The following is a 102,680-nucleotide window of genomic DNA, read 5'->3' as shown; positions in this document are numbered from 1 at the left end:
CGACAGGAGCTGTGACTCCGTTGCCGAGAGTGTGGGCACAGGTGAGCTGGCCCCCCTAACAACGGTCAGCTCCTCCCATGCCGGTGGACACGCCGAGAAGGGGCCAGGAAACCCCTGGTTCCCAATTGGCGACGGGGCCTCCCGGCGCGGGACCCAACCCAGATGGAAGCCCGCCGATAGTAGCTGTACAAGGAGTGTTGGATTCAAGGGAAGGAAGTGTTCTAACTGGGAACCATCTGATGAAGGATACAGGGCTTATGGAAAAACCCTTGATACACATAGATTTACCAAGTAAGTCTTGGGGGGAAAACCAGATAAAATTACTCTGGAAGCTATTTGGGAAACTTTAAAGAACCTAGAAACTTCATTTTCTCAAACACTTTCCCCATTAATTGATAACTCTCAGACTCTACTGAGAAAAATACCAACATTAGAAGGAAAATACAAGTTATGGACGAAGCAATGGAGATTAATACGAAAGATATACAAAATTTACAACAGGTACAAGCTAATTTAATCAAGGAGAATTTGTATCTTCAGAACAAAATAGAAATTCTGGAGAATATACAGAGGTCTAATACACATAGACTGATAAATTTTCCAAAACAAGCTTTAATAGCCCCATTAATAACTTTTAAAAGATATATGAGTGAAGTTCTGAAGATACCAGAGAAGGCATATCTACTACTACTACTATTTAGCATTTCTATAGCGCTACAAAGCATATGCAGCGCTGCACAAACATAGAAGAAAGACAGTCCCTGCTCAAAGAGCTTACAATATCCACTGATATCAGAAATTTATTACCTGTTACCATACAAAAAAAAGGAGAAGGAACAAACAGAGGATCAGGGGACTGAAATGCCATTTGATACTTTGGATTTAAATTTAACACAAACTTTGGAAGACGACAATTTAGGCTTAGTGCCAATGACTTTAATAGTTTCCTTTGTATAACAACCTGATAGAGACTGGATTCTTAAACAATTTTTCCTTCATAGAGATCAGCTCTTTATAAATTACAAAATAAGAATGTTTCCGGATGTTTCCAAAGCAACCCAAAAGCAGCGTCAAGAATTTCTTAAATTACGCCTAAAGGTACATCAATTGGGTGCTCTTTTCTGGTTAAACTTTCCGTGTAAATGTGTAGTAAAATTAAATTCTGTAAAATACGTGTTTTTTGATCCTAAACAATTTAATTCCTTTTTGGATTCTAAATTAGCCCTGTTACCTTCAGCACAGTCAAGATCAATTATTACATCTACTCCGTGAGATAGTTAGGAATTCCCGGAACCTCCCCTTAGTCCTCAGTTTCCTAAATGAAAGAATTTTTCTTTATAATTCCTCAGATATTGTGTTATGCCTCCCAAATAGTGGACTATAGATGAATATTATGGAAAGTTTGGTGCAAATTTTCATTTTATATTGTAATTTTTATTAATTTTGTTAGTTTTTTCCTCTTTTTGCTATGCTAATTGTAAGATGGAAGCATGTATAGAATCATATATCTTTTGTTAATCATCTTTGCTATATCAAGATATATTCTTGAAATTAATGTAAAATTGTAAAATAAAATTATTTAAAAAAAAACAGTAGCTGTTTAAAGTTTAAAAACATTTTTTACTGGGAAGTTCCTGGCCCTGTAAAGGGACTGTACCCTCAAATTATAAATGATTTTATGGAAGTCTGTTACGGAGTTCTTCAAGATTAATATTTGAACAAATAAGAGTTTCAATGCAGCTGCTTAAAAACAGTTTCAAAGTCAATAATAAAGGTGCTTTCAAACTGGTTCTAGATAATTTAAAGTTGTTTATTGTTTTAAAAATATCAGCTTGCAAGTTAATTAAATCGAATAGTGACAGCTTTAGGAAGTTTAAAGCTGGAACTTTGAAGTCTGGGATATTAAATAGTAAATGTTTCAGACTGGGTGTACGTTGTTTTTGTTAATTTAGACATACCTAGCCAATCAGGGTTTCAGGATATCCACAATAAATATGCATGAGACAAATTTGCATGTGCTACCTTCACTGTATGTAAATCTTTCTCATGCATATTCATTTTGGGTATCTTGAAAACCTGACTAGTTAGGCAACTCCCAAGGACTAGTTTGAGAAACCCTGCACTAGAGTGGACATGCAACTAAAATGGCACCTCCCTAATGGCAGAAACTTCTCTGAGGAGGAAATTGAAGGCCTTGCATGAATGGTGTTTCAAAATGAGGGAGTCCTCTATCCTGAAGGTAAAAAGATGGCCAGCTCCTCTCTATATGACGATTTGGCACAACATTTAAAAAAAAACTCTGGACATAAGTAGCATTTTTCTGGGGTATATCTATGGCAATCAATGGTTTTAAGCCACCGACTGCCGCAGGGTGAACTGAGCCTGGATTCTTGATGCCAGACATGTAGGATAAGGTACTTCTATATGAGATAATCACAAAATAACAATTATTCTGGACTTGTTTTCTAAGGAATATCAAAGTACCTAATTGGCCCTTATGCTCTGCTGACAGGCTACATCAATGAAAGGAATAATGGCAAAATGGAAATATATTATATATTATAGATATAAAAATAAGAATATATGGCAAAATGCAAAGCAAGTTACAAAGATATATTTGTACTACAAAAATACTGATTACCAATAGATGTGTATATAAATATAAATATCTAAGCCTCCCCAGCCCAACCGTGACCTTTCCCTGGCTGATGCCCCCCCCCCCCCCTCCCAAACGCAGGGCTGCCTGGTTGCAGCAGTGCTGCAGCCAGGCAGATTTCGGATGGTCCCTCCGCTCCTTCCCACCCTCAGTTCCCTGATTGACAGCCCTCCTCTCTGTTCCTCTCCCCCTTGTATGTGTTTAACCCTTTTACTTTCAGGCACAGCAACGGCAGTGAAGAGGACAACATAGTGGGCTCACCTTCAGCTTCTCCCTTCCCTCACACAGTGTCCCGCCTTCTGCGATGATGCATTTCCTGTTTCTGCAAGGGCATGACACTGTGTGAGGGAAGGGAGAAGCTGGATTGTCCTCTGCACTGCCGTCGCTGCGCCTGAAAGTAAAAGGGTTAAACGTGTGTGGGGGGGGGGGGGGGGGAGAGGAATGGAGATGAGGGCTCAGGGAGCTGAGGGAGGGCAGGGAGAATCACTGGACATGGATGGGAGGGCATGGGGAGAAAAGAGATGGCTGGAATTCGATAGGAGGGCAGGGGGAGAAGAGATCGCTAGACAGGACAGGAGGGGAGGGCCGGGGAGAGAGGAGAACTGCTGGACATGGATGGATGAATGGGGGCAAGGGAGAGAGGAAATTTGCTGGATATGGGTGGATGGAGGAGAGGACAGGGGAGAATGACTGGTCATGGATGGATGGAAGGGAGGGCAGGGAAGTCAGGAAGGAGATGCATGTGGATGGAGGGGAAGGAAGAGAGGAGAAATGCTGGATATGGATTGAGGGGAGAGAAGAGAGGAGAAATGCTGGACATGGATGGAGTCTGCGTACTCTTTATCTTTTAAAAAATACTATAAATAAAAATCACAAAAAAAAGAAAGATTAAAACAAAAAAAAAACATAGATAAAACAATCCACATCTCATACCCCTGGAGCATATTACTCATTATACATCCATCCCAATTATTACTTATCATGACAGAACATTTCTCCTAACGGTTCCCTTAAAAACATAATCGCCATTACATGATAACCTTGTTAGCACCCATTTCATTTGTGTGAGAAACGGGCCTTTTTTACTAGTATATATATATATATATATATATATATATATATATATATATATATATATATATATATATATATATATATATATATATATATATATATGTACAGTGCACTCCATTTAAGCGCATGCTCTGTTTAACTGCATGCCGTACTTCGGTCCCGTTTTTGGCGCCATCAATTTCTGTGGGGACAAACTATGGTTTAGCACACCACTGATAAGTGCAAGATTCGCTTATATGCATGGTTTAAGACCGCTCCTCTGCAGGAAAGACTCCACATAAGCGCACACACGGAATATGGAAGCCAATTGGCATGTGAAAAGGGGCGGTAAATTTGAAATCTCGTTGGTTAACTGCCACAGGCAGAATAAGCGAAAGAATGTTGTTAGAGTGTACACTGGTGGCGTCGCACAACTGTAAGACTTTAACACTGGCTGAACAAATAGAAGTTCTTAAAAAAATTAGAAAACAAACAAAGTCAAGCATCTATTGCTAAACAATATGGTGTCAATCCCAGTCAAATTTCACATATCTTGAAGCAGAAAGCAGAAAGACCAGCTTCTGGAAGACCGGCAAAACAATATAAATCCACAACATAAACGTAAACGGGCGGGAAAAGCTGAGGATGTAGAATATGCTCTTTTTCGGTGGTTTTCTGAAGTCAGGAGCAGACAGTTTCCTGTCAGTGGTCCACTGCTTATGGAGAAAGCTAATCAGCTAGCTGAAAGTCTTGGACTAACTGAATTCAAAGCCACTGTTGGATGGTTGGAAAGATGGAAGAAGAACAACAACAACATAAAATTCAAGAAACAGCATGGTGAAAAACAAGACGCTGATGACTTTGGTGCTGAAAATTGGGTTGTTTCAGTTCTTCCTACCATATTGAACGAGTTTGCACCTCGTGACATTTTCAATGCTGACAAAAACGGTCTCTACTGGCGAGCGATTCCTGATGGAGCACTTGCATTCAAACAAGCCGAAACTACAGGAAGTAAAACGTCGAAGGCACGACTGATGATCCTCCTTTGCTGCAATATGGATGGGAGTGAGAAGTTGGAACCACTCGTCATTGGAAAGAGCAAACAGCCCCATTGCTTCAAGAATGTTAAGTGACTTCCTGTGTTATACAAGGCTAACACAAATTCATGGATGACTGGGGAAATTTGGAAGCAGTGGCTAAAGAAATTAGACACTAGAATGCGGGCACAAAAGCGTCAGATTTTGTTGCTTTGTGATAATTGTGCTGCACACAGTGATGATGTCAGGCTGTCTAACGTCAAGGTGGTCTTCCTGCCACCAAATACTACCTCTCTGATCCAACCTATAGATCAGAGCATAATAACCAATTTCAAACAACATTATCAGGCTCTTGTGCTACGTCGTCTGATGAGCGTTATGGATGACCAGACTAGCAAAGATAAACGTGCTGTTGAACTGGCTCATAATCTATCACTGTTGGATTCCCTACATATGCAGAAAGAAGCCTGGAATCATGTTACACAGGCAACCATTGTGAACTGCTACAAGCGGGCAAGCTTTGTTAGGGATGTGGAGAGTAACGAAACAGATGCAGCTGTTGCAAACGCGTCAAATGAACAGGCTATTGACATCCCACCTGGTGTTACTGAAGAGGAGTTTCATCACTACATAGCTGTTGATTACAATCTACAAACAGCTGACGACAGCACTGATGTCCAGATATGCGCCTACACTCAGGCAACGACTGATGATGAAACATATGATGAAATGAGCAACGAGGCACATGCTGACGAAATTCAACAACCTCCTGTAACTTTTGCAAGAGCACTGGAGAGTCAATACCGCGCGGGCCTATCTGGAGGCCACTGGATGTCAGTGCTATGACAGTTTTTACCGTCTGGCAGATGTAGTCTATGGAACTCACAGACACAAGAGTGTACAGAGGACTATGACTGATTACTTCAAGTAAGCCTAACGTCAGTTAACGGAGACTGTATACTGTACGTATAATAATATAAATCTTGCACTTATCAGTGGTGTGCTAAACCGAAGTTTGTCCCCATAGAAATTGATGGTGCCAAAAACGGGACCAAAGTACGGCATGCAGTTAAACAGAGCATGCGCTTATCTGACATGCACTTAAATGGAGTGCATTGTATATATTATTAAACCACTAGTATATCCTAAGAAGATTATAAGTCACACCTATAATATATCCTATACTGGTGTCTGGACATGGTCCGGCATTGAATATCCGGGCCTAATTTAGCTGGAAAGTGTCAGTGCTTAAAAAAAACACTGACTGCCACCATCTCAGTTTTGATTGGCTACTTATTATGTTCCTAAAATTTGGAATTTAGTGAAATTCTGAGCATAAATTTAGGGACTAAGCCCTGCTGTATTTTTCAAAGAAGCCAATTTATGAGTTTATGTCTTAAAGTTAAAAATGTAAATACTTTGAATAGTGGAATCAAAGCTTTTATCTGCTCAGTGTTTACTATAATGCCTGTGTGTTTGGTATGCTTGCATAATGCTATCAATGCATAGTGCAGGCTTACAATCCCCTCGACTAACAAAGAAATAACACATGAATGACAAGGAGAAAGGATTATAATTAATTGTTTTTTTTTCTTAGCATGTTTAATTGATTATTGATTTTAAGGTAATTTTGTACAGATCTTGAGAACTCTTTAGCAGCAAATGTAACTGAAAAAAATTGATCAGACTCCAGGAACTGAGGCTTTAACTATGACTGTTTTCAGTTGGGAAGATCATAGTAGTTAACGTAGTTTACACTATTCAAATCAATTACAAAGAGGAAGAAAAGAAGCATCCGATCAAGATATGAAATTGCAGAGATGTTTTCTGCTGTGTTATATACAGGTGAATTTCTTCATTGCAAGCTCCGTCATCCCTTTTGTCGCTGAAAAGCCAATCTCGCAGGATCCAGTTGAAATGCATCCCTGAATGACCTGTTCTTCAAATTTATCACCTGTTCACAGAGAGAAATTACAGGTCATTTTCACTGCTCATAGCATGTTCAAATGAGATTATTTACCTACATACTGTATTGTCCCATCCTCTTATTTAATTGCATGACCACCATGTGTTCATTGAGCCAGTCATTCAGAAGACTGGGTAATGTGCTTGTTCATCAATCTACTATATACTTTTTTTTGGCCAAGCCAGTGCATACACAATAACTGAAACTGTATGTTACACCTGTTCTTTATGTAACCAATTGTTTATCTACTCTTGATTGACACTTGCTATTATGTATTATTGTAAGCCACATTGAGTCTGCAAATAGGTGGGAAAATGTGGGATACAAATACAACAAATAAATAAATAAATAAATAAATCAGAGACCATCATTGGTGCATTCTTTTCCTAGCAAAACAGCAAAAGTAGAAGCTAACAAATGCGCAAACAAATAGGGAGATAATATCAAAACCAGTTTATTCAGAATATTCATATCAAGGACCCAACATAGTCCGTGTTTTGGCGCCAAAGCTCCTCCTGTCTTCTTGGTTTTGCATTTTTTTCCTAGGCATCCCTGGATTTCTGCTTTTTTGCTTTCAATAATCATAGAATATTTAATTACATAGAAACTTGATGGCAGATAAAAGCCATATGACCCATCCAGCCTGTCCATCCTTTGTAACCCCTAACTCTTCCTTTTCCTAAGTGATCCCACATGCTTATCCCATGCCTTTTTAAATTCTGGAACAGTTCTTGACTCCACAACCTCCACCGGGAGGCCATTCCATGTCTCCACCACCCTTTCTGTGAAATAGTACTTCCTTAGATTACTCCTAAGTCTAACTTTGTCATATGTCCCCTCATTCCAGAGCTCTTCTTCAGTTGAGGAATTGGGGGGGGGGGGGGCTGTATAAGATCAGAACAGTGCCAATATTCAGCCACTATGGTCAGCAATCTGTGCACTGGCTGGTCTAGGCTGGCCTCTGGAGGTTATCTGGGTGCCTGCCGATGTTCAGATCAATACCTAGATAAATACCCAGATAAAATTAGGACAGCCTTTTTGCTGCCCTACCTTTATCTGTGTACTTACCTGGTTAGCAGACTGAAAATGGCCCGTAAACTGAGTAAATGCTGGCTCTGCTCTTACTCCACACTGGCCTGCCCTCACACATAGGGGTAATTCAATAACGTGGAGGGGCATAATCGAACGGCGCCAGCCATCTCCGTGGTTGGCTCCGTAAATGGGCGGAGCCAACAGTATTTTCGAAAAAGGTGGCCGGCCATCTTTTCTTTCGATACTATGGTTGGGGCCAGCTAAATCTCAACGTTTTGGTCAAATGTTGAGATCGCCGGGTTTAGAAATGGCCGGCTTCAGTTTTTGATCATAATGGTCATCTCAAACCCGGCGAAATGCAAGGTATTTGGTCATGGGAGGAGCCAGCATTTGTAGTGCACTGGTTCCCCTTACATGCCAGGACACCAACCGGGCACCCTAGGGGGCACTTCTAAAAATTAAAAATAAAAATAGCTCCCAGGTGTATAGCTCCCTTCCCTTGGGTTCTGAGCCCCCCAAATCCCACTCCCCATAACTCTAGACCACTACCATAGCCCTAAGGGGTGAAGGGGGCACCTACATGTGGGTACAGTGGGTTTTGGGGGAGTAGGTTACTTACGTCAGAAGGAGGCGGGGCCTAGGCCAGGGAAGAAGAGACGTCATGGAGACTACAACCAACACAATAGATCTTCCTGCCCGTGCAGCGCTTCTGAAAGAGGTGAGAGGCGCTGCTCGGGTCGTTAATAGGGAGGGGGGTCTCGGTGGAGGGGGGAGCGGCGTAGTCGACCTCAGGGGGGGCAGCGGGGGCGGGGCACGGGGCAGAAGAATGACGGGAGGCGGAGTTAGCTCTGTAGAACACAGGAACAGGAAGGGAGGGGGACCGGGGCAGCTAGCATTTTGCTTTTTCGGGGGGGGGGGGAGCGGCGGAAAGTGGGGAGCAGCGGGGGGGGGGGGGGGGGCAAGGCCGTCCATACAGGACGCTCCTGATGAGCGCCCTTGCCCCCTCCCGATCCTTTTTTTATTTTTTTTATTTGATGTGTTTGCTGACGTCCTTTGGACCAATCACAGCGCTTTTAGCTCTGCTAATGCGCTGGGATTGGCTCAAAGTTTGTTTATTTTTTCACTTAATGATTTTTCCTGGCACAGCGCTGTCCTAACGCGAGGTCCAGACCTCTCGTTAGATTTCCTGCCTTTTTCCTGCGTAAAGGCAATCGGAAAAGGTTAGTGCATGTCGTTTCAATGGGGTTTTCACACTAATTGCTCATCTCCATTCCGTTTTCGTTAGCTGCTGGCTTCCTCGGTAAAAGCCCTTTGATGCATGCAACGGATCAAATTTTCCTCGTTGGAGGGTCATTAAAGGCTCATTTAGTTTTAGTGCATCTGCCTCTTAGTCTGTTCTCTGCTTCTCTAGTGTTGTGCTGTCTGTGGTAAGTTTGTGCCTTGTATCTGTTCTTGTTTGATTAGTTCCCTCTCTCTGTGTGTTCCCTTTGTTGTGCTAAGCATAGGCTCTGCTCCCTGTGGTTGTGCCTCCGCTTGGCAGTCCTCCTGTCCTTGTATTTGCTTCTGTTTGTTTGTTTTAGTTTCCCTTTGCTTGCTGGGTCTGTCTCCTGATTTCAGTGAGCTGTGGAGGAGTAGCCTAGTGGTTAGTGCAGCGGACTTTGCTCCTGGGGAACTGGCTTTGATTCCCACTTCAGCTCCTTGTGACTGTGGGCAAGTCACTTAACCCTCCATTGCCCCAGGTACAAAATAAGTACCTGTATATATGTAAACCATTTTGAATGTAGTTGCAAAATACCACAGAAAAGCAGTATATCAAGTCCCATTTCCCTTATCTGATCTGTGTGTGTTAAGGCAGCTTTCTCTGTTTACGCTCCCCTTTACCTTGAGTGCTGTGTGGCATAGCCTTGTATATTTCTATAAGCAGTTCCCTTTACCCTTGTGTGTTGTGGGGTCAGCATTGTGCATTCTTGTGTGTGGATTCCTTTTACCCTGAGTGCTATGTGGCACAGCCTTGTTTATTCCTATAAGTAGGGTTACCATATTTTTCCCCCAAAAGGAGGACACATGCCCTGCCCCCACCACACACCCCACCCCGCCCCATTTCACATCCCACCACGCCCCCTGTCACACCCTCACTCTGCCCCCTGTCACATTTTCCCCTTCCGCTGTCACATACCCCATCGCCCCCCTTCCCCATCACCCCCCTCCCCTTACCTTACTACTGCCCTGGTGGTCTAGTGACCTCTTCGGGGCAGGAAAGAGCACCCTCTTTCCTGCCCGGAGCACTGCCCTGCATGCATGATTCCTGTGGCTGATCCTCGGCGCCGAGTCAAAATGGCCACCTAGAGTTGAAGTCTCACGAGGTCACTTCAACTCTCAGCAGCCATTTTGAATTGGCTCCGAGGATCAACAACAGGGAGGATGCATACAGGGTAGCGCTCCGGGCATGAAAGAGGGGGCTCTTTCCCAGGGCCATGCCAACCCGGTAAGCTGGGTAAGCATGGCAGGGGGGCACCTGCCAATCAATATTAAAAATTAAAAATAAGTCGCGTTGGTGCGTTGGCGCCTATGCGCATGCGCTGCTCTGCTTCTGCTGCCTTCCCGTCCCGTGCACAGCGCTCGCGCCTTGGATTGGAGCCTCGCTTGTCGTGGATGTGGAACAGGAGCACATTACTTGCCAGGCAGGCACAGTCCGAGTCTCTGACCGCCGTCGTCGTCGAGTTATTTCGAGAGTGCTGAGAGGAGGGCGGAGAGGACAGAGGAGAGCTGCTGCTGCTTGAATTGGATCCGGATCCGCAATTAATTTGTTTTTTTGCTGACATTGGTAAGACATCGCCTTCTTCTTTTGACAATCTGGATAATGTAGTGTTCATTAGTCATTGAATATATTCATTCTCCTTTCTGTCTGGTGGTGACCTAGTGGGACTTTAATCTTGTACTTTAGGCCTTGGGTGGCTCCTTTCAAACTCTTGAAACAAGCATTCACTTAAGGACATTTTTCTGGTGGTCATCTGTTTTTCATATTGTCTCTCTGAACTACAGGCTTTGTCCTGTAGGAATACTTGATGTTTTTGGAGAATCTGGTTACCATGAGTGGTTCTGTACTTTTTTTTTCTTCCTTTGCCAAAGGTAGGTTAACATGGAAAGGAGGGGAAACTATCTGTTTCTCTGCCTTCAGTCAGGAACAGTGGCATAGCTAGGGTAGTTGACACCCGGGGCCGGTCATTTTTTAACACCCCCCCCCCCAAAATCCAGTACTAGGCATACCGAGAATACAAAACACTCAGGACCTATAAAGCAATTCTACCATACCATAAGCAGTAATTTGTACGAGTCACAGAAGGAAAAGAAAAGCATCTTAAACACTACAGTGAGCACTAGAACATCAATTCACCTATTGTAAAACGAAAACAGACAGATTAGTACAGATCATCAATCCTGCACAGTCAATGCCAACCGAAAGCCATGTCTTTTTCACAAACACAGATACACCCTAATCCACTATAGAATAAGTAATCATAAACTTTCTATTTAGACAAAAATTAAACTGAACCCCTGATGCCAGACTCTGCATACAATGCAACACCACAGAAACAGAAAATGTCCCCTAGTACTGTGCAAAATATAAAGACAGCAGATGTAAATTTGAAAAAAACTAATACCAATCACCACTTTACAAATTAACAAGTAGAAATAAAACAAATACAGAAAATAAAATGATACCATTTTATTGCACTAATACATTTAGCTTCCAGAGGCCAAAATCTCCTTCCTCAGGTCAGTACAGTATAGTACTGTTACAGTATCCTATCCTGACCTGAGGAAGGGGGTTTTGTTCTCTGAAAGTTGTCAAAATGTATTAAAATTAGTCCAATAAAAAGATTACCTTATTTACATGTTCTATTTATAAACATTTATTAACACAGCTACAATACTATATCCTAAAGCAAAAAAATAAAAATATATATTTTATTTACAGTTTGTTGTCTCTGGTTTCTGCTTTCCTCATCTTCTTTTCACTGTCTTCCTTCCATCCAGCATCTGTCTTCGCTCTCTCTCTCTGCCATCCAGTTTCTGCCCTCTCTAATGTCCCTTCCATCCACTGTCTGCCCTCTCTCTCTGCCCCTTCCATCCACTGTCTGCCCTCTCCCTTCCTTCCATCCACATTTGCCCTCTATTTCTGCCCCTTCCATCCACCATCTACCCCAGTCTGCCATCTCTCCCTCCTTCTTCCATCAACATCTGCCCTGTCTCTCTCCCTTCCATCCACATCTGCCCTCTATCTCTGCCCCTTCCATCCACCATTTGCCCCAGTCTGTCCTCTTTCTCTCTCCCCCTTCCACCCACCATCTGCCCTTTCTCTCTGCCCCTTCAATTCGTCTGCCCTCCCTCTCCCATCCATCCAGAGTCTGCCCTCCCTCACGTGCCCCCCTTCCATCCAGGGTCTGTCCCCTCTCTCTCTGCCCCCTCTTTTCAGCCCCCAGTTCCAGCTCCCTTCATCCACCACATGCCTTGCATCCCCCCTTTTCAGCCCCAGAACCATTCTCCCACCTGCCACAGGCATGGACCCATTTTCCCTCCTACCCCCTTGTCAGACCCCAGTTCCAGCTTCAGACCCCTTCCCCCATCTGAGCACTCCCCACCCCTCCCCAATCCCCTTCTGCCCTCTGACCCCCCCTCTGAGCTCCCCACCCCTCCCCAATCCCCTTCTGCCCTCTGAGCTTCCCCCGCCCCGAGCCGGTCCCGTCCTGCTCCCCCTCCCCCTCCGTTTTGACAGAGCCCTCTTCTCCTGCCACCATCCTGCCTTTTTTTTTTAAATCCATGCAGCGACGCAGGCAGCGCCTCACGTCTGCCCTGCGTGTGCTGTGTGAAGAAGAAAATCGCGTAGCTGGTGTCGGGCCTTCCCTCGCTTTGTCCCGCCCTCAAGGAAATAGGAAGTTACCTCAGAAGAGGGCGGGACAAAGTGAGGGAAGGCCTGATGCCAGCGACGCGATTTTCTTCTTCACACAGCACACACAGGGCAGACGCGAGGCGCTGCCTGCGTCGCTGCATGGATTTTAAAAAAAAAGGCAGGGTGGTGGTGGCAGGAGACGACGGAGCACCCCCCCCCCACCCACTGACACCCGGGGCGGACCGCCCCCATCGCCCCGCCCTTGCTACGCCACTGGTCAGGAAATTTGGAATGCCAAGGTAGCTTATTTCAAAATAGAAGTATGTAAGTGTGGAAAAATAAACAAATACAGAGTTATCCTTGTTGGTTGTCTGCAGGATTCTGCTTCATTAATTGAAGATGACTAATTTGTTCCAGAAGTTGTTCAACTAAGTTGTTGAAATACTTTTGTGGTGGGCAGTGGATGGCACAAAGGAGAAGTAGCCACAAAGACAACCATGTCCAAATGGATTAAAGAGGCAATCTGTATGATCTGTGTCCCTGAGGGTTGCCCACCGCAGAATACTTGTGGGCTCACTCCACTAGGCTGAGCACAGATCTGTTTCTCCTTAGTCGAGATCGGGTGGCAGAGCCGGTGGTGGGAGACGGGGCTGGTGGTTGGGAGGCGGGGATAGTGCTAGGCAGACTTATAGGGTCTGTGCCAGAGCTGGTGGTGGGAGGCAGGGATAGTGCTGGGCAGACTTATACGGTCTATGCCAGAGCCGGTGGTGGTAGGCGGGGCTGGTGGTTGGGAGACAGGGATAGTGCTGGGCAGACTTATATGGTCTGTGCCAGAGCCGGTGGTGGGAGGTGGGGCTGGTGGTTGGGAGGTGGGGATAGTGCTGGGCAGACTTATACGGTCTATGCCCTGAAGAGGACAGGTACAAATCAAAGTAGGGTATACACAAAAAGTAGCACATATGAGTTTATCTTGTTGGGCAGACTGGATGGACCGTGCAGGTCTTTTTCTGCCGTCATCTACTATGTTACTATGTTACTATGATTACTGTAATGGCCCTGGGCGGGCCTACTCATGGGGATAAAGAAAGTGCATTTGAATGATGATTTGGCCCTGCAGGTTGAGGGAACTGGGAGTGAACCAGCTGGGAAGAAAGGAGCAAAGGCAAGGAAATTTCTGTGGGGTGGAGGGAAGAGAACAAGCTAGAATCATGAGGAAGGAGGGGAGACTACAAGGGCACAGGAAAGGAAAATCAGCGCTGATGGAACAGAAAGGCAAAGAGGCAGGCAGGAAAAACAAGGCAAGGAAATTTCTGGGGGGGGGGGGGGGGGCGCCAACTGATAGTCTGCAGGGGGCCACTAGAGACCCTTGGCACGGACCTGCTCTTTCCTGTCCCAAAGGTGGAAGAGGTCACTAGACCACCAGGGCACTAGTAAGTAAGGGGAGGGGAGGCTAGCAATCTGCCCGTTTGTCCGGATTTCTGGACAAACGGGCAGGCTGGCGGGTTTATCCAGAAATCTGGACAAACGGGCAGATTGGCAAAACCTGTCCGGTTGTCCGGACATGCCCTCAAAAAGAGGACATGTCTGGGTAAATCCGGACATATGGTAACCCTACATTCAGGTACACTGGATATTTCTCTGTCCCAGGAGGGCTCACAATCTAAGTTTGTATCTGAGGCAATGGAGGGTTGTGACTTGCCCAAGGTCACAAGGAGCAGCCATGGGATTTGAGCTGGCCACCTCTGGATTGCAAGACCAGTGCTTTAACCACTAGGCCACTCCTCCACTCTACTCAGGTATGGGTTGATTAACACCTTTCTTTCCAGATGTTCTCTACAGAATTCCAAGCCCTGAACCACAACTCACATTTCAACTCCGTCAAGCACCCATCCTGCTAATTCTTCACATCATCCATAAACTCTCCCCCCCCCCCCCCCACCTTGAGCTCCCTCCTGACACAACTATAGTAACACAGTAGATGACGGCAGATAAAGATTTGTACGGTCCATCCAGACTGCCCAACAAGATATACAAGGTATGATGAAATACTACTTATATATGCTTGATCTTGATTTGACTTTGCCTTTTTCAGGGCACAGACCATAGAAGTCTGCGCAGCACTGGCCTTGTTCTCCAGTGACTGAAGCTGAATCTGTGCAGCCATGATCAGGGCATAGACCATGGACTTTGCATTGGCTTTGCTTCCCAGTTACTGGTGCCATCTAATTACTGCTAAGCTTGTTTGGTTCCATGCCTTCTATACGGGAACCCTTTGTCTTTATCCTATGCATTTTTTAATTCCGTTACTGTTTTCATCTCGCCATCTCTTACAGGAGGGCATTCTCAGGACCAGTGCAACCCGGTAAATGCGATAAGCATGGCAGGGGGCAAGCCAAGCCAAGCCTGCCGCTTTCACTGCTGCCGCTGCGACTTCAGGTAAAATAAAAGTTTTAAAGGCAGGGCAGCAGGAAGGAAAGAAGGAAGGGATGTTGTGGGAGAAGAGGGCAGGCAGGTGAGGGCTGGGTTTGAATTGGAACTCATGGGCTTAAAAGGGGGGCAGTTGGGGGCTGCAGCGAGTCACTGGACATGGATGGGATGGGATGAGAGAGGAGGGCAAAGGAGAATTGCTGGACATGGATGGGAGGGGAGGGCAGGGGAGAATCACTGGACATGGATGGGATGGAAGGGGAGGGGAAGAGGAAAAATCGCTGGACATGGAGGGGAGGGTAGGAGAGAAAGGAGAAATTGCTGGACATGGAGGGGAGGGCAGAGGAGAGAGGAGAATTGCTGGATATGGATGGAGGAGAAGTTAGGGAAGAGAGAAGAGTTGCTGGACATGGATGGAGGGGAGGGCAGGGGAGAGCGGAGAGTTGCTGAACATGGATGAATGGAGGGGAGGGCAGGAGAAATGCAGGACATGGATGGAGGGGAGGGGAGAAAGGAGAAATGCTCGACATGGATGAAGTGGAGGACAGAGACGAGAGGAGAAATGTTGGACAGGGATGGAGGGAAGGAAAGACAGAGAAAGGAGATGCATATGGATGGAGGGGAAGGGGGAGAGGAGAAATGTAGGACATGGATGGAGGGGAGGAAAGACAGAGGAAGTAGATGCACATGGATAGAGAGGACAGAGGAGAAATTCTGGACATGGAGGGGAGGAAGACGAAGGAGATGCACATGGATAGAGGGGAGGGAAGACAGAGGAGATGCACATGGATGAAGGGGAGAGAGGAGAAATTCTGGACGTGGATGGAGGGGAGGGAAGACAGAGGAAAGAGATGCACATGGATGGAGGGGAGAGAGGAGAAATGCTGGATAGAGGGGAGGGAAGAGAGAGGAAGTGAAATAACATGGATGGAGGGGAGGAGAAATGCTGGACATGGATGGAGGAGGGAGAGGGAAAATGCTGGACATGGATGGAGGAGAGGGAAGAAAGAGGAAGAAGATGCATACTGAACGGAGATGAGGGAAAGGGAAAAGAGGAGAAAATCTACACTTGGATGGAGAAAATAGGCAAAAGCTTGATCCACTCTATACCTTCTCCAGTCAAGTCCGCGGAGGACCCAGCTTTTACCTATGGATGTAGGGCAAGAAATGAAGAAGAAAGGAGGAAAGTAAAGAAATAAATGGAAAGGAAGCCCTGGAAATGGAGTTAAGAGAACAGATAGCAGGAGAATCAGAGAACGGAACCAACATGATCAGAAAAACAAAGTCACCAGACAACAAAGGTAGAAAAAATCATTTTATTTTCATTTTAGTGTTTGGAATATGTCCAATTTGAGAATTTACATCTGTTGTCTTATTTTGCAGTGTATAGCAATGTGCTTCTGTTTTTCTGGTATTGTGCTGCATGCAGAGTCTAGCTTCTTAGGATTTCAGGTTAAATTTGAAGAGGGGCTATCTCTGTTCTGCATGTGTGACTGCAAGGCCAAGTGTCTGAACAGAGATCTGTTTGTTAGGTTCTAAGATTTTGATAACATATTGTTTCAGGTTTGGCAAGACTGTTCTAATTCCTGGTCTGTATGCTAATTTGGTTTGTGTCATTTTGGGTATACTGGAGCTGTAACACAGAAATTATTTATAATGAAAAAAAAAACAAGTAATTTTTCTTCTCCTATACTGGTATAATATTTTCAGTGATGCCTGCTTATATGCGCCATGGCTGGTAAAAGCGGTGTGGCTAGTATAGTGTGTGGCTACTGTAGGGGGTGGATCCATAGTGACCCCACCCCTGGATGGGCAGGAGGTGCTGACTAATAGGCTGCAGGAGGGCACCAGAAAACCCTAGCACCGGCCCTGGGCATTCCAGGTATCTACCACCCTCTCTGTGAAAAAAGTACCTCCTGATATTATTCCTGAGTTGGCCCCCCTGCAAACTCAATTCATGTCCTCTAGTTCTACCACCTTCCTGTCTCTGGATAAGGTTTATTTGTAAATTAATACCTTTCAAATATTTGAATGTCTGTATCATATCACTCCTGTCTCTCCTTTCCTTCAGGGCATACATGTTCAGGTCAGTAAGTCTCTCCTCATACGTGCTGCAATGCAAATTCCATAAAATTTTTGTTGCTTTTCTCTGAACCGCTTCAAGTCTTTTTAAGTCCTTAATGTAAAGGGTTGAAAAAAATAAAAAATAAGAGTATGTCCCCTTTAAAAGGGGTTTTACCTAGGTTTAGAGTGTTGGAGGCTTGTGCTGGTGGCTTGAGCTGGGAAGTGGGTTCTAAACCTTACAGTTGGCAGTTGGGAGGTGGGTTAACAGCTGACAAGACCTGTAGTCATGGTCTCTGGTTATCTGGGAGTAATAGCTCTGGGTTTAACGGTTTAATAGAGTGTTGTAGTACTTAAAGTCCTATGAGCAGGGACTGTCCTTCTTTGTTAAACTGTACAGCGCTGCGTAACCCTAGTAGCGCTCTAGAAATGTTAAGTAGTAGTAGTAGTAGTAAAGTGCATTGAGTGATGTGACTGAATCAATGTGTAAGTTTGGAAAGCTTTCCGCGTATTTATGGCTTTAACAGGTGTGACTGAAAATCTGATGATAATGCTGGGGTTGAAATACTAAGATAAACCAATTTACCAGGCAGGCATTAATAGTTTGAATAAGCAGGGGAGGCTTGTCACTGTGAGTCCCTGACAGATGTGACAAATTTAAGTGCAATTTCATTTCTGTCTGGTAAAAAAAGGGTTTTGAGGGAGACTTGTGAGTGAGGAAAAAACCCTGGATATTTTAAATTAAATTACCCCAGGAAGTAATAAATGATTACAGGGATTGAAAGTTTTGGTGAATACAGAACAGCTGTGAATAGTTCAGAAATAGAGGATCCTAATATCTCTGAAGCTGTTTAATGGTCTCAGTGAGCTTGGTTATAAAGGAATTCTACACTGAGACATTTCAAGACTCTGGGAAAATCCTATATAATAAAATTAACCTCCAACATTCTGAAGCTGGCTGAGGCATGCCTGCTCCCTGTATCCATCTCCTGAATTGACATCACGTACTTCCGGGTTCGTCACAAGCAGAAGTGACCAACCACACAAGGTTTCTCGGCTTCAGAATGTTGGAAGTGCATTCTATTAAATAGGATTGGTCAGTTCCTTGAAGCACAGCCAGAGCTCAGTGTCCTGCACAGTAACGCTCAGACACCAGAGAGAGAGAGAGGGGGGCCTGACACCAGAGGGGGGGGGAGGTATCTCTGTCACACGCACACTCTCTCACACAGTCAATGTCTTTCTCTCTCTCACTCTCACACACTGTATTACATTCACTCTCTATGTGTCACACACTCTCTTGGTCTCATACACTCAGTCTCACAGAGAGTCTGTGTCTCACACACACACACACACACACACTCTCTCTCTCACACACAGTCACTCTCAAACATTCACACTCCGAGGAAAACCTTGCTAGCACCCGTTTCATTTGTGTCAGAAACGGGCCTTTTTTACTAGTATATATATATATTTTTTTATTTGTTACATTTGTACCCCCCACGCTTTCCACTCATGGCAGGCTCAATGTGGCTTACATGGGGCAGTGGAGGGTTAAGTGACTTGCCCAGAATCACAAGGAGCTGCCTGTGTCTGAAGTGGGAATTGAACTCAGTTCCTCAGGACCAAAGTCCACCACCCTAACCACTAGGCCACTCCTCCACTCTCAAAATACTGTTTGTGAGAGGGATTAGAATAGGGTGAAATAATTATATTTTTTTTATTATGGGTAAGCTAGTTAGGGAAGTGGTTTAAAGGTCATGCGAAAGGGTTATTTAATCTCCCATATAGGGTTTAGGGTTTTTTTTTATTAATTTTTAAAGCATAGTGTAGTAGGTGTTCAAGTTCCAGGATCCTGCTCCCTAGCAGAATCTAATCAAAGAACTGAAGCAGCTGAACAACTCAGGAGGGGTAGCATCAGATCTACAAGTGCACCAATGTCAAGAAAGACCAACAAAAAACAGCTAAGTGCAAGCATCACGGTCGACTGTGTTGCAGGGATACTACATTTAGAAACATATATTTACCTGGGAATTGACGCGTTTGTTCATTATAAGTGGTGCAGTTTGATCCCTGGAAAAGAAAAGTGACACAAAGGATCAAATTCTTGGATGGGGTGTTATAGCTGAAATAAATTCTAAGAACAATATAGTTAATCAGCAGTTATACTTATCTGATAGGTTTTGGTGAAGACTTGGGTAAATGAGGATTCGTAGTTAACAATACACATGCTGTCTAGAATTTAAAGGGATAAGTTGCAGTTAATATTTGCTTCTCTTATAACATATATAAAACTGTTTTTATCTTAGAATTTGTATTTACATATAATTGAACATCTTAATATTATGTTGTAGATACAGTTGTTTCTTTAAAAAAAAATCTATTTATTGCAAGCATTTTAAGAAACCATCTGGTGCAATAAATTGCATTGTTCATCCAACATTTAGTGTGTAATGCTGTCAGATTTTTTTTTTAAATTGAAACATCAAAGGAAATTCCTATGTCATCTTGAATTGCACACTATACCAAATACAGAATTTCCTTATTTTTCTCTGTATTTCCCCAATTGGTGAGTGTTGAGTGTGGGGCCTTTACACCGTGATTACATCCTTTTACCATCCGCTTCAAACCTCACCCATAGGGGATCTACATTAACAAGATATGGCCTCCAAAACCGAACACAATACACCAAGTGGGGCCTCACCAACGACTTGACTTGTACAGGGGCATCAATACCTCCTTTCTTCTGCTGGTTATACTCCTCTCTGTGCAGCCTAACATCCGTCTGGCCGTTGCCACTGCCTTTTCACATTGTTTCATCATCTCCAGGCCTTACCCCACATCATGATTACCCTCCACTCACATTCCCCTCAGATGGCTCCCTCCCTACCCACCAATTCTTACATGGCATTCTCCCTGGTGGAGAGTTTTCATGAGAATTTCATTCTCTAATCATAAAGAGCTCACAAGCAAGTAACCAGTAGTATGCTTATTAAACGTTTTCCGGGCAGTTTTCCCAAATGGTTTTATGTACCATAGACAAGAGTTTAAATCAGATCCTAAGATGCTTTGGCAACTAGTGCAGTTGTATCAATAATGCTGTTGCCCTTTCTCATCTCTTTGCTCCTTTAATTGTTTTTGCAGCATTATTTTGAATGAACTGCAGTCTGATACTTGAGTTCCTAGGGTTACTGTACCCAAGGTGAGATGTTACTACTAAAGCTGTACCGAACAGCATATTTTACTATTTGGCCAAACACGAATAATGAAAAATATTATTTGGCTGAATACAAATACCAAATATGAATAATGAGCTTTGAGCTTTAACATAAATAATAAAAAAAAAATGTGAAATCAGAGATCGTGTTTATTTCAGTAGGATTTAGCACAATAGAGCCCTAGATTATTTGTATTCGAATTGAAATCACTATTCAGCTGAATATGAATAATGTATTTGGGGCACTATTCAGGGATGAATCGAATTGAATATGAATATCCAGTACAGTTCTGGTTACTACAGTCTGAATCACTTGTCTTCAATAGGTATCTGACAGGAATGATCTAATATGTCACGCAAGGTGTACATTCAAAATATGACTTTCTAACTGTGATGGAGTCTTGATCCACTTTAATTAACTCTAAGAGTCCATGTCCTTTGTGAAAGCAGAGAAGAATCTAATGTGTTACTACCAGAGCAGAGAAGATGAAAATACTGTTAAGAAAAGCCCTCATGGTGCCAGAGGGAAGATGGAGTTGGATGCCGTTGGTGAAAGAGTCAGCACTTGCTCTCTGCTCCTGACAATACCTTCTACTCAGGATGCAGTATTTATCTTATGGGGTACAGGACAGTCCATCTTAACCAGGACTTTGCTTGTGAGAAATATCTGTTTTTGAATATCCTATATGACTGTGGTTCTATGATGACAATCATTCAAGAGAATGCACATGAACAAGATAATGAGGAGCAAAAGCTTTCCTCGGGTGACATGAAAAGAATTTATGTCCATCTTGCATCATTTGTTTATTTGGTGCCTCCAACTAGGATATGTGGAGGCACATATTTTATAATTTAAATGATTAAGAATCTGTTTAATACAGCATATATCTTTAATTATGAGACTTCTTCATCTTCCCATAGTAATACTATGAAATATTCATCTAGTAATATTTCATATCTTTTGCAATGTAACTTTCTCATGGCTGATCACAGAAACATTAAGACCCTGATTCAGCAAGGATGATTCCCTTAAATCATAAGAGGAGAAGACTGTTTAAATCCATCTACCTGGATAAACAGAGATTTACCCATGTGAACTGATCTATCTGAAAATTGCCTCTTCAGAACAAATAGATTGCAAGAATGCGGTTCAGAATACAGATACTTTTATCCCCGTTGACAAGGGGCATTATTGAGAGTATCACTGTGGAGAGATAGGAAATCATCCTGTAGCCAGGAACTATACTCCAGAGGATGCAATATCCTCTTGAACCAAGGATGTGTCTCCAGAGGCTTCTGCCTAGGAGGGAAGGGTTAGGATGGCCATTGTAGTTGGAGATTTAATCATTATGCATGTACTTAGCTGGGTGGCTAATAGACATGAGGATCATTTGGTCATTCGTCTGCCTGGTACGAAGGTGGTGGACCTCATGTATCATCTAGATAAGATTTTAGATAGTGTTGGGGAGGAGCCTGCTGTCTTGGTACATTTGGGTATGATGACATAAGAAAATGTGGGAGGGAGGTTCTGGAAGCCAAATTTAGGCTCTTAGGTAGAAATCTGAAATTCAGAACCTCCAGGGTAGCATTTTCAGAAGTTCTCCTGCTCCATGCACAGGCCCAAAAGACAGGCATAGCTCCAGAGTCTCAATACGTGGATGAGGCGATGGTGCAAGATGGAGGGTTTTACATTTGTTAGGAACTGGGCAACATTCTGGGACAGGGGGCTCCACCTTAATAAGGGTGGGACCAGGCTGCTAGCATCAACATTTAAAAAGGAGATAGAACAGCTTTTAAACTAGAAACTAGGAGAAGGCAGGCAGTCACTCAAAAGCACATGACTTAGAAAAAGGTATCTTTACAAGATATCACCAAAACAGAGAAGATAAGGCATCCCACGATAGCGAGGTTGTAATAGAGACCATAATAGAGCAGATGTCTTTAAATACAGAGCAGACAGATATTAAAGATTGCAAGCTTTCATCATCAACTGCTGAGCAAGTTGTAAATAGGAATAGCAAACAGTGTTTGAAATGTCTTTATGCCAGAAGCCTAAGAGATAAGATGAAGAGTTTGAATATATTGCACTAAATGAAAAGATAGATATAATAGGCATCTCTGGGACCTTGTTGGAAGGAAAATAACAGGGACACTGTCATACTAGGATACAAATTATATTGCGGTGATAGAGTGGATTGAATGGGTGGAGGGGTATCATTATATGTTAAAGAGGGCCTTGAATCAAATAAAATTATGCAGGATACAAAACACATCCTGGAATCCCTATGGATAGAAATTTCATACGCAAAGGGGAAAAGTTAGTGATAGGAGTGTACTACCGTCCACCTTGCCAGGATGAGCAGACAGATGCAGAAATGTTATCAGAAATTAGGGAGGCTAACAAACTGGGTAACACAATAATAATGGATGATTTCAATTACCCCAATACTGACTGGGTAAATGTAACTTCAAGACATGAAAAGGAGGTAAAATTCCTTGATGAAATCAAGGACTGCTTTATGGGGCAGCTGGTTTAGGAATCAACAAGAGGGGGACAATTCTAGACCTGGTTCTTAGTGGATCACATGATCTGGTGCATAAGGTAATTGTCCCGGGGCTATTTCATAACAGTGATCACAACATGATCAGAATTGATATAATCTCTGGAATAAGTACTTACAGGAAATCCAATACATTAGCATTTAATTTTCAGAAAGAAGACTATGATAAAATGAGGAGAATGGTAAAAAAAAAGCTTAGAGCAGCTGCAAAGGTCAAAAATGTATGTCAAGCGTGGATGCTATTCTAAAAAAGGAGGAAGGAAGGCAAAACGACAGCCGGCATGGTTAAAATATGAGGTGAAGAAAGCTATTAGAGATAAAAGAAAATCCTTCAGCAAATGGAAGAAGGATCTTACTGAAAATAGTAGGAACTGCATAAGGAATGGCAGGTCAAATGCAAAATGCTGATAAGGAAGGCAAAGAGAGACTTTGACAAGAAGATTATTAAAAGCAGGAAGCCGGCAAAAGAATCGGTTGGGCCGCTGGATGACCGAGGGGTAAAAGGGACGATCAAGGAAGACAAAGATGTAGCGGAGAGACTGAATGAATTCTTTGCTTTGGTCTTCACCGAGGAAGATTTGGGTGGGATACCGGTGTCGGAAATGGTATTTCAAGCGGACGAGTCGGAGAAACTTACTGACTTCACGGTAAACCTGGAGGACGTAATGGGGCAGTTCGGCAAACTGAAGAGTAGCAAATCTCCTGGACCGGATGGTATTCATCCTAGAGTACTGATAGAACTGAAAAACGAGCTTGCGGAGCTACTGCTAGTGATATGCAACTTATCCTTAAAATCGAGCGTGGTACCGGAAGATTGGAGGGTGGCCAATGTAACGCCCATTTTTAAAAAAGGCTCCAGGGGAGATCCGGGAAATTATAGACCGGTGAGTCTGACGTTGGTGCCGGGGAAAATGGTAGAGGCTATTATCAAAAACAAAATTACAGAGCACATCCGAGGACATGGATTACTGAGACCAAGTCAGCATGGCTTTTGTGTGGGGAAATCTTGCCTGACCAATTTACTTCAATTCTTTGAAGGAGTAAACAAACATGTGGACAAAGGGGAGTCGGTTGATATTGTGTATCTGGATTTTCAAAAGGCGTTTGACAAGGTACCTCATGAAAGGCTACAGAGGAAATTGGAGGGTCATGGGATAGGAGGAAATGTCCTATTGTGGATTAAAAACTGGTTGAAGGATAGGAAACAGAGAGTGGGGTTAAATGGGCAGTATTCACAATGGAGAAGGGTAGTTAGTGGGGTTCCTCAGGGGTCTGTGCTAGGACCGCTGCTTTTTAATATATTTATAAATGATTTAGAGATGGGAGTAACTAGCGAGGTAATTAAATTTGCTGATGACACAAAGTTATTCAAAGTCGTTAAATCGCGACAGGATTGTGAAAAATTACAAGAGGACCTTACAAGACTGGGAGACTGGGCGGCTAAATGGCAGATGATGTTTAATGTGAGCAAGTGCAAGGTGATGCATGTGGGAAAAAAGAACCCGAATTATAGCTACGTCATGCAAGGTTCCACGTTAGGAGTTACGGACCAAGAAAGGGATCTGGGTGTCGTCGTCGATAACACACTGAAACCTTCTGCTCAGTGTGCTGCTGCGGCTAAGAAAGCGAATAGAATGTTGGGTATTATCAGGAAAGGTATGGAAAACAGGTGTGAGGATGTTATAATGCCGTTGTATCGCTCCATGGTGCGACTGCACCTTGAGTATTGTGTTCAATTCTGGTCGCCGCATCTCAAGAAAGATATAGTAGAATTGGAAAAAGTGCAGCGAAGGGTGACTAAAATGATAGCGGGGATGGGACGACTTCCCTATGAAGAAAGACTAAGGAGGCTAGGGCTATACAGCTTGGAGAAGAGATGGCTGAGGGGAGACATGATAGAGGTATATAAAATAATGAGTGGAGTGGAACAGGTGGATGTGAATCGTCTGTTCACGCTTTCCAAAAATACTAGGACTAGGGGGCATGCGATGAAACTACAGTGTAGTAAATTTAAAACAAATCGGAGAAATTTTTTCTTCACCCAACGTGTAATTAAACTCTGGAATTCGTTGCCGGAGAAAGTGGTGAAGGCGGTTAGCTTAGCAGAGTTTAAAAAGGGGTTGGACGGTTTCCTAAAGGACAAGTCCATAAACCGCTACTAAACGGACTTGGAAAACTCCAAAATTCCAGGAATAACATGTATAGAATGTTTGTACGTTTGGGAAGCTTGCCAGGTGCCCTTGGCCTGGATTGGCCACTGTCGTGGACAGGATGCTGGGCTCGATGGACCCTTGATCTTTTCCCAGTATGGCATTACTTATGTACTTATGTACTTACAGTGGGGGAAATAAGTATTTGATCCCTTGCTGATTTTGTAAGTTTGCCCACTGACAAAGACATGAGCAGCCCATAATTGAAGGGTAGGTTATTGGTAACAGTGAGAGATAGCACATCACAAATTAAATCCGGAAAATCACATTGTGGAAAGTATATGAATTTATTTGCATTCTGCAGAGGGAAATAAGTATTTGATCCCCCACCAACCAGTAAGAGATCTGGCCCCTACAGACCAGGTAGATGCTCCAAATCAACTCGTTACCTGCATGACAGACAGCTGTCGGCAATGGTCACCTGTATGAAAGACACCTGTCCACAGACTCAGTGAATCAGTCAGACTCTAACCTCTACAAAATGGCCAAGAGCAAGGAGCTGTCTAAGGATGTCAGGGACAAGATCATACACCTGCACAAGGCTGGAATGGGCTACAAAACCATCAGTAAGACGCTGGGCGAGAAGGAGACAACTGTTGGTGCCATAGTAAGAAAATGGAAGAAGTACAAAATGACTGTCAATCGACAAAGATCTGGGGCTCCACGCAAAATCTCACCTCGTGGGGTATCCTTGATCATGAGGAAGGTTAGAAATCAGCCTACAACTACAAGGGGGGAACTTGTCAATGATCTCAAGGCAGCTGGGACCAGTGTCACCACGAAAACCATTGGTAACACATTACGACATAACGGATTGCAATCCTGCAGTGCCCGCAAGGTCCCCCTGCTCCGGAAGGCACATGTGACGGCCCGTCTGAAGTTTGCCAGTGAACACCTGGATGATGCCGAGAGTGATTGGGAGAAGGTGCTGTGGTCAGATGAGACAAAAATTGAGCTCTTTGGCATGAACTCAACTCGCCGTGTTTGGAGGAAGAGAAATGCTGCCTATGACCCAAAGAACACCGTCCCCACTGTCAAGCATGGAGGTGGAAATGTTATGTTTTGGGGGTGTTTCTCTGCTAAGGGCACAGGACTACTTCACCGCATCAATGGGAGAATGGATGGGGCCATGTACCGTACAATTCTGAGTGACAACCTCCTTCCCTCCGCCAGGGCCTTAAAAATGGGTCGTGGCTGGGTCTTCCAGCACGACAATGACCCAAAACATACAGCCAAGGCAACAAAGGAGTGGCTCAGGAAGAAGCACATTAGGGTCATGGAGTGGCCTAGCCAGTCACCAGACCTTAATCCCATTGAAAACTTATGGAGGGAGCTGAAGCTGCGAGTTGCCAAGCGACAGCCCAGAACTCTTAATGATTTAGAGATGATCTGCAAAGAGGAGTGGACCAAAATTCCTCCTGACATGTGTGCAAACCTCATCATCAACTACAGAAGACGTCTGACCGCTGTGCTTGCCAACAAGGGTTTTGCCACCAAGTATTAGGTCTTGTTTGCCAGAGGGATTAAATACTTATTTCCCTCTGCAGAATGCAAATAAATTCATATACTTTCCACAATGTGATTTTCCGGATTTAATTTGTGATGTGCTATCTCTCACTGTTACCAATAACCTACTCTTCAATTATGGGCTGCTCATGTCTTTGTCAGTGGGCAAACTTACAAAATCAGCAAGGGATCAAATACTTATTTCCCCCACTGTATATTGCATTGGAAGCAAAAACACATAGTAAAACCTTTTTTAGATATATTAGAATCAAAAGGCTGGTAAAAGAATCAATTGGACTGCTAGTTGACCGAGGGGTAAAAGGGGCACTCAGGGAAGACAGGACCATAGCAGAGAGATTAAATCAATTCTTTGCTTTGGTCTTCACTGAGGAGAAAGGGGGGGGAGGGGAATACCAGTGCCAGAAATGGTATTTAGTGCCTATAAGTCAGAGAAACGGAATCAAATCTCTGTAAACCTGGAAGATGTAATGGGGCAATTTGACAAATTGAAGAGTAACACATCACCTGAACCAGATGGTATTCATCTCAGAGTACTGAAAGAACTGAAAAATGAACTTGCAGAACTCTTGTTAGTGGAGTGGAGGAGTGGCCTAGTGGTTAGGGTGGTGGACTTTGGTCCTAAGGAGCTGAGTTCAATTCCCACTTCAGGCACAGGCATCTCCTTGTGACTGTGGGCAAGTCACTTAACTCTCCATTGCCCCATGTAAGCCACATTGAGCCTGCCATGAGTGGGAAAGCACAGGGTACAAATGTAACAGAAATAATATACAATTTATCTTTAAAATCCAGCATGGTATTGTAGGATTGGAGGTGACTAACATAACCCAAATTTTTAAAAAGGATTCCAGAGATGATCCTGGAAATTATAGACCAGTGAGCCTGAGGTGAGTATTGGGCAAAATTGTAGAGACTATTATAAAGAATAAACTTATAGAGCATATACATAGGCATGAATTAATGAGAAAAGGCCAACATGGATTTAGCCAAAAGAAGTCTTACTTCACCAATCTACAACATTTCTTTGAAGGGGTGAATAAACATGTGGATAAGAGTGAACCAGTCGATATTATGTATTTGGATTTTCAAAATACATTTGACAAAGTACCTCATGAAAGACTCCTGAGGAAATTAGAAAGTCATGGGATAGGAGGTAATGTCCTATTGTGGATTAAGAACTGATTAAAAGATAGAAAACAGAGAGTAGGGTTAAACGATCAGTATTCTCAGTGAAGAAGGGTAAATTGTGGGGTTTCCCAGAGGTCTGTGCTTGGACCTCTGCTTTTTAACAATTTATAAATGATCTAGAGATGGGAATAATGAGTGTGGTAATTATATTTCCTGATGACACAAATTTATTCAAAATTGTTACATTGCAAGAGGATTGTGAAAATTGAATGAGGACTTTACAAGACTAGGAGACTCGGTGACCAAATGACAGATGATGTTTAATGTGAGCAAGTACAAAGTGATGCATGTGGGAAAGAGGAACCTAAACTATAGCTGCGTGATGCACCAGAGTTCCTTGGGATATATGGAAAAATCCGAAGTCATCCTTTGTGCTCAATCAGGTGCACAAAAAAATAAGTAGAGAAGGGATGTATGCCGGCACAAGTTCTATCCAAGCAGGCTGGGCCCATCTCATTATGGTTTGATGTCTTGCAAGGTCATATAGCTAGTTAATAAGAATGACTGTGTCTCTCATTCTCGACTTGGTATGAAGTAATTTCCCAGGATCACTGAGCCAATTAGTAAGGTATAATGCTTTTCTCTGCCCACTGCAAGACATTCCAAAATCCTTGGTTTGTAAACTTCAAAGAGACAGTAGCTATAGTTCCTACAGTGGTGTTATTATTTTTTTACAAATATCATTTATGTTCATGGCATGTTACAACCCAGTGCTGTATATAGTCTTCTCCCTTCACTATCACTTTCTCCTAACTGACTTTCTTTAGCCCTATTTCCTGTTATGTTTGGGAGTTTATATGAGCAAAAACCACACTCATCTTCAGCTATTAATACTAGAAACTGAGAGATGGACCTATGGAACAAGGACAAAGAATTTGACAATGTATGGGAAACTCACAGGGACAGTATCCTCAAAGCATGAAGTCTGGGTGCATGTTGGTGGTTATAGGAGACAAGTAGTAGGAGTATGAATGAGTAAGAGACGGGGTGAAGGCCAGTCACACCATTATACATGCACAATATTTTCTCTAAACTTTACACAGATAATTTTGAAAAGTACGCTTGTAAATATTTATCCAGTGAAAACGTCTGCTAACCAAAAGTAAAAGTAATGAAATGGCATTAATAGCTTGTTTAGAAACTGGCTTACTAAGGTCTCTTTTCCTATTTCGTGTCTGTGGACAAAGAAATTTTAGTAAATCAGTTTCTTACAGTGCCTCTGCAAATCACTGCAAAAGCACCCACTAGATAGATGAAACAAAGAGGCAATTGATTCCATTTCACATGTCACCAAACCTTAGGTCCCCACCAGTCTCTCACTCGTATATACCTGTTCCCCAGCCTTCACCCCATCTCTCACTCACTCATACCCACCCCTAGCCTTTACCCAATCTTACTCATCCCCATAGCCTTCACCCAGTCTCTCGCTTATTCACATCTGCCTCAGCCTTCACCCAATCTCTCTCATCCCCCCAGCCTTCATCCAGTCTCTTGCTTGCTGATACATACCAATCCCCAGCCTTCACCCAGTTTCTCTCTCTCAAACCTCCCTTCAGCCTTTACCCACTCTCTCTCTTTCTCTCTTTTTCAAACTCCCCACCATTCACCCACACTCTCTTCCTCTCAACCCCCCCTCTTTCTCTCTCTGCTACCTATTTCCTTCACCTCACAGGCTGCCTTTGCAGAGGAAAAAGCATGCTTTCTAGCCCCCACTGCGATTCAGTTCTCATGTAAACTTAAGCTGCGTGGTGGAGAAAGATAGGGCTAGTCTCGCAGTTTCAAGTCCCATGAGACTCCTGAGCTTCCTGGTGCAGTAGCATAACAGATGTCAGGTAGTGTTACAAACAAATAACCCACTAAAATTCATAAGGGTATGAAATCCTGTGCGCCAGTGTGCAATTTCTAGGTACCATATTGATCTGGTGTCTGGGATTAGTTAAGCCCTGCCTAATGAGTTTATGTCTTTATCTGCTGTCATATATTTTGTTACTATGTATGTAAGATTAATTTTGAGAGATTTCTATTCTGTTGAATGAAATTTATACTTATATCAACATTTTGCTTTCTATATTTTTAGACCCCCTGAAGAAGGCTTGTTACTGAAACATGGCCCGTGTTAGATCATTTGGGTCAGTTGACTTTTTACTCCTTGTTTGCGCTGGTCAATTGGACTTTGTTCTGCTTTCACCCTTTGGTTTGTGCTTGTCCAGTTTCGGACTCACCTTGTCTTCTGGTGGTCAGCTTCAGAGGTGGCTCCAGTCTGTTTTTTCCTTGCATTGTTGCCCCTGCTATCACTTCTGTGTTTCAAACCTCACTCTGGTGTTCAGTGTGTTTCAAGCCTCTTTCCTGTAGTCCTGACATCATCAGTGAAGGCCTTCATAAGTAAGTTGAGGACATTCATTCAGGGCCTTTGTATAGCCAAAGGTCACCAGGTTTGTCGGTGTGCTTGTGTGCCACTTCTGTCTTGTTTCCTAGCGAGTGTGCCTGTGTGGCACTACTGCCTTGGTTCTTATTTGTTTGCCTGTGTGCTACGGTTAGCACTTCTGTCTTGGTTATTGCTTGTTTGATCTGTTGTTTGAATCTGAATGACTGTGTGGCACAGCCTTGCTCCTCTGTGGGGCTTCCCTCTACCTTTGTGGCCATGTAGCCCAGCCTAGTGTTCTGCCTAATCTGCCTTGCCTAGTGTTCTTCCTAGTCTGCCTTCCATGAGTTTTGCCTAGTCTGCCTTGCCTTGAGTTCTGCCTAGTCTGCTTCTGCCTGTGTACATGCCCTTTCTAGGAGTAGCCTAGTGGTTAGTGCAATGGACTTTGATCCTACATAAGTAATGCCATACTGGGAAAAGACCAAGGGTCCATCAAGCCCAGCATCTTGTCCACGACAGCGGCCAATCCAGGCCAAGGGCACCTGGCAAGCTTCCCAAACGTACAAACATTCTATACATGTTATTCCTGGGATTTTGGATTTTTCCAAGTCCGTTTAGTAGCAGTTTATGGACTTGTCCTTTAGGAAACCGTCCAACCCCTTTTAAAACTCTGCTAAGCTAACCGCCTTCACCACATTTTCCTTCAATGAATTCCAGAGTTTAATTACACGTTGGGTGAAGAAAAAATTTCTCCGATTTGTTTTAAATTTACTACACTGTAGTTTCATCGCATGCCCCCTAGTCCTAGTATTTTTGGAAAGCTTGAACAGACGCTTCACATCCACCTGTTCCACTCCACTCATTATTTTATATACCTCTATCATGTCTCCCCTCAGCCGTCTCTTCTCCAAGCTGAATAGCCCTAGCCTCCTTAGTCTTTCTTCATAGGGAAGTCGTCCCATCCCCGCTATCATTTTAGTCGCCCTTCGCTGCACCTTTTTCAATTCTACTATATCTTTCTTGAGATGCGGCGACCAGAATTGAACACAATACTCAAGGTGCGGTCGCACCATGGAGCGATACAACGGCATTATAACATCCTCACACCTGTTTTCCATACCTTTCCTAATAATACCCAACATTCTATTCGCTTTCCTAGTCGCAGCAGCACACTGAGCAGAAGGTTTCAGTGTGTTATCGACGACGACACCCAGATCCCTTTCTTGGTCCGTAACTCCTAACGTGGAACCTTGCATGACGTAGCTATAATTCGGGTTCTTTTTTCCCACATGCATCACCTTGCACTTGCTCACATTAAACGTCATCTGCCATTTAGCCGCCCAGTCTCCCAGTCTTGCAAGGTCCTCTTGTAATTTTTCACAATCCTGTCGCGATTTAACGACTTTGAATAACTTTGTGTTATCAGCAAATTTAATTACCTCGCTAGTTACTCCCATCTGTAAATCATTTATAAATATATTAAAAAGCAGCGGTCCTAGCACAGACCCCTGAGGAACCCCACTAACTACCCTTCTCCATTGTGAATACTGACCATTTAACCCCACTCTCTGTTTCCTATCCTTCAACCAGTTTTTAATACACAATAGGACATTTCCTCCTATCCCATGACCCTTCAGTTTCCTCTGTAGCCTTTCATGAGGTACCTTGTCAAACGCCTTTTGAAAATCCAGATACACAATATCAACCGGCTCCCCTTTGTCCACATGTTTGTTTACTCCTTCAAAGAATTGAAGTAAATTGGTCAGGCAAGATTTCCCCACACAAAAGCCGTGCTGACTCGATCTCAGTAATCCATGTCCTCGGATGTGCTCTGTAATTTTGTTTTTAATAATAGCCTCTACCATTTTCCCCGGCACCGACGTCAGACTCACCGGTCTATAATTTCCCGGATCTCCCCTGGAGCCTTTTTTAAAAATGGGCGTTACATTGGCCACCCTCCAATCTTCTCGTACCATGCTCGATTTTAAGGATAAGTTACATATCACTAGCAGTAGCTCCGCAAGCTCATTTTTCAGTTCTATCAGTACTCTAGGATGAATACCATCCGGTCCAGGAGATTTGCTACTCTTCAGTTTGCCGAACTGCCCCATTACGTCCTCCAGGTTTACCGTGAAGTCAGTAAGTTTCTCCGACTCGTCCGCTTGAAATACCATTTCCGACACCGGTATCCCACCCAAATCTTCCTTGGTGAAGACCGAAGCATAGAATTCATTCAGTCTCTCCGCTACGTCTTTGTCTTCCTTGATCGCCCCTTTTACCCCTCGGTCATCCAGCGGCCCAACCGATTCTTTTGCCGGCTTCCTGCTTTTAATATACCGAAAAAAATTTTTACTATGTTTTTTTGCCTCTAATGCTATCTTTTTTTCGTAATCCCTCTTGGCCTTCTTTATCTGCGCCTTGCATTTGCTTTGACACTCCTTATGCTGCTTCTTTTTATTTTCAGACGGTTCCTTCTTCCATTTTCTGAAGGCGTTTCTTTTAGCCCTAATAGCTTCCTTCACCTCACTTTTCAACCAGGCCGGCTGTCTTTTGGATTTCCGTCTTTCTTTTCTAATTCGTGGAATATGTATGGCCTGGGCCTCCAGGATGGTATTTTTGAACAGCGTCCATGCCTGTTGTACAGTTTTTACTCTCTCAGTTGCCCCCCCTAAGTTTTTTTTACCGTTCTTCTCATTTTATCATAGTCTCCTTTTTTAAAGTTAAACGCTAACGTATTTGACTTTCTGTGTACAGTTACTTCAAGGTCGATATCAAAACTGATCATATTATGGTTACTGTTATCAAGCGGCCCCAGTACCATAACGTCCCTCACCAGATCATGCGCTCCACTAAGGACCAAGTCTAGAATTTTTCCTTCTCTCGTCGGCTCCTGCACCAGTTGCTCCATAAAGCTGTTCTTGATTTCATCAAGGAATTGTATCTCTGTAGCGTGTCCCGATGTTACATTTACCCAGTCTATATTTGGATAATTGAAGTCACCCATTATTATCACATTGCCCATTTTGTTCGCGTCTCTGATTTCTTTTATCATTTCTGTGTCTACCTGCTCATCCTGGCTTCCTTCAGATCCTGGGGAACTGAGTTCATTTCCCACTGCAGATCCTTGTGACTCTGAGCAAGTCACTTAACCCTCCATTGCCCCTGGTACAAAATAAGTACCTAAATATATGTAGACCGCTTTGAATATAGTTGCAAAAACCTCAGAAAGGCAGTATATTAAGTCCAATTTCCCTTTCCCTCCCCTTTACAGATAGACCACACATAGGTAGTCCATTATTTCTAATAATCTTTTACTATTGCTTTCAATAATGTTTGCTATTCTTTTGGGTGTACTTGTGACTCCACATACTGCAAGCAAGCTCCACCTACTGGCTTCAAGTCATATAATGGGCTAGATAGCCTCGTACCATCTCCTGTTCCAAATCCTGGTTCTGACAGCCCAGATAAAACACCTGACCATAGACAAGTCAGAAAGGCCTAAGGAAGAAAGAAGCAGCAGCCCTACAACATATGCCTCCACTACATATGTGGAAGACATCAGAAAATTGGCTAAGATAGGTCCAACTTTAACTTGAAACTTGTGAGAATCCTGTTCTTGAGACCTGGCTGGAGCCAGACCAGGTTTTATGTAAGTCTGCAGTTAGACTGTGCACACTGCAACTTCAGGCTTGTCAAAAGGAGGCCTGTATAAAATTCAGACCTGCCCAGTTTCCCACTTTCAATGGGAGACTTCCTGTTTGGCAGATCATCTCCTGCACTCCCGCTAAAGTGAGAAATTCTCCTGCTAAGCCACTTCCACTACCGTACCATCACCACTGCTGCTGTTTCTCCTGATGAGCAGCAGTGACAGCAAACCAAGAAGCAGGCGCAGTACCACAGTTTTCAGGTGTGCTGTCTGCTCTGCCAGTCCTCTGCCCCTCTTGACGTCCTGGGGCAGGAGACTGGCAGAGCCGACAGTACATGCCTCAACCCTGCAGCCCTGCGCCTACTTCTTTGTTTGTCGCCACTGTTGCTCATCAGGGGAAGCAGCAGCAGTAACAGTGTGGTGGTGGCAGTGGGTCAGCAGAAGAAAAAACACTGGATGTAAGGTGGGAGATGCTGAATGGAAGGGTGAAGAGAAATGATGGATAGGAGAGGGAGAAAGAAGATGGGGAGAGAAAAAGGTAACATGCTGGATGGAAAAGGGGTAGAGGGAGAAAAGGAAAGGGAAAGGGGATGGGACTTGTTATACCGCCTTTCTACTACTACTACTACTACTACTACTATTTAACATTTCTAGAGCGCTACAAAGTGTACGCAGCGCTGTACAAACACAGAAGAAAGACAGTCCCTGCTCAAAGAGCTTACAATCTAATAGACAAAAAGTAAAGCATTTAAATTTAAAATATTTAAGCAGTCAAGCACAAGAGAACAGTCACAGAAGGCCTGAAAATGTTGAAGGGTGGTCAGTGTGATTAGGTGTAACTCTGGTTGGAGTAGTGGGAGAAGGTGATAGAAGAATAGAAATGGGTGAGGTAAAGTAATGAGTGGGTTGATAGGGAGGTTATATAAGACATGTCACTCTAGGGGTGGGTGGGTAGAGGGGTAGGGTGGGCGGGATTAAGTCTAAAGCAGGAGAAGGTATTCTGTGGTTACAATCAATGCAGTTTACATATTGTATACAGGTACGTATTTTGTACCTGGGGCAATGGAGTGTTAAGTGACTTGCCCAGAGTCACAAGGCAGTGGGAATCAAAGATGCTGGATAGAAGAATGGCTGGAAAGACAGAGAAAGAGGGGAGACACTGCGTGGAAGGAGGGATAGAAAGAGGGGATAATCTAGAAGGATGGGGACAGAAAAAGGGGAGATGCTGGATGGAAGGATGAAGAGAGAAAGAGGGAAGATATCTGGAAGGATGGAGAGAGAAAAAGGAGAGACACTAGTTAGAAGGATAGAGAGAGAAAGAAGGGAGACACTGGATGGAAGGAGGGAGAAAAAAGGGGAGATGCTGAAAGGATGGGGAGAGAAAAGATTCATAGGTATCTTTGGAATGGAGAGCTGATTGTGGGGTCCCACAGGGTTCCCCTTTATTGCCATCCCTGTTTAATAAGTAGAATGGAAAATATGCTATCCACTCTAGGCATTATGTTTATGTTTATTAATACATTTGATAGACCGCCATTACTGACATGCCAGATCATAGCAGTTTACAACAAAATAATATATACTTTAAAATAAACAGAAAAGAACACCATATTCAACTGGAAAAGCAGCATCAAATGTCATGAATGCAAGAATGGCTTACTTTTATGCTGATGAAATTTTTTGCTATATACAACTCTGTAAAAGGTTGAGGATACACGTCGTTTTTGAATGAAATTATTATTAAAACTGACACTGAGCTAAGGCTAACTTTTCAAAATTAAATAGATTAAAGCCCAAGGTTTGGAGCATATGAATCATTGTTGGTGAAACATCTTCAACTGGAAACAGGTAACCAGGACCGCCGAGAGGAGGGGGCAAGGGGGACAAAATTCCCAGAGCCCAGGCCTCCAAGGGGGGCCAGCGCCGCACTCCCTGGTCTCACCCGCCCGCCCTCGGCTCCGTTGACCGTCCGCCACCGGGCCGGGCCCACTGCATTCAAATCATAGCACCTCACCTCCATGTGAAAGTGCAGCAGCGGCAGATCACCTCCCTTCGGGCCTTCCCTCCCTGTGTCCCGCCCTCGTTTGATGTAACTTCTGCGAGGGTGGGACACAGGGAGGGAAGGCCCGAAGGGAGGTGATCTGCTGCTGCTGCGCTTTGACATGGAGATGAGGTGCTGTGATTTGAATGCAGGGGGCCCAACCCGGTAGCGGACGGAGGGGGGCTGTCGATGGAACCGGGTGGGTGGAGACTGGGGGCTGCGGCGTGGCGGCCTCGGGGGGGGAGGGCAGGAGCGGCAGCAGTGGCAACCTCAGGGGGTGGCAGCTGGGCCAGGGTCCTGGGCCCGGCCCAATCTCTTGGCAGCCCTGCACGTAAAATACTAGCAATTGAGGTTCACTTGGGGATATTGTAGACTCCGGCTTATCTTTTGAGTTCCATTTGAAGGCTCTGACTAAAACATTATTTTTTAGGTTATGACAATTAAGAGCACTATGCTCCTCACTTGTGATTTTAGAAGAGGTACAGGCAACTTTACTTCCACATGTGGACTATTATAGTTCATTATTTGGAGGTTTTACGAATAAGTTGTTAAGAAGTTTGCAATTTCTACGTGACTGCAAGACTGATTTATGGGTTGGGAAAATATGAAAAACTGACTCCATTGTTAAATGATTTACATTAGCTTCCTGTTAGCTCAAGGATAACATTTAAACCTGTTGCATAGTATAGAGATAGTTCCAGCTGTTTAGTTAATTATTTAGATTTTCCATCATCCTTTTTATTCGGCCATATCCGAACGTTGCTTCAAATTAAATTATCCATGTTTTAGAGCTTCTCAAAAGACATCTGACCTGGAGTCTTCATTTTTATATCAAGGTATGAAAATCTGGAATGATTTACCTATGGGCATTAGGAGAATACAAACTTATTATGCTTTTCATAAGGCTTTGAAGACATATTTATTTGCTGAGAAAGTTAATTTAAATGGATAATTAAGACCGTTCTGTATTGATAATGTGACTGGTATCTAATTCTTTAAACAAAAATACGTTTATAATTCTCCTAGATGAAGGACTTATTATGTCATCCATTTATAATCTAGACGGAACTTAGCAGAATTTAAGAGTTATGTAGTATAGTATAATGTGATATAGAAAAAGAGGAGATGCTAGATGGACGGATGGGGAGAGAGAAAATGCTGGATGTAAGGATATGGAGAGAGGGAGACACTGGATGGAAGAAGGGGAGAGAGAGGGACATTGGATGGAAGGATCAGGAGAGAGGGTAGACGCTGGATGGAAGGATGGGGATTGAAAGAGGGGAGATGCTGGATGGAATGGTGGGGAGAGAAAGAGGGGAGAGGATAAAGTTGATGAAAGACTGGAGAATAAGAGGAAGGGACATGGGGACAACCAAGATCAGGGAAAGATGAAAAGCTGTAAGTAGATGAAGTAAAAATAAGGATAGTAAGAATGAATTAAATCTGGAGGAAAGGCAAAAATAAATTGAAGAAAGAAAAAAGAGGAAAGAGAAAAATGACAAATGGACAGGAAACCTTGGCAAGAAAATTAAGAGAAGATGAAGGAAAGCAGAAACCAGAGACTGTCATGTGACGTGTTTCTTGTATACTGCCAACTCCCACTTATCAATAGTTCAAAGTGGCTAACAAAAACTAAACTAAAAATAGAAATAAAAGAACACAAATTAAGACATAAATCATTGAAACAAAAAAGTTCTTAGATTCTTATGAAACAAAAAATAGCTAAAAGAATTTCGGAGTTCGATAGGAAGTGAAAGCCAGAAATGAGGGGCCTGTAAACAAAAAACTTTTCCAAGATCTGTTTATATCTAATACCTGAAAATGACTGCACTAGCAGGCAAAAAGGATCTCTAACTCTTGATACTCCATGAAAAAGGGGAAAGGAAACCAAATTAAGGAGATAATCATGAGATGACCCATCAAATATCTTAAAAATTAAACAAGCCAACTTGAACAAAATCCTAAAATGAATTGGAAGCCAATATAAAGATTTTTTAAGACCCAAAATAAGTTTAGCAGCCGTATTCTGTAATAGTTGTAATTGAGACACAATTTCACAGTTAGAGATGAATAGAGAGTATAACAATAGTCTACCCCCCCCCCCCCCTTTTACAAATCTGCACTAGCAAAGTAATGGGCTGTGTCAACATTACCACACTGGCAGCTGCTAGCACAACATTGTAAAAGGGGGGGATAAATGACTTAAGATACATAAGAACATAAGAGTACCTGGCAAAAACCCAAATTGTGGCAACATGCCATGCTACAAATTCCAGGGCAAGCAGTTGCTTCCCCATCTGTCTCAATAGCAGACTATGGACTTTTCCTCCAGGAACTTGTCCACACCTTTTTTAAAATCCGGATATGCTAACTGCTGTTACTACATCCTCTGGCAAAGAGTTCCAGAGCTTAACTATTCATTGTGTAAAAAAATATTTCCTTCTATTTGTTTTTTTTTTTTTTAATGTATGCAATCAAATGTGAATGCATATATTACATGCATAAGGAGGAGTGGCCTAGTGGTTAGGGTGGTGTACTTTGGTCCTGAGGAGCTGAGTTTGATTCCCGACACAGGCAGCTCCTTGTGACTCTGGACAAGTCACTTAACACTCCATTGCCTGCCACATTGAGCCTGCCATGAGTGGGAAAAAGCACGGGGTACAAATGTAATTAAAAAAAAAATAGCTTTATGTTTAAGTCTGTTTATTGACATCATGAAGCAAATAAACATTCACAGCTTCTAACCAATAACAATTTCTAATTTAACAGTCAACTATCAGCCTTTTCCAAACGTCAAATCATTTTCTTCTTTTTTCTCCCAGCATCCCTCCCCCCTTTCCTTCCCTCCCTCTTTATAGTTATATCTTATTATTAACGGTGATATATCCAGTATTCACATTAAACATAATCAGTATGACATCTTCACCACCCTTCCTATCATAACACCATGTTTATTTACCTCCCCCCCCCATGTCTTCGCCTTCCTTCCCCTCCCCCCCTTCCCTAAGTCCCCACTCCAGTGGTATATTAATTTATAAACCACATGTACTGTATCACTATCTACAGAGTTACATGTTTATTATGTGTCCCTTTGCTGCTGCCGGCAGTGACAGCCAAAACGGGGTCCATATTTTACAGTAGTCCTCTTCCTTAAAACTGGGTGTATGGTCTACCACTCTTCTCTCAAACCTCATCAAACAAATCATTTGGCACCTCCATTGTGCGATGGTTGGTGTTTTATTTGTAATCCATTCAGCAAGTATTACTTTTTTGGCTATCATAGTTGCTCGAGTCACAAATCCTCGATATCCCGCCGGGATTGGGGAAGATAATCTAGGGCTCCCAAATAGTAGGTATACATTGTATCTCCATTCGTCTCCCCACATAGTTGAGATGGTCTTTAATAGGATTTCCCAAAAGTTCACTATTTTGGGGCAGTTCCAAAACATATGCCCCAGGAGCACTCCTGGTGCCCCACATTTGGGGCATGCTCCATCAGCTGATACTCCTAGATGAAATGCCCTCCGTGGTGCTATAAAGAGGCGCATTACCATTTTATATTGTTGCTCCCAGAGGGCTGCCATTTTGCAGCTTCCTCGCAAGGATAATATGTGAGTCTGTAGCATTTTACTGGAAACTTCAATCCCCAGATCCAAACTCCAAGCTCGTGCCAGTTGATTGTAATCCGGTTCTTGTACCGTGTCTCTGATATGCCTATGGTGCATTTTCAGTGGACTTTATTTTGTGAGTTCAGAGAGAAAGCGGAAGACAGTTCTTCTTGAACGTCTTCAGTTAGGTCCTCCCATGTTAGGGCGGAAATATAATGTTTCAGTTGGAGGTAATAGAAGAAGTCCGATTGTGGGAGTGTGAAGGTGGTCTTAATTTGTTGAAATGGCTGGATATGGCCGTCGTCTGTCAGTATCTGCAGTAGATATTTCAAGCCTTTATTTTACCAGCGCTGAAAGGCATTATGTATCTCCCCCGGGGGGAAGTGTGGGTTGCCACTCAATGATAGAAAGGGGGTTGTCCTTGTGGAAAAGTGATGCAGCTTACAAATCCATCTCCATACCGCTTTTACTGTCGGCAAGATATATGTATGGCTCAGTACTGGGGGCATCTGTCCACCTCCAGTGTGTAGTAAACAACTAAAATGCGTATCTGTCATGAGCACCAGTTCTATATCTGTTGCCGTGAATTCTGATGTTTTGCGAAACCAATCTGTGATATGTCTCATACCACATGCAATTGTAAGGTATCTTATGCTCAAAAGTCCCAAGCCTCCATACTCCACCGGAATCTGGAGACTTTCAATTGACATTCGGGCCTTCCTCCCTTTCCAAAGGAACCATTGCAGTTGTTTATTCAGTTTTTTCTCATCATCTGACCTGAGGAAGAGTGGTAGTGTTTGGAAGATATAGAGCCACTTGGGCACAATCACCATATTATACAATGCAATCCGCCCCATCAATGTTAATGGGTATTCTTGCCACATTCGTAATAGTAACCGTGTTTTGTTTAATAGTGGATCCACATTATTGTTATATAGCTGTGTTAAATCCTGTAATAAGTAGGTACCTAAGTATTTAAGTTTTTTTTCTTCCCACGTCAGAGGGAAATTACCTTTCTCTATGTCCCCTTCACTTGGATATACCCTCAATCCTACTGATTTCTGTATATTTAATGAAAAACCTGATAGCTTGCCATATTGTTCAATTACTTGCAGGATTTTCCCTAGTGCGGCCTGGGGGTTGGCTGTAATCACTGCTACGTCGTCTGCAAAGGCTAATGTTTTGATCACCTCTCCGCCCACTGCTATCCCTGGGATCTCCCTCTCTGCTCTCAAAGTTCATAACAAGGGGTCTATAGATATCACAAAAAGTAGGGGAGATAGGGGACACCCCTGCCTCGTGCCTCTCTTTATATTAAATACTGGTGTCTTAACGCCATTCACTAGTATGGAAGCTTCCGGATTTTTATATAATGTTAGTATGGCTTGGTAGAACCACCCCTGGAACCCCACATATTTAAGCGTGGTGAATAGGTATGTCCAATCTACTTTATCGAATGCTTTTTCGGCATCCAAACTGTAGAGGCATGCCGGGATCTTTTTCTGTTGACTAGTTGCCATTGCCAGGAGTAATTGCCTAACATTCTTTACTGTTTGTCGATTCCTGACAAATCCCACTTGATCCTCTCCGATCACCCTTGGAAGTACTGCAGCTAACCTATTAGCTAGCAGTTTGGCCAGTATTTTTATGTCTACATTTAGTAGTGATATTGGTCTATATGACGCTGCTTGATGTTCAGGGCGTCCTGGCTCGGGGTAAGGGTGATTAGTGCTGTATTTGCATATTGTGGAAAGATGCCTTCTTTGACTACGCGTTCATAATAGTCATGTATGGGACCCAGGGATGTGAGTGGTAGTAATTTATAGAACTCCCCCGTAAATCCATCTGGGCCAGGCGCTGAGCCTAGGGGTAAGGACTTAATGACCTCTTGAATCTCTTTCCCTTTTAGTGGGCTAGCTAGGTCTTCACTTTCTCGCTCCGTAAGTTTGGGAACCCCTACCTGTGTTAGATATTGCTCAATTTCTACTGGGTCTGGTTTGCTCGGGCTATCATACATGCGCTGGAAATACCTTCTAAAAAGTTTTGCTATGTCTTCACTGTGATTACATAATTTCCCTTTTTCATCTCTAACTACTGTTATGGGTTTGCGCGTCCCCCCGGACTTAACCAACCTCATTATCATTGACCCTGCCTTATTTCCAAACCTTTGTAATTAAAATTTTTGGTAGGCCATAGATCTGCACACCCGCTCGTTTATTAGGGAATTCAACGTCACTTGTATTGTATGTAGCTGTTCCTTAGTCGTCGGGTTTGGCCTCTGTATGTATCTGGCTTCAGGGCCGTGCCTAGGGTCTCTGGCGCCCCCCTGCAGACTATCAGTTGGTGGCGGCCCTCCCCCCCCTCCCCGTGAAAATGATCGCTCACCACTTGCCATACTGACAGGAATTGTCAGCAATATTCTTAGAAACAAATTGCTATACATTGCAAAATAAGATAGCAGATGTAAATTCTCAAAGTGGACATATTCCAAACACTAAAATGAAAATAAAATGATTTTTTTTCTACCTTTGTTGTCTGGTGACTTTCTTTTTCTGATCATGCTGGCCCAGTATCTGATTCTGCTGCTATCTGTCCTCTTAACTCCGTTTCCAGGGCTTCCTTTCCATTTATTTCTTTCCTTTCCTCCTTTCTTCTTCATTTCTGGTCCTCAGCTTCTGCCTATTTTCTTCATCCATGTGCAGTTTTTCTCCTCTCTTCCTTTTCCCTCATTTCATCTCCTTCATCTCTCTTCCCTCCCCTCTATGTCCAGCAATTTCGCCTCTCTCCCTGAGCCCTGCCCTCCCATCCATGCTCCTCTGTCCCCTGCCCCCTCCATTCATCCTTTTCCAGCAATTCCCCTCTCTCCCTGAGCCCTGCCCTCCCAATCCATGCCCATCCATGCTCCTCTGTCCCCTGCCACCTCCATTCATCCTTTTCCAGCAATTCCCCTCTCTCCCTGAGCCCTGCCCTCCCAATCCATGCCCATCCACGCTCCTCTGTCCCCTGCCCCCTCCATTTATCCCTATCCAGCAATTCCCCTCTCTCCCTGAGCCCTGCCCTCCCAATCCATGCTCATCCATGCTCCTCTGTCCCCTGCCCCCTCCATTCATCCTTTTCCAGCAATTCCCCTCTCTCCCTGAGCCCTGCCCTCCCAATCCATGCCCATCCATGCCCCTCTGTCCCCTGCCCCCTCCATTCATCCTTTTCCAGCAATTCCCCTCTCTCCCTGAGCCCTGCCCTCCCAATCCATGCCCATCCATGCTCCTCTGTTCCCTGCCCCCTCCATTCATCCCTATCCAGCAATTCCCCTCTCTCCCTGAGCCCTGCCCTCCCAATCCATGCTCCTCTGTCCCCTGGCCCCTCCATTCATCTCTTTCCAGCAATTCCCCTCTCTCCCTGAGCCCTGCCCCTCCCATCCATGCTCCTCTATCACCCTCCAATAATCCCTATCCAGCAATTCCCCTCTCTCCCTTCCATGACCCCCCCTCGCATCCATGCTCCTCTCTCTCCTCTCGCTCCCATGTCCCATCATGCCCCAGTTGGCCTGGCCCGCCCTCTTCTCCCCTCCCCCTTCGCATCATGCTGTCGTCTCTCCCCTGCCCTCCCGCTCCCATTGTTCAACTGCCCGCCCTCTTCTCTCCCCCCAACATCCCTTTTCTTTTTTTTTCTTTTTAAATTTACCTCCGTGGCGGTTCCGGCAGCGCAGCGTCAGTGAAGGAGGCGGCGCTCCCGACGTCTCTAGCCTTCCCTTCACTGTGTTCCGCCTTCTTCTGATGTCAAGGAAATGACATCAGAAGAAGGCGGAACACAGCGAAGGGAAGGCTAGAGACGTCGGGAGCGCCGTCTCCTTCACTGTTGGGGGGGGGGAGAACAGGGTGGGAAGTTGAACAATGGGAGCGGGAGGGCGAGCGAGGTGAGCATGGTGCGGTGGCGCCCCCCCAGAGGGAAGCGCCCCCCTGCCATGCTTACCTCGCTTACCGTGTTGGCACAGCCCTGTCTGGCTTTCGCCTTTCGGAGCCTAGCTTCCAGCTGCAAGATTGCTATGGAGTTTTTCATGTTCCTAGCGTGAATGTACGCTATCACCTCTCCGCGTATCACAGCCTTAGCTGCTGACCAGAATAATGTCAGGTGTCCCATATGCTGTTTATTATTATGCGCGTACTCCTCCCATTTCTGGCTTAAGAATTCCCGAAATTCTTTATTATGGTATAGGTATGATGGGAATCTCCAACCCCCTGCCCCTTGATAATATGTTGTGGTCTCCAACTCTATCCAGACTATGGAGTGGTCAGAGATCTCCTCTGGACCTATTTCTGCTGTAAGCACCTTGGTAAATGTGGGTTGGCTAATCAATATGTGGTCCAACCTAGAAAATGTACCATGAGCGAGCGATTGGTGCGTGTAATCTCGCTCCCCCGGGTGTAATGCACGCCATGTGTCTACCAGGTTAAGTGAGTGCATAAAAAATATCATAGCTTGTGATTTTGGTCCTCTGCGATGCGCCACGTCTGGGGCTGAACAATCCCACTTCGGGTCAGCGATTAAATTAAAGTCTCCCATTACCAAGAGATGGGCAGTTTTATAGGGCATACAAATATCTGCCAACTTAGCCAGAAATTTTGGATCGTATCTGTTAGGCCCATATAATCCTAATAGTAAGTAATCTCTATTTTGTATCCACAATTTAACTAGTATGTAGTTCCCTTTGGGATCGGTTTGGATTAATTCTGATTTAACTGCCAAACCTTTACGGACCAATATAGCTACTCCTCCCTTGCGGGTCCCAGTTGTGGTAGAGAAAACTTCCCCTACCCATCGTGTTTTTAATTTCAGGTGTTCCTCAAGGGATAATCTGGTTTCTTGTATGCATGCAATATCAATTTTATGTCTCTTTAAGGCAGAAAGGATTTTTGTTCTTTTCACCGGTGTTGTTATCTCTCCCATGTTCCACGTAGCAAATTTGAGTGTTTTAATCTGTTAAGGAATTTTGGAGCCTGTCTCAGCAATTATACTTAATAAGTCTACTCCCGGGCGCCCAGCCTCACCCGTGAGTCTGCAAAGGGTCCATATTACTCCCTCCTTCCTTCTACGTTCCCACTGTAGTGTGATAGAAAACCATACCTGTGTATCTCTGCAAGTACAAAAGTCTATTAATCTCTTGATATTATATATTACCACTGGAGTCCCCCTCCTCCCTTCCTTCCCTCTCCCCGAACCCCCCTCCCTCCTATCTCCCTCCTGGCCAAAACCCTTCCTCCAAACTAGAATTTCTAAGATCATGTGATGTTGAGCCCCCCTCCCCCCGGATACACATTTACATTTTACAAGTCCAAAATTCTACCTTTCTAGGCCCATTTCCTTTCTCCCCTGATTTTCATTCAACAACATTGTCCAGCAGTCTTCCTTATATTTAGTTCAACAGTCTATGGATACCTGTTCTGGATTGCAATTATAGAGTTAGTTTTTCCATATATATCATAGACGTTACTGGCTCTGCAACGGTGTTCTGTCCTGTCCCGCCTTTGTTTTCAAGCTGGTTCCATTGCAGTAATAAACGCCCTGGCTGTCTGTGGAGTTTTAAATAAGTGCCACTTCTCTTGATGGAATATTTTAAGGGTAGCTGGGTATGCCAAGGCAAATTTCTTTTTTGTTTCCGCTAATGTTTTGCACAGGGGGTGAAATTCCTTTCTTTTTTCTTGAAGGCTGTAGGAATAGTCCTGAAAAATCTTTATCGGGTGTCCATTATAGCACAGCGTGTCTCTCTTCATTTGTACACCCTTCATTATTTCAACTTTATGTGTAAAGTTATGGATCTTTATAATTACCACCCTGGGCCTCTGATTTTGCTCGGGCCTGCGTCCTATGCGATGTGCCCGCTCTAAGCACAGTTTTTCTGTGCTATCGGAAAGCACCATCTCCGAGGTCAGCCATCTTTCCAAAGCTGTTTGTAACATGTGCTCTGGCACCGACTCCGGGATTCCTACAATTCGAAGATTATCTCGTCTCGATCGATTTTCTAGCTCATCGAGCTGTTGTGCTTGTATTTGCACCTGTTTCTGCAATTCCTCCAATTGCGTAGATTTGCCAGCTCCCTCGTCTTCAATCTCTGAGACTCTTTTTTCTAATTCGCCAGTGCGTCTCGTTGTATCCTCTAATCGGGTTTCCATCGTGGTAAGTTGATCCGAGAGATGTTTTAATTGGGGTTCCAAAGTGTCCTTTACTGCTGCTGTTGTTGTGGAGTGAAAGCAGGTGGTTCTGGCGTCGGTGTAGGGCCCGCCGCCATTTTCAGTTCTCCAGCTTTTGTCTTATCCCCCTCTTTCTTTACGCTTTTCGCCGGCATCCCCGCTTCCAACTTTATAACAAAGGGGTCCATATATCTGCGCCTCCTTTCTTCTGTGATTTTCTCCCGATTTAGTTTCTATTTTCCAATGTTTTGTGTCCCGAGGGCAGGGAGGGCTCGAGAGAGGAGCTACTCAGCGTCTGCTCCCTTCAGCTCATCAATCCTTCTTCTATTTGTTTTAAAAGTATTTCCATGTAACTTCCTTGAGTGTCCCCTAGTCTTTGTACTTTTGGAATGAGTAAAAATCGATTTACTTCTACTCATTCTACACCACTGAGGATTTTGTAGATCTCAATCATAACTCCCATCTTTCTCTTTAGCCTTTCTTCATATGAGAGGAGTTCCAACCCCTTTATCATTTTGGTTGCTCTTCTTTGAACCTTTTCTAATTCTGCTTTATCTTTTTTGAGATACAGTGACCAGAACTGAACGCAATACTCAAGGTGCAATCGCACCATGAAGCGATATAGAAGCATTATAGTATTTTCAATCGTATTCACCATCCCTTTCCTAATAATTCCTAGCATCCTTTTTGATTTTTTTGGCCACCACCGCACACTGAGGAGAAGATTTCAGTGTACTATCTACAATGAGACCTAGATTTTTTCTTGACTGCTGACCCCAAAGGTGGAGCCTAGCATCAGGTAACTATGATTCAGATTATTCTTTCCAATGTGCATCACCTTGCATTTGTCCACATTAAGTTTCATCTACCATTTGGATGCCCCATCTTCCAATTTCCTAAGGTCTTCCTACAATATTTCACAGTCCGCACGTATTTTAAGAATCTTGAATAATTTTGTGTCATCTGCAAATGTAATCATCTCACTCGTCATTCTGATTTCCATATCATTTATAAACATGTTAAATAGCACTGGTCCCAGTATTGATCCCTGTGGCATGCCAGCCACTTTTCACCCTTCTCCATTGAGAGAAATGACCATTTAACCCTACTCTCTATTTTCTGTCCAATAACCAATTTCTAATCCACATCAGACCATTGCCTCCTATCCCACGACTCTTTAATTTTCTGAGGAGTCTCTTATGAGGAACTTTATCAAAAGCTTTCTGAAAATATAGATATACTACATCAACCGGCTCACCTTTATCCACATGTTTATTCACTCCTTCAAAGAAATGAAGAAAATTGGTGAGGCAAGACTTCTCCTGGCTGAACCCATGCTGACTCTGTCCCATTAATCCATGTTTGTCTATGTGTTCTGTAATTTTATTCTTTATAATAGTTTCCATTATTTTGCCCAGCACTGACGTCAGGCTTACCTGACTGTAATTCTCTGGAACCCTTTTTAAAAATCAGCATCACATTGACCACCCTCCAATCTTCCGGTACTACGGTCGACTTTAACGACAGTTTGCATATTACTAACAGCAGATCAGCAATTTCATGCTTGAGTTCTTTGAGTACCCTTGGATGTATGCTATCCAGTCCAGGTGATTTACTACTCTTTAATTTGTCAATTTGGCTCAGTACAAGAATGGCAAAATGAGATTTATCATTAAATACAATTCAAAATTGGAGAAATGGGGGGTGGGGTCCTGTCTTTCATTCAGATTGTTGACCAGTGCATTTTCATGCAAAGGGATTAGGTTTGGTTCAGAGTCCCTGGCTATTTCCTTAATATCCATGCAACGGAACTGGTTTAATTATTTACCTCCAGGCTGCAGTTAACTTCTCATCTACTAAAAGAAAGGTATTTGACTAGCACAGTCTATGGCCCTAATGTACCAGGGGTGGAAATCAGTCTCAGAGCAAGGGAAGCTGCTTGACAGTGTCAAGGGAGTAGAGGTATGGCAAACCTGTCTTAAAGCACTGCCTGCTGCTGTGGAGCTGAATGAGGAAAGTGCTACAAAATCCAGCCAGAGAAAAAGTAAACAGGGACTAGGGCAATCTCAGAAGCTTTACCAAGATAAAAACACCAGGGGGCCCTTTTACTAAGATACGTAGGTGCATCCAACGTGCACCAAATTGGAACTGGGCGGTAATTCCATTTTTGACGCACATCCAAAATATGCGGTAGAAAATATTTTCTATTTTCTACCGCATGGTGCTTACCTGCCGGTAATCAGCATTTTACGTGCACTGGCCGCTTACCGCCCGGTTACCGCATGAGACCTTACCACTAAGTCAGTGGGTGGCAGTAAGGTCTTTGGGCCAAAAATGGACATGCGCTGGTTTTAATTTTGTTGCACGTCCATTTTCGGCCACAAAAAAATGCCTTTTTTTCCAGCTGTGCTGAAAAAAATGACCTGAGAGTATCCAAAACACACGCCTACACCAGCGCAGGCCCACAGATTTCCTTCTGGGGAGACTCAGGTTTACTCTAAGAAACATAATTAGAGAATCAGAGAGAAGAATGTAAAAGACTGTATTAAATTATTTAACTTCTTACATCTATTGGCATATACATTTGTATAAATAGTTATTCTGAAGCATTTGTCCCAGTTATGTAATATTCAAGTTGAGTGCCTTGGAACTGAAATCCAGGTGTGGACTGCTTTATTGATTACAAGGAATTTGATGAGAGTGTGGATTAAAGGGTCAGCTGGGCTCCTAGCTGTTCTAGTCTCAGCCTTGACTTCAAACCTCAGTCCAAAAGTCTTTATAGTAACCTGCCCTGATGCTCACTGGGCAACTAAGGATTACACAGGCATTTATTTTTTAAGCATATTCTGCTATATTAGCAATTTAAGATTTGCAATATGTGCCTGTAAAAATTCTGACTCAAAGCACCTTGGATAAATAAAGAAGGACAAATAAATAAAATGAGAGAACTGTTTTATTTCACCGAGGAGAATTTAATTTTCTTAATGTGCTTTTCATGTGTGAAATGTCTACAGCCATCTGACAAGGACCCTTTACTTGGCTTGCTACCAGTGAAGTGACCCAGTTTCATTATACATTCAACAGTAGACATTTCTATAAGCAAATATCCTGGTCAGAGCGGGCCTTTTTATACACCAGGGTATAAATACTGCATCCTGAGCAGGAAGTGTTCTAGGGACCAGAGTGTGAGCTCAGACCTTGTCATACACTGCACCCAATATCATCTTCCCTCCAGCACCATGGGGGTTTTTCTCACCAGCATCTACACCTTCTCTGCTCTGATAGCCACAGGTAAGACTCCTTCCTTGCAATGTCTTTCTGTCACCATTCACAGGATGATCCTTATTAATAATCCCACTCCTTTCTACCATTTTCATAGCTTATTGAATTCACTACATCCTGTCATATCATTGTGACAAAAGGTAAGCATGGGCTAGAGAATGACAAGACCAATATGGTTCCCAAGGAAGTAAGAAAAAAGAGCAAAAAAAGAAGCATTGAAGAAATATAAAATCCATCCCTTAATTTTTTTTGGAACAACCCACAGAATTTGGAATGTTATGTGCCTAAAAAAGATGTTCTCAAAAATAAACTTTTATGCAAATAAGTGTGCTTTGAGATCCTGTGTCACACCTGCTCTTTTGCTCAGGGAGTTTGGCCTAGAAAATCTTTGCTCATGCTTTAAAAAATCAAAAAGTATGTGCATAAACCTCAGATTGAGGCACAGTTAGAATACGCCTAGTGGGTTTATAGAATATGCCTAGCGGCCATGTCTACGCTACCTCTAGGCACATCCATTTCACCATGTAAAACTTGGTGTAAATACCAGCGCCTAAGTTAGGCATGGAGCAGGTGTATTCTATAACTCTGTGTGTAAATTTTTGGAGTGCCCACGATCTGGTCATTCCATGTCCCCTTTTGGTAGCACCTCGAATATTGTGTTCAATTCTGGTCATCGCATCTTTAAAAAGATATAATGGAATTAGAAAAAGTACAGAGAAGGACAACGAATATGATAAAGGGGATGGGACAATTTCCCTATGAGGAAAGGCTGAAGCGTCTAGGGCTCTTCAGCTTGGAGAAGAGATGGTTGAAGGAGATCTGATAGAGGTCTATAAAATAATGAGGGGAGTGGAACAGGTAGATGTGAATCGTTTGTTTATTCTTTCCAAAAATACTAGTACAAACGGGCATGCAATGAAGCTACAAAGTAGTAAATTTAATATAAATTGTAAAAACATTTTCTTCACTCAACGTGTAATTAAACTCTGGAATTCGTTGCCAGAGAATGTGGTAAAGGCGATTTAAAAAGGGTCTGATGGCTTCCTAAAGGAAAAGTCCATAGACCATTATTAAATTGACTTGGGAAAATCCACTGCTTATTTCTGGGATAAGCATCACAAAATGTATTGAGCTTTTCTGGGATCTTGCTAGGTATTTGTGACCTGGATTGGCCACTGTTGGAAACAGGATACTGGGTTTGATGGACCTTTGGTCTGTCCCCGTGTGGCAATACTTAAGTACTCATTAGAATGTACATGCACCATGTTACAGAATACACTTAGCAAGTTGTGCATGTAAATTCTAATTTATGCCAATTAGTGTCAATAATTCTTTGTTAAGTGGCAATTATCAGTGCTGATTGACTTTTTAAGGTTATTAAATTGCACGAGGAAATCCAGAAAACAACCAGATTTGTGTGCGCAATTTTGTCACGCTATATAGAATCTGGGGTTATGTGTGTAAATGTTTGACCTGCCAACGCCCCTCCCCTGGGAACACACCCTTGCATTTCAGCACTAAGGGGTTCTTTTACTAAGGTGCACTATCAGATTTAGCACACACTAACACATTTTAAATGATAAGGTGCCCATAGGAATATAATGGGCATCTTATCATGTAGTGCATCTTAGTAAAAGGACCCTATAGGCAGGTGCAAACATAAAACTGCGCAGAGGTCACAAAGTGTAACTGCTAGTATTCAATACATTTGTCACGCTGGTCAGGAATAGTGAGCCCTTGGGCCACTGCCGAGGAGCGGCAGCGGCAGGCGAATCACCCAAACAGGAGGCAAGGCAGAACAGACTGGTACCACCAGAACTGGAACAGCCGGACTGAAGCTGCTGGACTGAAATAGAAGCAATAAGCAGTAAGCAGGAGAAGAGTCCACAAGCCAAGCAGAGTCTTACTGGCAGGCAGCAAAGCAGAAGGGAAATCAGGAACTAAACAGAGTCTATAGGCTGGCGGCAATCATAGTAAACCAGGAATCAAGTAGGGACTTGGGCAGGCAGCAAACAGGAGAATAAGCCAGGAATCAGGCAGGGTCTTGGGCAGGCAGCAGACAGTAGAATAAACCAGGAAACAAGCAGGGTCTTGGGGAGGCAGCAGACAGTAGAATAAACCAGGAAACCAGCAGGATCAAAGGCAGGCAGCAATCAGTAGAATAATCCATGAAAACAAGCAGGGTCACGCTGACAAAGAAAGCTTTCAGGACAGGAACCACAACAGACCAACAGGGACAGGAACACAACTCAAGACCTCTGTTGCCAAGGCAAAGTAGAACATTTCCAGGTGGTTAATACATACAACAAACAAGGGAGGTCACCAGGTAAGGGTGCTGCTTAGTTCTAAAAATCCCAAGCCAGTCTGGAAGGCTGGAAAATCCGGACCGGACCGGACCGGCATGACTTCTGGAACATGGGAAACAGCAAACAGACAGTTCATCGCAGCCACCTGGTCTAACCACCAGGTGGCAAGATGCATGAGTGCATGAAACATGGGCACAATCGTGACAACATTTATATGTGCAATTGGCACAAAGGTTTTGGTGCCATGTAATAAAATGAGAGTAAATGACCACATTAAATTAAATAACTCCTCCTAGTGTTGCCAAGGTCCATGATGGCTACTGGCATCACAGCATAGTGGAGTGTATTATTTATAGCCATAAATGCTGCAGATAAACACAATCTACTCCTCCCTGTGGCAGCTTTGTGCCAGATTTGTGGGAACTCCAGTCAGATTACCTTTCCTGTGCCTGAGCTGCCTCTTCTGCCATAGGCTCCACTGCTTCTGAACAGCCTTTTGCTTCTGCTCCCTGGCACTGGATAGCTCTTGCAAGAACATAGCAGGAGTTCAGGCAGTACTCAACTTACTCTGTCTGAAAACTGCATGGTGCCACAAGATTCAGGGGTAGTGGGGCCCAAGGCAATAGTGACAAGGACAAGGTCACTCTTTAGGCAAGGGCAATAGAGGCAGTTGCAGAGGGGCCCATGGACCCAGCATGTCCCCTTATTTCGGAACCCTTGCCGCCGCCCCATAACTTAATGTAGAGCCCAACTGAACCCAGGATAATAAGTTTCTACCAAAATCGAATCTGCAACAGAACTTGGCTGTTTGGTTTCAGTAGAAACTGAAACAAAAAATAAAACTGCACCCTACTCCCTCTCTCATACCCTACCAAAAAAAAAAACCTCCCAAGACCACACCCTCTGCTGCGGCCCTTCCCTCAATCTCTGCCCCCTCCTGCAATTATTTTCTGCCCCCACATGACCACCTGTACGCCCTCCCTGGGCCTACCTTTGGAAGCCTTGGTGGTATAGTGGTGTCTTTGGAGGCAGGAACAAAGCCCACTCATTCCTGTCCCATGCTGCTTCTCCAAAATAATGACTGCTGAGACTGTCATGGGAGGTCCCGGCAGCCATTTTGTGATTGGAACCAGAATGAGCAGGAGGGATGGGAGGGGAAGACCCGAAAAGTTTTATCATGAAGCCATGGGGAGAAGAGAGAAGTCCTGGGCAGAGCCCACCAACCTGGTCTGCATAGGGCTGCACAATTGCTAAGGCTGGCCCTGGACAAACTAATAAGAAAATCATTGTTCTAAGTGTAACCCAGGTCTCACGTGGGCTCCCGCTGGGCTCTGGCAAACTCCAGGTCCCCACCTGGGCCACTAAAACACACAATTCTCTTCTACCTCACAGAATTCACTCCATCAGTGTCTACATTGGGCGCCAGTTTTGTGTAACCCCCAGGCCACATGTTTCCCCGTCTCAGTCCACTCAATTTCAACCCAGGGTACCAAGGAGGTTTAGGTTGCACTGACTGGGGCTCTATTCAGCTTCTGCCCTGCACATTTACTTATGACATTTGTATCCCACAATTATCTCAAACAAGTTTGGGTTCAATGTGGCTTACATTAAAAGTAGAACATTTAATAACAAATCCAAGTTATATTAGCAGGGCTGGTGCTAGGGTTTCTGGGGCCTCCCCTGCAAACTATCAGTTTGCGCTCCCCCCCCCCCCCCCCCAGTCAAGCATCTCCTTTCTCTTCTCTCCCTCCCCCTTCTATCCTGCCCCCTTTTTCAGCCCAGTGCCTTAAAAGGTGAAGAACAAAAGTTTGGTTATTTTTCACTCAACAGCTTTTTAATTTATTTGAAAGCTTCCCATATGTACATATAAATATCATGAAATAAAATTGAATATCACTAAAACTGCTTAAAAATAATTGTAGGTGGTGGAAACAGCACTAATAAAAGCTATATTTTGTGATCCTTTTTCTACACTGTTCTATACATTACAATATGGCCACATTTCAATGAGGATATCCTGTTTACTGATGGCTTCATCTTAACTGTGGCTGTAATCTGCCTTGGGAAGCCTGGTGTTATAAAGATTGGAAGTAAAATTAAACTCTCCTTTCATTGGGGCACATGGAATCACATCTGCACCTCATCTCTTTTGTACAAATGGATTATTCTGTTTTGAGCATGTTTGAGAGTGTTGAAAAAATGGCTGCCAAGAATTTTTTTAAACACTCTGGCGCCACCTGTGGCACAGAGAGCAAACAAGAAAGGGAGTAGCGGCAGTGGGCAGGAAAGAGTGGAATTCTTTCCTTGCTCCGCAGCCGCAGAGGCCACTACACCACTAGAGCGGGACCTGGCCTTCAATGTATGTCTTGGGAGGGCTGTAGTGTCCAGCGGCAGTGGCCAGTGGAGCGCAGCACAACAGGTATGAATGGCAGTTTCTGGCACCCTCTCAAATGTTGGTGCCCCCTTGCCATGCATACCCTGCTTACCGCGTTCTGCCGGACCTGTATATTAGTTATAAAGATAAAAACTTATGTGAATACAATGTAATAACAATAATAGAATGCAAGAATCAACAGGAATAGTACATCTTAAGGATTGAACAGTGAATTAGTTGCTTTTGTCAATGTGAGATGATCTTAATAAGTACGTTTTTAGCAATTTGCAAAATACAAAATAGTCAGTTGTATGACATGGAGGGGCATAATCGAACGAAAGCGTCTATCTCCATGGGCGACTATCTCCAAGAACGGGTCCGTGAAGGGGCGGACCGAACCGTATTTTCGAAAACAAATAGACGCCCATGTTTTATTCCACAATGTGTGAGCTGGGCGTTTTTGCTTTTCAGCGATAATGGAAAATGAAATCGCCCAGCTCAAAAACGAATAAATCCAAGGCAATTGTTCATGGGAGGGGCCAGGATTCGTAGTGCACTGGTCCCCCTCACATGCCAGGACACCAACCGGCCACCCTAGGGGGCACTTTTACAAAAACCAAAAAAAAAGTAAAAGAGCTCCCAGGTGCATAGCACCCTTCCCTTGTGTGTTGAGCCCCCCAAATCCCCCTCAAAACCCACTGTCCACAAGTCTACACCATTACTATAGCCCTAAGGGGTGAAGGGGGGCACCTACATGTGGGTACAGTGGGTTTAGGGGGGTTGGACGACTAATAAGCATTAAGCAGCACAATTGTAACAGGTAGGGGGGGATGGGCCTGGGTCCACCTGCCTGAAGTCCACTGCACTTCCTAACAACTGCTCCAGGGACCTGCATACTGCTGCCAGGGAGGTGGGTATGACATTTGATGGTGAACATAAAAAGTTGTGAAACATCATTTGTTGTGGTGGGAGGGGGTTAGTGACCACTGGGGGAGTCAGGGGAGGTCATCCCCGATTCCCTCTGGGGGTAATCTGGTCATTTAGGGCACTTTTTGGGGCCTTATTCGTGAAAAAACAGGGTCCAGGAAAAGTGCCCTAAATTCTAGCTACAAACGCATACTTATTTTCCATTATCGGCGAAAGGCGCCCATCTCTGTTCGGGTGGTAACCACGCCCCAGTTCCGCCTTCACCACGCCTCCGACACGCCCCCGTCAACTTTGTCCGCATCCGCGATGGAGTGCAGTTGAAAGCGTCCAAGTTCGGCTTTCGATTATACCGCTTTATTCGTTTTTGTGAGAAAAACGCCCATCTCCTGATTTAGGTCGGAACTTGGGCGTTTTTCTCGTTCGATTATAAGCTGGATAATCACTTAGGAAGGGAGTTCCATCTCATAGTATATTGATAGGAGAATCCAGCATTATGAATTGTTTTGTATTGAATTTTATTGCAATTTGGGAAGTGAGAACATGGAAGTCTCTGGAAGATTTCAATGTGTTGCACATTGGCAACTCAGTAAGGTTCTGCATATAAGATGGAGCTATGCCACATATTATTTGATAGGCAAATACACACAATTTGAAAGTGATGCGTTCATTTATTGGAAGCCGACCCTCAGGGGGAGGAATGCTGGCTTCGGCCTAACCCCTGGTAAGCCTTTCCTCAGCTGAGAGGTGCCCACCTCTACCACCGGCTGCCTTTCAGGTGCTGTGGAGGACTTGCAGCTCATCTGCATATCCTTACAGCCTTCTCCAGGGTGACACCCAGGTCCACCCCGATCCACTCAGGGCCTCCGCTCTAGGTGGGGCATTTTTCTCTTTGTATCTAATCTTTTTCTAGTTGCTAAAGTACCTTAATCGTTTATGGCCCCTATTCACATTCTCTTCCTAGCTCTGTCCCTTCCTAATCTTTTCCCTCACCCCCTACCTCTCTCCGCCACAGGAACTCACTTCCCATCCATTGACTTCATCACCTCACCTTCTCTCCTACCCTCTTCCTCCCTCTTGGCTTTTAATCTCCGTCTCTTTCTTCCCTCCATTTTGCCTTCCCCATTCCACCTAAATACCTCTCGCCTTCGACGCCTTCATGGCCACACCTCTCCTACTCTCCTCCGCTCTCTTTTACTCCTTCTCTTACTCTCAGCTGGTGACATCAATCCCAATCCTGGCCCTCCTCACCAACTATTATCCAAACTCTACAGATCTCACCGTGACCTCTCTAACTTCATCTTTATTCCTCTACTCCCCTCCTCTTCTCTGCCCTTCTCTTGCGCCCTATGGAATGCCCGCTCTATCTGTAACAAACTCCCCTATATCCAGGACCTCTTTATCTCGCGTCACCTCCATCTGCTCGCCATAACAGAAACCTGGCTCTGCCCTGATGACTCTGCTTCAGTCGCAGCCCTGTGCCATGGTGGTTATCTATTTTCACATACTCCTCGCCCTGCTGGCCGTGGGGGTGGTGTTGGACTACTTCTCTCTCCCTCCTCCAGATTTCAACCCCTTCTTCCACCTCAATCTCACTGTTTTTCCTCCTTTGAAGTCCACTCTATCCGCCTTTTCTCTCCTCTGCCTCTTCGAATAGCGGTCATTTATCGTCCCCCTAATAAGTCCCTTTCATCCTTTCTCAGTGACTTTGACGCCTGGCTTGCCTTCTTCCATGATCCTTCCTCCCCCTCTCTCATCCTTGGTGACTTTAATATTCCTGCTAATGATCCTTCCAACTCCTATATTTCCAAGTTCCTCGCTTTAACGTCGTCCTTTAATCTCCAACTATGCTCCACCTCCCCCACTCATCAAAATGGTCACTGTCTTGATCTCATCTTCTCCTCCAACTGTTCACCTTCTAGTTTCCTTGCCTCTGATCATCCCTCCTCTGATCACCATTTTATAACTTTCACACTTAAATCTCCTCCCTCCCAGTCCCGTCCTATCCTATCTAATTTATCTAGGAATCTTCATGATATTGACCCTTCATCTCTATCCTCCCATGTTTCAAACCTCCTCTCTACTGTGGCACCATCCACGTCTGTCAACGAGGCTGTTTCTTCTTACAACAATACCCTATCCTCTGCCTTAGACACTCTTGCACCTTTGATGACCCGCCCTGTAAGGCGTACAAAACCCCAACCTTGGCTGACTTCTAATATCCGCTACCTACATTCCTGTACCCGCTCCGCCGAATGCCTCTGGCAGAAATCTTGGGCCCTTGCTGATTTCTTACACTTTAAGTTCATGCTGACCTCCTTCCAATCTGCTCTTTTACGTGCCAAACAGGATTATTATATCCAACTGACCAACTCTCTTGGCTCTAATCCTCGACTTCTCTTCACCACATTGAACTCTCTCCTCAAGGTGCCCCCTCCCCCAACTCCCCCTTCATTATCTCCTCAGACCCTTGCTGAATTCTTTCACAACAAGGTTCAAAAGATAAACCTTGCTTTCTCTACCTCACCAGCTCTCCCTCCACTAGTCCGTTCCCCTCTCTCTCCTTCCCCTCATTCCTTTTCCTCCTTTCCTAAAGTTACTATTGAGGAAACTACACTTCTCCTTTCTTCCTCAAAATGTACCACCTGTTCCTCTGATCCCATTCCCACCCACCTTCTTAATGCCATCTCTCCTACTCTTATTCCTTTTATCTCTCACATTCTCAACCTCTCACTTTCCACTGCGACTGTCCCTGCTGCCTTTAAACATGCTATGGTCACACCTCTCCTTAAGAAGCCTTCACTTGACCCTACTTGTCCCTCTAATTACCGACCCATCTCCCTCCTTCCTTTTCTCTCCAAATTACTTGAGCGTGCTGTTCACCGCCGCTGCCTTGATTTTCTCTCCTCACATGCTATTCTTGACCCATTACAATCTGGTTTTCGCCCTCTCCACTCAACCGAAATTGCGCTTACTAAAGTCTCCAATGACCTATTACTGGCTAAATCCAGAGGTCAATATTCCATCCTCATTCTTCTTGATCTTTCCGCTGCTTTTGACACTGTCGATCACAGCATACTTCTCGATACCCTGTCCTCACTTGGATTCCAGGGCTCTGTCCTTTCCTGGTTCTCTTCCTACCTCTCCCTCCGCACCTTTAGTGTTCACTCTGGTGGATCCTCTTCTACTTCTATCCCTCTGCCTCTCGGCGTACCTCAGGGTTCTGTTCTTGGTCCCCTCCTCTTTTCTATCTACACTTCTTCCCTTGGTTCATTAATCTCATCCCATGGCTTTTCCTACCATCTCTATGCTGATGACTCCCAAATCTACCTTTCTACCCCTGATATCTCACCTTGCATCCAAACCAAAGTTTCAGCGTGCTTGTCTGACATTGCTGCCTGGATGTCTCAATGCCACCTGAAATTAAATATGACCCCCCAACCCACCTCCCCGTTCCCCCCGTTTTCTATTTCTGTTGATGGCTCTCTCATTCTCCCTGTCTCCTCAGCTCGAAACTTTGGGGTTATCTTTGACTCTTCTCTCTCCTTCTCTGCTCATATCCAGCAGACCGCCAAGACCTGTCGTTTCTTTCTTTACAACATCCGTAAAATCCGCCCCTTTCTTTCCGAGCACTCTACCAAAACCCTCATCCACACCCTTGTCACCTCTCGTTTAGACTACTGCAATCTGCTTCTTGCTGGCCTCCCACTTAGTCACCTCTCCCCTCTCTAGTCGGTTCAAAACTCTGCTGCCCGTCTCATCTTCCGCCAGGGTCGCTTTACTCATACTACCCCTCTCCTCAAGACCCTTCACTGGCTCCCTATCCGTTTTCGCATCCTGTTCAAACTTCTTCTACTAACCTATAAATGTATTCACTCTGCTGCTCCCCAGTATCTCTCCACACTCGTCCTTCCCTACACCCCTTCCCGTGCACTCCGCTCCATGGATAAATCCTTCTTATCTGTTCCCTTCTCCACTACTGCCAACTCCAGACTTCGCGCCTTCTGTCTCGCGGCACCCTACGCCTGGAATAAACTTCCTGAGCCCCTACGTCTTGCCCCATCCTTGGCCACCTTTAAATCTAGACTGAAAGCCCACCTCTTTAACATTGCTTTTGACTCGTAACCACTCACCTCCACCTACCCTCCTCTCTTCCTTCCCGTTCACATTAATTGATTTGATTTGCTTACTTTATTTATTTTTTGTCTATTAGATTGTAAGCTCTTTGAGCAGGGACTGTCTTTCTTCTATGTTTGTGCAGCGCTGCGTATGCCTTGTAGCGCTATAGAAATGCTAAATAGTAGTAGTAGTAGTAGTAGTAGTAGTAGTAGTAATTTTAGTAATAGTTGAGTTGCTTTAGAGTAGCAGGGAGCTCTGAGTACAAGGTGACCTGCCGTGCTCTGGGTAGTTTGTAGTTTTTGATTAGTGAGGTTTTTAGTCCTGCATAGATGGTATTGCAGTAGTCAAATTTAGATAGAACTAGTGATTGGGTCAGGGATATGAAAATTGAACTTTGAAAGTCTGGTCTCAGTCTTTTAAATTTCCATAGCGATTTAAAGACCTGAATACTACTTTGGATACCTGTAGTTCAAGCGATAATTGTTGGTCAGTTGTTACTCATAGGATTTTCATAGTGGACTCTAATGGGTAAGTTATGTTATCAATAATGAAGTTTTTAGTTTGTATTGGATGATAAGGATTTCTTAGTATTAAGAAATTAGTATTTTCTCTATTAAGTTTCAATTTGAAATTGTTGGCCCAGGTTTCCATTAAGTCTAGTCCTGATTTGATTTTTATTTTAATTTCTTTTATGTTGTTGACAACAAGGATATAAATTGTAACATCATCAGCGTACATGAAAGAGTGAAATCCATTGGATTCAAGTACGTTGCCTAATTATATAGAATGGGGGAAAGAGGGAAACCCTGTGGTACACCACAGTTGGGGGACCAAAGAGAGGAGGTTAGGTCCGACTGTTTTACTTGGTAATATCTTGATATGAGAAAGCCCCTGAACCATTGAAGTACATTGCCACATATCCCAAACTGTTCTAGTAAGTTTAGTAATATCTCATGGTCAACTGTATCAAAAGCACTGGACATGTCTAATTGTAAAATGATAATTTTTCTTTCCTTGCTCAATTCTGTTCTCAGTGCTGGTGCTTGGGTGTCTGGCGCTCCCCTGCAAACTATCAGTTGGTGTCCCCCCACCGGTCCAGCATCTCCTTTCTCTCTTCTCCCTCCCTGCACCCTTTTTCAGCCCAGTGCCTTAAAAGGTGAAGAACAAAAGTTTGTTTGTTTTAACTCGACAGCTTTTTAATTTATTTGAAAGCTTTCCATATGTAGAAATAAATATCATGACATAAAATTGAATATCACTAAAGCTGGGACAAGTGGTTTTCTTAAGTCAAAATAATTAAAAAAAAAATTTCTTTCATGGAGATCTCTCATTTGTTTTAACATAACTAAATGGGATTTAAGCCCCTAATGCAGTCCATTGGTTTCCTTATATTTTGTCTTGTGATGACTTATACTGTGCCAAAACCTCCCCCCCCCCCCCCCGCCACCACAGCAGTAATGCCACCATCCCCCTCCAGCATACTAGAGTCCTACCTTGCCGCCCACCCTGGTGGTGTAGTTGTCTCTGCAGCTGCAGGGGCAGGAAAGAATCCCACTCTTTCCTGCCCGCTGCTGCTACTCTGTCTCCTACACTCTCCGCTTTGTTTCCCTTCTGTGCTGTGGGAGCCGCCGAGACTTCGGCGGCAGTCTCGCGCCTTGATTTAAAGGTGGATTTTGTATTGACTATGACAGAGTTTGAAAATGACATCACTCATACAGTCACAACTTCCAACCAGCGAGCTTGGGAGTAGGTCAGTGGTCCGGGGAGTTGGGAGTCGCTTGAGAATGCTAGGGAGTCGCTTCTCTCTCAGTCTAATCACCCTCTAACTTGTGCTCCAAGGAACACGCAGTACTCCAAGGCTTTATACAAACGCAATTCCAACTTTACTGGAACTTTTGGCAACCAGTTAGTAAAGTTTCAAACTCTATTAGATATTTACAGTTCCGTTCATCCATGGGCGGGATGAATTGGTCCACTTTGTCTCACTTCCCATTGGTTATACGCTGTACATATTTACATAACTTTCTGTTCATTACATTACCCATCCTTTTGTGACTGGAATAAATTCCAGGCTGTGCCCTATACTCCTTTTCTTCACTCATTTCTTTACAGGCACAGGCCCTTTCAGCTATCCTCTTCTCCAACAGTGTACCTCTCAGGGCTACACTCTGGCCCCAGGGCAAGCTATCTCCTGTCCTGGTCTTATTTCTAGACTGGACTCCCCTTGTCTACCTGAAGCTCAACTTCTTCTCCAGTTTCCAGTTATAGGAGCAGTGACTACTCCTGTAGCCAGCCTGTATTTGCTTCCTTCACTCCAGGATACCCCAATACTCCCAAGGGTCCCAGTGGGGGTACAGGCAATCAAAGACCTTGTGTACCTTCAAATAATTTATTTTATTAAACCCAAACTCTACCCCTGCTGTCACTTTCCACAGGGGAGACACTTTCTCTCTGCATCATATTCCAATACTCCTCCCTTGGGCTGGGCTTCCTCCCACCCAGGGACATCCCAACACTCCAGCTCACAGGCAGAGACCTCCTTCTCCCCAGGGGTCTGGAAAAATCTGTCAACTGTAGTAATACCCATTCCATGGGTTATTACATAAGAAAGCTTGTTGGAGAATGAGTGCAGACAGGGATTCAGCAAAAGTCCCTAGTAGTGATGTGAGTGTGTGATGCCTAAGAATAGAAACGGTGCAGCAGGTTGTCAAATGGTGCTTTGCCTCAGATTCCTTCTCTTGCTCTGTTGGGCAGCAGGGGGCAGGGGAAGGAAGGAGGCCAGGGAAAAACTGAAGATACAGTGATGACATTGTAGTCCTTTTACAGTTTGATTCTGCTATGTATTAACATTGTATATGTTTACACTTTTCTGATGATGTTGTTTTGCCACTACTTTTTTTTCTCAAAATCTGTTTATTCAGAATTTAAACATACAATCCTTAACCCCAACCATATTCCCGTACAAACATACAGCAAGAGCACTTCACAAAATAGCAAGGAGCACAGCTATCTACTCCCTCCCTCCAACCCCCCCCCCCCCTATCTTGGTCACTCAGTGAATCTCATAACAGAAAATAGCTTTGTAATTGTCCTTAAGAATAAGACTATACACCAACGGTGTCAAGGTTGACCAGAAAGGTTCCCAGGTTTGGTAGAAATGAATGCCAGACACAGAGTCCAGATTTTCTACTGAGCAGCGTTCCATAGAAACTTGTTCAGTCATTAAGGCTCTCCATTGACAAATTGATGGAGGGTCCACTGAGAGCCATTTTTGCAGAATATACTTTGTCCCAAGAAGAGCCGCATATTTCACAAAAGTCAGGTATCCTTTCGGCAAAGGGCGAGCCACACGAGGAGTCCAATGGGTTGCCCACATTGCAGAGACGTGGTAGCACAATCAAAAAACTCAAGTACTTGGTGTTCAGGCCTCTAAGACTTGTAGCTTCTAAGTCTTATATCCTGACGTGTAACCTCGGTACACCAGTTCACACCTGAAGACTCTATCTCTCTGAAAGTCCTTTATTTGAATAACACAATGTTTACTCACAGTCAGCTGTAGATCAGAGGTTCTGCCCCAATGGCAAAAAGTCTCCGTGGTACTGAGAACAACATTAGCTCAGAGCTGGTTGAATGGGGTACAATATCTTTTTTAGATATATTCAAGGTAAAAACTAAGGACTCTAACAGAGGGTAACGCAGGAAAGGGTTCTGTACTGTCTAACAAATGGAGCCTACCTCAGACTAAAAGGAACAGAAAAGGGCACACTCTGACCCAGTGAGCAGGGGGAAAACCACTAATGGGAACAGAGCCTGCCAACTAGCAACAGCATAACCAATCATATAACAGTTCTATACAGACAGGCTAGTGAAGTCACATTGACTGATAACTATACCCCCCACAATGCAACGCTCATGTGACTCTACAGTGAGAATGACAGAAAAAGTGTCACACCCACCCCAGAGCCACATTACAATCAGGGAAAAGCTGTCAGAGGACAGAACACTTGGGCATGTCCAAAATTGATGGCCTAAGGTCATCATGGGGTGGCCACATTTTAAACAGGAGGTGTAAGATCCAAAGTGAGCACTAAATGCCTGATGCAGGGAAATATATAATCGCATCACTATTTTACATTGCTGTTCTCAATGTAGGATGTTTATTCAAGGAACCCCAGACATGCAAACTAGTTTGCAATGTTGAAGAGGTAACTTGCACTTGTAGCTCTAATATCCATTTCTGCACCAATATCATGTAGTCATGAGAAGGTAGAAGGTCCAGTAGACATTGATGATGATAATGAAGAGGAACTTGCTGTTGAGTCTCCAAACTATAAGTCTCCGCTATTATCTCATGTGTAGCCGCCGTGAGTGAAGCAGTTAGTAGTGAGCGAACATAATGTTGCATCTTTAAGTAGGGGAAAATGTCTGTGGTACCAAAGTGATAATCAGTTTGCATTGCAGCATAGCTGTTCATAACCCCATTGTCATCGACTAAATGAAATGTATAACAAATACCTTGTTGCTGCCACTTACGAAAGTGAACCACTGACATACCTGGTATAAAATTACCATTGCCATATATGGGCAGAAAAGGAGACCCCTCCCATAATTTCCCAAACATCTTACTGATCCATCTCCATGTAGCCCGTAGTGGGGAGAAGATTGGATATTTATGAAACAATGGGCCCAATTGAGAAGACCGTGCATGTAAGATAATGCTAAAATGGTAAGGGCTTGTTAGAGATGTCTCCAAGGGTATACAGGAAAAATGGGAAGTGTGTTCTGATCTGGTTTTACAGCCTGCCTCGCTAACACAGACTACTCAACAATTACTGTGGATTCTTTTGGATTCGTATTAGGTAAATGAGACTTTTAATAGAGGTTCACTTCAAATGGAGAGTCTAAGATACACAATGATTAAGATATATACACAATGATTAAGCTATATAACTGAAAAGAAACAATACCTATCTATAGTTAAAAAGAAACAATCATTACATCATTGGTCACTACATCCAAGCAAAGCCAGGAGTTTCTAGACCAGGAAAAGAAGCAATAATAAACTATACATAATATACACACATCACTGATCATTAATCTCTGCATTCAGGCTCTTATCTTCAGCTGGGGGGGGGGGGGGGGGCGCCCATTCACAGTGAAAGCCAGGAGTCTCTTGACCAGGATAAGGGGAAGAGGAGTGGAATACCAGCTCCACCCAACCCCTTGCAAGCTTCTTATGCTCAGCTATACTTAATTTTATATCTTGGAGACATGCTATGTCAGTGTGATATTGGTTCAATTGTGCTAGGATCTTACTCCGCTTGATCGGGGATATACTGTCAGACATGTTCCAGGACACCACATGCACAGAGGCGTTCAGTCTACTGGTAATGAAGCATGAGATGGGACTTGGTAGCTTGCAAAAGGTTATGTGTGGAAATCCCTGGGATGCCCAACCTCAGCCCCAGGATCAAAGCCAAAAACATCAGTAACATATGTACAACCACTGAGCACCTATACGAAAACACAAACAAACAAAAACCCACCCAACCTTCCTCTCCTACCCCATCCACTCTCTTGTATATTGCTTCCCAATTCCAAATGCCATTTCCACGTGCTTACATTGCACCCAACCACATGACGCAATGTAGCAGGTCAGGCATATGATGCTTCCCCATCCAATTGAATTCAATTAGGTCTAATACCAAATACCCATTGCAACAGAATAAAACAAACCAATTGTACCATTACAATAATTCTCTGGGAATGTACAATATACTGTGAACTTATTAGGAGTAGTAACAGAGGTGGATAGTCATGGTCATCTCCCATCTCAAGGCCAGCAACGATTTGCAGATTGGCAGGCCTGTCTGCACATCGCAATATGAGGCTTGCCATGGCTCTGTTAATTTACTCTTTGATCTTAATAAAGAAAAACATATGTCCCCACACAGTGCAAAACTGGAAAAGATATTCTGACATATGCCTCCGATTAACGAAGAAAACTCCTCCACAAATAAACGGCCTCATGTTGCCTCTTGTGAGAACTCTCCAAGAGTCAGGAGAAATTTCTGGGCCGCTTCAATAGTATCATAAGTGTTCCAAGTACCATTATTAAAGACTTTTCATATTGCTGGATAAATGAATATGAAATGTGTACCACGTTCTGCCAATTTGGCACAGACCGGATGGAAGTCCTTACGTTTATCCTGTAAATTTGCAGAAAAATCGTGGAATAGATGGACAGATATCCCATCATAAGTAAGAGAGTCACAGTGGGCTTTATATTGCTTTAAGGAATGGACTTTATGAAGTTAATTATGAAATTTTGCAATGACCACTCAGGTCCACTTTTTTCCAACTGAAGTGGTGCGCCAGTTCTAGATGCCCTGAGCACATACCCTCCGCTAGTGGCAGGTTCCTCTCCAGCCAAGTTTCCAGCTCAGATATCATATTCATATTGGTGATAGTTTCTAGGACTCCCAGAAAATGCAGGTTATTGTGTCATGAGCGATTTTCAAGATCTACTAGTTTTGCTGACTGTTGCTGAATCAGGGCCTTCAGTGCTGTCACTTCTGCTGATGTTCCACCGGTACTACTACTATCTTCCAAGGTGAAGACTTGAGATTCTAGCTTGGTGGTTCATTTGGCTAGTTCTGTTAGTAGCTATTCAAACCGAGTAATCTGGTTTGAGAGACATTCCAATTTTAGTCCCAATGCTTGCTCGATGGTGTGTTGCAGCTCGGAGAAAGCCAAGGCTGTGAATTGCGTGACTTTGGCTGCAATCGGGGATGCCATCTTTTCCTCTCCTTGCTTACTTCGAGCGCACTCTGCCCATGAAGATCAGGGGATGAGAGTTGCTCATTCTTTCTAAAAATTTGTCCATAGATTTAGTCAAAGTCTGGTTTACTTGGAGGGCACCAACCTATCAGTTGAAATTGTCAGACTATCACATGTCCTCCCACAGCTACAGCATCACATGACCTCCTTTGCCACTATATTTAAAGAGTTTCAAAACATTTCTGTTTATTTTTAGATTATTGATTCAAGGGTCCACCTTTTGGAGCTATCTTTTGTCTGGCTTTGTTTCATTTTATGCTTAGTTCTGTCTTATTTATTATTGCTTATTCATTTTATTTTATTTGATTGATATTTATAAATTTCTTTTGATCTTATGATACTTTATATATTATTTCTTTTTCGGTTTTTAGAACATATTGACCCCTGAGGCAGGCGGCTCTCTCTCGAAACAACCTGTGGGAGGCAATTTTAGTGCTAGACTCTAACATAAAAATGGCTTCCAGTGTTTTGAGAAATGATTGTAGTATTATTTCATTTAAAATGGAGGAATATGGAGAAACTTTACAGGCCTATGGTGGTAGACTGGATACGCATGAACAGTTGACTGAGCTGAGACGATTGAAGGTTGATATTATTAAAAAAAAGATCAATCATTTCTAAGAGATTACAATATAAGGAAAATGAACAAAAGAAGAACAACTTGAGACTTTTGTCTTTCTCTAGGTCACCCATTGTTTCAGCTATTGAGTTGGCCCAGAAATATTTCCAGGAGGTATTGTTGGTTACATCAGAAAATATGTGAGGGCTCAGTATCTTAACTTAAATGGGAACTAGGGAAGTTCTACCCCAATTGTAAGGGAAGCTAATCTTCCGGGTGAAATGGCTTTGTCAGCATACCTGGAAAATTCCCTGGAGGTGGTTACAAGTAGAACAACTCTCCTTATTACCTTTGCCCTGGAATAATAGAGAGATTTCATTTAGTGAATTTTGCTTTAGACATTTGAATAAGCAATTCTTGGGCTCTACAATACACATGTTTCCTGATATTCCTCAAGTGTCAGAGATGAAGAAGGCTCTTAAACCAAGGGTTCTGGCTCTGGGGGCTATGTTTAGTTTGAAATTTCCAGTGAAGTGTTGTATTTCTCTTGGTGGTAAGAATTATATGTTTTTTGAACCCAAGTAACTCATTGAATTTATAGTAACTAAGGAGTCTGATGTGAGAGTCATAAAAGGGCATTTTGATATGACATCTAAACAGTGGTGTGCTGGTAAATTTTTAACAACAGGCTCTCTCCCCGGTCCACCTCGGTGCCCCCCTGTCCACCTCTGCGCCCCCCCCCAAAAAAAAATTTTCAGGGCTGGCTATAGCCGGGGGGGGGGGGGGGGGGGGCAATGCATTACTCTCTCCAGGAAAAAAAAAAATAATCCCAGGTTCCAATCTAATTCATGTTTAATATGGGATAAAATGCCATAAATAAGTAAATAAATATAAACTTTTAACGTTCAGCACCTGATTCTCAAAGTGGACATATTCCAAACACTATAATGAAAATAAAATTATTTTTTTCTACCCTTTGTTGTCTGGTGACTTTGTTTCTCTGATCATGCTGGCCCAGTATTTGATTCTGCTGCTCTCTATCTGTTCCCTTGACTCCATTTCCAGGGCTTCCTTTTCATTTATGTCTTTTCTTTCCTCCTTTTTTCTTCATTTCTGGTCCTCCGCAGACTTGACTGTACAGTGGATCCAGCTTCTGCCTATTTTCTCCATCCATGTGCAGTTTCTCTCCTCACTTCCTTTTCCCTCATCTAATCTCCTTCCTCTATGTTCCCTCCATGTCCAGTATTTCTTCTCTGTTCCTTCTCTCCCCTCCATCCATGTCCAGAATTTCTCTTGCTCTCCCCTCCATCCATGTCCTGAAACTCTCCTCTCTCCCCTGCCCCCCTCTATCCATCCATACCCAGCAATTCTCTTCTCTCCCCTGCCCCCCTCTATCCATTCATGCCCAGCAATTCTCTTCTCTCCCCTGCCCTCCATGCCCAGCAATTCTCTTCTCTCCCCTGTCCCCCTCTACCCATCCATGTCCAGCAATTCTCTTCTCTCTCCTGCCCCCCTCTACCCATCCATGCCCAGCAATTCTCTTCTCTCCCCTGCCCCCTCTACCCATCCATGCCCAGCGATTCTCCTCCCTCCCCTGCCCTCCTCTCCCGCTCCCATCCATGTCCAGCGATTCTCCGTTGCCCCCATCCTCCCCTCCCGCTCCCATTCATCTTTTTTTATTACCTCTGTTGAAGCAGCCCCATTATTTAAAGCCCTGCCCGTCTTTAGCCTTCCCTGCTTGCTTCAATTGTGATGAGTTTGTTCCCTCAGTCCCGCCTTCGCGGAAAAAGGAAATGACGTCAGAAGGCGGGACTAAGGGAACAAACTCATCACGAAGCAAACAGGGAAGGCTAGAGACGGGTAGCAAGGCTTTAAATAACGTGGCTGCTTCAACGGAGGTAATAAAAAAGATGGATGGGAGCGGGGAGGGAGGATGGCAGCGACAGAGACTCGCTGGACATGGATGGGAGTGGGAGGGGAGGTAAGCATGGCCTATGGTGGCGTCCTCCTGCCATGCTTACCTCTTCACTGGAGCCAGCTCGTCCTGGAGAACAACCGGCTCACAAGATCTTGCAAAATTTAACAACCGGCTCTTGCGAGCCAGTGCGAGCCAGCTCCAGCACACCACTGCATCTAAATCTGACTTTGGACATTTTGCTGAAAACATCCAAAAATCAAGAATTGAAAATGACTATTTTCAAACCAGAAAATGTTGTTTGAAAATGGCCATTTCCTAAATGTTGTTGTGCTTAGTACATCTATCTTTTTGGACCCTTTAAAAAAAAACATCCAAATGAAAAATGCACAAAATCAAGCCATTGGGACATAGGAGGAGACAGCTTTCCTACTAGACTGGCCACACAGGCATCCCAGCAGAGTAGTGAGGTACCCTAGGAGGAACTGCATTATACTTCACATAAAAGCTCTTAGATATACATCTCACCATTAATCCCTTATATTGTATGGTGAGCCCTTCAAAACCCACCAAGAACCTATTGTACCCAACTATAAACCACTACAATAGTCCTTATGGCAGCAGGTGTCACCTATATGTGGGTACAGTAGGTTTTGTGGGGCTGACACGTTCTACCACAAGTGTAATAGTTAGAGTGGATTATGGGTCTAGGTCACCTTCAATATAGTAAACTGCACCGACCACTAGGCTATGCCAGGAAACTACTTGCTGCTCTAATAGGACTGGCCATAACATCAGAAGCTGTCATAGAGGCTGGTATATACTGTTTCATTTACATATTTGCAAGGTGGGAGGGGGTCAGTGACCACTGAAGCAGTAAGGGGGTATTTTTCCATTATTTCTGCAGTGGTCATCTGGTCATTTAGGGCACATTTGTGTGACTTATTCATCAATAAAACAAGTCTAGACCAAAACATCTAACTTATAGCCATGGATGTTTTTGTTTTGTTCCATTATGCTAGAAAAACATCTAAGTGTTAGGAACGTCCAGATCCTGCTTTTAACACACCCCTGGCACGCTCCCTTGTGATTTGAATGCACTTCCGATGGACTTCATAGAAAAACATCTAACAATTTCTTTTTACTTTATCGTTTTCTAATTCTTTGATCCACATTTTATTGTGGGCTCAATAAGGGATTGTTATTTACCTTTAATGGAAATGTTTTTTCCAATTGTTTCCTTTTCTTACTATAATCTGAATTCAAGCCATTTGTGTTAGTTTTGAATTATGTAAAATTGCAGAAAAGAAAGAAAGAAAGAAAGAAAGAAAGAAAGAAAGAAAGAAAGAAAGAAAGAAAGAAAGAAACAAACAGCTGAGTGGGAATATGCTAGAGGTCTATAAAATCCTGAATGTAGTAGAATGGATAAATGCTTGAATTGATTGTTTATTCTTCCAAAAAGTACAAAGACTAGGGACTATTTTAAGACAAATAGGATAAAATATTTTTTCATTTAACGAATAGATAAACTCTGGAACTTGTTGCCAGAGGATGTGGTATTTAGCGTATCTGAATTTTAAAATTTAGGGAAGTTCCTCAAGGAAAAGTCCATAATCCACTATTAAGATAGACATGGGGTAAGCTACTGCTTATTCCTGGGATCATTAGCATTGAATCTTGTTGGGTACTTGTGACCTGGACTGGCCACTGTTGGAAGCAGGATACTGGGCTAGATGGATCATCAGTCTGACTCAGTATGGCTATATAAGTGATGTTTTTTTCTGCATTTAAACATTCAAAACTGTTTTGAATCATAGCAGGATTAGTGGTTTTTAGAGATGAGGCTTAAAGTTGTACAGAGAACAGTGATTTTCAGCCTTTATCAGTATAATCTTGTCTCCACAGAACACACTAATAGCAGGTACTGTATATTTACAAACAGCTAAGTTATCCATTTACAGTTATATATGGATTTACTGTTTAGAAGTTAAGGCTTCCTGAAAATCTGCCTAACTGTGAACTGAGAAGTCATACATTTAAATTTATGTAGCACGTATACTGCTGATACTTGACCTTATTTAGGGAAAATTCAATAAAGCATTTTCCCCATCTAAAGCATTCCATAATTCTATAAAATAGGCGCTAACCTTGTTGAGCTCCTTAGACATGCAAATAATTAGAATAATGGCATATATGTGCCCATACGTGCACATACACACATTGATGTAAAAAAAAAAACAATTTACCTCCAGTCTAGGGGCTGCTACCACCACAATTTATGAGCACAATAACAAGCATATTTTAAAACCAAGAATAGCCATACTGGGTCAGAAAAATTGTCCATCTAGCCCAGTATCCTGCTTCCAACAGTGGCCAAATCAGGTCACAAGTACCAGGCAGAAACCCAACCATAAATCATTATACATGTGAGTTTTTCATTATGATTTGCAGCTAATTTCCCTCTTTTGTGTATTATTGTTACCCTAGTTTTTGGTTGTGTATCTCACTAATCTGTAAATATGTGCACATCTAATAGTGTGAGGACTTACATAGGGTTACCATATGGCTCCAGAAAAAGGAGGACGGATTGAGCCAGCCGGGTTTTACTTCCATTGCTTTGAAAGCAATGGAAGTAAAACCCGGCTGGCTCAATCCGTCCTCCTTTTTCTGGAGCCATATGGTAACCCTAGACTTACACCAGCTGAAACCTGGTGAAAATCCTGGTACACAAGTTGAGTGTGTAACCCTGATATTCTATAACACTGTGCCTAAATACATGGGATGCACCTGACCCACCCATGCCCCTCCCATGGCCACACCCCCTAGTTGGTACATTTTGGACACACAGCTCATAGAGCAATGAGTAGGCAGATATGCATATAAATCCAAATTAGTGCCAATTAACCCCAATTAACTTCAGTAATTGGTTGTTAGCACACAATTGAATAATTAGTTTACAAGTGCATCTGGGCTCTGCACCCAAATTTGGGTCCCCAACTTTAGACGACCTGAATAGAATCCAGGGGTAAAAATATGTGCTCCTAGGGGTGTAGTTGGGAGGATCAGAGGCAGAGTTGTGATCTTTGTGTGTGTCTTGGAACAGGTGCATATTTATGCATGAAAATTAATGCAGTCCTAGGAACAGTGCTGGGAGCCTATTTTATTCACAACCTGTTATATACCTCATTTATCTATGGCACATTGAATATATATGAATACATCTGCCTTATGCCTACTGGAATTTAGCAGGGTGTATAACATTGTTTCTCCTTTTCCTTAGGATTCTGCCTGACTTGTGATCACTGCATGTATCTTCACGGTGATTCATGCTCAGGTTTCTCTGATAAATGCAAGGAGGATGAAATATGTGTTACAAAGATAGAAAATGCCACAGTAGGTGAGTCTTTTACCTTCCAGGAGAGGCTGATGAGGTCAGAGGCTGTTCCAATACTGACTATTCTCCAGGTTCCTGCCTTGTCAAAAATACTCCAAAATGCAAATTTATACATTGAACTAAAGATCCTCTGAATGGAAATCCTGATCTCTTTTCATCAATCTGAATTTCTCCAAGTACAACACTTACATATTTGTTGTTCTTTCTACAGGAAATGATGTTCGTTTGTCAGTTTTTAAAGGGTGTGAAAGGTATGACCCAAGGGATAGTAACACAACTATCTATTACAGTAGTGATAACTACATTTTCCATTTCTACACCAAGTATTGCAATGAAGACAACTGTAACAGGAGAAGGATCAGAGGTAAGAGCTCTGTCTCTCTATCATACTGTGCAGAATGCTACAGGTCCTTAGTGGGTTTGTCTGAACTCCTCTATTGAAGGATAACAAGTGATGTAGAGAATGAACCAGTGTAGTTTGGGGACCATTTCCCACTGATTATATTTGGCCTTCTCTTTTTAGGGCCTGATATTCAAAGTCATTTCACAGGATAGAAAAGACTCCTTCCTGGATAAATAGTAGTAGTACTTAAATGGTACTCAGCGCCCTGGCTGCTGATATTCAGTGGCACTTAACAGAGCAGTGCTCCTGAATACAGTCTCTGGCCAATGTGGCACTGTCCAGTTAGTCACGACTTCTAGACTCCTGACACAGACGACAGCGCCGAAACATTGCTCCGTGTCGAGTCTTAGAAATGTCCTCTGTTTAATAAACATTTATGATTTGGACTCTATGATTCCCTGGTTGTCTGTTTGGAAGTGTCATCTTACACCCTGTGTTGGCTGGTTCTTTTTGTAATGGTTTCTTTGTTTCTCCACCTTTGGTGGTTCATCGTGCCATAATCTTGCACTATATCACTTGATAATATGGATGCACTAATTGATTAGCATAGGAATGCCCATTCTTCTCCCCTCCCTTGGACATACCTCTCCAAGCACGTGCTCCTTAGGAAAATACCATAGCTTAGTAAATGGACCCCTTAATTCCCAAAAATATTACCATAAGTATATGTTTTTCAGTTGCTAATTTTCCCCTGAATTGTATAAAAAAGTGTTAAATTTGCATGTGCAAATTTGGGCGTGCCAAATTTGCACAATTTAATTGAATAACAAGCCAATTAGTGCTGATAATTGAGATCTTAAACAATTATTGGTGCAAAATATAATTAAAATTTATATGTGCAAATTTGGGCCCAAAAAAGAGGTGAGGCCATGGGAGGATTAGGAGCATTCCTTTAATTTATACACATTGTTATAGAATACAGGGGATCAGCACCTAATTTAGGCATGGGGATTTACACCAAGGTTTTGTTGATGTAAATGGTTGCGCCTAAATGTAGTCTCGATTCCCGGCGCTAAGGACCTGATTCTACATATTGTCTGATAGAGATGCCTAGGCGTATTCTATAAGACATGCCTAAATTTAGACATGGTATATAGAATACGCCTGGGCCAGGTGAACGTGCCTAAATTTAGGCATGCCCATTTACACCAGTGAAAAACGTATGTTAATACGTGTGCCTTAAATTTTGTGCACTGGCACAAATTCTATAACAGTGTGTATAGAGGTGATTGATAGGCTTGGCACGCCCATAGTCCCCTTTTTGGCTGCATGTGTGGGAATTTACGTGCGCCGCTGTACAGCATACGCCTAGGAAAGCATACACGTAAATTCCTTGTATGGCCTATTAGTGTTAATAATTGGACATTATCAGCCAATTATCAAGACTTAGTGGGCATTAACCAATTGAGGCATGTGAGTAGATTAGGCGTAAATACTAATTTACGTGTGTGCCTCCACACACCATGTATAGAATCCTGGGGTAAGCGCTATTCTATGAACAGCGCCTAACTTCAAGCACCGTTTATAGAACAGCGCTTACCACTATTTTTTTCAGTGCCATTTGCCTATATGCAGGTACTTTCTCTATCTCTAGTGTGTTCACAATCTTGTTTGTGCCTGGAGCAATAGAGGGTTAAGTGAATTGCTTGGGAATCAGCGCTGAATATTTGGTTTAATTTTAACTGTAGTGGCTGGTGATTTACTTCACCACTGATCACTGTGATTAAATGTCAGGCCCATAGTAGAATATGGTAATACAATTTGTAAATACTGCCAGAGACCCTGGTTCATACTTACACTTGTTTGTTTTTTTTCTGTGAGGAAGGGAGGAAAATCCCACCTGTTAACATCCCTCTTTCTCAGGAGGAGGCAGTAGAAACCAAGCATTCAGGGACTCACTGAACCTACCTGAGATGGACATCTGCCAAAGAGGCTCCAATTAACATCAATAATTGGTTGTTACAGGGCCGCTGGGGGGGGGGGGGGGGGGCATGGGGGCAAAATTCCCCGGCCCATCCTCCAAGGGGCAGGCCTGGGCCTGGGTCTGGCACCAGCAAGCTTCTTCCTACCTGCCTACTTCTGGGTCTGTCCTCTCCTGCTCCTGCGTGCTGCCCAGGACCTGGATGATTGCATTAGTGCCATATTCCATTAATGCAGTTATCCAGGTCCTGACTCCTTGCATGGACAGGAGCAGGAGAGGACAGACTGGGGGAGCAGGCAGGCCGGAAGAAGCTTGCTGGCACTGGGCATGGACCCCGGGCCCCCCCTTGGAGGCAGAGACAGAAAGGTAAAGGGGCGGGCAGGTGGGAGGGACCAACGGCATAAGTGGGAGGCAGCACGCAACAGTCCAGTTCTGCCCTGGGCCTGGCTGTTTTTCTTGGTGGCTCTGGGTTGTCAGCACCCTATTGACTAATTAGTTTACGTGTGAATTGGGACTCTGCACTCAAATTTGGGTGCACAGCTTTGGACAACTAAAAAGGCAGTACATAGAACACATTAGTCTTTCTGAACATTTTTTATCTGTTTTTAGTGCCTGTCATAAACATGACTAAGAATGGTGTGGAGTGCCCGACCTGTTATGTTACTGGTTCTTTTGAATGCACTAAATTTGGAACCATGAAGTGTGTTGGGGAGCAAGAACAATGTCTGGATTTCTCTGGTATTATGAGGAGACCAGGTATGTACTACAGAATGCAGGGAGTGGTTTGATGGAATATTCACCCAATCCCTACTGTCGTCACATTTTTTTGTTATATACACCACTTAGCATGTTTTATGAAATAAATAGTATATCAAATATTGATTAAACTTGGAAAACTGGAATTGAATAGAATTTCAGGCTCCAATTTTTTCTGAAAGCTTATCTGCCTAAATGTAGGTCAAAGCTGAATGCGTAACAAGACATACCTGAAAAGTGTCTGGTATGCATGCATGCTACCATTTTTCCCTTTTTGCACATAAATCCTGTCAGATTGGTCAAGATATTAAGTTGTTAAGTTTTATGGGGCTGAGTACATAGAAAATGAAATATTCCATATTGGGTCCCTGCTGCTGATATTTTTTATTTTTGTGTATGGAAAGCAGATTTATAAATGTAACAAAAATTTAACAAATGAAATAAAGATACTGGAGTGGGGAAGGTCTCCATCAAGAACCTGCCTCATCCTCCTTGTAGTAAGGCAAGGCTTCCACGAGAGGTCATGGCAGCAATATTGCAATGGCAGCTGCTAGGAGCAGGAGAGAGTGGGCTTCACTCCAGTGGCGTAGCCACAGGTGGGTTTGGGTGGGCCAGGGCCCACTCATTTATGGCTCAGGCCCACCCAACAGTAGCACATGTTTAGTGGTAACTGGTGGGAATCCCAAGCTCCACCAGCTGAAGATTTCCCCCGATGGTAACAAAAACACTACTCTCCACAACACCGGCACCTGCGCATGCTCAGTTTTCAGTGCATTACTGCTGCCAAGGTGGAAAGAAGCGTTTTCCCACCAGCTGAGATTTTTTTTTTTTTTTGAAGGGATGGGGAACACTTGGTGCCCACCCAATGCTTGCCTAGGCCCACCCAAAATCTGTTGTCTGGCTACGCCTCTGCTTCACTCCTGCCCCCACCACCCAGCCTGACCACCAGGTGTATGGAGGTAGGCCTGAGTGGGCCTATTTTGAATGTTAAATGGATGGGGGGGGAGGGTTGCATGATCGGGGATGAGGGTGTGAATCAGAGGGCCTTGTTTAGGATTTTGCATTTATGCGGATCTCGGCCAATATTCAGCCGGGGCCCGCATAGCTGTCCTAAATTCGCCCACTTAGCTATACAGTTGCTGGCACTAAATATTGCCGTGCCTGCATAACTGCCAGCTCTTAGCCAACGCTGCATCCTGTACCGCCCCTGACCTGCCTCCTTCTTTGTCAGGTTAAGTTCTACTGAATATCAATGGTTGGGTGCCCAAGCAATTTAAGCAGGCAGGAGCCTCTTCAGCCCGCTTAAATCGCTTTGAATATTGGACAGACAAATCACAGTCTCCCAACAATGACTTTAAGCTCTTGAACTTAGAACAGAGAAGGTTGAAGCTGAAGTGAAAAAAGTCAATCTACTATATGGAGGTGTAAGACCTGGCCAACCAGAACTGGCAAAACAACATTCACATATAGAAGTTCCTCAAAAGAGCCAAAGGGGAGTACATGATATTCTTTTTCACAGTAATGCAGCCAAATTTCTGGTGATTACATTTAAGGAACCATTACCATCTGAGCTTGCACATAGAGTCCAGGCTAGGCCAGTATCCAGTGTTTGCTACCCATGACCAATAATGATTGTTCAGATACTTTCAGACCTTGAAAATTCTGTAGGCGATCAAAAGCAATCCACTTGTTCTTTTTCAAGGAAAAGTGCCTACTAACATTATGAGGAGAGAGTTGCTGACTTGAACATGTATGCCCTGGAGGAAAGGAGAAACAGGGGTGATATGATACAGATGTTCAAATATTTGAAAGGTATTAATCCGCAAACAAACCTCTTCTGGAGACGGGAATGTGGTAGAACTAGAGGACATGAAATGAGGTTGAAGGGGAGCAGACTTAAGAAAAATGTCAGGAAGTATTTTTTTCACAGAGAGAGTGGTGGATACTTGGAATGCCCTCCCACGGGAGGTGGTGGAGATGAAAATGGTAACGGAATTCAAAAACACATGGGATAAACATAAAGGAATCCTGTTCAGAAGGAATGGATACTCAGAAGCTTAGCAGAGATTGGGTGGCAGTGCCGGTGGTTGGGAGGCAGACTTCTGTGGTCTGTGCCCTGAAAATGGCAGATACAAATCAAGGTCAGGTATACATATAAAGTAGCACATATGAGTTTACCTTGTTGGGCAGACTGGATGGACCATACAGGTCTTTCTCTGCCGTCATCTACTATGTTACTATGTAATTGTGTCTGACCTGGCCAAAAGAATAGCAGGAGAAAGAAAAGAATTTCTTCAAATGTGCCAACAACAAAATTTGGACTCTTTGATCCTACCAGGATGTGGACTACATACTGCAATAAGACCACTAATTATCAGGATCCCCAAAGGAGCTGAAGAGTTTAACCAAATCTGTCACTATACACCTCCATTGGTACTGAATCATAGGAGCCACCTTTTTATCATTTTGGGGGGTGCAACCCCCAGTGGAGATCACCCCTCCCTCTATACATACAAGGCATTTATTTTATATTGGGGGTGCTCAAGCACCCACAGCAGTCACCGAGTTGGTTCCTATGCAGATGATGCCATAGAGGTGGCCATGAGGCCAGAAAGTACCGTTTGTATGCATTATAATTTATGCTTGTAAAACTACTTTATATGTGTTATCATTACCATGTTATAAAGTATGGTATACGTTTAATTGGTATCATGTTTCCACTATTCGGATGTGTTGTAAGCCACATAGAGGCTGCAAAGAGGGGTGGGGAAATGTGGGGTTCACAGGCAAGAAATAAATAACGAAATATATTCTTGTAGGGATGTGGGAATGGTCGTCCTTTCAAGAACATACATTTTATTAGTGATTGTGCATGTTCCTATATTACTCATTATCCTTGCATGCACACTCCAGTTACTGGTGGTAACATTGATGACGGAGCTGTTATATGTGTAGGTACAGGGGGGGGGGGGTGGCCCAAAACCTTACCTTTCAAGCCTGTCCCTAATGCGGGACCAGGCTCGCATGGCCTGGAGCCTGGGGGGCAGGTGGTGATGCACGAAGAGCCTGTGCCAGTGTCTTAGGCACAGGCACACCAGCAGCAGGCTCTCCTCCTGGCCGAAGTTCGGCTCACGTCGCTGAGCCATTTTTCCACGTGTTGGAAAACAAGTGCCTTATATAGACGTCCTTGCGTGAGGGACGTCGTTTCATGCACAGCTCCATATATGGATGACCATCCCATATATGGCCCTATCAGCACGTGGACGCCGTCATAAGCATAGACGTCTTTGACGTGCACATGCCTGGTTGTTATGCGGGCGGAACGTGCCTTATATAGATGAGTATGAATCACCCGACCCTTTTCACATATACACAATATGCATATAGCTGCATGTTCAGTAGGTGTACAGTGCATGCAGGTCCGGACATGCAGATGGGCACATATGAGGAATATATGGGTGGAGCAGCATGATTTTTCTGTAGTTGACGCATATAAGCATTCCTCATATTTTCCCGTACCTGGATGGCCAGAACAACATGTACTGTACTTGCGGTACACCTATGTACATTCTTTTACACACTTTCTGATTTGGTCGTTTGCACCTGCAATAATCGACCGTGTTAGGGCGCCCAATTTAGTCATGCTTATGCGCTCCTCATTTGATTGTTTTGCTACAGGGATAATCGATTATCAAAAAACGCCCATACTATTTTTCGATTATACATGTCTAATTTTGGACGGTTTCGTAAGAACGTCCTAATTCGTACTTGGACGATCTTTCGATTATGCCCCTCCACGTTAGTTTTTGCATGTGTGCGCTAATTGCTATGACGTTTTGGTGTGGAAAAACAGCATTATCTGTTTGATGATTTGTAATGGTTGTCATGTTATTTTCTGTGTTTCTTTTTGTATGCTTGTTTTTAATTATATATGGTTCCTTGGAAACCAACTAGGCTTTAGGTGGTATTTAAAATTTTAAAATAAATAAATATTATTTTTTTCCAGGGGGTATAATGGGGCAGAAAGTGGGTTTTTCTACACTAACCAGTGAGCGCATTTACAGTTAGTGCACAGTTAAAGTGTGAGCTCTTCCCATCTCCAGAATAGGTGGTGGTTAAGTATGGACATGCAATAATGGTAACTTTACCACATGGCCATTGTTGAAATAAATTGAAATTGGGGTTTCTATGGCCACAGTAAAAAAATGTCCTTAGTTCACGGAAAAGACCCACATAAGGGTGGGCAAAAGCCATTACTGCTTTAAAGTAAAAGGGCCCCCATGTGTTCTCTGATCTATACATATTTAAGGCAGTATCTTCTTTCACTGTGAAGAAAAATGTGTGAATTATAAAATCTACACTGTATTTTAGTGAGGCTGATAAAGGGAAATGTAAACTAGGTCAGTTTACTCAATGAATACCATTGAATATTGTCCTCTGTTTACATTGCATGGAAAATAACCTATGATTTCTCTCTGTGTACAGGTCTTTCATTTGAAAAACATGCCACTAGAGGATGTGTGAATACTGGAGCCTGTGAGATTGGGTTCCCAGCGCTGAAAGGGAACACTTGTCTTCAACAGAACAGATTAATCTGTCTATAACATGGCAGGAAGCATTTCAGAAGTCGCATATCTTGATCAGATGCTGCTTTTTCTTTCACTTTGCAATTGCTTTAAATAGAATAGAACGTCAAAATAATCCTCCAGAAATGAGTATATGTCAGAATTTTTAAAATATCAAATTTCTCCAATTTTGTTAAAAATGAGAGCAAAAGCCTCAACTGATTTCTTCTTAGCTTTACAGCGGATCACTTTCAGGAGTTCATGCAGTCATCATTGGCTGAAAAACCTCTCAAAAATTGTATTGAATTACGCTATAATGTCCGTATAAATATTTTACTTAGCTTTTAAAATATGGCTTAATTCCACAGCCAACAATGGCCAAAGTTTCACAACCTTCATCAGGGTTCGTGGAATATAAGCTCACTCCACAATGTGGCTATCCTCGATAATCCCTTATATATAAAATTTATAGAGGATTTAAATAGAATAGGCCATGCTAACTGTTATGACAGGGATGGGTAACCTCATTCCTCGAGGGCTGCATCCCAGTTGGGATTTCAGAATTTCTGTAATGAATATGCATCAAATTGACCAGGTTTACAATCTATAAAGTGATAGTACAAATTATACCCACAAAATCAATTATCACTTAGTTTATAAATGTTTATTACATATTACAAAACAACCTAAATAATATAACCTAAAATCATTAAAACAATCTGTCCACAAAAGTGACTCCCAATGCATGCCCCCAAGTGCTGGTACTCTCAAAGTTAATGCGTATAGTTGACTCTCAAAACACAATTCCCTGGAGGTAGAAAAGTCATCATTTAGCAAGCTATAACTGTAAAATATTTATAAAAAGATATTTGAAAATAGATGAAAAATCATCGCCTGCTTGCAATGTACTTAGTGCTCTTAAAGTCCACCAACCAATACACATTGACCACTTGACAATCAGTGATTCTCAATAAACTGACTTGCTTGAATAAGAGTTGACTTGCTTGAAGAAGAGTCAAGCCCCACTCAACCATGGGGTTTTGGAGAGGAAGATCATTGCTGCAAACCAGCAACACAGTACTGAAATGTTGCTCATCGTCGCATCATCACACTCACAAACAACTTTATTAGGCCTGACATGAAATCATGTGTTGCCACTGGGCAATATCAAGTACCAGAACTAAAAAAGAGATGAAAGAAAAAAAGAAAAGAATAATAATAAAAGACAAAGAAACATACTCACTCAACCCAAGCACTGTTCCTTCAACCCCAATACACAAACCCTAAAACCTTAATCTAACCAAATTAAAATAACTTTCCTTAAAGGCTTTCACAAAACCATTTATACCACATTGCGATGGAAAAAGTCAGTGAAGGAACCCCTCCACTCCACCAAAGTCTGAATCAACCACCAGAAATGACCTGCTCATATCCTTACTCTAATTAAACTAATGCCCAATCAACTTCCTTGTTCAACCCAAACAGTTCTACTGTGATCCACAGATTCTATAAAACTTGCACATACATTTTTACACATAGCGCGCAAAGTACCATGTGCAAGTTATAGAATAGTGTCAGTTACACATGTAAATTAGTTTAGTTTATTTGGACTTGATATACTGCCCTTCAATATAATTCCATATAAGGTGAAATTAGGCCTTACCTGCTAATTTTCTTTCCTCTAGACCCTCCAGACCGGTCAAGACGCTTGGGTTATGCTCGCCTACCAGCAGAGGGAGACTGAGAACACTAACTTCAAACTATGTACATATAACCTGTGCCTAGCCACCTGACGTCAGTATCCGCTTAGCAAAGCAGAAAACCAAAAACCTGAAAACGAGAAACAAAACCCCTGTACCTGGAAAACCAATAGTCAAACACCAACAGTGTGCTTCCACAGACGGAACGTCCAAACGTCCCGCTCTGTACTGTTTTAGAGTCAAAGAAATTCTCTCCGACCACACTAAACTTGAAAGAATAGTCATAGCAGAACACGGCTCAAAATCACTTCTGATAATACACACTTCTGATAATACACAGGGCGGGCTCTTGACCGGTCTGGAGGGTCTAGAGGAAAGAAAATTAGCAGGTAAGGCCTAATTTCACCTTCCTCTTCAACCCTCCAGACCGGTCAAGACGCTTGGGAAGTACCAAAGCAGTAGAAACTTAAGGGTGGGACCCTCGAAAAGCAGAAGACAACACAGCCGCTCCAAACCGAGCATCCTCTTTTGCCTGAACATCAAGTCTGTAATGCTTCACAAAGGAATGGATGGAAGACCACGCCGCTGCCTTACAAATATCCTGCGGAGGAATAAAACTACTTTCCGCCCAAGAAGCAGCTACCCCCCGAGTAGAATGAGCCTTAAGCACCGAGGGCACGGCACGGCGTTTCAACAAGTACGCCGACGCAATGGTCTCCTTCAACCACCTAGCCAGAGTAGCCTTGGAAGCTGCTGCCCCTTTTTTGGGACCTCCAAACAACACAAACAACCTATCCGATGCTCGAAAATCCTGCGTTCTGCGCAAATACGACCGTAAAACGCGCCGTACATCCAACTTAGCCAGCCGACATTGCGTAAGGTCCCCAGCGCGATCCCCCAACACAGGCAAGGAAATCACCTGGTTGACATGAAAAGCCGACACCACCTTAGGCACAAAGGAAGGAACCGTCCGTAAAGTCACCTTCTCCTTAGCAAATGACAGAAAAGGCTCCCTGCAAGACAGAGCCTGAAGCTCTGAAATCCTACGCGCCGAAGAAATGGCCACCAGAAAAACCGCCTTCAAAGTAAGATCCTTACATGTAATGGATGCCACGGGTTCAAACGGAGGTGCCACCAACGCCTCCAGAACCAAATTTAAATCCCAAGGCGGAACCAACGGACGACGAGGCGGCCGAATCAACTTCACTGCCTTCAGGAACCGCCCCACATCAGGAGAAGCCGCCAAGGAAACTCCCCGAATCTTACCTCTAAAACAAGACAAGGCAGCAACCTGCACTTTCAGGGAAGAGAGCGACAGTCCCCTCTCCAAGCCATCCTGCAGAAAATCCAAAACTTCCACCACCGAAGCACGCAAAGGGACATAAGCCCGCTCTTGACACCAGTTCTCGAAGGTGCGCCACACTCTCACATACGCCAAAGAAGTAGACCTCTTGCGAGACCGCAACATCGTATCAACCACTCTGGGTGAAAACCCTTTCTTTCTCAACCGGTGCCTCTCAAGAGCCAAGCCGTAAGCAAGAACGGAGAGGGATCTGCCATCTCTATCGGCCCCTGAACCAGTCGCACCCGAGGCCCCAAAGGAATCGGATCCTGCACCAGTAACCGCATCAGATCTCCGTACCACGGACGCCGGGGCCAATTGGGCGCTATCAGAACCACTAACCCCGAGTGACGACCGATCCGCTGTACCACGCGGCCCACCAGCGGCCACGGCGGGAACACGTAGAGCAGCTGCTGAGGTGGCCACGGAAGCACCAACGCGTCGATGCCCTCGGCTCGAGCATCCCTTCGACGACTGAAGAACCGAGGGACCTGCGCATTGTCGGCCGACGCCATAAGATCCAACACTGGCCGACCCCACTGCAACACTATCTGCTCGAACACGGAGGGATGGAGAGCCCACTCTCCGGGATCCAACGTATGCCTGCTCAGATAATCTGCACTCACGTTGTCCACCCCTGCCACGTGTCCCGCTGACAGACTCTGCAGATGAACTTCTGCCCATGACAGCAACTCCGTCGCCTCTACCGCTAACCCGGGACTCTTTGTTCCCCCCTGTCGATTTACATAAGCGACGGCCGTGGCATTGTCTGAAAGAACCCTGACTGCCTTGCTGTCCAGAAGACTCTGAAAGGCCCGAAGAGCCAACCGAATAGCTCGCGTCTCCAGGCGATTGATGGACCAACTCGCCTCCTCCAACGTCCAACGCCCTTGGGCCACCTGACCCAGACAATGCGCCCCCCATCCTGACAGACTCGCATCCGTGGTCAGCACCACCCAGTCTGGCGTGTCCAACGGCATGCCCTTCGCTAGATTCGGAGAGAGGAGCCACCAGCGAAGACTGCCCCGAGCCACCTCCGGCAGGGAGAGCCTCTCCTCCAAACTCTGAAACTGAGGAGACCAGCGAGACAACAACGCTACCTGTAACGGTCTCATGTGGGCCCTGGCCCAAGGTACCACCTCTATTGATGCCGCCATCAGACCCAGCACCCGAAGATACTCCCGCGCCGACGGCGCCCTCTGAGCTCGGAGCTGTTGGATCTGAGACTGTAGCTTGGAGATGCGAGGCGCTGTCAAAAACACACGGCCTCTCTTCGTGTCGAATCGGACTCCCAAATATTCTAGGGACTGCGACGGAACGAGGTGACTCTTGGCCAGATTGACAACCCAACTGAGCGACTGCAGAAAGGACACCACCCGACCGGTGACCTCCTCGCTCTCTGCTTTTGATTTGGCTCGAATCAACCAGTCGTCTAGGTACGGATGGACCAAAATGCCCTGCAAACGCAGCGCTGCCGCCACCACTACCATGACCTTGGAAAAGGTGCGAGGCGCTGTCGCCAGGCCGAACGGCAGAGCACAAAATTGAAAATGTCTCCCCAACACCACAAAGCGAAGAAAACGCTGGTGTGCCTCTAGGATGGGGATGTGCAAGTAAGCCTCCGTCAGATCTAAAGACGTCAGAAACTCTCCTTCCTGAACCGCTACAATGGCCCGAGCGCAGCGTCTCCATTAGAAAGGAAGGAACCTTCAGAGCCGCATTGACCTTCTTGAGGTCCAAAATGGGCCGAAAAGCATCCTCCTTTTTGGGAACTACGAAGTAGATGGAATAACAACCCGTACCTCGCTCTCCTGGAGGAACCGGAACTACTGCTCCTAACTCGACCAGACGCGCCAAGGTCTCTCGCACTGCTCTCGCCTTGCGCCTGGAATGACAAGGGGACACGAGAAAGAAATCGGGCAGAGGACCGTCGAACTCTAACGCGTAGCCGTCTCGCACAATCTGCAGTACCCACTGATCTGAGGTGATCTGGACCCACCTCTGGTAAAACAAGCGCAAACGAGCCCCCACGCGAACCAGAGGTTGGGTCCCCACACCATCATTGCGAAGGACGGGACGCTCCGGGCGTTCCCGACGAGGAACCTCGCCCTCCACGGCGGCCACCTCGAAAGGACTGAGTTCTTTGGAAAAAACGACCCCTAGTCCCCCCGGAGGACCTGCCAGGCCGATATCGTCGAGCTTCCTGAAACCGTCCGCGCACCGCGGACCCCCTAGCAGCCTTAGGACGAAGCTCCGGAAGACGAGGAACCTTAGTATCACCAAGACCCCTCACCAACTTATCCAACTCTTCCCCAAAAAGCAAAGAACCTTTAAACGGCAGCGAACACAGCTTTGCCTTAGAAGCAGCATCAGCCATCCAGCCCCGCAACCACAGGGCCCGACGAGCAGCCACCGCCAGGGTCATGTTCTTAGCCGAAGCCCGTAACAAATCATACAGTGCATCAGCCATGAAGGACGACCCCATCTCCAACCTTGCCAAATCTTGAACCATTGAGGCCCTATCAGCCGGCGGGCTATCCAGCAGCCGCTCCGCCCAGCGGAAACAAGCCCGGGCCACCAGGCCTCCACAAACCGACGCCTGCAGCGCCAAAGCAGACAAATCAAAACTCCGCTTGAGAAACGTCTCCAATTTCCTGTCCTGCGGGTCCCGCAACGCGGCCCCTCCATCCACCGGAATGGCCGTAGCCTTAGTCACAGCCGTCACCACGGCATCCACGGTTGGAGGCCGGAGGGAATCTCTATCCTCCTGCGGAAGTGGGTACAACTTAGCCATGGCCCGAGCCACCTTACACTGATCTTCTGAAGAACGCCACTCTTGGGTACTCATTTCCCTCAGATCCGCGTTCATAGGGAAAGTGCGAGATACCTGCCGAATCCCCTTCACCAAAGGATCCTGCGACCCGGCTGTCACTGGAGCTGACGCCTCAAACTTGAGAGTCGATGACACCTGCTCAATAAGTTCTGCCAACTCATCGCGGTGAAAAATGCGGACCACCGAAGGGTCCTCCCCAGGCACAGCAAGCTCCTTCTCATAACCAGCCAACAGCCCCTCATCCTCCTCCAGGGGACTAAAATCGCCCTCTGACTCCGGAGGGGAAAAACTTTCCATGTCCTCCGACCACTCCAAACGTGGTCTCTTAACACTGGCACCCCCCGTCCCAAGACTAGGGGGCTCTGCTCGCGTCGGCCCCGCCTGCCAGGCCTGGAACAAAGACCAAATAAAATCCGGCGGGAAACCCATCCGACCAGGACCGTCCCCCCCAGAAAAACCGGACAACTGACTGCCCAAAGGTCCTCCGACCAACTCCGGGCCTTGCGGTGCCGATTCCAAAATGGCGGCGGTTCCCGCCAAAATCGGGACCGCCGCCACGCTACCAGACTGAGACACTGCCGGCTCTGGAGGGCCCGACACGGGAACCTCCGCCGCTAACACCGGCGAAGCGGAGGAAGAAGACTTCGGTTCGCCGCAGAAACGGCAAGAACCGCCAACCACTTCAACCCCCCGGCGCGCACAAAATCTACATCGCAGCGGCTTTCCCGCCATCGCGCCTAAACAAACAGCTGACAGCCCACTCACCAGAAGCCTGCAAAACAGCGCCCCAAAGCAGCTGAACACCCCTGGAACCCCAGATTGCAGCTCACTCAGCTCTCCACACCGCTTGGGCCTTCGATCTGTGAGAGATCTCTTTCTTTTTTTTTTTTTTTTAACAAAACTTTATTGCAGCCTGAAATTGAGCCCTGCTGCTGCTAAAACTAAACGGCACTCAAGGCTGCAGCACAGGACTGTAGCCGAGGCACAAAGCTGCCCAAAACGGGAGAGCCAGTTAGGGGGAGGGACCCGGCCACCCGGGTGTGACACCCCAAAGGGGACAATGGCAGGCCCCACCGGACCCACCAACCCCCAGCACACTAAAGTCTTCCAGGCACAGAGGATAAAACTGAAAAACAGACCAAAAGAAGCTCTAAATAATCTCTGAATCCTACCAGACCGGACAAGCTGCACAGGTTGCCTGTCTACCCTCTGCTGAGACTGAGAAGATACTGACGTCAGGTGGCTAGGCACAGGTTATATGTACATAGTTTGAAGTTAGTGTTCTCAGTCTCCCTCTGCTGGTAGGCGAGCATAACCCAAGCGTCTTGACCGGTCTGGAGGGTTGAAGAGGAATTTCAAATTTAAAACTCAATGTCTGATCTTCAAGGCTCTTAAAGGAAATGGCCCCAAGTACTTGAAGAACAGGATGACCCTCTGCACATCTCCAAGGTCACTAAGGTCCTCCCAAGGAGTTCCCTAACCACACCCACTCTATAAGACATAACATGATGTGATGCCCGCAAATGAGCCTTCTCCAGAGTAGCCACCACACTCTGCAATGCACTCCCTGAAAGGCTTCGCTTAACACAAGACTATCTCTACTTCAGGCTCTTCAACCAGGCCTTTAATGGAAGAAGTAACTAACCTCTTAGTCTCACAGACACACACATGGAGTGACATAGGCTGAACATTCTGCAGCAGGACACGTTTATCCACTCCTACCCTAGCTCAGATAATATTTAATCATCTCTCTGACCTCATGTGCAACTTTCTTTAAATTAGTCCCCTTATTTTCTGACTCCTCTTACTCTCTTACCTATCTATATGTTCCATCTTTGCTTATGCCCTATGCTGTCTATCAAAATATTCTATTACGTATTGTGTTGACATTCTAAGTAGTATACAATGCCATATTTGTATTGTTATTTGAATATTTTTACTGCTGTAATTGTCCATTGCTTATGTTTGATTTATTCTTACTGTACACCACCTTGAGTGAATTCTTTCAAAAGTCAGTAAATAAATTCTAATAAATAAATAAATAAATATAAACAGAGTGGTGTACAATGAAATCAGAATATATTCAAACAGAAAGGAACTCTATAAATTGTCAATGAGTCACATCAAGGGATATTAAAGCACACAAGGCATAGGAGAAAACAAAATAGCATGGACCAGGGCAGATGGCTCAACCAAACCACATCAGAGAAAGAAAAAAGCGAGGAAGAGGGACCCCCATCACAAAACAGGAATGGGGCAGATGGCATAGCCTTTCCACATCAGGGAGGGGAGAGACACCTGGTCAAAAAAGTGGGTTTTCAAAAGAGTCTGGAAATGGAGATACAATTGTTTTGGACGCAGAGTTGCTGAGAGGGTGTTCAAAGAAAGAGAGCAATACAGAAAAGAGCAGAATATCAAGTGGATTCTAGACAGGAGCAATGTAGTGGAGATAAAGACAGCTGAGAGGCAAAAGCCGTAGATGGAGTATAAGAGGAGATCAATGTTGAAAGGTAAGAGGGGATACCTGAATGCAAAACTTTGTGGGCCATGGTAAGCATCTTAAACTGGATACAGAAGGATAACTAATAGCTAATTGACATTAACAACCAATTATAGGCATTAATTGGTGCTAACTTGCACTAATTAGCAGTTATATGTGTAACTTCTGTTAATTGGGATTTTATAAATTGTGCGTGCAAAATTCATAATGCACAACTGCAAGGAGGGTGTGGACAGGAGGGGCATGGGCAGGTCAGGGGCATTTACACATGTGAGTTATAGAATAATATTTGATACATGTATAACTGACAACAGTTAGGCGCGAGCATCTACGCCAGCCTTTGAGCTAGCGTAAGTGCATACGCATAACTTTATACACTAGTATTCTATAATGACAATTACTTTGCAAACACAAAACTGGCTATATGTGGGCAGTCTGGGGGTGGAGTTAGCACTTAACAGCAGAAGGTGACTGCATAAATAGGACCACATAAACCACAGTCCTATCTTTACATGATTCACCTTATGCAGTTAAGTGCTGAATAATGAACGTAATCGTGTAGGTTCTAGCCAGCTGCATACATCTGCATATTCAATGATAGTGCCTGGAAATGGCCCAGCACTGAATATCCGAGAACAAAGCCGGCAGCGGTCAGCAAAACACTGACCACCACTGGCTGAATATCGGGACCAATAAGAACATGAAAATCTCCATACTAGGTCAGACAAAAATCCATCAAGCCCAGTATACTGGGCCCAATATTCAGCTTGTGGTAGGCAATGTTTTTGTTGTCCACTACAGAGTTAAACCCAGATATTCAATGCTGGGCCATTTTAATGCTGGAATTGAATATCTTTAACTGCTACAAGGTTATCCTTTTTAGCGGTCAAAAATAGGACAGCTATTTATGCAGTCTAATTTAACCATTAAACTTATCCAGTTAGGCACTGAATATCGGCGCCGAACTGGATAACTCATGTGATATAGCTGGTTATTCGCTAGGCACTAACCGGCAATATTCTGCGGAGATAACCAGTTATCTCTCACTGGCACATAACTATATAGCAGTTATGTGCCAATATGCTATTTAACTGGTCAGCGGCTGTGTCTGGCCAAGTAAATAGCTTTGAATATCAAGAGGCCTTATTTCAACAGAGACCAATCCAGGTCACAATTATCTGGCAGGATCCAAAAAGCAGCAAGATTCGATGTAACTTTCCCCCAGGGATGAGCAGTTTATGGCCTTTTCTTCATGAATTTGTCCAAACCATTTTTGAAAGTTTTTATTTATCTATTGGACACATACTTCAAAGCACAAATGAGAGAAACCACATTCCACAAACCTCATCAATATGTAACCCAGTTAGGTTAAAGATGTTTTTTTATTACTTGGTGGGCCTGTGGTAGCTGGTGAGCGGGAGCTGACAGCCCGATCATTAAGGAAGCTGTGCTTTGGGCAGCGTTTGAGCCTATTTTATTAAAATTTTGGTGGCTTATTTAAAATTAGGGTTTACTGAAGTTAAAATGCAAAACTCTGGGTTTGCAAGTGGGCATTTTGAATATTACTTGACAGCAGAGATTGTTTATTATAAAACAGTAGCTGGGAGGGGGGGGGGGGGCAAGATGGCAACCAGGAGGGAGAGTTGAGAAGTCGCTCCTAGCCCACTTACCTCAGATTTTTTACAGACAGTATTTTCTTCTTCTCAACTATGCCTAAGAGGAGGGGCAAATTGTGAGCAGGTCCCGTGGCTTCTGTTTCGCTGTTAGTGGGCTCTCTGGATCGATTCCTCAATCCGGGAATGGCGACGGGAGCTGTGACGGGAGTGTGGGCAGAGGTGAGCTGGCCCCCCGAACAACGGTCAGCTCCTCCCATGCCGGTGGACACGCCGAGAAGGGGCCAGGAAACCCCTGGTTCCCAATTGGCGACGGGGCCTCCTGGCGCGGGACCCAACCCAGATGGAAGCCCGCCGATAGTAGCTGTACAAGGAGTGTTGGATTCAAAGGAAGGAAGTGTTCTAACTGGGAACCATCTGATGAAGGATACAGGGCTTATGGAAAAACCCTTGATACACGTAGATTTACCAAGTAAGTCTTGGGGGGGAAACCAGATAAAATTACTCTGGAAGCTATTTGGGAAACTTTAAAGAACCTGGAAACTTCATTTCTCAAACAATTTCCCCATTAATTGATAACTCTCAGACTCTACTGAGAAAAATACCAACGTTAGAAGGAAAAATACAAGTTATGGACAAAACAATGGAGATTAATACGAAAGCTATACAAAATTTACAACAGGTACAAGCTAATTTAATCAAGGAGAATTTGTATCTTCAGCACAAAATAGAAATTCTGGAGAATATATAGAGGTCTAATACAGTTAGACTGATAAATTTTCCAAAACAGGCTTTAATAGCCCCATTAATAACTTTTAAAAGATATATGAGTGAAGTTCTGAAGATACCAGAGAAGTCATATCCACTGATATCAAAACTTTATTATCTGTTACCATACAAAAAAAAGGAGAAAGAACAAATGGAAGATCAGGGGACTGAAATACCATTTGATACTTTGGATTTAAATTTAACACAAACTTTGGACGACGACAATTTAGGCTTAGTGCCAATGACTTTAATAGTTTTCTTTGTATAACAACCTGATAGAGACTGGATTCTTAAACAATTTTTCCTTCATAGAGATCAGCTCTTTCTGAATTACAAAATAAGAATGTTTCCGGATGTTTCTAAAGCAACCCAAAAGCGGTGTCAAGAATTTCTTAAATTACGCCTAAAGATACAACAATTGGGTGCTCTTTTCTGGTTAAACTTTCCTTGTAAATGTGTAGTAAAATTAAATTCTGTAAAATACGTGTTTTTTGATCCTAAACAATTTAATTCCTTTTTGGATTCTAAATTAGCCCTGTTACCTTCAGCACAGTCAAGATCAATTATTACATCTACTCCGTGAGATAGTTAGGAATTCCCTGAACCTCCCCTTAGTCCTCAGTTTCCTAAATGAAAGAATTATTCTTTATAATTCCTCAGATATTGTGTTATGCCTCCCAAATAGGGGACTATAGATGAATATTATGGAAAGTTTGATGCAAATTTTCATTTTATATTGTAATTTTTATTAATTTTGTTAATTTTTTCCTCTTTTTGTTATGTTAATTGTAAGATGGAAGCATGTATAGAATCATATATCTTTTGTTAATCATCTTTGCTATATCAAGATGTATTCTTGAAATTAATGTAAAATTGTAAAATAAAATTATTAAAAAAAACAGTAGCTGTTTAAAGTTAAAAAAAATTGAACTGGGAAGTTCCTGGCCCTGTAAAGGGACTGTATCCTCAAATTGTAAATGATTTTATGGAAGTCTGTTACGGAGTTCTTCAAGATTAATATTTGAACAAATAAGAGTTTCAATGCAGCAGCTTAAAAACAGTTCAAATGTCAGTAATAAAGGTGCTTTCAAACTGGTTCTAGATAATTTAAAGTTGTTTATTGTTTTAAAAATATCAGCTTGCAAGTTAATTAAATCGAATAGTGACAGCTTTAGGAAGTTTAAAGCTGGAACTTTGAAGTCTGGGATATTAAATAGTAAATGTTTCAGACTGGGTGTACGTTGTTTTTGTTAATTTAGACATACCTAGCCAATCAGGGTTTCAGGATATCCACAATGAATATACATGAGATAAATTTGCATGTGCTACCTTCACTATATGTAAATCTTTCTCATGCATATTCATTGTGGGTATCCTGAAAACCTGACTAGTTAGGCAACTCACAAGGACTGCTTTGAGAAACCTTGCACTAGAGTGGACATGCAACTAAAATGGCACCTCCCTAATGGCAGAAACCTCTCTGAGGAGGAAATTGAAGGCCTTGCAAGAATGGTGTTTCAAAATGAGGGAGTCCTCTATCCTGAAGGTAAAAAGATGGCCAGCTCCTCTCTATGTGACTATTTGGCACAACATTCAAAAAAAACTCTGGACGTAAGTAGCATTTTTCTGGGTTATATCTATAGCAATCAATGGTTTTAAGCCACCGACTGCCGCAGGGTGAACTGAGCCTGGATTCTTGATGCCAGACATGTAGGATAAGGTACTTCTATATGAGATAATCACAAAATAACAACAATTCTGGACTTGTTTTCTAAGGAATATCAAAGTACCTAATTGGCCCTTATGCTCTGCTGACAAGCTACATCAATGAAAGGAATAATGGCAAAATGGAAATATATTATATATTATAGATATAAAAATAAGAATATATGGCAAAATGCAAAGCAAGTTACAAAAATATATTTGTACTACAAAAATACTGATTACCAATAGATGTGTATATAAATATAAATAAATATCCTATATAATAATTCTCACCTGGAACATTCTGAAGCTCACTCTGTGGGAGGGAAACACTGAAGGCTAGGCTGTCAGCAACACTCACTCTCACTCATGCACCACTCACTGTCACTCAGGACCCGCCCTCAGCAACGCCCCTTCCGGACATAATTCGCTACCCCAACGTTCTAAATAAAGCCTCAAAACCCCCTCAAAACCGGAACTGTGAGGCACCAGAGATATCCTGTTTGCCCATGCCTGGAAACCGGAAGTCAGAACTGTGAAACGTCATGTGCCCCGCCCTTGCGTCAAACGTCATGACGATGAGGGCGGACCACACTGCAGGAAACAAAGCGATCTCCTGCCTCGGTGCCCAGGCTGCAAACGCGATCTACCCACAGAAACAGCATCACCTGTGAAGCATCGTGTGCCCCGCCAATGCCAGATGGCTGTCTACGGAGCCCTGTTTCAGGTTTAAAATCTTTTTTTGGCTTCTGCAGCGGCCGGACAGCGTTAGTATTGGTGGCTGTGGGTGGCGAGGGGGTAGGGGCTTGGGTGATGCGCCAGGGCGGAGGGGCTTGGGTGATGCGCCGAGCGGGGAGGGTCGCTGGACATGGGTGGCTGGAGGGGGAGAGGAGGGTTTCTGGATATGGATGGCTGCAGGGGATGGCAGGGGAGACAGAAGGGATGCTGCAGGGGGGTCAGGGGGAGAGGAGGGTCGCTGGACATGGGTGGCTACAGGGGGGTTAGGGGGAGAGGAGGGTCGCTGGACATGGGTGGCTACAGAGTGGGCAAGGAGAAAGGAGAGGAGGGTCGCTGGACATGGTAGCTGCAGGGAGAGAGGAGGGTTGCTGGACATGGGTGGCTGCAGGGGGCAGGGGGAGAGGAGGGTCGCTGGACATGGGTGGCTACGGGGGGGCAAGGGGAAAGGAGAGGAGGGTCGTTGCACGTGGGCAGCTGCAGGGGGGCAGGGGAGAGGAGGGTCACTGGACATGGTTAGCTGCAGGGGGAGAGGAGGGTTGCTGGATATGGGTGGCTGCAGGGGGGGCAGGGGAGAGGAGGGTCGCTGGACATGGGTGGCTCTAGGGGGGGCAGGGGAGAGAGGAGGGCCGCTGGACATGCGTGGCTGCAGGGGCAGAGGAAGGTTGGTGGAGAGGGGGTCCTGAGACCAGATGGGTGGCTGCAGGGGGGGCAGGGGAGACAGGAGGGACGCTGCAGGAGGGGATTACCTTGCTAGCGCCCGTTTCATTGCCTATCGAAATGGGCCTTTTATACTATTTATATAATAATTTGCACCTTCAACATTCTACGTCTGGATGCCTAGGTTCGTAACATCTATTCCCACTCATTGCCCTGCCCTCACGTCAAAACATAATGATGTCAGAGGGCGGAACAATAAGGGGGAAGGGAACGCTGGAGGCGAGATGATGTCAGGAGGAGAGAATCGCGGGACATCGAGGGGAGGGAGGGAGGGAGTAAGGCATAGACGGTCGGTGGCCCAACTGTTTGGGGAGGCTAAAGGGGCGGGGTAGGGGTGGGGCCAGGGGTGGAGCTTAAATCCATAATTGTCTGATAACACAGAGAAAAAAAATAAAAATAAAAGTCACAATTAATACCTTTTATTAAATTTAGATATTAGATATGTATCATATGTCAAAGAATAAAGTGGTTGCTCAAAGCATATACTAACCACAATCGCTCAACTGCAAAACACTATGCACAACTTTGTGCTAAAACACACTCAGAACCTTACTGTACCATAAATATTACACTGGACAGAACCTAATACACCAATATACCACCCATACGGAAAATGCAGACCGTCAACAATATGAAACAAGGGATCATAATATCACAATTCTCATGTACAGCCACAAAACACCCTAATTCATGTTTAATGTGGGATAAAAGGCCATAAATAAGTAAATAAATATAAACTTTTAATGTTGAGCATCTGATTCTCAAAGAGGACATATTCCAAACACAATAATGAAAATAAAATGATCTTTTCTACTTTTGTTGTCTGGTGACTTTGTTTTTCTGATCATGCTGGCCCAGTATGCAATTCTGCTGCTATCTGTCCTCTTAACTCCGTTTCCAGGGCTTCCTTTCCATTTATTTCTTTACTTTCCGTCTTTCTTCTTCATTTCTTGTCCTACATCCGTAAGTAAAAGCTGGGTCCTCCGCAGACTTGACTGTCCAGTGGATCCAGCTTCTGCCTATTTTCTCCATCCATGTGCAGTTTTTCTCCTGTTTTCCTTTTCCCTCATCTCATATCCTTCCTTTCTCTTCCCTCCCCTCCCCTCTATGTCCAGCAATTTCTCCTCTCTCCCTGGGCCCAGTCCTCCCATCCATGTCCATCCATGCTCCTCTCTCCCCTGCCCCCTCCATTCATCCATATCCAGCAATTCCCCTCTCTCCTTGGGCCCTGCCCTCCCATCCATGATCCTCTCTCCCCTGCCCCCCTCCATTCACCCATATCCAGCAATTCCCCTCTCTCCCTGAGCCCTGCCCTCCTATCCATGCTCCTCTCTCCCCTGCCCCCCTCCATTCACCCATATCCAGCAATTCCCCTCTCTCCTTGAGCCCTGCCGTGCCCTCTCATCCATGTTCATCCATGCTCCTCTCTCCCCCGCCCCCCTCCATTCACCCATATCCAGCAATTCCCCTCTCTCCCTGAGCCCTGCCCTCCCATCCATGCTCCTCTCTCCCCTGCCCCCCTCCATTCACCCATATCCAGCAATTCCCCTCTCTCCCTGAGCCCTGCCCTCCCATCCATGCTCCTCTCTCCCCTGCCCCCCTCCATTCACCCATATCCAGCAATTCCCCTCTTTCCCTGAGCCCTGCCATCCCATCCATCTCCCTCTCTCCCCTGCCCCAACTGCCCACCCTCTTCTCCCCCCCCCCCAAGATCCTTTTACTTTTTTATTCTTTCAAATTTACCTCTGAGTCTGGCAGCGCAGCGTCAGTGAAAGCGCTCCCAGTGAAAGTGCTTCTCTTTGCTCAGTGTCCCGCCTTCTTCTGACATCATGACGTCAGAAGAAGGCGGGACACTGAGCGAAGGGAAGCGCTTTTACTGGGAGCGCTTTCACTGATGCTGTCACTGCGCTGCCGGACTGGAGGTAAATTTGAAAGTAAAAAAAGGAAAGGAATCTTGGGGAAGAGAAGAGGACGGGCAGTTGGGACGAGTGGCGAGCACCGGGCGTTGTCGTCATCAGGATCCGATCTTCAGCTGGGGAGGCTTAGCCTTCCCAAATCTCTGATACCGAGCACCTATGGAGTAAGGGAAGGGGCAGGCAGGGCAGAGGAGAATTGATGGCTGGGATGGGAGGACAGTCATAGGTGGCCCATATAAGAGGCTTGGGGAGGCTAAGCCTCCCCAGTCCAACCGTGACCTTCCCCTTGCTGCTGCCCCCCAAACGCAGGGCTGCCTGGCACAGCAGCGCTGCAGCTAGGCAGCTCTCAGATTGTCCCTCCGCTCCTTCCCATCCTCAGCTCCATGATTGACAGCTCTCCTCTTTGTTCCTCCCCCCCCCTGCACGTGTTTAACCCTTTTACTTTCAGGCGCAGCGGCGGCACTGAAGAGGACAACATAGTGGGCTCACCTCCAGCTTCTCCGTTCCCTCACACAGTGTCCCGCCTTCTGCGATGATGCATTTTCTGTTTCCGCAGGGCAGGACACTGTGTGAGGGAAGGGAGAAGCTGTGTTGTCCTCTTCACTGCCGTCGCTGCGCCTGAAAGTAAAAGGGTTAAATGCGTGGGGGGGGGGGGGGAGAGGAGGAACGGAGAGGAGGGCTGTCAGGGAGCTGAGGGAGGGCAAGGAGAATCACTGGATATGCATGGGAGGGCAAGGGGAGAAAAGAGATGGCTGGAATTGGAGATGAGGGCAGGGGGAGAAGAGATCACTGGGCAGGAGAGGAGAGGAGGGCAGAGGGAGAGAAGAGATTGCTGGACCGGGCAGGAGGGGAGGGCAGGGGAGAGAGGAGAATTGCTGGACATGGATGGATGGAGGGGGCAGGGGAGAGAGCAAATTTTTCTGGATATGGATGGATGGAGAAGAGGGCAGGGGAGAATGGAGAGTTGCTGGACATGGATGGATGGAGGAGAGGGCAGGGGAGAATGGAGAGTTGCTGGACTTTGATGGATGAATGGGGGCAAGGGAGAGAGGAAATTTGCTGGATATGGGTGGATGGAGGAGAGGACAGGGGAGAATGGAGAGTTGCTGGTCATGGATGGATGGAGGGGAGGAAAGTCAGGAAGGAGATGCATATGGAGGGAGGGGAGGGAAGAGAGGAGAAATGCTGGACATGGATTGAGGGGAGGGAAGAGAGGAGAAATGCTGGACATTTATGGAGTCTGCGTACTCTTTATCTTTTAAAAAATACTATAAATAAAAATCACAAAAAAAGAAAGATTAAAACAAACAAAAAAAAAAATAGATAAAACAATCTGTATCTCATACCCTTGGAGCATATTACTCATTATACACCCTTCCCAATTATTACTTATCATGACAGAACATTTCTCCTAACGGTTCCCTTAAAAACATAATCGCCATTACATGATAACCTTGCTAGCGCCCGTTTCATTTGTGTGAGAAACGGGCCTTTTTTACTAGTATATATATATACAGTGAAACCTCGGTTTTCGTTGATAATTCGTCCAAAAACTATCGACGAAAACCGAAACTGACGAAAACCGAGGCAACAAGCAATTCAATAAAAAAGACAATGTATAGAATAAATGAACATTTAACATGGCATTTACCTTTCTGAAGACTCTTTTAAGTGTATGGAAGATGGAGAGAGAGGAGCAGAGATTATTGTTTGGAAGTGGGATCCCCCTCCATAAGGACACTATCTAGGGGGGGGGGGGGTCACTTCCCTTCTTGTTCTTTTGGCACTAGGACCAGCTTCTGGTGGGGGGGTCACTTCCCTTCTTGTTCTTTTGGCACTAGGACCAGCTTCAGAGTCTGTGGACCCATGCCGCACAAGACACCTGTCCAAAGAGGTTTGTTTCTGTCGCCTCTTTAAGATTTGCCTAAAATGGGGCAAGACATTATCATTAAACAAGTTGCAGACACGGCTTGCAACAGCTTTGTCTGGGTGATTTTTCTCCACTATTCCACATGGAGAGGATGTCCTTAATCTCTGAAGAAGGCACATTCTCTACTGTTTCTTCCTCCTTATCCGAAGCAACTTCTTCATCTGCCGTCTGTCGCACTTCTAGTTGAAGGTCTTGCAGCTCTTCAGTGGTGAGTTCTTCACTGTGGTCATCCACCAACTCTTCCACATCCTCGCCACTCACCTCCAAACACATGGAATTACCTAAATAAACAATTGACTGCACAACATGTGTAGGGTCATCAGGTGAAGGATCTAACCCTTCTAAATCTCTCTCATGCACACATCCTGGCCATAATTTCTTCCCGCCACAGTTTATCGTCCTGGATGTCACTCCCTGCCAAGCCTTATCTATGAGGCTGATGCAGTTGAGAATGTTGAAATGGTTTTTCCAGAACTCTCTTAAGGACAATTCTGTATCTGATGTCACCTCAAAGCACCTTTGAAACAATGCTTTTGTATACAGCTTCTTGAAATTGGAAATGACATTCTGGTCCATGGGCTGGATGAGTGGTGTGGTTCAGTGATAAAACTGAACTGCTCTAACAGTGCATCTTCCAAACCTGGAGGATGTGCAGGAGCATTGTCCATTAACAGGAGGCACTTAAGGGGCAAATGATTTTGCTGGAGGTAATTTTTCATTCTCGGGCCAAACACTTCATTCATCCACTCAATGAAAATTTCCCTCGTGACCCTTGCTTTCTTGTTTGCCCTCCACATCACACACAGTTTACTTTTGATCACATTGTTTCTGCTAAATACTCTAGGAGTTTCTGAATGGTACACCAGTAAGGGCTTCACATTACAATCACCACTAGCATTACCACACAACAAAAGAGTAAGCCTATCTTTCATAGGCTTATGTCCTGGCAGTGCCGTTTCCTCCTGTGTAATGAACGTTCTCTTTGGCATTTTCCTCCAAAACAGTCCAGTTTCATCACAGTTGAAGACAAAACAGTGTGACAAGGCGATGGCTGTAGCGAGAAGGTTGCTAGGCTGTATAGAGAGAGGTGTGATCCAGGGGCGTATCTGGACTCCGGCGGTAGAGGGGGCCAGAGCCAGAGGGAGGGGGCACATTTTAGCCCCCCCCCCGCCGCCGCCGCCGCCGCCGAGCCCCCACCGCCACCAATGACTCTCTCCACCCCCCTCCCGCCGCCAACCCTCCCCCGCTGCCGTTGCTTACTTTTGCTGGCGGGGGACCCCAACCCCCGCCAGCCGAGGTCTGCTTCCACCTGCCGCTGCCGTAAAAAGTTCTTCTTCAGCCGGCGGGGGACCCCAAACCCCCGCCAGCCGCCCCGCGGTGTTTAAAATTCATCTTCGGCCTCCGTGGCCGTGCTGCTGTGATAGGCGCTGTTGAAATCCACTTCGGAGTCTGACGTCGCAGCACGTACAACGTACAACGACGTCAGACTCCGAAGTGGATTTCAACAGCGCCTATCACAGCAGCACGGCCACGGAGGCCGAAGATGAATTTTAAACACCGCGGGGCGGCTGGCGGGGGTTTGGGGTCCCCCACCGGCTGAAGAAGAAGTTTTTACGGCAGCGGCAGGTGGAAGCAGACCTCGGCTGGCGGGGGTTGGGGTCCCCCGCCAGCAAAAGTAAGCAACGGCAGCGGGGGAGGGTTGATGGCGGTAGGGGGGTCCAGGGCAAAATCTGCGGGGGCCCAGGCCCCTGAGGCCCCACGCAGATACGCCCCTGGTGTGATCAGAAGAAGAAAGGAAGTGTTGATGCCCCTGTACAGGTCGTTGGTCAGGCCCCACCTGGAGTATTGTGTTCAGTTTTGGAGGCCGTACCTTGCGAAGGATGTTAAAAAAATGGAAGCGGTGCAAAGAAAAGCTACAAGAATGGTACGGGATTTGCGTTCCAAGATGTATGAGGAGAGACTTGCTGACCTGAACATGTATACCCTGGAGGAAAGGAGGAATAGGGGTGATATGATACAGACGTTCAAATATTTGAAAGGTATTAATCCGCAAACGAATCTTTTCCGGAGATGGGAAGGCGGTAGAACGAGAGGACATAAAATGAGGTTGAAGGGGGGCAGCCTCAGGAAAGATGTCAGGAAGTATTTTTTCACGGAGAGGGTGATGGATTCTTGAAATGCCCTCCAAAGGAGGTGGTGGAGATGAAAACGGTAACGGAATTCAAACATGCGTGGGATATGCATAAAGGAATCCTGTACAGAAGGAATGGATCCTCAGAAGCCTAGCCGAAATTGAGTGGCGGAGCAGGTGGGGGGAAGAGGGGTTGGTGGTTGGGAGGCGAGGATAGTGGAGAGCAGACTTATACGGTCTGTGCCAAAGCCGGTGATGGGAGGTGGGACTGGTGGTTGGGAGGCGGGAAGTACTGCTGCGCAGACTTGTACGGTCTGTGCCCTGAATAAGGCAGGTACAAATCAAGGTAAGGTTTACACATATGTTGTCTTGTTGGGCAGACTGGATGGACCATGCAGGTCTTTTTCTGCCGTCATCTACTATGTTACTTGTTGGGGGATGAATCCTTCAGCCTCTACGTAATCTTTGAATTCAGACACAAATTTTCCACCACCAGACCTGTCCGAACTCGCAGCTTCTCCGTGCCTAGTAACACTGTGTATGCCAGTGCGCCTCTTGAATTTTTTGAACCAGCCTCTGCTGGCCTTAAAATCACTTACCAGCTTATTTTCGAAAGAGAAAGACGCCCATATTTCGACCCAAATCGGGAGATGGGAGTCTTTCTCCCGTGGGCGAACAAATCGGTATAATCGAAAGCCGATTTTGGTCGTCTTCAACTGCACTCCGTCGCAGGAACGAACAAAGTTCATGGGGGCGTGTCAGAGGCGTGGCGAAGGCAGGACTGGGGCGTGGTTATCGGCCGAGGAGAGATGGGCGTCTTTAGCTGATAATCGAAAGAAAAAGGGCGTTTTTAACGAGAATTTGGTCCGCTTTATTTGGACCCTTTTTTTCAGGTCCAAGTCCCAAAAAAGTGCCCCAACTGAAAAGATGACCACCGGATGGAATCAGGGATCACCTCCCCTAACTCCCCCAGTGGTCACTAACCCTCTCCCACCAAACAAAACCACTTTACAAACTTTTTTTGCCAGCCTATATGCCATCCTCAAATGCCGTACCTGTAGGAATATGTTAAAGACAAGTGCTGCATGCATTAACTGTCAACAATTCTATGAGCTATGATGTCATTGGATATAGTGTAATGTCTTGTGGGTGTGTTCGAGTCACTCTAGTTGCTCTGAGAGTGAGTCAGTCTGTGTCAGCATAAGATGGTGTTAGCAATCTCTCTTCAAGCTGTATGATAACCAACTGACAGAATTTTTGTATTCAGTAGTTTTACCATGTCTACTGCAAGTATGATGTAAATAGTTATCTGAAGAAACTGTAAGTAAACATCATTTTTGTTTGGAAGTTAAAGAAGAGAGAGTAATTGAATCTTTTATTCAAGAGTCTGTGTGAAAGAGAGAGAGAGAGAGAGAAAAAAAAATAAATGGGAGTTAACACTTCTAAAGCTCTGCTGCGTATGGGCTAAATCTGCTGAAGTAAAAGTCTATTTTTCATTTCTCCCCATCAGTACCCACCTCCATGACAGCAGAATGTGTTCTATCCTGTGACAGCCTTTCTCTGCTTCTGATGTGGCTCTCGGGTGAGTGTGACACCTTTTCTATTAAGGGCACTGCAGAGTCACATCAGCAATGCATTGTGGTGGGTGTAGGGTATTGGGCTCCGTGATTCCAATAGCTTGTGTTACATGCTTACGATGTCGGTAGTTGGTAGGCTCTACTTCCATGGTGCTTTTCCCTCTGCTTACTGGGTCAGAGTGTGCCCTGTTTTGTTTCCGGTAGTCCATGAGGTAGTGGCCATTTTTGTAAGACAGTTTTAGATCCCGTTCATGTGTTAGCCACATTACAGAACTTAGTTCTTACCTTGAATGTTGCTGAAAGAGGGCATTGTACACCATTCTGCCAGCTCTGACCTACTGCTCATCTCAGTACCAGGGAGACTCTTTGCCAGTGGGGCACAACCTCTGATCTGCAGTTAACTGTGAGTAAACGTGCTTATTCCAATAAAGGACGTTTTCGGAGACATTAGTCTTCAGGTGTCAACTGGTGTGCCAAGATTATACAGCAGCAACAAGTCCTAGAGGCCTGCGTGTATGTAGGTCCCTGGAGCACTTTTAGTGGGTACCGCAGTGCACTTCAGGCAGGCGGGCGCAGGCCCATCCCCCCTACCTATAACACTTGTGCTGGTAAATGGAAGGCCTCCAAAACCCACTGTACCCACATGTAGGTGCCCCCTTCAACCCTAAGAGCTATGGTAGTGTTGTACATTTGTGGGTAGTGGGTTTTGGGGGAGGGGGGTTGGGGGCTCAGCACCCGTGGTAAGGGACCTATGCATGTGGAAGCATTGTCTGAAATCCACCGCACTGACCTCTAGGGTGTCCAGTTGGTGTCCTGGCATGTCAGAGGGGCCAATGTACTATGAATCATGGCCCCTCCCATGACCAAATGGCTTGGACTGGGACGTTTCCGAGCTGGGCGTTTTTAGTTTCCATTATCGCTAAAAAAAAAAACAAACGCCCAGCTCGGAAACAACTAAATCCATGGCATTTTGGTCCGTACAAACCGTATTTTCGAAGCGGAAGATGGATGCCCATTTTTTTCGAAAATACAGTCTGTCCCACCCCTTCACATACCCGTTCTCGGACATAAACGCCCATGGAGATGGGCGTTCACGTTCGATTATGCCCCTCTTAGTGGAGTAGCACTTGTCCCAGGCATTTTCTTAATGAGATCGGCATACAGCAGTCTGGCTTTTTCACATATGATGGCCTCAGAAACAAAATCGTCATCTAACTCTTTTTGATTGATCCAAATTAATAATAACTGTTCAATTGTTTGTGATCTCTGTTTTGATATCACATTCACACCTTTTGCTACTTTTGCAGGGACTTTTATACAGGCACTCAACCAGCAGCAGCAGTAGTGCTGCAAAACAATAAAAATTTGGTCAAAAACCAGCAGGGACTTTTATACAGGCACTCAACCAGCAGCAGCAGTAGTGTGGCAAAACGACAAAATTTTGTTCATAAAACAGCAGCAGTGTGATCCCACAACCGGAAACAACGCCCCAGAAGAACGACACGTGAGAACGCAAGATTAGCTGCGTGGGCACGCCGACAAAATCCGAGGCGATTGACGAAAACCAAGGTGAAAATTTCGCGAAATAAATCAACGATAACCGAAACCGACAAAATCCGAAGTCAACGAAAACCGAGGTTTCACTGTATATATATATATACTGTATATAGTGCACTCCATTTAAGCGCATGCTTTGTTTAACTGCATGCCGTATTTCAGTCCCCGTTTTTGGTGCCATCAATTTCCATGGGGACAAACTTTGGTTTAGCACTGATAAGTGCAAGATTCGCTTATATGCATGGTTTTAGACCGCTCCTCTGCAGGAAAGACTCCGCATAAGCGCATGCACGGAATATGGAAGCCGATTGGTGTGTGAAAAGGGACGGTAAATTTGAAATCTCATTGGTTAACTGCCACAGGCAGAATAAGCGAAAGAAGATTGTTAGAGTGTACACTGGAGTCATCGTCGTCGTCGTAGTCGCGAAACTGTAAGACTTTAACACTGGCTGAACAAATAGAAGTTCTTAAAAAATTAGAAAACAAACAAAGTCAAGCATCTATTGCTAAACAATATGGTGTCAATCCCAGTCAAATTTCACATATCTTGAAGTAGAAAGACCAGCTTCTGGAAAACTTGCAAAACAAAACAAATCCACACCAGAAACGTAAACAGGTGAGAAAAGTTGAGGAT

The 102,680-nt window shown here is 44.5% G+C and overlaps 1 protein-coding gene across 1 annotated transcript; it reads left to right on the top strand.

The window, feature by feature from the left end:
* Positions 1 to 48,679: 48,679 nt before the first annotated feature.
* LOC115476908 (phospholipase A2 inhibitor and Ly6/PLAUR domain-containing protein-like) lies at positions 48,680 to 80,637 on the top strand. The gene is made up of 5 exons (XM_030213483.1): positions 48,680 to 48,953; positions 71,262 to 71,378; positions 71,587 to 71,739; positions 74,309 to 74,455; positions 78,941 to 80,637. The coding sequence occupies exons 1-5, from the start codon at positions 48,902 to 48,904 to the stop codon at positions 79,057 to 79,059; spliced, it is 588 nt and encodes a 195-aa protein (XP_030069343.1). The 5' UTR covers positions 48,680 to 48,901; the 3' UTR covers positions 79,060 to 80,637.
* The last annotated feature ends 22,043 nt before the right edge of the window (positions 80,638 to 102,680 follow it).

Source organism: Microcaecilia unicolor, chromosome 8, assembly GCF_901765095.1.
Source record: "Microcaecilia unicolor chromosome 8, aMicUni1.1, whole genome shotgun sequence".
In the NCBI taxonomy this organism is placed as follows: domain Eukaryota; kingdom Metazoa; phylum Chordata; class Amphibia; order Gymnophiona; family Siphonopidae; genus Microcaecilia; species Microcaecilia unicolor.
The sequence above is the reverse complement of the archived record's forward strand: the minus strand, read 5'-3'. Positions and strand labels throughout refer to the sequence as shown.

What these genes read in the sequence shown, in the direction of transcription:
- LOC115476908 (XM_030213483.1), top strand. Translation starts at nt 48,902, where the DNA reads ATGGGGGTTTTTCTCACCAGCATCTACACCTTCTCTGCTCTGATAGCC. An exon ending in CTCTGCTCTGATAGCCACAG is followed by an intron (nt 48,954 to 71,261) that starts GTAAGACTCCTT and finishes CCTTTTCCTTAG; the next exon opens with GATTCTGCCTGACTTGTGAT. An exon ending in GATAGAAAATGCCACAGTAG is followed by an intron (nt 71,379 to 71,586) that starts GTGAGTCTTTTA and finishes TTCTTTCTACAG; the next exon opens with GAAATGATGTTCGTTTGTCA.